The following is a 116,248-nucleotide window of genomic DNA, read 5'->3' as shown; positions in this document are numbered from 1 at the left end:
GATAAATTATCAAATGTTGATAGTTATAATTTTATATAGGAAGAAATTTTTTTTCAAAAAATGCAGTTGTTGATATTCGGTAATCCTGAATTGCAGGTGTGATGGACCAAGTCCAAGTCCAACTTGGACTTATGTGAGTTGTGTCGCTTCGTGGCCTATAAATATGGGGGAACGTGGCCATATTTTTGAAGGTTTGTTGAGAGCAAGCAGAGATAGGCCCACCAAGCTGAGAGGTGCGCTTATTTTTGCGAGGGATTCTGTAAATTAGTTAGTGGATGCCAAAATATCATTTTCTATTAATTTATGTGGGTGATTTTCACAAACACAAATAATAATAATCATAATTTTACATAAAAAAAAAAAAAATACAACATCACATAAAAAATATAATTCCCTACAACATCAATGCAAAATAATAATAAATTATTATATTTAATAAATTTTAATAAATCAACGCTGCACTTGTTAAAAAATCCGTTTTTGCTTTAAGCTATTAATGCTTTAATAAACTTGGCTATTAATTTTTTTAAAAAAATCTCAAAAAACATTTTGTATGAAAAATTAAAATATTAAAGAAAATCAAAGCACTGGTCCTTGAAAGAACCGAGAAAAAAAAACTCATATATTATAGGATTGGGCAATGACAAAATAGCTACTAAAAATGCATATGCAAATTGCGAACAGATAAAACTTTTTTAGGTATTGCTATAAGGTATTATCACAGAAAGGAATTCCCTATTTTGCGTTCAAAACATATGATAGCTGAACATAAAGTTAATTTGCTTAAATACAGCATTACAGAGATGTATACTGTATACAAACAAAAAGCCGCTAGACAGAAAGTAAAACAATAAAATCAAACTTCAACGTTTAGAATACTGTGGAGCCTTGCGAGCTTTCTTGAGACCAACCTTCTTCCTCTCAACTACCCTCGAATCCCTAGTCAGTAGCCCTTCCCTTTTCAAAGGGGATCTATGGCTCTCACTCACCTTTAGCAATGCACGGGAGATGCCAAGAGAGATTGCTTGTGCCTGACCAGATAGACCACCACCATGAGCTTTGACAAATACATCATAGCTGCTCTCGTACCCCAGGGTTACCAATGGGACCTTTATGTATTGAAGCCATAAAGGGTTACCTTGAAGATATTCCTGCAAAGCAGTAGAAAACCCAGTCACAGGGAATATATACACATGTAGAGGGGAGATAATAGCTCCATATTCGCAATCACAGCAATGAAACTAGGCATGATTATTGCCACTAAAGGTAACCTGGAAGAGTTTCACTATTGGTACAACATGCAATCCTCATCTATATGACATTTGAGAACTTTGGCATCTATGGTATTCACCTAAAGGTACAACTCATCTCAATTCAACTCAACTAAATCTTTATCTCAAAAATTTGGGGTCGGCTACATGGATTATCTTTCTCCACTCTAAACGATTTTGGGTTAAATCCTCAGAAATGTGTAATGCTTCTAGGTCATGCTGTACTACTCTCCTCCTAGTCAATTTAGGTCTACCCATTTTTTTTCTTTCTATCCTCTAACCTAATGTACCCTACTTGTCTAACTGGAGCCTTCGTATGTCTACGCTTCACATGACCAAACCACCTCAATCTCCTTTCTCTCAATTTATCCTCAGTTAGCACCACTCCTACCTTTTCTCTAATACTCTCGTTACGGACTTTATCTAGTCTAGTATGGCCACTCACCCGCCTTAACATTCTCATCTCTGTAACTCTTATCTTAGACGCATACGACTCCTTCAGTGTCCAACACTCACTATCATATAACATAGCCGATCGTATGACTGTACGGTAAAATTTTCCTTTCAACTTATTGGAAATCTTGCGATCACATAAAACTTCCGTGGCACGTCTCCACTTCAACCATCCGGCTTTAATCCTATGACTAACATCCTCCTCACATCCCCCATCTACTTGAAGGACTGAGCTGAGATATTTGAAGTGATTACTTTGGGACAGTACCACTCCATCTAAACTAACTCCTTCCTTATTGCCAGTTTGGCCTTCACTGAACTTACAATGCATGTATTCTGTCTTCGTTCTACTTAACTTAAAGCCCTTTGACTCTAGAGTACTTCTCCAAAGCTCTAACTTTCTATTGACTCATTCTCGCGTCTCATCTATCAGAACAATAGCATCCGCAAACATCATGCACCAAGGAATACTCTCTTGTATATGTTTCGTCAATTCATCTAAAACTAATGTAAAAAGGTAAAGGCTTACAGCTGATCCTTAGTGTAATCCAATTGAAATCGAAAAATCTCTTGTATCCCATCCCACTATGCGCACAATAGTAGTTGCTTCTTTATATATATCTTTCAACACTTGTATATACCTAATAGATGCTCTCTTTTGTTCTAACACACTCCATAAGATATCTGTTGGAACACTATCATAAGCCTTCTCCAAATCAATAATAACCATGTGTAGATCTTTCTTCACATTTATATATTTCTCCATCAATCCTCCAATGAGAAAGATTACTTCCATAGTTGAACGATCGGGCATAAAGCCAAATTGATTAAGAGAGATAGAAGTATCATGACGTAGTCGATGCTCCACAACTCTCTACCACAACTTCATAGTATGGCTCACGAGTTTAATTCCCCTATACTTTGAGTAACTCTATATGTCTCATTTATTTTTAAAAATAAATACTAAAATACTCCTCCTCCATTCATCAGGCATTTTCTTTGAGTTTAGAATCTTATTAAATAATTTAGTTAACCATGCCACTCCCATATCTCACAAACACTTCCACACTTCAATTGGTATTCCATCGGGACAACAGGCTTTACCCACTTTCATTCTCACTTTACCCACTTTCATTCTCTTAAATGCTTCCTTTACTTCTAAAGATCTAATCCTTCTAGTATAATTCACATTCTTTTCTATTGATCCATAGTTTATATTCACGCTATTACCATTTTGACTATTATTAAAGAGATCATTAAAATAATTTCTCCATCTTTCTTTAATGTCCTTATCTTTCACCAACATTTTTCCTTCTTTATCCTTAATGCACCTAACTTGATTGAGATCTTGACATTTCCTTTCTCTCCTACTTGCTAATCTATAAATATCTTTCCCCCCTACTTTAGTTCCAAGTTTCTCAGATAACTTTTCAAAGGCCTGTGCTCTTGCTTGACTAACTGCCTTTTTTGCCTCTTTCTTTGCTATCTTGTACTGTTCACATGCCTCATTATTATCACATTTAGGTAATTTTTTATACCATTTCCTTTTTTCTCTTCACTGCCTTTTGTACTTCCTCATTCCACCACCATCTCTCTTTTGAGGGTGATCCATGTCCTTTAAACTATCCAAGTAGTTTTCTAGCTACTTCTCTAATCTTTGATGCCATCTTTATCCACATATCATTGGCCTCCATATCCAGCTTCTATGCTTCGGACTCGAGAAGCTCATTTTTGAACTTCACTTGCTTTACTCCTTTGAACTTTCACCACTTTGTTCGAGCTACACTATTTCTTCTGACCTTACTTGAATTATTCCTAAACTTGACATCCAAGACTACTAATCGATGTTGACTTGTTAAAACCTCTCCTGGAATGACCTTACAATCCTTGCATAGAGCTCTATTTGTCTTTCTGGTTAAGAGGAAGTCGATTTGGCTTCTATGTTGCCCACTTTTGAAAGTCACTAAATGTGACACTCTTTTTATAAAGTAGGTATTTGCTAGTATTAGGTCGTATGCCATATCAAAATCCAGCATGCTTTTTTTCTCCTCATTTTGACTGCCAAAACCAAAACCTCCATGAACATTCTCATAACCTTGCTTATCACTTCCTACATGTCCATTCAAATCTCCACCAATGAAAACCTTCTCTTCATTCAGTATGCTTTGTATTAAATCATCCATATCTTCCCAAAACTTTTGTTTACTCTCACTATCTAATCCTATTTATGGAGCATAAGCACTAACTACATTTATTGTTTCTCCTTCTAGTACTAGCTTTACTAGTATAATTTTATCTCCTACTCTTTTCACAGCTATTACAGTATCTTTTAATGCTCACTCCGTTATTGTTTCTCTTCTTTCTAATAAACCACAGTTTATACCTTGATTTACCTTTTCTCTCTTACCAATTTAGTCTCTTGAATGCAAGCAATATTTACCATTCTCCTTTCCAGGTATCCACAAGCTCTATTAATTTTCCTGCAAGTGACCCAACATTCCAAGTACCAACCCTGATTCTCCTCCTATACTGTTCATTCCTAATTGGTCTCCTTCTATGATATCTTCTATTATTTTCTATGTCTATCTTGTGTTCTGTTCCACTATCTATTCTACTATCTGTCCTATGGACTAACTTCTTTACCCACACTCGTCCATGATGTAGGAACCCTTGCTCACTTAACACCACACCCGGGGGCCGGCATGACGCGTCGCTTTTGGTGAACGCCCTATACCCTTGCATATTTCTCACTACACCCGGGCTCCAATGTAGCGCGGCGTAAGTAGAGGACGCCCAACATTTATATCATTTGAATCCATATCATAAGGTGTGACGAAATTTTTACGCTGGTTGTCACCTACCACAACCCTCCTCCTTTATCCAGGCTTGGGACCGGCTAAGCGCAAACTACTTAGGCGGGGTTAGTATTCACCTAAAGGTACATTGCCTAAAATGATTCTACACATTACTCTCAAGTGAATTAAAAACCATATGTAAGAGCATAAATAAAGAGATTCCTCCTGTATGAGGAAGCCAAAGCCCATAAAAGGGAATCATCATTAAAGTTGAAAACAAACCCAGAGGAAAGGAACTGGCTGAGAGATAAGTTTATTGTTACATGCACCAGTTCAACTGCAGGAACCAAAATCTACTCATTACTTTAGGAAAGACAGCATGTACTTTTTCCATACAGGCGGTGTTTCTGAAAACAGATGAAGAAAATTTGACACAAGTACTAGCGAGTAAACAAGTCATTTGAGCCGAGTTGCAATCACTGGGAAGAAAATCATGTATACTAACAACAATCAACAAACATGGAACTAGAATGTCTAAAAAGTGCATGAAGTTAGGAATCTTTTTTAAATAGATCACAAGTTGCCAATAGGGATGCAATAGAATGTATTAGACAAAAAATCCAAAATAAAATAACATAAAAAATAAGAGGAAGACAAGATAGACGCCAGACCATGGCCAAGGTGGAAAACAATTTTGCAACTGCAAAACTATTAGTAAGACTAACAATTTACTCCCCCTCTTTTCAAGCTAGTTGGAAAGCACACATTATGAGATACCAGAATAAATTCACGCAAATTTTCTGAACTTAAGCCTGCAAGGATACAAATCTCATACCAAAATAATAGAAAGGAACCTATTTCCTATAAGGTTGGCCAGGATAAAGCACAGCAATAATTTCAAACAGCATGAGGAGCATATTACTATATATATTTGAATAAGCAATAGTCCAAAAGTGAGAAGTACTTTAAATATAATATTCAGAGAGCATCTCCGCATTGAATATTTACCACCATATTTACCAATTAAGGATTGAAAAAGCTGAGATGGAGAATTCATATTATGTGCTTAGAACAATTCAAAACAACAAACAGTTTTAAATCTTTGATCATAACAGAATATATGCCATTGTAAAACCATCATAAATCAGATTGTAGGTTACAAAAATCATCCAAGATACAGATATGGACAGAACCACATCTATCTAAAACATCCAAAAACTTTGCGCCCTAACCACAACAGATACGGAAAGACACAAAACATGGCATCGCCCATTTCAATATTGAGGTCTCAATCTACAGTTATGTGGTTAGAATTTGCACTTCCTTGCTACTTCCTTAATCTCAAGCCAAACAATAGATATATGAATTAAGTAATCCAATAAAACAAAGCGCTATACTTGTTTCAAAATTCCTAAATTTTCATCCATAAAAAAACTAAGCCAAAAACATGACCTTATAGCATGCGCAGAAAAAGATAGAGAGGAAAGGAGGAAAGACCTTGGCGTCGCGGTAATTGATGATGACTTTGCCTGTGCCTTCTTGAAGAACGACTCGAGCAATGGCGCATTTACGGCGGCCGGTGCCGATGATGGGTTGGGCGGCGAATCCACCGGGGAGCCTCGACTTAACCAATTTCTTGAGGTCAGTGGTCTCGGATTCCACGGGTGACGCAACAGTGGCGGAGACAAGAAGAGGTTTGGGGGAGGGCGAGAACGAAAGGGATTTTGAACGGGAAAATGAGAGGGTGTTTGGTTTTTGCGAAACTTGAGAAGAGAAAGAAAGTGAAGACAAGTATGAGGTGAGCGAAGAGATCGAGATTGAGATTGACATTTTGATTTTCTTCGAGCTCTTCCTTTTCTGGAAGAGTATAGAGGACACTCACCCCAGACAGACTAGGGCCATGAGTATTTTGAGCAGCCATGCCATGACCGGGCCAAGGGGGATCATGTTAAGCGAATTGATGACAATGCCCATCATCTCCTTTTTTTGGCCATATCTATCTGTATCTCAGATTGGTAGTAGACGACGCCGTTTAAATTAAGTTATTCAGATTCAATATACGCTGCTATCTTTGAATGATACTACTTGGACTTCTTGGTCAAAGAACCAATAAATACAAAATTATCAAACTAATTTTTTTGTTTTCAATATAAATGAACCATTTCCATTTCCACTTCAGAAAAAAGGGATTCAAAATCTCAAATAAGCACTAAAAAGAATCATCAGAAGATTCTTGCATACATCGAAATGGATATGTCATCCCATCTGAATCACTGTTACTTCATGATTCTGAAATGGTTCAAACGTTGTAACAGAAAGCTATAGCTACAATCCATCCATTTCTTCTAACTTGGAAGGCTTAAAATGTCTCAGCAGATTATTTGTCTCGCTGTCATTGTCTCTGCAAAAGCAAGAATTACTTCTAAACTTAATTAGCACTTTTAATCAGATCAATGCTCTGCAACTGATCCTCCCCATTTCTTAACACGGCTCTCAGCTTCTTCTGCCTGCAAATCCAATAAATGAATGACGAATAAAACAGCTAAAAATTAAAGGTAATTTCATTTCGCTATTGAGAAACGTAGAAAGAGCAGATGTACTGACTTCTCTCTTCCAGTTAGTTATTGAAGTGACTATAATCAATATGACGGTCTGCAAACAAATTCCTCCAATCATCCCTGACCAAACACCCTGCATGACAAAAATTGATAAATGCATGAGGAGAGCATATTTGGCTTTTTCTTCTTCTTTGTTATGGAAAATGGACTGCATTCGGATTTTTAATTGCATAGTATATCAAGAAGTAGAGAGGCTATAGATTTTGTTAGTTTACCATAGCGCCAAAATTAAATGTGAATCCCAAGAGTATTCCAGCCGGTAATCCAACAATGTAGTAACAAGCAATGTTGATGTATGCAACAAGAGATTGCCATCCAGCTCCAACAGCAACACCTTGAATAAAAGTAGCAAAGGAAGTTTAACAAATAGAAGAAACTTAAGATGCTAAAAAATATGTTACCTATCAAATATCTGAGGTCCTTAGGCGCTCACCAGATAAGACAGGCTGAAGGCTGTTTAGAAGTACAGTGACTGCAAGCAAGACAGCAAGTTTGGTAGTTTCATTACCAACAGCCTCACTGGTAGTGAAGAGGTAGGGGAAATAGTCTCTTGTTGCAAAAACCACAGCCATGCAAATAACCCCTATTGAGATGGATGTCACTGAAACCACTATAACTGACAATTTCGCAAGCCGAGCATTGCCAGCTCCAAGTTCATTTGATACTCTCACACTGTCAGTAAACAAGCATGTGTGTGTTATTCATGGTATCTCTCCATTTTTCTTGCTGACGAGTGAGTGCATAGGAGAATAACGTGAAATTTAGAAGACGACTACTATATAGGATATTAGAACTTCTTGTTTCAGGATTGAATTCTACATTATAGGCAAACAAAGCATATGAGACTACCATTTCAAAAGAACTGAGACATATACAGAGACAAATCACCTTATGGCAGCGTTGAATCCTAGAGCAATCATTGCATCCCATCCCTGTATGTTCATGCTGCAAATAAATAAAAATGAATTTAATTAAACAAGTTATCTCTATATGTACAGCTAAAAGATGCTCAACTAGCTAGAAATACTCAAGAGGAAAAATAAATAAAAATGAATTTAATTAAACAAGTTATCTCTATATGTACAGCTAAAAGATGCTCAACTAGCTAGAAATACTCAAGAGGAAAAACAAATAAAAACTCTTTGAGCCAGCAACCCATTAAGCATAATGGAGTATAGAAACTTTACCATATAGAAATGGCATCAACTGGTATCAGGGGGTTAGGCAAGCGACCAGTTATCACCACCAGTATCATTAAGTACCAAAACTCCAAGCTGCAAGTCAATTTTGCGCAGTAGCATCAGCGTTATGCCTTGGCCTTATATGATACAAGTCTATAGTGGTGAATTTAAGAGGAAAAGGAAAGGAAAAGGAAAAGTTTACCATAACATAACAGCAGATGCCAAGGAAAGCTTGACAAAACCCCACAAGTCTGCAAATGCAAGCCATGAGAATCCACTCCAAGCACCATCCGATTTGGTAATGAATATGTACAACAATTGTCCAATAACTATGAGCCACCATGAAGTGTTAAGTGTGATTGCTGCTCCAGTTAAGCCCCATCCAAGCTTCAGTATTAGTAACCAACTGAAAATTGCGTGCAACACCAGTACTACAGCGGATACCCAGGCCATTACAAACACTTTCCTCTGTGATTGCAAAAACTTTTGTATAGGAAAATTCGTCGCATATGCGAACAATTGCGGTAGCATCCACAGAGCAAATTTCCCTGCAACAAATGCCCCCCGATCAAGAGTAAGCATTCTCAAAATCTCATTGTACAGATGGTAAAATCAATTCCAAGTGAACAAACAATAAAAACCCATTAACATTTGTGGCGCTAAAATCATTTCCTTGAAGCAAAGCTAACTGGTCTTCCACGCCCTCCCAGTTGGCTTGTTCACAGAGCACAGAATATAGGCTTTGTTGGACCTATGACGCCTCAACCTAAATGACTTATGTATGATGTTTCCAAACAAATGGACCCACATGGGCATTACTTCCTTCAGTTCCTTGGGCCATTAATTCATCTTACTTCACCATTTTTACATTACACTCTGTAGCTTTTTTTTTTTAATCCGAAAAAATAATAATTAATAAGAAAAGGAAAGAGTGAAACCTGCAGCTGTAGATATCTCGGTAGTCTCTCCAATGAGTTCCAAAATGGGGGGAGACCAAACATAAATCGGAACCAATAAGCAGGCAGTGGTCAACAAAATGACCCATGATCTCTGCATGTATATACCTAGCATTCGCAGCTTCCCCGCACCGTAGGCTTGCCCACAGAGAGTCTCCAATGCACTACCCATTCCCAACTGCATTCAACACATAATATTAGTGAACCACCAAAAAAGAAAAAAAGAGCAAGCCGAAGAAGAGCCGACCATGACACCGAAGGCCAGACCAGCAATAACGGAGTTCTCAACGGAAACAGCAGCGAGTTCAACTTCACCCACAAGGCCAGCAAAGGTCTGAGTGAGTGCACCCAGCGAGTACTGGCATATGGAAGTGAAGATCGCTGGTCCTGCTAGCTTCCATAGCCTCTTTGACTCTTCCCCGAATTCTCTAACAACGCTAATAGGCTTCTGCTCTTGATGGCCACCATTGGGATGGCTATCGAGAAGAGGAGCATCTATGGCCATCACTACTTCTCTGCTAGCTGTGGCTCTCTCTTCGTCTGCTGCAATAGAAAGATGTGGTCTCAAACTAGTAGTATTTTAAGACCTAAAGAAAAGGGTTTGTTTTAGAATTAAGGATCTGTTGTTCTTGGCCAACCTGCAGCTGCAGCTACAGCAGGTAGGTATGAACTAATTTAGCACTAGCCGCACGTAAGAATTTTTGAAAGGTCGTTACACTTAATTAAGTTTTAATATTTGCTCGAATGTAAGACCTGGAAGACCAATGAAGGTTTGTTGTTACTTGAGAAGTTTAGTTTGAAATTCTGTTTCTAGGGTCACTTGTTAGTTTCAGTCTTTCAGATCTGAATGTCACAACCCTGTTTTGGACCCACAAGCCAAACTTAATTGTTTGCTGTAAAGAGTATTATAATAGTATCATAGACCCAATCAACTATGAATTATTATTTTAATTAGAATTATGGTTGATCTTGTATAATAACGCATTATTGATTGAACCTATTATGAGCCTAAGAAAAATCATACAAAGAACTCTTACAAGAAAAATCTTTCCGTAACCATCCTCCCAAATCTTAAAGAACTATGTGCTATCCAAAGAACACAGGTTGAATTGCAACTGTGCATCAAAACCAGGAAATTCTTCAGATATACTGCCATTGACCTGGTAGATTACTCGATGCATATAATGCGTACATACCCATTGGATTACGCAGATCATTATCATAATGCTTAAGCGCTTTTCTCCAAAACTGCTAGCAAATGAGTAATGGCTTGGGAGTTGGGACTGCTAAAAAAAATAAGTATATTCCATTGCCGGGATTTGAACCCGGGTCGCCTAGGTGAAAGCCAGGTATCCTAAACCGGACTAGACGACAATGGATTAATGCCAATCAAGGAGGAAAATTTTACCTTGGCTTTAGGATTTCTCTTATTTTCCGATGGTTCTTTCTCTTCCAATTGTTTCTTCTTTGAATCCGAACTTAGAGCTGTTAAATAGAACAGGCGGACCGAAATGACTTTGCCTAAGCCCAAAATGCAAATTTATGTTGAAATGTTGGTTTACATGATTGAAGGTGGATTGGTGTTCTGTAGCTGGATTTGGAGGATTCATTAGAAGAACGAAAGGGGCTGGGCTGTTGCAATTCATATCAATTGCAAAGGAATTAGAATAGTGCTTGTTCCAAAAATTTCACTCATTTTCTTTTTCCATCCAATGATTAATTTCTTGTAAGAATTCTATTGCTTGATCAGTTGTTCACTTGTTTCGGATGCATTATCATTAGCATTAGTATCTAAATTACAATATATTCCGTATAAGAAGATGGCCAGAGAGTATCTAAATTTGCATGCATGCATGCAGCTCATGCTCGGAACGTGGAAGAGAGAAATTCCCAGTGTAGACTACACACATATCACAAATCCTTCTCTCCAGGAACTGGAACCCTTATGCTAGACTTGCTCAAATCACTGGTATGGTTGGGAGTTGGGAGATGTCAACAACAGGATTCAATATTTTTAAATAATTAAATTATAAAAATTAAAAAATAAAAATTATTATTAAATTTTTTAAAATAAACATTATAAATTAATTCACGCATTCATTCATCAAATTTTGATCAGATTCATTCTAATTGCTTTTGTCTTTGCATTTGATGATTCGAAATGTTACACTAATTGTAAATGTCAAACTTTTCATTTGTTATTATTATTATTATTATTATACACTTTGAACTTAACTCCCGTGAGACACGCTTTGATTAAAACAATTTTAATGCCAACTACTATGATATTAATATTATTAATTTTCAAAAGTTCTTTTTAAAACATTACATACATAAATATATTTTATGATTTTTCAAATATGTGCAAATAGGCATTTATTAATATTCATCTAATGCACTCTATTTATATGACAAATTATAATTTTTAATTTATTAAATTTATATAATGTGTACCCATTTAGAATAATTTTTTTTTATAATTTGTCATTGAAGTTATAATTTTTATATAAATAAAATATATTAAATGAATTTTATTAAGTGCATATTTATATATTTAAAAAAATTATATATTTTATATTTATTTATTTACTAAGGTTTTTAATGATAATTAAAAAAATAATTAAATCAATTAATGTAACACCCCTGATTTTTTATATATTATTATTGGGCTACGTGTAGGTATCCTCAATTCGCGGAAATTCGATTTGTCCTGATTCAGTGAATTTCCTACATGCACTACCGAAAAAGTCTCCGAATTGGATCGAGGTTTTGGCTACCCCATCATTGTCAGGCATCCCGAGCGCATTCCCGAAGTCGGAATCGGCAAAGGTAAAACCCGAACCTTGCTTTTTCGTAATTTTCTAGTGCTTAAATAGGATTAAAAATCCATAAAATATTCGTGGTAGCTTAGAAAATTACGATTCTTTTTGCAATAGCTTAGTAATATTTCTAAGGACCATGGGGCAGAGTTTTATAATTTTTAGGGCTTATTTGAGCAGTTTTTGCAAAAATGATCAATTATAAGGACTAAATTGAAATTTTACATATTGTGATGGATGATTGATTTGATGGGCCCAGGAGGGGCTGTGTGACGTGATTGAGTTGTGGATATGTGGATTGTGGATATAGAAGTGTGTTTTAAGCCCTTTTGCAGGTTGGGTAAGTCTTAGGTATAGGGGAGACTCTGCCGGATTTTCGGCACGACTTAGGACGTATTTGGTCTTTTTCCTTGTTTGTATGAAGTCAAATTTATTAAATGATTGTAATAAAATTGTCAGGTGAGCCGGGACAGCCTTCATCCTCCGCCCAGCCGCCACAGTGATTGTCGTCAAGTCTGTGAGTAAAATATTAATTTTAATTGTAATTTCGATATTATTATATGTTCAACATGCCCATGCATCACTTATATGCATATATTTATGTAGTTAAACTCTAGGCACGATTTATGATGCATTGATAAATGTTAAAGTGCCATGATGTTGTTGTGGTAATTTGGAGCAGTGTGCGTGCGTTGGCGTGCGTGTGATGTGGTGTGGACTATGGATAGGACGGGTAGTCACGGCTTGAGTTCTTCATTGACCCGATCCTTCGAGGGGTAGTCACCGCTTGAGTTCTTCTGGGACCCTCGATTTGGTTTATTAAGCGAAAGTCCCGCTTGAGTTCTTCGGCACGAGTTAGATTTAAGAGAGTCAGATAGGATCAGCTCCCATATGCTATGATTGATGCTACAGGGTGCGTGAGTGCTCCAAATTACCTTTTTGATGTTATGATGTGAAAATGTTGTGTATGTTGCATTTCACTCCACAGGGCGCATTAGTTTCAGATAGTTATAGAGATTATGGTTAAAATTGATATTTTACTCTCTGAGTCAAACGCTCACTCCTGTTCAATATTTTTCCAGGCCACAGGAGGAGTTATTTTACAGAGCAACCTGTTTTCTTCCTCGCAGGTTTAATGTCGATTATTTAATTATATTATTATTCTCTAAATTTGTAATTTAGGACTCTGCATGTGCTAGTAGTAGCATTAAGCCTGTCAGGGACTGTATGAATTCAAGATCGCGTATTAATAAATGAAAAGAAAAATTTTACGAGTTTTAAATGGTTATAAATGAGGTAACAGGGTTGAGCTGGGCTCCCCTAATTTTTGTTTCTGATAATTTCTGGGCTAAGTTGGCCCGAAATATAATTATAACAGTTAATTTAAATTATTTTATGTGCATATTGGGCCTAAATTGTGGGCCTGGTTATGGATTTGAGGAATAGTTAGGCTTACTACGGGCCTCGGGGGCTTTAAGCTGACCCAGGTCCTAGTGCCGGTCCGGCCCATAGGTTGGGTCGTGACAAAGTTGGTATCAGAGCTTAGGCTCCAGATTCTTAGGGAATGTTCATCTAAAGTGTTGGGAAGAGTCTACTAGGAGTCACATGCGGAGTATAGGATTATGTTTCGTCTTTTCCTGTAATTCTTTGTTTCTAGATTCTACGTTATACCTCGGGAAATATAAGATTACCTCAGTTAGTGTCTTGATTTTCGTGGAGTACATAGAAACATGAAATAGATTTAGCAAACTTATTGAGATCTACCTTGGAAACACGTACTCCAATAAATACTATATTTTTGTCAGTATGGGTTTAAATGGTGTGCCCATTTCGTGCAAGGCACGAGTACATAAAAGTGAGTCTTGAAAGTACAGTTGCCCTAGATAAGGATGAGGATACCATTGCCGGGCATCATCGCTGGATGACCCGCATGAATAAGTTTATGATAATAGAAGATTCAAGAGAGATAAGAAATTAGGAGACCTAGTCTGTCAGGACGTATCATTGTAACTATACAATGTTCTCGATGTCTGCTCTGTAAGCTGCAGATTATAGTACCGACATGAGATTATTGTGTAGAGCTGCGTACTTCCCTGTAGTGCTTATGATGAGGATGTTGCGTGCGACTGCTTTGGTACAAGAATGTCGAGCAGTTCTATATCCGCAAAGGAGTTGGGAACTCTGGTTAGGGATCTAGAGCTAGAATATCGAAGGTCACGGTTGGGTGGTAACTAGAGTCGGTGACTGGGATTACCTAGCATGAGCTAGAGTTACAGTAAGAGTTGCAAAGTAAAGGTGACACCTATAGAGTGAGACCATCTAGTCTTCGGTATGGAATTTTGGATGGTTTTTGCAGTATGACAAACATTTTGCTTAGAGCTTAGTGAGAATAGTATACCTTGTGTGTATCAGTATGGAATAAAGTACAACCCTACTACCTAGAGAAGGTCGAAACTATGAATATATGATTTACAGAGCTATGATATGATAAGAGAGACATTAGTTTGACATGGTTTTGGGCAAGGTGGTAAATGTAGTACCTTTGTTGCAGCAAGTTAGGGTATAGTCCTATCTTTTCATAAGGGATCGAAAGTTATTACTAATAATGGTGACCCACAAAATAGTGCCCGGATGGACTGTAGAGTGTGGTAGAGAGTAGTTGGCTCTGTATCCTGGAGAGGATACAAGTTCCATTATAGGAATCATATATAATCAGATCACGATGGATGTAAATCCTTTGAATTGGATGACGGGTTTGGGTGCCCGAAATCTTAAGTTTTGGAATTGAGTAAACATGGAAAATAATAATAATAATAATAATAAAAATAATAATAAATAAAATTACTGCAGAATCAGTTCTCGAGGTAGTAAGGGTATTATGTAAGCTAAAGGATAAGAATAGAGATCATACAATAAAAGTATGATCAGAATTTCTTTGAGTTCCTTTCTAATTTCAAATTATTCAAAACAATAGTATAATCTAATTATAATAGTGTTAAGAGTAATAAATTAGTGAAGATAAATCACGAAGGCCAATGGATAAAGAAAGTGCAGAATGAAAGTTTGGACAATTGATTGCGGATGCAATATAATCTAAATGCTAGTGGAAGTACTAGCTAGAGTGGTCAAAGGACCAAATCTGAGTAGCACAGGACATATGATAACGCGATAGAAACTCAAAGATATAGTTAGCAAGTAAGCTATTTTGTTAGGAAGAAGAATGGAACCAGGATAGAATAGTCAAGTTCTATTTTGGGTAAGACAAAGGAAATAAATGAAAGGACAACCTAAAGAGCGTATAATAAAAGGAACAAAGTTAAGATATAGGATAGGCTAAGTGTTATTCTTGGCAAGGAGAATGACAAGGATGGAAAACCCAAAATGGGACCACATTAGTGAGAAAAGTGATGGAGGTATGGAATACAATAATAATGAGTAAATGTTAGAAGGTGTGCGATGGTATTGCGGACTACCTAAATAGGTAGAGAAAGAGAAGTTAGTAAGCAGTAAGTTGAATAAAAGTCAGTCTAAGGGATCAAATAGGTATGATGAGAGGAAAAGAATGATAGATAATGACACATAGGTTTTAGGTTAGACTTTTGAGATAGTGAGAAGGTAGTTAGAGGTTCGTTATGAATGTCAGGCAAACATTTTTAGTGTGATCAACAGAATCACTTTGCAGTGAAGCAATAACGACAGAGCAACAGTAGGGGTAGAATAAAAAGTGACAAGTATGGATGGTAATAAATCACTAGAAAGTTCAAGGATCAAATTAATGACCCTAGATAAGAGTGGAATTAGTGTTAGAAGAATTTATTAGTGAGAGAAATCTTTCAGGAATCAACAAAAGTTAAGGGCACAATAAAAACGATGATAGATATGAATCATAGGTCGAGTATAAGTAAAGTTAGTAAATTATAAAATATTATGTCAAGAAGGAAAATGGTACGGTAAAGGGTTCATGCAGATGATACCTTATAGGTAGAGCATAATTGTGCTAGGAGATGATGAAATTTGGAGAGAAAGACCAAGAAACTTAGGTGAAACGTTATAATATGACAATTGGGTGTAGTTGAATATAAGAGGATATTTTCTTTCTTTTCAAGTTTAGCTTGTGCTTTTGGTTCTAGAAGGTTATATAAGGAACAGAAACTGAGTCAAGGAGACCTAGTTATTGAGAGTTTGGTAGGCACAAATTCATACATAATTTCCTGATATGAGAATGACAGTAAGTGCATACCTAGTATTAAGTATGAAAGGACGAACAGAGTAATGACAGGAGTTAAATTGAGTTAGCTACTAAGGCTTGCAACTGTTTTAAACTATGAGCTGGAGGAAATACTAATTGTGGATGAGTTTCAATAGATGAAATTATTGCTGATTGTAACACCCCCGTTTGCATAGCCTGGTAGATTTCACTGTTCCGGTGACCGGTGTCGGTCCGGACAATTAATAGGATTAGGGCCACACTTAAGACAACTTGAGAAGCCATAAACATAAATAATTAGTAATGTTTAATTAGTTAACTACAAATAAGAAAAACAGAACATAAGAGGTTAAACGAGCCGAGAGTCACAGCGATGAGTGACCTCCTCGGGAACGACTGCGAAGTCGTTTTAAACTCAAATTTTGAACCGTAAAAAGTGACGCTGCGGTCCTTAGGACCCTCATGAACACAGTGGAAAAGAGAAAACCACGAAAAAGAACTGTTAAGCCAGTCAAATAATTAGGTCAGGGAGCCGGAAGAAATATTGGATTATTTGCAAACCGGGATGAACCGCGAGGTCAATTTGGTCAATTGACCCCGAGAGCTGACTCCTGACCTAACTGTCAAATAAAATCGGAGAAAAGAAAATTTTGAAATCGAGAATTAAATTAAAGAAATAATAGAAAAAAAATAAATAAATAGAAAAAAAAAAAGGAAAGAGGTTGGAAAAGTCAAAAGTTATGACATCATGTATGATGTCATAACTAAATTAATAAATTGAATTAATTAATTTGGAATTAGTGGTCTTTCATAAGCAAAAACGTGTAAGGGAAAAACAAAAGAAAATCTCTTCTTCTTTCATCTTCCTTGCCACCCCATCTTCCTCCCAAGTTCCTCCATGAGTGGACTTCCATGTAAGCTTACTTTTAAGCTTAGTTTTCTTCACTTAATTCAAATAACTCCATTAAAAACCTCCCTAGAGCTTATTGTTACAACTTGAGAAGAGGATTACAAGAAGAAGGAAGAGTTAAAGATAGGGTTTTGAAGCTTTAACAAAAGGTTAGTATGTTAAATTGTTACTTTTCCATTCAAATGCATGTTTAGGTAATTAAGTGAGCTAATAACTTGATTTAAATGAAACAAATATGGGGAAAGAATTAAATTGAAATTTTGGGCAGCTTGAGAGGAGTGTGGTTTGCATGAATATGATGCAATTGAGTGAGTTTAGAAGCTTTACTTAGTGAAATGATTAACATTAAAATTATTAGAAGTAGTTAAATGCAAGAGTTAGTGAGATTAAGGTTTCAATGCTAGGTGTTATGGACTAAAATTGGGAGAAATGCATAAATGGCATGTTTAACCTATTGTGACATGAAATAATGATCAATTAGGACCAAATAAATTGGATGGGAATGGTGGAAAAATTAGCTAAATTCGTAGGTCAATGGTCATGTCACTGGCAAGATGACCAAACCCACTGAAGGACCAAAACTCAATTTACAAGTCCAATTGATATGCCACCAATTGGAGATGAAAATAGACATAAAAGAGCACAATTTTCATTAAGGAACCATTGCCAAAAACTGACCAAAACTTGGTGAAACAATTGACCAAAGTGAGTTGATAGCAGGCTGCCCTGCACTAAACTGACCAAATGAACAGTAACTGTTCATTTGGTCATAACTCGAGCTAGGTAGGTCAAATTGACCTGAAATTTTACCAGCAATTAGATATGATATAGATCTAAAACTTTCATGAAGAACACCAACCCAAATTAGGCCATTAACCCTTTCAAAATCATTGAGCAAAATTAAATTACTGTACTGAGATTCTGCAGAATTTTCATTGAGCAGCAATGTTTGGATGGCTATAACTCTCTCTAGAAAACTCGGATTTAGGCGATTCTTGAACCGATGGAAACCTAAGACATAGTACAACATTTCATATGAAGAAAGTGAGACAAAATTATGAACTTAACTTGATCAAACAATTGACCAAAGTTGGACCAAAAATCTGCCAGCACCTAAATTGCAGTATGAACAGTGCACGTGAACAGTAAACTTATTTTGGCCATAACTTGAGCTACAAAACTCCGATTGAGGTGATCCAAAAATGAGAATACACTTAAGACAATAAGGAACATTTTCTATGAAGGAAGTTTTGTCAAATTCCAACAGTAGATCGACCAATGGAATAGTGCACCTAAAAGCACCAAAACCGAAAATTGGCAATTTTGCCAAAATGACCTAAGCTTTAAACAAATGACCAAAACCAACAAGTTTGGTGACCAAAATGTGGTATGTGGGTGAAGTTGGAGTTCCCATACCCATTAAGCCTTAGAAAGTCAATAATTTGACTTGAATAGTGCAGTGAATAGTAACCCGAAACACAAAATTTCGAGAACGTCGAATTTAACACGTTAGAGCTAGCTAAATGTGAAGTTAAGTTTATTTTGGATTTATTTTAAGTTCTAGTACTGAAACATTGTAAAATTGTGTGTTTCAGTTGAAAAGAATATCGGGAAGGAACCCGAGGAACCGAGTCGAGGCTAAAGGACGACTCGTTTGAGGTTTGTGCACAACATATACTTTTATAATCATCTTTTGCATATCGTTTTAAATAATGTGAAATATTGGATTATGACATTCTTATGATGTTGATCTAAATTGTTGAAAGTTATTATGTATATTTGAAAAGAAAATGTTTAGCAAATTGTTAAGATAAGTTTTGAAACCACAATGTCATGACCACATATTTGAACACCTCACTAGCACGACTAGTGGGGGTAATTAGTTTCGAATTTTGATTGTGCCAGTAGAAGAGGATGTGAATGGATATCCATATATTTGAGCTAGCTAGCCTTGTGATGTGATTTCTCTTTAGCCTCTGGCTATTGAGATTCTATTTGTTTCGAATGGCATGATTTAACTGTGGGTTTTATGAAATGTGTTTTGATACTTTGAAATAAACTTGGTTTACATGTAAAATCTTACAATGCATGATTGTATTTAATTTTCATGTTTAATCAAATTTTTGAATGAATGTGCTTTAAGTTTTGCATAAAGATTATTTTAGTATATTGTGCACCACTGAGTCTTAGTACTCAGCGATAGCTTTTATTGCTGTCGCAGATACAGAGATTAGAGGAGCAGCAGACTGAGCTGCTGAGGTGTGTGAAGTCATCAGTTTGAAGCCTTCGGGTATAATTTATACCCTAACTGTAAATACTTCTTTTGATGTATATATTGCACATAAATGTATGGACATGTAAAAATGGGTCTTGAGCAGCTTGTACACAAATTTGTATGAAGTTTGTAATAAAGTTTAGTTTGTGTTTCTTTTGATATAAATTTGTAAGGTTATGTATAAATTATTTTGTTTTTAATGAAATATGAATGATATTGATTGTGATATTTTGAGAATTATTGAACTTGTGAATTTTGATAAATTGATTGAGTTTGATTGTGAAACCGAAGTAGTGGTTGAGAAAATCTTTTAGAAGTGCTTTTTACAGGTATTCGAAGAACGGTTTTATCAAAATACAGAGGAAACTCTGTCAAAATTTTTATCAAATTTGCGGAAAACTAAAATGGCCAAAAATATTAATTAGTTTTAATTTCAACTAAATGTTTTAAATACTCATTAGAAATGCTCACCACTTGTCAAAGATAAGAAAATTGTTTTAAAATCCCTTGTAGGGTACTTAATGAGTTATCGGTAGGTGAAGTTCGGTAGTTCATTAGGTATTCTACGGGATCATGTTATGCCTTACAGAGGGGTAAGGTGTGACATGTTTTAGTGGTATCAGAGCAAGTTTTTGAATTATGTTTTAAATTGTGAATTTGTGTTTTTCTTTGTTAAGTACAACTGCTCAATGTCCATAATTGTTACATACAGTGCATTACATCATGAATATGAACTAACGGAGGGAAATCTCCTTGTGTTACTTGTTCAGGAGATACCCTAACTTCGATCAAATGGAAGAAGGATCGCTCGATTGAGCGATCTGTTGAAGCCGAGGCACAAGGGGAAGCCCCACTTTACCGAATGTCGGGGTCAAGAAGACCAGCCCACAAATGCCGCAAATTCTCGCATTCGCCTGACAGATAATAGCGGCAATGTTTCAACAAATGGCTGGGGGTATGCCTGCTCAAGCTCCACCCCAACCACCTGTGGCACAACCACTGCCTCCAGCCAGACAATATGATAAATTATTGAAGTATGGGGCTGCAGAATTTAAGGGTACAGTAGACCCACTTGAGGCAGAGCAATGGCTTGAAAGAATGGACAGAGTATTTAAGAAGCTGCACTGCCAAGATGAATTAAAGTTTGAGTATTCTGTGTCTCTACTGCAAGGGGATGCGTATGACTGGTGGAAGACCATCCCCCACAGCTTGGCTGAACCACCAGTGCTAACCTGGGATGACTTTATCAGAGAGTTCAGACAGAAATACATCCCAGACGCATATGTTGATCAGAAATTGCAAGAATTTTTGAGTTTGAAGCAAGGGAATAGATCAGTGGCAGAGTATGAGAGGGAGTTCTCCCGCCTGAGTCACTATGCGGAGAGTCTCCTTACTACCAGTAAGGCAAGGTGCAAGAGATTTGAAACGGGTTTGAAGCCCAGCATACGGATGCAAGTTGTAGGATTTCGACACAGCAACTTCTCAGAGCTTATGTCTCAAGCACTTGAATTGGAGAGAGTTGAAGCAGAAGCAAACCCAGTGAAGGAAAAAGTCGAGAAATTAGAAAAAGACAAGGGGGAAAAATCAGTTGAGCAGAGTTCTGGTGCTACCTCCGAAAAGAAAAAGAAGTTTAGTGGACCCAGCAGGGGTCGAGGTGGCAGATTTGGCAGAGGCAGATTTTCTGGTCAGAGACCCCCTAGGTCTGGTCAGCAGTCAAGCAGGGGTTCACATTCTGCCCGCCCCTGTGAGACTTGTGGCAAGATTCATGGGGGGGAATGCTATTGGGCCACTGGAGCCTGTTTTAACTGTGGAGGCAAGGGCCATATAGCTAAAGACTGTACTAGTGCTCCGAGATATGGTCCAGCTCCTACTCGCCGAGGATCTATTCGCAGTCCCGCTCCCAGGTTCACACATCGGTTGGCGAGGAAGAGGCAGAGGTAGAGGCACCGCTCAGCAATGGCACAATTGGTCGGGCCAGACAAGGAAGTGCTTCAACTGAATCTACGCAATGAGACAGCGTGAAGAGGCCGAGACTTCGATGTGGTAGGGTACATTCTCTATCTCTCGATCAAGAAGTATTTGTATTATTTGATCCGGTTCAACCCATTCATATGTTAGTGCTAGCATAGTTTGTTCACTTGTCGCTCCATGTGTGCAAATGGGTTTTGAAGTGCTAGTAACTAGTCCGTTAGGACAAGAGGTCCGGGTCAACAGAATCTATAGAGACTGTCCTTTGGTGATCCAAGGACATGTTTTCCTGTCAGATTTGATTGAAATGCCCTTTAGGGAGTATGATATCATCTTGGGCATGGATTGGTTAGCTAGGCATCACGCCATGATTGACTGTAGATTAAAGACGGTCACTTTTGGTCTCCCTCTGTACGGTGATGTGGTAATACACGGGAGAGGCATTTATCGCCATCAAACATCATTTCGGTGCACTAGCTAGAAGGATGATTAAAAAGGGGTGTGAAGCATACTTGGCACATGTGATAGACACCCAAGTAGGAGTCCAGCACTAAGGGACATCCCTACGATATGTGACTTTCCGGATGTGTTTCGATGAATCGCCGTGATTACCTCCGAAAGAGAGGTGCGATTTGAGATTAATGTTATGCACAGTGTGGACCCAATCTCTATAACGCCATATAGAATGGCACTGCAGAATTGAAAGAGTTGAAAGTGCGATTGCAAGAATTGCTTGATAAGGGCTTTATCCGCCCTAGTGTGTCACCTTGGGAGCACCGGTGTTGTTTGTAAAGAAGAAAGATGGCACTCTCCGCTTGTGTATTGATTATCGGCATTGAATAAGGTGACAATAAAGAATAGATATCCATTGCCCGCATTGATGACTTGTTTGATCTTGAGGGGTGCAACATGTTCTCCAAAATTGACTGAGATCGAGTTATTATCACCAAAGTACAAGAGCAAAGTATTTCTAAAATCGCCTTGAACCCGCTATGGCCATTATGAGTTCTTGGTCATGCCATTCGGTTAACTAATGCTCCTTTGCTTTTATGGATCGATGAACACTATTTTCGCACCATACCTCGACCAGTTTGTTGTGGTATTCATAGATGATATATTGGTCTATTCGAGGAATGCGTAAGAGCATGATAGACATCTCGGATTGTATCTGCAGACTTTGAGGAGAAAGCGACTATATGCCAAATTGTCGAAGTGTGAATTTTGGTGAAAGAAATATCTTTTTGGGGCATGTAGTATCGAAGAGGGCATTAAGGTAGATCCAAGTAAGATTGAAGTCGCCCCATTGGAGGCCACCCGAAATGTCACAGATTCGCAGCTTAGGTTTAGCTGGATACTACCGTCGATTTGTGAAGGGATTCTCCATGTTGGCATCTCCATTGACCAAGCTGCTTAGAAAAGATGTAAAATTTCAATGGACGGATAAATGCCAGCAGAGTTTTGATGAATTGAAAAGATGTTTGACTGAAGCTCCAGTCCTTACCTTACCTACTCCAGGTAAAGAATATACAGTATATAGTGACGCTTCTCACAATGGGTTAGGCTGTGTATTGATGCAAGATCGAAATGTCATTGCCTATGCATCACGCCAGCTAAAACCGCATGAGAGGAATTATCCGACACATGACTTGGAGCTTATAGCTATAGTGTTTGCTCTTAAGATCCGAGACATTATTTGTATGGGGAGAAATGTTACATCTACACAGATCATAAGAGTTTGAAGTATTTGGGCACCCAGAAAGAGTTGAATTTGAGACAGAGGAGATGGTTAGAGTTGATAAAAGACTATGATTGTCTGATAGACTATCAGCCAGGGAAAGCTAATGTTGTGGCTGATGCCTTAAGTCGCAAGACTATGGCAAGTCTACGGGTTACTCCTTTGTCTTTGGTACATGAGTTAAGATCATTGCATGCTAGTTTAGAGATTAGTGATGATGGGCGACAGGTTGCATGGCATGTACAAATGTTGATTGATCGATTAGAATGGTCGCCGTAATGATCGAAGTATCGGTTGATGGAAGAAGTCCGACAGGCAAGAAACCGTAATTCTCACTCGAAATGATGGTCTATTGCTACACCAGGCGTAATGTGTGTTCCTAATGATGTTGAATTGAGGAGGATCATTTTAAAGGAAGCACATGAGTCTCCTTTGCCATGCACCACGTGGTACAAAAATGTATAGAGGGCTAAAGGAGTATTCTTGGTGGATGGGTATGAAGAGAGATGTGGCGAGTTTGTATCCAAATGCCTAACTTGTCGCCAAGTGAAGGCAGAGCATCAAGTACCACTGGTTGTTACATCCACTACCGATGCAGTGGAAATAGGAGAGAATAACGATGGATTTTGTGATGGGACTTCCGAGGACACGTAAGAGTCATGATGCAAGATGGGTCATTGTTGACGATTGACTAAATCGCTCATTTTCGCCGATCCGATGGACTACGCTTTAGAAAGATTGGCCAAGTTATACATCGATGAGATTGTGAGATTGCATGGAGTGCCGTATTCATCGTATCGACAGAGATCCTAGGTTCACTTCTAGATTCAGGGTAGTCTTGAGAGCCCTAGGAACTAGATTGAACTTCAAGATCGCATTCCACCCACGCATGCATGGCCACCCGAGAGGGTAATTCGATCTTGGAGGACATGCTACGGGCTTGTGTGATTGAGTTTGAGGGTAGTTGGGATACACACTTGCCTTTGATTGAGTTTGCTTACAACAAATGCTACCAATCAAGCATTGGGATGCCTCCATATGAAGCTTTGTATGGCGAAAATGTAGAACCCGTTGTGTTGGGATGACGTGGGTGAAAGAAAGATGATTGGACCCAAATTGTTCAACAGATCAAGAGAAAATCCGGTGATCGAGATCGACTTAGAGCCGCATCGATCGTCGTAAGTCCTACATTGATTTGAAGAGAAGGGATATTGAGTATGCAAGGGTGAGAAAGTTTTCCTCAAAGTTTCTCCTTGGAAGAGAATTATGAGATTCGCGAGAAAGGGGAAACTAAGTCCTCGTTTCATTGGGCCATATGAGGTTACGGAAAGAGTGGGTCCTTTGGCATATCGGTTGGCACTACCTCCGAGTTGGAAAAGATACATAATGTCTTCCATGTGTCTATGTTGAGGAGGTATCGATCGGACCCATCTCATGTACTACCAAGTAGAAGAAATAGAAGTGAATCCGGACCTCACATATGAAGAAGAACCCATAAAGATTCTCGCTTATGAGGTGAAGCACTACGGAATAAGCGGATACCGTTGGTAAAGGTGTTGTGGAACCATCATTCGGGCCAAGAAGCTACTTGGGAACGAGAGGAGGACATGAGGAGACAACACCCACAAATTGCTCGTAGATTGATACGTGTAAAATTTCGAGACGAAATTTATTTAAGAGGGGAGAATTGTAACACCCCGTTTGCATAGCTGGTAGATTTCATCGCTCCTGGACCTGTGTCAGGACAATTAATAGGATTAGTGCCACACTTAAGACAAGTTGAGATGACATATACTTAAATAATTAGTAATGTTTAATTAGTTAACTACAAATAAGAAAACCAGAACATAAGAGGTTAAACGAGCCGAGAGTCACAAATGATGAGTGACCTCCTGAACGATCACAAGTCGCTTTAAACTCAAATTTTGAACCGTAAAGTGACGCCGCGGTCCTTAGGACCCTCATGAACACAGTGGAAAAGAGAAAACCACGAAAAAGAAGCTGTAAGCGGTCAAATAATTAGGTCGTGAGCCGGAAGAAATATTGGATTATTTGCAAACCGGGATGAACCGGCGAGGGGCAATTTGGTCAATTGACCCCGAGAGCTGACTCCTGACCTAACTGTCAAATAAAATCGGAGAAAAGAAAATTTTGAAATCGAGAATTAAATTAAAGAAATAATAGAAAAAAAATAAATAAATAGAAAAAAAAAATGGAAAGAGGTTGGAAAAGTCAAAAGTTATGACATCATGTATGATGTCATAACTAAATTAATAAATTGAATTAATTAATTTGGAATTAGTGGTCTTTCATAAGCAAAAACGTGTAAGGGAAAAACAAAAGAAAATCTCTTCTTCTTTCATCTTCCTTGCCACCCCATCTTCCTCCCAAGTTCCTCCATGAGTGGACTTCCATGTAAGCTTACTTTTAAGCTTAGTTTTCTTCACTTAATTCAAATAACTCCATTAAAAACCTCCCTAGAGCTTATTGTTACAACTTGAGAAGAGGATTACAAGAAGAAGGAAGAGTTAAAGATAGGGTTTTGAAGCTTTAACAAAAGGTTAGTATGTTAAATTGTTACTTTTCCATTCAAATGCATGTTTAGGTAATTAAGTGAGCTAATAACTTGATTTAAATGAAACAAATATGGGGAAAGAATTAAATTGAAATTTTGGGCAGCTTGAGAGGAGTGTGGTTTGCATGAATATGATGCAATTGAGTGAGTTTAGAAGCTTTACTTAGTGAAATGATTAACATTAAAATTATTAGAAGTAGTTAAATGCAAGAGTTAGTGAGATTAAGGTTTCAATGCTAGGGTTTATGGACTAAAATTTGGAGAAATGCATAAATGGCATGTTTAACCTATTGTGACATGAAATAATGATCAATTAGGACCAAATAAATTGGATGGGAATGGTGGAAAAATTAGCTAAATTCGTAGGTCAATGGTCATGCTGCTGGCAGCATGACCAAACCCACTTTGAAGGACCAAAACTCAAATTTTACAAGTCCAATTGATATGCCACCAATTGGAGATGAAAATAGACATAAAAGAGCACAATTTTCATTAAGGAACCATTGCCAAAAACTGACCAAAACTTGGTGAAACAATTGACCAAAGTGAGTTGATAGCAGGCTGCACTAAACTGACCAAATGAACAGTAACTGTTCATTTGGTCATAACTCGAGCTAGGTAGGTCAAATTGACCTGAAATTTTACCAGCAATTAGATATGATATAGATCTAAAACTTTCATGAAGAACACCAACCCAAATTAGGCCATTAACCCTTTCAAAATCATTGAGCAAAATTAAATTACTGTACTGAGATTCTGCAGAATTTTCATTGAGCAGCAATGTTTGGATGGCTATAACTCTCTCTAGAAAACTCGGATTTAGGCGATTCTTGAACCGATGGAAACCTAAGACATAGTACAACATTTCATATGAAGAAAGTGAGACAAAATTATGAACTTAACTTGATCAAACAATTGACCAAAGTTGGACCAAAAATCTGCCAGCACCTAAATTGCAGTATGAACATTGCACGTGAACAGTAAACTTATTTTGGCCATAACTTGAGCTACAAAACTCCGATTGAGGTGATCCAAAAATGAGAATACACTTAAGACAATAAGGAACATTTTCTATGAAGGAAGTTTTGTCAAATTCCAACAGTAGATCGACCAATGGAATAGTGCAACTCGGAAAACCACAACCGAAAATTGGCAATTTTGCCAAAATGACCTAAGCTTTAAACAAATGACCAAAACCAACAAGTTTGGTGACCAAAATGTGGTATGTGGGTGAAGTTGGAGTTCCCATACCCATTAAGCCTTAGAAAGTCAATAATTTGACTTGAATAGTGCAGTGAATAGGAACCCGAAACACACAATTTCGAGAACGTCGAATTTAACACGTGAGAGCTAGGTAAATGTGAAGTTAAGTTTATTTTGGATTTATTTTAAGTTCTAGTACTGAAACATTGTAAAATTGTGTGTTTCAGTTGAAAAGAATATCGGAAAGGAACCCGAGGAACCGAGTCGAGGCTAAAGGACGACTCGTTTGAGGTTTGTGCACAACATATACTTTTATAATCATCTTTTGCATATCGTTTTAAATAATGTGAAATATTGGATTATGACATTCTTATGATGTTGATCTAAATTGTTGAAAGTTATTATGTATATTTGAAAAGAAAATGTTTAGCAAATTGTTAAGATAAGTTTTGAAACCACAGTGTCATGACCACATATTTGAACACCTCACTAGCACGACTAGTGGGGGTAATTAGTTTCGAATTTTGATTCCTACTCAGAAGTGTTGAGGTGTGCCAGTAGAAGAGGATGTGAATGGATATCCATATATTTGAGCTAGCTAGCCTTGTGATGTGATTTCTCTTTAGCCTCTGGCTATTGAGATTCTATTTGTTTCGAATGGCATGATTTAACTGTGGGTTTTATGAAATGTGTTTTGATACTTTGAAATAAACTTGGTTTACATGTAAAATCTTACAATGCATGATTGTATTTAATTTTCATGTTTAATCAAATTTTTGAATGAATGTGCTTTAAGTTTTGCATAAAGATTATTTTAGTATATTGTGCACCACTGAGTCTTAGTACTCAGCGATAGCTTTTATTGCTGTCGCAGATACAGAGATTAGAGGATCAGTGATCGAGCCGAGGTGTGTGAAGTCATCAGTTTGAAGCCTTCTGGTATAATTTATACACTAACTGTAAATACTTCTTTTGATGTATATATTGCACATAAATGTATGGACATGTAAAAATGGGTCTTGAGCAGCTTGTACACAAATTTGTATGAAGTTTGTAATAAAGTTTAGTTTGTGTTTCTTTTGATATAAATTTGTAAGGTTATGTATAAATTATTTTGTTTTTAATGAAATATGAATGATATTGATTGAAAGTATTTTGAGAATTATTGAACTTGTGAATTTTGATAAATTGATTGAGTTTGATTGTGAAACCGAAGTAGTGGTTGAGAAAATCTTTTAGAAGTGCTTTTTACAGGTATTCGAAGAACGGTTTTATCAAAATACAGAGGAAACTCTGTTAAAATTTTTATCAAATTTGCGGAAAACTAAAATGGCCAAAAATATTAATTAGTTTTAATTTCAACTAAATGTTTTAAATACTCATTAGAAATGCTCACCACTTGTCAAAGATAAGAAAATTGTTTTAAAATCCCTTGTAGGGTACTTAATGAGTTATCGGTAGGTGAAGTTCGGTAGTTCATTAGGTATTCTACGGGATCATGTTATGCCTTACAGAGGGGTAAGGTGTGACACTGATGGGTAATTTGAGGTTGAAGTTTAGAAAGCTATGGGCAGTATATATGATTATATTAAGGAGAATGAACACGTGAAGTATCTTGTTTGGAATTAAGACATGACACATATTTCCTACAGCCGTGTTAGTTCAGATGGAACTTATAGTTTATGGGGCTCATATTCATCCAGGATAAGCAATTTCCTACTAAGGCTGGTAGGGAATGATAATGTTCTGATAGTTAAGTTGGAAAAAAAAGGGGATACAAGAAAAATTTTCTATGGGTAATTATAAGTGTTACATAAGGTGAAGAATGTGCTGGTAGGAGTAAATCATAGGGTTAGAATCCCCGAAGCAATGGAACTAGTAATCAAGATAAGACTAAGAAATAAAAAGAAAGTTAAAGTTGATGATGGGATAGACATCTTTAAAGGAAAAGGTGTAAGGATGAGATAGGACTAAAATTAAGGAATAAGTACAGCAGGTTGAAAAGATACCAACAATACCAAAAATAGGAAAAGGGAAGTGGATAAGATGCAAAGGACAGGAAGAGAGCTAGATAGAGTCAGTTATGATAAGGAGTGTCTAACCACTGCCCCTGTGTTAACACTACCTATGAGCGGTGAAGGATACACCGTGTACTGTGACGCCTTCAGAGTTGGCCTAGGGTGTGTTTTGATGCAGAATGGAAATGTAGTGGCTTATGCTTCAAGGCAGCTGAAGAGGCATGAGCAGAACTACCCCACCCATGATTTGGAAATGGTGGCTGTAATCTTTGCACTAAAGATCTGGAGACACTATCTGTATGGTGAAGTGTGCGAGATATACACCGACCACAAGAGCTTGAAGTACATCTTCCAACAGAGGGATTTAAACTTGAGACAGAGGAGATGGATGGAGCTTCTGAAAGACTATGATTGCACCATCCAGTACCACCCTGGAAAGGCCAATGTTGTGACAGATGCCTTGAGCAGAAAATCTTCTGGCAGTTTGGTGCACATTTCAGTAGAGAAGAGACCATTAATTCAGGAGGTACATGAGTTGATGGATCAAGGTTTAATCCTAGATCTTTCAGATGAGGGGGTATTGTTGGCTCACTTTTCAGTGAGGCTAGACTTGAGGGACATAGTTAGAGTTTCCCAGCACAGAGACCAACAATTGATGAAGATTATAGAAAGAGTACAGTAAGGTGAAGGTGGTGAGTTTGGATTTGCCAATGATGGCGCCTTAGTGCAAGGTTCTAGGATATGTGTGCCTGATGTGGACAACCTTAGGAATGAAATCATGCGAGAGGCACACTACACACTGTACAGTGTCCACCCAGGTTCCACCAAGATGTACCATGATGTGAAAGATAGTTATTGGTGGAATGGCATGAAGAGAGACATAGCAAACTTTGTGTCCAAGTGCTTGACTTGTCAGAAGGTGAAGTTTGAACACCAGAGACCGTCAGGGAAGCTGCAAGAGCTCCCTATCCCAGAATGGAAGTGGGAAATGATCACTATGGATTTTGTGACTGGGTTGCCTCGTACCACGTGAGGATATGATTCGATATGGGTAATTGTAGACCGCTTGACCAAATCAGCTCACTTCTTGCCTGTGAAGACTACATATTCTGTGGCACAGTATGCCCGACTCTACATTCGAGAAATAGTCAGATTGCATGGAGTTCCGGCTTCCATAATATCTGACAGAGGGCCCCAGTTCACTTCTCGGTTTTGGAGAAAGTTGCAGGAGGCACTTGGCACACAGTTGAACTTCAGTACGGCTTTCCACCCTCAGACAGACGGACAGTCCGAAAGGACAATCCAAACACTGGAAGACATGCTTCGCATGAGTGTCTTGGATTTTGGAGGTCAATGGGATGAGCAGCTAGCTTTGGTGGAGTTTGCCTACAACAACAGTTATCACTCCAGCATAGGGATGGCACCCTATGAGGCATTATATGGAAGAAAGTGTAGGTCTCCTCTGTGTTGGACAGAAATGGGGGAAGCGAAGGTGCATGATGTAGACCTAGTGCAGTACACTTCAGAGGTAGTTCCTTTAATCAGGGAACGACTGAGGACAGCTTTCAGTAGACAGAAGAGTTATGCAGACCCCAGACGGAGGGATGTGGAGTTTGCAGTGGGCGACTATGTATTCCTGAAGGTTTCTCCAATGAAGGGAGTCATGAGATTTGGAAAGAAGGGCAAGTTGGCACCTCGCTATATTGGACCTTTTGAGGTTACAGATAGAGTTGGAGCAGTTGCCTACCGGTTGGAGCTACCACCCAACCTTTCTCACGTTCATCCCGTGTTTCACATCTCCATGCTCAGAAAATACATTCCAGATTCTTCTTATATACTACAGTCGGATGTAATAGAACTAAAGGAGAACTTGACATTTGAGGAGCAACCTGTAGCCATAGTGGACTACCAAGTGAGACAGCTAAGATCAAAACAGATCCCTATGGTTAAGGTTTTGTGGAGGAGCCAGTCAGTGGAAGAGTGCACCTGGGAGTCAGAACGGGACATGCGTAGCAAGTACCCTTATCTGTTCAATGTGTAATCATGTACTTTATTTTGCCTTGTGTAAAATTCGAGGACGAATTTTCTGTAAGGGGGGAAGAATGTAACACCCCTGATTTTTTATATATTATTATTGGGCTACGTGTAGGTATCCTCAATTCGCGGAAATTCGACAGTTGTCCGAATCTGTGAATTTCCGACATGACTCACAGAAAAGTCTCCGAATTTGATTGAGGTTTTGGCTACCCCACCATTATCAGGCATCCCGAGCGCGTTCCCGAAGTCGGAATCGGCAAAGGTAAAACCCGAACCTTGCTTTTTCGTAATTTTCTAGTGCTTAAATAGGATTAAAAATCCATAAAATATTCGTGGTAGCTTAGAAAATTACGATTCTTTTTGCAATAGCTTAGTAATATTTCTAAGGACCATGGGGCAGAGTTTTATAATTTTTAGGGCTTATTTGAGCAGTTTTTGCAAAAATGATCAATTATAAGGACTAAATTGAAATTTTACATATTGTGATGGATGATTGATTTGATGGGCCCAGGAGGGGCTGTGTGACGTGATTGAGTTGTGGATATGTGGATTGTGGATATAGAAGTGTGTTTTAAGCCCTTTTGCAGGTTGGGTAGGTCCTAGGTATAGGGAGACTCACGATTTTCGGCACGACTTAGGACGTATTTGGTCTTTTTCCTTGTTTGTATGAAGTCAAATTTATTAAATGATTGTAATAAAATTGTCAGGTGAGCCGGGACAGCCTTCATCCTCCGCCCAGCCGCCACAGTGATTGTCGTCAAGTCTGTGAGTAAAATATTAATTTTAATTGTAATTTCGATATTATTATATGTTCAACATGCCCATGCATCACTTATATGCATATATTTATGTAGTTAAACTCTAGGCACGATTTATGATGCATTGATAAATGTTAAAGTGCCATGATGTTGTTGTGGTAATTTGGAGCAGTGTGCGTGCGTGTGACGTGGTGTGGACTATGGATAGGACGGGTAGTCACGGCTTGAGTTCTTCGCTGGGACCCGATCCTTCGAGGGGTAGTCACGGCTTGAGTTCTTCGCTGGGACCCTCGATTTGGTTTATTAAGCGAAAGTCCGGCTTGAGTTCTTCGCTGGCACCAGGTTGGATTTAAGAGAGCTGTATAGGGGATCAGCTCCCATATGCTATGATTGATGCTACAGGGTGCGTGAGTGCTCCAAATTACCTTTTTGATGTTATGATGTGAAAATATTGTGTATGTTGCATTTCACTCCACAGGGCGCATTAGTTTCAGATAGTTATAGAGATTATGGTTAAAATTGATATTTTACTCTCTGAGTCGAACGCTCACTCCTGTTCAATATTTTTCCAGGCCACAGGAGGAGTTATTTTACAGAGCAACCTGTTTTTGCTTCCTCGCAGGTTTAATGTCGATTATTTAATTATATTATTATTCTCTAAATTTGTAATTTAGGACTCCGCATGTGCTAGTAGTAGCATTAAGCCTGTCAGGGACTGTATGAATTCAAGATCGCGTATTAATAAATGAAAAGAAAAATTTTACGAGTTTTAAATGGTTATAAATGAGGTAACAGGGTTGAGCTGGGCTCCCCTAATTTTTGTTTCTGATAATTTCTGGGCTAAGTTGGCCCGAAATATAATTATAACAGTTAATTTAAATTATTTTATGTGCATATTGGGCCTAAATTGTGGGCCTGGTTATGGATTTGAGGAATAGTTAGATTTACTACGGGTCTCGGGGGCTTTAAGCTGGCCCAGGTCCTAGTGCCGGTCCGGTCCATAGGTTGAGTCGTGACAATTAAATTATAACAAAATAGTTTTAAATTATATTAAATTATTTTTTATTTCACCTAATTAAAAGGGAGAGAGGAAAGTGATAATATAAACTTTAAAAAATTATATATATAATTATTATATTTAATAGAAATAAGAATAAAATTAAAAAGAATTGAATTAATATATCTAAATAAGCTCAAAATGATAAATAAATAGATAAAATATTTTTTTTTAAAAATGACAAATAAAATGGACAGATGGAGTTATATGCATTACAGCTTATTAATGCTATGATCACTTATTGTGATTCTTCAAACTGATTTAAAGATCAAAAAAATAAAACATTTAAGATGTTTTAACCTCTAAAAGGTTATTGTTATCTCTAATAAGATTAGGCATGAGACGTTGAAATAGAGGCTCCACTCAATGAGCTTTTATATTATCATGCGTGAATTTGATAAAGTAAATTTAAATAACGGCTCTTTAATCATTGCCCTTAAAAAATTAAAACAAAAAGTCATTGCTGGTAAAAAGATTGAAAAAAAAAAAATCATTGTTCTTAAAGAGAACTAATTAAAAAAAAAAAAACCTTATTATTATATAAAAAAAAATGGCAGCAGCGTGAAAATTCACAATCGTTGCTGTAAGCTTCTGCTAATGAAGAGAGAACCTTCTTTGTGGCCTTCTCGTAGAAGAATTGCAGGGGGACCCCAGATGCATTCCAACCAAATTGGGTTTTGATGATCCTTCGTTAAACCCTTTTTGGTTTATGACAAAAATCTGTTAATCTTAAACATTTATACGTTCATTTGTCCTTAATTGACTTTGAAATTGCGTACAATTCAAGCACTCCTTCGCTACCTACACTCTTTTCGTATTTTAACTTCTGTTTCTTGTTACTTCTCTCTTATTTTGCGTCTAGTCTCTAATCTCCATTATTTTTTGGACATAACCATTTTCTGATTCCGTGTTCCTGCATTAGATTCTTCTTTTATACAGAAAAAGATAAATGCCTGTTACCAAAAGTTCTCTTCTTTTCTTTTTCTGACTCTAAATTTTGTGGCTTTTCGTGTTGATTGGATCCAATCTGATCTGGGTTTCTTTTGCTTCTGCCGTTTTCTTGCAGGTTATTCTTAATTTCTTATAGGTCAGTCACTCCTGCATTACTTGGTTCTTTACCTTTTCTTTTTCTCTCTCCAGAATCCGAAATCTAAATGTTATGCGTGGTGAATTTGGTAGGCATGTTGAGCTGGAACAAATTCTCTTTCTTTTTCTGTTAGATTGACTTGAGCTGATGGCAAGTTCTGATAGCTTAACAACTCCTGGTTGAGGATTTTGCTTGCTATGGTGTATCTCTGGTTTCCAATGACTGCTATAGAGAAATGCAATAGAGTTATAGAGTTAGCTAACCTAGAACTGGAATTAATACTTGCACCCACATATGAAACGCCCAATCATTGGATTGCAGGGGCACTTGGATGCTTAGGCCCTTGCGTTGCTATTGTTTATTTGTGGGTTTTTTTTTTTTTTCAACTGCATTCAGTTTTTCTTTTTTGGTTTGACTTGACTTTTTTTTTTCCCTTTTTTGGTAAATGAATTTGTCCTCAATACTATCATCCATCTTGTAAATTGAGTTTCACACTTTCATTTTGAGTATGGAACTGCTTGGTGCTTGCAAATAACATAGTAAAAGGAAATATTAAGCAGCCTCTTTGTCACTTTCGCTAGCATCATTGTATGAATGGTTTATCTTTCAGGCAAGAACTTCATCGACCATGAACAGATGGCTTAGCAAAATTTTTAAAGGCTCCAACCATAATATTTCAGATGACCATTATCAAGGAAATTATGGAGAGGATCCTAATTATTACACTCCGTCCACTTCTGGGGTACTGACCAAGGCCATTTCTTAGCAATGAAATCTTTTATGTTTTCATTTTTGTGAAGTTGGATTAGATTGTATGATTGGAACATGCATTGCATCCTGTCTCTTATGTTTTCAGTTAAATCAAGCACATTTTAGAAGACAGCTGACAAAGCTTAGGGGATGCATCAAACAACATGTCCCTCATATGGATATTGTAACTTTGACTTTTTTTACTACCAAGAGTCTCTGAATAACCTTGGTTGAAAATTTTCTAAGTTAAACCTGATTCCTAATTTACTCTTCTTACTGTAGGTTGTGTGGTCGGAGCAGGAGAATGAAGACATCGATCGTGCTATTGCACTCTCCCTTTTAGAGGAAAATTTTGGAACAAATGTCATTAGTAAGTAACATGGATGTTATATGATACTCTCATGAGCACTTTAGGTATATACATTACTGCTTTGCATTGTGATCGAATCATTGCATGCACACCTGTGTTTCCAAAACTTTTGACTTGGAATTGTAGATTTGTTACTATCAGAAAAATAGAATGTGATTACTGGTGGAAAAAATGTGATTGTTGGCTAATATGTCTGTGGGATGCTGTCATGGATCTTCTAAGTATTGTGTATTGCTGCTTGGCATTTTGCTTAATCCATTGCATTTCTTGTTTGCAATTGTGTTCTTGTCACAAAATCTTTACATGACATTTTGAGATTTTTTGTCAGTCTCAAAGAAATAGTATGTGATGTACTGATGCCAAGTGCTGACACTAATGCTTTGATTTTATTGGTAGTATGTTGACTTATTATGGTACTTTTTCTAGATTGAGAATGCTATACTTGGAGAAAGTTCTTCATGGAAAGGTGCATAATGTAATACGGATCTGGCTTTTTTAAACAATAGCTTACATAATGGATTTAAAGCTCCACTTTAGGGCACTTGCTTCAGTGATTAGCTCTGTTTCCAGTCTAAGACCTATTGCATGTCCTTGAGATACATGATAAGCAGTGGAATTTCACTTCAAAATGCTACTCGTATGGGTTGTCTCAAGAGGTCTTATTGTTCTTGTTTAGTGTCTAATTCATGTTGCATCTCTAGTGTTATGGGTTTTTCCATGAAATACAGGAGCTTCAATTCAATTATCGATGTCAATCTATGTTGCTTTAAAGCAAGCTAAATGATTATACTTTACTAATTGGTTTTCTTTAACAAGATAGGTGAATTATTGTATGCTTAATTTTGCCACTTGTGCGCAGAAATTGAACATAATGTGAAAGCAAATTTTCCAACAGTCAGACATTAGAAAGAGGCATGCTAAAGATTTGTGCACAAAAGAAAAAAAAATCAGTGATACTTATTTTATCATGTATGCGTTTTGTTTGGTATTCATCTCATATCTTCTTTTTCTGCAATAAGTTATACTGGTTATTTGATATGTCAAACAATTGATTTATTACTTTCTACATGTTTCTACATGATTGTGAACCAATAGTTTGCTAGTAAAATGATTGAGCGTTTTCAGCTTCTTTTCTATGAAATTGTTTTATATTTATCTCGTGATCTAATATTCTATGATTTAAACTATTATGTTTTTCAATTACTGGATAGATAATGAGACTCAGCTGGAAGAAGATGAGCAACTTGCTAGAGCTCTACAAGAGAGCTTGAATGTTGAATCTCCTCCTTGGTACGGATATGGAATTGGAAATGGCAATGCATACCAAGGAAATGTATATCAACCCATCCCAGTTCAGTTTCCAATGGGGTATAGGTATGTCAGCTGTTTTGCACATTAAATTTTACTTTAGTTTATTGTCAATTCATTAACCATAGTGGTTTTAATTTCTTGTTAATTATTTGTTGATGCATACATGTAAATCGCTCTTTTGAAACTGTCAAATGTGTATATGATGTTCACCATTCTTTTCCCCACCTCTTTGCCTTTGGAAAGTGAAACAAAAATTATCTACACCTATGTTTTTATCTTTTATTACTTATTCCAAATTATCTGCTTTGCTCTATTTTGAGGCCCTTAGTTTTTACATTAGATCTTGATATTGTTTGAATAAAAATGTTGTTTCTAAATGACCATATTTTGATATCTTAATTCTCAAGGGCTTTTTTGATTGGATAATCTTCTTATGATGCATCAATTACATTGGCTTCGTGGAGCCTATAGCTAAAAAGGAGCTTTTTTTTTTTTCCCTTTTAAAGCTCTACTTATTTACTGATGCTGTGTAAAAGGGAGCTTCAGTAGCTAAGGCTTTCCACACTGTGGACTTATTTATTAAAAAAATTAAAATAAATAATATTTGAATGTGTTTATTTGCATTGATAATTGAACACCATCCTGCTCTGGTTTTGATGCTATCACTCTCTTTTCTAGTAACACAATATCCTCAGTTACTGTGTTAGTATCTTCAAGAAAGATGACCCAAGAATGCCTTCATTGTGGCTAGGATTTGTGCTGGTTGTAGTATGGAGATTGGTCAGGGAAGATTTCTAAATTGCCTCAATGCATTTTGGCATCCGGAATGTTTCCGGTGCCATGCCTGCAACCAACCAATTTCTGATTATGAGGTGCAAACCATACTCCTGATTAGCTGCCAATGTAACTTAGATTATGGCTGTTTACAGTAAACCCATTATTGGTTGTTTTACTAGAATTTTGTTTCAGTGGAGTGCAGTGGTTAACTTTACATATACTCTTTCTCCCACAGTTCTCCATGTATGGGAATTACCGTTATCATAAATCTTGCTACAAGGAGCGGTACCTTCCAAAATGTGACGTGTGCAAGTGCTTCGTAAGCATCTCTTCTGTAACCAGAAAATCCTTTATTGATTCTGACGTTGTACCAGCTGTTTGTGTCTGATCAAGGATCAAAAAGAAAAGGTTTCTATAACCATATGCCATAATTTATAGAATTTACACTTCAATTCAACACAAATACTAAAATTTCAGTAAAATTGGGGTCCAAAAGATTTGTTAATACTTTAGCTTGTAAATGTCAACTGCCTTGCTGTTTAACAGGTCTGAAGTATGTGTTGTTTTTCTTAAGTATTTTACTCATTTTCAGTCATTGTTGGCTTTTCTTTTGATTTTATATCTTTTGACAGATTCCAACAAACCCTGCTGGTCTTATTGAATATAGGGCACATCCTTTTTGGATCCAGAAATACTGCCCGTCTCATGAACATGATGGTACTCTTCGGTGCTGCAGCTGTGAGCGAATGGAGGTTAGTTGAATGAATTAAGGCATAAGCAGTGCCTTGAAGCTTTCCGGTGAAATTCTTGGTGATCTGGTTTTCTTACAAAATTTTGTGATACGTCTTCCCAATTCATACAGCCACAACACACAGGATATGTTGCACTTAATGATGGTCGGAAGCTCTGCCTAGAGTGCCTGGACTCTGCAGTCATGGACACGAATCAATGCCAGCCCCTTTACCTTGATATACAAGAATTTTATGAAAGTTTGAATATGAGAGTGGAGCAGAAAGTCCCACTACTCTTGGTTGAGAGGCAAGCTCTGAATGAAGCCCGGGAGGGGGAAAAGAATGTAAGTGTAAATGTGGCAAAGAAAAACTTATATTGCCTACTGTAAAACAATTTTCCTTTTTTAAGATAGGCTTAATTGATATTGACCTAAAACCTGTGGTTATTTTCATCAAATACAGTTAAAATGTACCCCACCTTTACTTTTCTTAGAGAAATTGAAAAATATAAATGAATTATGATTTTTTTTAAAAAAAATAAAAACTAAATTGAAGATTTTCAAGTTATGGCTATTCTTTGGTCATCAATCTTCTACATATATTATACAAAGTCAAACAATATTTAGTTCTTCTACGTTCTACCTAAACTCATAAAAAGATTTGTTGTGCTATAAGTTTGTTAGATATCCATTGCACTGCAGCATCATCTACAGCTTGACTCCTTGAAAACAAAAATTAATTTTTCATTTTAACAAAATGCTATAAGGTTGTTAGATACCCGCTGGACTACAGGGTTGTCTGTGGCAGGAAGCCTTGAAAAAAAAATCAATTTTTTTTTTCGAAAAAAGGGTGAAAACACAAATTTGCCTCATGCATAGACTAAGAAAGTTATCACGTCCAACATTATTGAACACATGGAAAAGATGGTATATGTCTTTGTTCATATGTTCAAATAAAATCTATCAATGGCTCTTATTTTCCTCTGCGAACTTTTTATGATTAGGTATTGAAACTTCTTTCTTGCACAGGACCATTATCATATGCCAGAAACCAGAGGACTTTGCCTTTCTGAGGAACAAACAGTCAGCAGGGTAAGAGATTTTTTAAATCTTCCTTTTGCATTTTGTGGTGGATTGGTTGAATCTTGTTCTAATATTTGTGTGTTGGCTGGAAATTTGTGTTACAATGACCTTTAATGACCAGGTATTAAGGCGGCCAAAGTTTGGGGTAGAAAACCAAGCCATGGGAATGGTAACAGAGCCTTACAAATTGACACGTCGTTGTGAGGTGACAGCAATTCTTATACTGTTTGGCCTCCCAAGGTATACCTTTAGGTCTCTTTGCTGTTATACTTTTACCAGAGGGTGTAATCAAGAACAAATAGATAATTGAAATAAAAACAGACGTTAATTGTTTTTTTAACTTTTTCTCGTGTACAAATTAGACACTAAAGGCCGATTAATGTTAAATACTTCTTATTTTTGGAATTAAACTGTGTGAAAGTTCAGATTTCTCTTTTAGATAGGCCCTTAGAGAAATTGCATTCTTTCACTTAGCCGTTCTTAAAATTTCTTTGCACTGGTGTGGTGGGAAGTTTTGGGACAGCTTCTTATGTCTTTCATAAACTCTATATATCAAGCACTTCTTTAATATGTTGCATATTTGGTGGCAGTTATGAATGTTTATAATATTGGATATGCAATTACTGGCTAGATTTTTTATATGTGGCGGGAAATCTCATTTCATGCAGGTTGCTTACTGGGTCAATCCTGGCTCATGAGATGATGCACGCATGGATGCGACTTAAAGGTGCAAATTTTTTTTTGGGATTTAGGAAATCAGTTTATTTTTCTTTCTTAAATTCACATAAAAAAAAAATTCAAGTAGATTTGTAGCAATTTGTACAAATGTTAATCAACAGAAAACCCAATAATTTCATTTTTTGCAATGGAGTTCATTTTGGGGTCTGTTTCTCTGGAGATGCTGAGATATTTTTAATTTCTGCAAGGTTTCCAACATCTCAGTCAATATGTTGAAGAGGGCATTTGTCAGGTGCTTGCACACATGTGGTTAGAGTCACAGCTTCAATCTGGCTCAGGCAGCAATGTTGCTTCATCCTCTGCTTCTTGTGCTTCAAAATGGGGTACAATATCTACATTTGAGAGGAAGCTTGGGGAATTTTTTAAGCATCAAATTGAATCAGACACTTCTGCAGTTTATGGAGATGGATTCAGAATAGGCCACCAAGCAGTGCAAAAATATGGCCTTCAACGGACACTTGACCATATTCGAATGACAGGAACATTTCCATATTGAAGTCCTGAATCTTGATTTCTTACCAAGCTTTTCTTTAACACAGTTAAAAGCTTTGGTCTTTTTCCATGTGACCCCAAGGCCAAAGCACACTGCACATAGGAATTGTTTTCTAGAGAGTAGATTTCAGGAGTTCTGATTTGTTTTTGGTCTCATTGCTATTACGCCATTGGATATCTGCTTTAGGTAAATTTATTATTTAATGAGAAAATTTTCATTCTTTGATTTCAGTCTTGATTGTATCTATATTCTGATACAAGAAGCTCACTTCATTAACATTGAGTCTAGGTGCTCAGTGCCATGGGATCATTAATTAGCAAATGGGGTCAACGTCTCTTATTTCTGAGCAATCCTTACTTGCCAATGCAATTCTAGATTGTTCATTGCAATTATTCATTAACTTGCTGAATTGAGTAACTGGGTCAGTGGTTGTCCTTGCCCCTTCAATGTTACTCGGCGCATCATGAATGGAGTGAAGTTGATGAGTTTGAGTTCCTGTAGAAAGAGACGATTTTTTTTTTTTTTTTTTAGGTGTGGATTAAAGGGAAAAGAGGACAAGATCGATGGACTTGAATTTGAAGTGGTCCTTTGATATTTGTTTAAGGGCGACAGACTGATTTACAGAACAGAGCAATTTGTGTAATGTAGATTAATATCTTGCTTAGTTTCGTAGGTCATATGAATAATTGGGGGATATACATTGATACAAGTAATGAATATTAGAATTTTGGTCCTAATATATACAAAGAAAACAATTATTTCGAAATAGCTTCAGCTCTCCAATCAGTTGAACCTATTGATGAACGCCATTGTGGAGTTTCTACATCAACAGAGTCAACTTCCAGTGATTTTGTATTCTCCAAACCTGCCTGAATCTTTAACAGCGTTGACACCACTTCCCCCATGCCCGGTCTCCTTTCTGGTTCGTGCGTCAAGCAGGCTAAGCTTACTCTAGCCAGGCGTAGAGCCAATTTAATCTCATGACTCCCAAGGAAACTAGGATTAATGAACAAAGCTAGTTCAGCTTCTGCATTTTCCTTCTTCAGAATAGAAACTGTTGCTGTTGAAAGTGGTGTTTCCCTTCCATCCTGTACAAAAACAGCATCTTTTCCTGTGATCAGTTCCAGGAGCACGACTCCGAAAGCATATACATCAATCTTGGGAGTTACTTGACCTGCCTGTACATACTCAGGAGCCATGTAACCTCTAGTCCCTTCAACGCGTTTCGTCAGGGCAGCATTTGTTGTTGTTCCCCTTGTTGCTGCTCTTGCATGACCGAAATTTGCAATCTTGGCCCTTAAGTTGCTGTCTAAAAGAATGTTGCTGCTCTTAATGTTGTTGTGCACGCAGGCAGGTTCAGTAAAGCTGTGAAGATAGTAGAGTCCATTAGCAACATCCAGAGCAATCTGAATCCTCTTACTCCAACTTCCATTATTTTCAGACCTTTCATCCGACAACCATTCTCGTAGAGAACCATTTTTCATATATTCAAAAACAAGATAGAAACAACCCAGATTCTCGCAAAAGCCATGAAGCTTAATCAAATTGAAATGGTTGATCCTCTGCAAAATGCTCACTTCCTTTGATACATCTCTTTTCATCTTCTTGACAGCTAAAATCTCTCCACCAAATTCTCCCCAGTAGACAGAACCATTTATTCTATGCTTGGAACTGAAATTCTCAGTGGCTTTCTTCACCTCGTCAAGTCCAAAAACTTTCAAAACTTGCTCAACGCTTGCAATCTCAATACGAAGATCTTTCGGCAATGCATGTTCTGTTTCATGACTGGTCTCAAGAACCTCGTTTTTTCTCCTTTTGCAAAGCAGAAGGAGAATGGCTAGAATGATACTGAGGAATAGCAACGAACAAGCTGCTGCAATCCCAATCCATTCATATAGTTCCCTCTTGGATGTTCTGTCTCCAGGACTAGAAGCCGAAGGACGTGAAACATTTGGTGGGTCTTCGTGAATTATGGTGTTTGAACTTGTAGGTTTAGTTTGCAAAGGTACTAGAATCGTTGTGTCTGGATAAATAATTGAATTCTCTTCCAACTCATTTGCATAAATTATACTTTTTGCACTTGTATTGAATCTTTCAGCTATATTATCAACAGTATCGCCAATGGTAAGAGGATAAGTAAGTAGATAATTCATACCACTCCTAATTTGGGTTGAGGTAGGACAGGCACATCTTAGTGGTACTTGCAGTTCCACACCAAACCCCAAATCAAACTCACCATATTCATTAGCTCTCTTAAGAGCAGCACAAGTAGAAAGACCCTCATAAGTTTGACTTGCTACAACGTAATACGTAGTATTGTCACTCGTGGCTTGAAATGTAGTGTTGGCTTGGTAGTATTGGGCTAAACAAGAGCAATGCACAGGAACTATTACCTCTTTGTTGGAAGGGAACTTTGAAAACTTCGTAACATTGTTGATTCTTCCAAGCTCGTCTTTGTTCGCAGATGTGAGGTTTGAGATAGTAGGCACCGCGTCATAAGAAGGTTGAGATTTGAAGATGAGAAAGGCATCACAAGATTTGTTTTGGCCATTGCAAGTGTAGAGAAATGCAGGAGATGGTCCAGTCTCATCACTGCTGTCGCAGTCCAGTGCAGAATTAGCTGAGTAGTTCTGTTGAGCAAAAGTAGTAGAAGAAATGAGGAAGCTGAGAATGAGTAAGCCAAGAAAGAACTGATCCATGGTGGATAGATGTTTCCAGGGAGGAAAACGAGTAATGGGTAGCAAAAAATTTAGGATTCAAGAATGATAATGAAGATTGTTTAGCAAAATTAACGCGTTTTTTAGGATTAAAAAAAAACAGTTTCATTGACTTGTCCGCCCAAAAAATCAGGTAATCTATGTCAAATAGCTGCATTACTTTAATAATTAATATGGCGATTGCAAAAACACACCGGTCAGTAATCTTGACTTGACCTAGTTTTCGTGTTAATATTGCTGTTATGGTGGCGAGTGGCGACAAGAGAAGATAAATGAGTATTGATTCCCCAGCTGACAGATTATGAGTAATTTAATCCATACTTCTGCTGGCCCGTGATAACAGCCACATTATAAAAAGGCAGAAAATTATTCTCAGAGAAGATCCCTCCACACTGGGTAGGCAATAGACAGGGGTTGGAATTTTGCAAATTTTGCGTTACCAAAGGATTAAGAAGACAACAACAAGGCATTAATTTGTCTTAACCCATTTCGATTTTCGAAGGCGGGTCCATAGTTCTCTGTCTGGTTGGGGGAACCGTAGAACTGGTCATATTGTAGCTGGCTAGTGAGACTGAGACTTTGTCAAATGTTCTAGTGCATGATCAATCTGTTAAAACCCTGCAATTGCAGACCAAGCAAAAATGCAGGTCAACTGTAACCCAAGTCCAGAACAAAACAATCTCAGTATCTATATTTTTTTCATGTTCAGTTGTTCACAAATAATAAGAGTAGCACAGAAGTAAGGAATTTAAGATAGAGCTGACACACAGCCCCTTTGTATGGGCGATTGTTGGAGATATTAGAGGGAAGGTGGATTAATGAAGGAATATTGGGATAGATTAATAGAGGTTGTTATCATGTAGTTGCAGGAGGGAGCAAACAATCACTGATTTTGGTTGAGATCATTTGCTCAAGGCTTTCGTGTTGTTTTTGGAAGCTTGATTTTTTAGGGTGTGAGCCCTGCGGGTTCTTTTTCGAGAGCCCCAGAGGCCAGGCCTAGCAGCGCGCTGTTTGCCTGTCTTCTTTCAGCTTCGCTTTTAGCTTTAGGATTTTGGTTTGTTGGACTTTGGGTGCATGTTTGTTTTGGGCTAGCTTTTTCTGTATTATGATAACTCTGTGTCTCTGTCATCCTTTGGACTTGTATATTAGGTTAGCTGTTAAGACTTAGGCTTTGTATCTGTCTCTTCTATTAATGCATTTTTATCTTTGACTAAAAAAGAAAAATTAGTGTCCAACGAGGAAAAATCGTCACTTCTAAACCTGTGATCTTTTTGGGTTTGCTTCCTTTTTCTCTTACCCTTAGTTTTGAGGAAAAACCTATCTCAAAAACGATATGTCGTTTATGGTGAGCTTTTTTTTTTCCAAAATTAAAAATTAATATTCAAAAATTGAATTGAAATTTAGTCCATAAATTTAAAAATGAATTCAAATGATTCCATTTTTTATATTTTGAATTTTTCAATGAGTTGACAACAAATATTTTTCATTAAATTATTATCTTTAATTAAGTTATTATTTAGTTCTTAATTTTTTTGCTAAATTAAATTTTGTTAAAATTAAAAAATAAGCACTTTTTAAAAAAATTCATTTACAGAAAATATTTTTAGAAAAATTAATTTCCAACCAAAATATAATTCAAAAAATTATTTTTGTGGAATAAAGGAAAAAACTTCAAAATTTTAAAATTTGACATTGACCCACAATCACTTTTATCCTTTTTGATAATTTCTGCAAATTAAAGCTGGCAAAGATTAAAGATGCAATAGGAGAGTAATTAACAAAAATCTACCAGGCAGAAAATGGTCTAAAAATCTTGATATTTCTAGCACAAACTACAGCAGAACTAAATCAAGTCATCATTTTGTGGAATTCATGAAAATCAAGTACGCCATTGCCATCGAGATCAAATACTCTAATCATAGCTACACATTCTTCAAGAGACTTTGCTTCTCCTAAACGATTAAATGCCCCTTGTAACCCTCTTGCTGTAATGCACCCACCACCCTTATCGTCTCCTTCAAACACCTCGAAAGCCCTTCTAAGATCATCATCAATGCTGTTGTCTCCTTCAACCAATCGAGCGAAGTCATTAAATTCCAGCAAGTTGTCGCCATCAGTGTCGAAATCTTTGATGACTCTTTGAACGTTTTCAGGTGACATGGACACTCCTACGGATGTGAAATAAGCACCAAGTTCCTCGCTTGAAATCTTGCCATCTCCATCGCTATCGAAGTGACGAAAAACTATCTGAAGCTCTTCTTCTTTTGGGGGCCTGGATTGTTTTGAGTGAGAAGATCTGGGTTTTGAGCCAATGCAATGGAGACTTATTAGCTTGAAACCTCGGCTGCTGGGGAGCCATTTAGAAGGCTTGGATACGCTAGTATTTGCCATGAAGTTTAGAGTTGTTTGCGAGCAAGAAAGAAAAGGCTAGCTATATACTGCTGGGTAGAGGAAAAGCCGATAGGATTTAATTAATCTTGGGGATAAGCAACCAAGTTGAGAATAAAAGCAAATAGGAGTTCTTGCAGAGAAATTGCCGAGTGGGAGCGGGATACCAGAGACTGGGCTTCCTGGAAGCTAAGGACACTGGCATTGGGTTGCCCCGAAAACCACTCTTCGTTGTTTTGCAGTGATGCGGATGCTGTGATGCATATTCCATAGCACCCACCACACGACGATCCAAAGAATGGGTCCACAGTCCACTTGTACAAAACTAAAATTATTCACTAGAAAAAGTGGGCTTCATTGGGCTTTTTTAACCCAATTGCTATATGTTAATTGTATTCGATTAATATTTTTTTTTATCGATTTAATGGTTAATCCTTATATTTATTAAATATATATATATATTAAGTATTTTATTATATATTTAAAAAATAATATTTATAAATATTTTCACACATTTTAATTATTTTTTAATCATTAATTTTATAAATAAAAATAATATGTAAAATCATTTGAAATTGATTGACTTAATTAATTTATTTCATAAATTTTGATTAAAATTTCAATTTTTTATTTATCTTATTCACTTTTACTTTTATTAGTAAATTTTAAATTATTAATATTAAAATAATTTTAAAATCAGTGGGGGTTTCGCTTTTAAACACAATCCTAAATGTGGGCTTTAAAGCCTTGGAAGCATATCAGCCAGCCCATGACGTCTGCAATGGTTCCAAGGGCTTTAAAGCCCACATTTTTGTCTATTTTGAAAAATATGTATAATTCTCTTATTTGTGTACTTTTTAGGTCAATGGAAACAAGTAAATAGATGACTTTTTTTTTTTCTCTAATTTATAGATCGTTTTGTAATTTAACTTATATCTTCCCCTTGATGTGAATTTTGAATTTTACTGTAGGTGCTTGTTAGTTGTTTGGCTCAACAAGAAATCCACCTGAAGCAATCAACAGAATGCAGGTATTCAAGACTGGGACCACTTTTTAAGGCCCATGCCTGGAGATAGAAAATATTGCACCACTGTCATCTGCATCATGACCTGGATGGCCAGCCCATTCCTAGGATGGACATTGACATACTTTACTCTTGGTGATAAGATGATTTGTCTCAGCGTGCATACTAGCCAGGTAACTCTTCCAAGGAGTCTTAATACTCAGAATGGGTTTTCTTTTATTTAATGAAAAATAGAGATAAACTATGGATCAAGGCAGGACATGTTGATACGAATGTGTTGTTAAGTGCCACTTTCAACGAATTTTGGCACTTCAAGCTGTTCCTACTTCACATGTTGAATAAAAACTTGTTGAATGAAGACATGCCACTTGTGAAATGTAATGCATTTACCAATGGATTATGAGGAGTTCAGCGCCTGAAGGTCCTACTAAATGATAAATTTGATGGACAGAAGCTAGAAAGGCTGATGCACAATGGCCCTCTTGAGGTATTGTAATTTGTTTTTCATTGAAAGGAAACTATAACTTGCAGTTAATGGTTAGATTCGTTCGCTGAATAGAGTATAAGATAATTGAAGATTAACGCAGCACAATGACCCAATAATAAAGTGGAAAAGATAAAGACACAGGAAAGAAGCTAGATGGTTGCAGTTATCTGTTCCTTTGTTTGTGAAGGTACAGCGGAAGCTATTTTTCTGTAATTTATTGTTTGGAATTTTTAAAGATTCCATTGTGGTCATCATTATCATCAAGACTCTGTCATGATAATCGTTTTCAGTATATTGTAAATATATATAGTTTATTTGTTATATTGTGGCCATGGATGATGTATCTAATGGATTACTTTCTAATAGATAGAAGCAGGCTGTTATTTAATGCGTAAATTATAATTGAAAAAATTATTATCGGCTGACTTTTCATAAAATGAGCACTTAGATTATATGTTGTCAGTTTCAGGCCGTTAGTCATTGACCCCACAAAAGAGAGAGATACAATTGACTGTATAAACACTGCTAAACCTTTTAGTATCATAGAGGAATACCCTCTTACAAATAACAGAACATTTTTCCCGAAATTTTTATTAGTGCATGCTGCATATGAACAATATTTTCATATCCCATTCCCACACTAATATTTGGATGGTGCAAGCGTATATAGGTTGATGGAGTTGCTATCTAGAACGTAGCACCTTAAATATGTTAATTTTAAATTTTAAAGTTAAATATAATATATTTTAGTAATAAAAACTTTAAAATAACTAAATATTACTTTAAATAAGCATCTTTCAGTAATATCTGAAGGGTATTTTTTTCAAAATGTAATGATAAATTGACCCCAAGAAGGTGTTTGGTCCCACGATTGTGCTTACACAGAAACAGAAAGATAACTACGAACGGAACAGGTTAAATAATCAATATTGTGATTCCAACTTTACAAGGGAAAATGGTAGGTTGAGAAAATCTGTAAGACTTGTACAAGTTGATTAAACGAGGACCGCTTTGTATATATATTTTGTAAGGTACATTTTGCTTAGGGAAAGGAGGCTTCTAATGTAAAAGCATGCTGATGTTGAAGTTTCATCCTCTATTTTGCATACAATAGGATAATATATGTGATTAATAGGAAAGTTGTAGTCTTATGGGACGTACATTTATGGGACATGAAATCCAGCCTATGACAAACTAGAGTTTAACATCTACGAAATTAACTTTTCTTTCAGGCATCGTCTGCATAGTTGCTCAATCACTGTCAATTGAGATGTAATTCATAGTGACTTCCAGGAAGATGTATCATCTGATAATGGCATACACAGTAGATTCTTAATGAAAGTGGAAAAATTAATGGCCGTCACTGTCATTCTTCTTCCTCTTCACTATAGAAAGAAGAAGATTGAAATTAAAAGGTAAAAAAAAAAAAAAAAAAAAAAATTGTTTAATGCATTTGGATAGTCCTTGGCAGGTTAATATCATCAGCAGTGTTATGCTAAGAAGGTTGCAAATTCCTTACCAAGGGGACTGCAGATCACGAAGTAGTCACTTCGGCTGCTGAGAATGAGAAAAGTGGATAGTAATTGCAGCTGGTTCTGTTTCTAATTATTATTTTTAAGCTTAGGCATATTCATGTGTGTTTACATTTGAAGCAAATATGAAATTATACTGCCCGCATTTTGAAGCAAGATTTTCCCTTAAAATGGACATAAACTGAAAACAACTTCATAAATTATGTATAAAGATGTCATCAAGTGGACTTCAAAGCCAGATTGCATAATGAAGTAATTGATTAAGCATCTATATATTTTTTAACTAAATTGATTAAGCTTAGATAGTCGTTAATGTAGATGTGATTCACATGTAATGTAATTTGATATGGGGGAAGACTGGTCTTATTTTCTTCGCCCCTACCAAAATGTATTAAACAAAAATAACCAGAAAGGCGTGTCTCATCTTACTGGCGTGCAAAATAGAGCAACCTTTTTTTAACTGAAGAACTTACCCCATCCATATATGTATATATATTAAAATTTCAAGCACATCAAAAGTTGGTATAGAAAGGTATGTCACAGCTAATTGCAGGGTTTTCTTAGGATTTTAGGTAATTGCATATGAAATAAGACAGTAAGCTGTGCCTTTTGCCTGGGTAGGAAACATGAAGCATGTCAGGCTACCTCTGATTTGCCACTTCTGAAAGATAGTGAAATTCTGCAGCAATTGATTATGAAAATTTGAGACGTGAGTTGATCAGTTTCCTTTCCTCTCTCTCTCTCTCATTAGTTAAACTGAAGTTGCTCAAATTGCAAGACAAGGGAGGAGGCAAATTTGAGGCAAAGTTAAAAGATACCGTAGGTTTAGAATGAATCATATTCGTACCAATTGAAATTACATAAATAGAAGAGGGGGCCCTGATGTCGTACCTTGAAATCGAAGTGTTTTAACTTTATTATACATTGTGAAAATGAAATTTCCTAAGGATTATGTAACAGATAAATGAGGTAGCACCACATGTCATTGCTCAATTGAGAATCACTAAACATAATTGAAGGGAAAGAAATCACCGTCCTTACATACATTACATGTGACGCCGAATGATGATCTATAACATCATTTCAAGAACTCTTTAAGTGTAATGGGTCCTCTAATTAAGACTTACGTAATGCCCCTAGAATGATTATTCTAAACTCATTAAAAAAACCCAAGTCTACTTGTTTAGAACCAAAAGAGAAAGTTGATTAGGGAAGAAGAAGACAGAAAAGAAGCATGGAATTGGAGGGAAGATCCAACTCTTCTTGTTTGGAACCTAACTCTATTTGTTTAGGGTCCAAGAAAAGTGGCCAACTCCTTTGTAAACCTAACCTAACCTAACCCTTTGTAGTAGAAAAGTCTACTAGGAAAAAGTCTATGAGTTCAAGGTAACACTAATAATGGAATTTGTAAATAACCATCTTTTTCTTCAATTAAATAATACAATAAAATAAATTTCTCTTCTTGTCTTCTTTCCTTCTTTCATTTGTTTTAACTTTGTCAGAATCTACTTTCATTTGAAAAAATTTTTATTTAAATTTGATATATCATAAATTTAAAATATAAATATATAATATATATAAAATAATATATTTAATAAATATATTTAATTATATATCTTATATTTTAAATTTATAATAAATCAAATTTAAATAAAAAATTTTTGAGATAAGATATTAATATCCACTTAAATAATTAAAAAAAAAGAAATTTAAAATGTAATCTCATCAAAGATAATGTGAGTTCTTTTTTATCAATTGAAAATTAATTTTATTGGGCATGTAAAAAAAAAGATTGATTTTATTGAGAGTATTTTGAGATTATTTATTTTAAATATATTAAGATGAGGTAAAAGAGTGCATCTTATGATATTTTTTTTTATCAATATCTTATGATGAATATTAAAGAATGTACAAAAATTAATTGAAGAATATTTTTAATTATAAATATAAAAAAACAAAAGATGGCATCCGCGTTGGCCCTGCTGGCAGCCATCACAGTATTCTTTAGAAAACGCGTTCGTCATGATTTTATTTTCCGACAACTCATTATCTGGAAGTCAATAAAATATATTCTTTTTTTTCCTGTATTAAAAATGTAAAAAAAGGAATTTCTTTCACCAACTTGTGCACCAGTTCAAATAATCCTAATTTAATTACGCTGTCGTATTAAATTTCGTAGACTTTCTGCTATAAAAATTCGAGTAAAAATACCTGCCAAATTCATCTTACAAGAGCTTAGCCTGACTCAAATCTTATTGAAATAAAGATGATGTAATATACGCAAAAAATTCAATATTAAAATCATCTGAAATCAAAAAGGCATTAATAAAATCAAGATTATTATGAAAAGTTGAGGGACAATATAGAAATGAAAAGATAAATTAAGGGATGTGAGTGAAATTAAAAGGACAGAGATAAGTTGATGGGCATATCACAGAGCTTGAAAACCCAAAAACAGAAGCTAAGGGTCCACATGCAAAGACTTTTATGCGTAGCTAATTCCAATTCTGTACTGTACGAAAGTGTTTTTTCCCCTCCAATGCATGCCACGCGTCACTCACACATATACCAACCCTACCTCCTTCCCTGTACATTGCTTTGCTCTACCGACACTTTTTTTTTATTATTCTATTTTTTTTTTATTCTTACAAGGGTGGCATGGTAATGGCATCTTCAAAGTTCTTGCTAGTTGACACATGTACTTCAATGATTTACTAATTAATATTACATGTTGGATTAAATTATTAAAAAAAGTGAATAAAAATTTGGTATTGGGTATTTAATTTTGGTTCTTTGTTATGCGGTAATTAATTTCATGTTTGGTAAGATCATGGAAAGACAATAATTCGATCTTATTAGATTGGGAAAATTCTTTATCAATTGAAAAAGTCAAATAAATAGTCTTTTCCATGGAGGTAATTATCAGAAAGAGCTGGCATGGATCATTTTATAATATGGGAATGATTGATGAGGAAGGCATTGTCTAGTTGGCAACTTTTCATATACAGTCCATTTGAATTCTAGCATCTTGCAGAAGATTTTACTATAATTTTTTTTTTTAATTTCTAAACTAGTGAATGTAGAAATTAGAAAATGATAGTGTAGTTTAACAAGTTCAAGCGAAATATATACAGTGAAAATATATTTTAGAAGTTTTTTCTTTTTTTTAATGTAAAAGAAGTACACAAACATGTACGAAATGCAGTGTAGGACATAGAAAATTATGAAGGGTCTTTGTCTCTAATAGTTAATTCTTAATTTTTTTTTTTTTGAGAATATAATTCTTGATTTATTATTGATGGAAAACCCTATAGCCATAGAGGTACACAAGGACAAAAAGAAGGGCTGCCCCTAGAATTTATTTGCTCTACTTATCAGTTGGCAATATCTCTTTCCAGCCTTTTAATTTCACTAAAAAAAAAAAATTAGATTAATTGAAAGAGAGAAAATTCTTGGTTCCTTGAGTTTTCATTTATATCCGAAATAGAAAGAACATTAATTTTATTTAATTATACACAATCAATACTTTGAATTAATTATTGATGATTCCAGCACAAAAAAAAAATCTATATATTAACACTAAATTTGTAATTATATTAAAGGCTAAATACTAGAAGAAAAAACATAATTGATAAAAGCAAAGGGGAAAATATTCAGAGAATATTTAGATGCTTATTATTATTATTAAACAAAATAATGATTCATGAGACCACCTAAAACAGTTCTTTTTGATACAATTAATTAACCAAATATGGCGGAAGTTCATGAATCCCCTTCCCGTTTCTGGCTTCTTCCTTATTTGATAAGTAGTAAACTTCTTTCTTCTGATCTCTACCATACCAGTGATGATGATTTTAACAGAAAAATGAATTCTTGATAGATGTATATGAACACCTGTATAATCATCTACACTACCAACATACCTAATTAAACTTCGAAACTGTAACATATCTGTATATGATCTTGATCTCTTTCAGATCCCTGCCTCTCTCTGTGTTATTCCTATCAGCAGGTTCCAGCAAGAGCACATATATATATATATGCTTTTTTATATTTATGTACTCGAGCGAAGGTTCCTTCGTCTTCAAGAATCCAACGCAAATGGAGTCTGCAAGAGATCGTATGGAGCCCACAGAGCATCCAAAGGACATGGTCGATTAGCGTCGAGTCTAGCCCATGGCTTCCCTTTACCGCTCCAGTGCAAGAGACTAACCGGACCCGGATGTAAATCCCTGCAGAGACCTCTAAAATTATCACCACCGAGCCCGTGCTGGTTCCAACGGTGATCAACAGGCACAATATTCCCTGCAAAAACCAACAAGAATGGCGGCAACGAACCCAGTTCGTATATTCTCATTCTCTTCTGCAGTTCCATCCACTCCTCAATCTTGGTAGTGTAGTCCCCTGCCCTCCATCGATTGAGATCGATGACCATAACTCCAGTATTAAAGTAACAAGCTTTTCTATCCGCAAATGTGAGCGATAGAGAAGGGTTAGACCAGAAAGTTGGTGTGAAATAAGAAGTGAAATTCGCATTGCAATACTCAGGAGCTGCAAGAATAGACTTTTCACCCAGTGGAGTAGCGGCGAGCTTGGCAATGTCATCGACGAGGACGAGGTCTGAGTCAAGGTAGACGACTCGGCGAACGCATATAGGGAGGATATTGGCCAAGTAGCTTCGAGCATAATTTAGCGGGCAATCTAGAGCAGAACGGATAGACGTGGAGATGAGTCTTGACACGGACGCGTCATCGAATGTGTAAACTCGGAATTTGAGATAAGGGAAGGAGGAGGAGATGGTGTTGCGTAGGAGAGAGGAGTTGGCAGAGGCGGAAGCTACGAAATGGAAAGCAATATTTTGGGGACAAGAAGAGTGTTGAAGAACAGAGAGAACTGCTGCCATGGAGCCTCGTATATATGCTGCATCAAGAGTCATTGCAACGTGGACTGCTTTATCGGAGCAAAAGATGGTGCTATCACCGTCTGATTCTGAATCAATCTCATCTTGATCAAATGAAGGACAATCTGGGGAGTTATAGAACTGTGGAGCTTCTTTGAATTGTTGAGTAATGGCGGTGGCTGTGGCAGCATTATTAGTTAAAGGGTGAGAGAAAATTAGGACGAGAAAGGCAAGGAGTAGTTCAAGTGTGAGGAGTCTAAGCATTGGAGAGATTTGGTTTCCAGCAGCCAAGGGGAAGAGAAAATTAAGGATGGTTTTGAGTTACATGTGGGTATGTAGCTTTGGGTTAAGGGTTTAATTAGTGGCTTTTGAGAGGGTAAACATACAGTTTTGATTTAGTTTATTAGATTTGTTATATAAAGAGAAGGCATAGATGGATGGGTGGCTGGGCTGCAGGGAGCTTGGTCAACAATTCTTCAAAGCCAGAGTTTGTTGAATGAATTTACATTTGCTTGCAATTATATACAGGGGACCTTTCTGGATAATGGGCCCCCCACCTCTCTCTCTCTATATATATATATATTATCTGTCATTTTGAAAAGTGAAATCCCACATTTTCTCTTCAAACCTAAAATGAGAGGTGACTTTTTGGTTTGGTTAAATTTTATGACCATTATTTACAACCTAACAAAAAATAAATTGAGATTTTTTAATTCACAAAATTAACGATTTTTTCAGGTAATTTTTATATATTAAAATTATTTTTTTTAAATAATATTAAAGGCATACCCTTCTTCTACATTAACTTAATACATTCAAAATAAATAATTATAAATTATTGATAAAAAAAATGAACACTCAAGATAAAGGTGCTCGAGAGAAGTTTAAACAAAGTCCTTCAGTATTGATAATCAATTAAATTTGGGATTATTAGTTATATTCTTTTTCACCTACTTAAGATTCTCATCAACTGTTGTCTTTAAGGGCGCGTTTGGAATGAGGAATGCGTGCATACTTCTTTATTCCAATTGCAAGTTGCAAACACAGGATTGCATGGTCCTGTTATCATATTTCGATTTTCATAATCTTTTCTTTTTTAGTAAGAATTCCCATTGATAAAAGGAAAAAAAAAAAAAACAATTCTTTATATATATATATATATATATATATATATATATATATATATATATTTCAATTCAATTAAAATCAATAATTCAAAATCTCTATTAAAAAGAAACTTTGTTGCACGTATATTATTTTTTTTTTTCATTTAAATGAAACGAAATTAGGAAACTAGCTAATCGTCCCACAATATATATTAAAAAAATGAAGAAAGTTAAAAATATTAAGAGTGGCAGTTGATGCTTCATGGTCAAAAGTATATCTCACCTTCATCTTCAGATGAGTTGAACTATCGCCCTCGGGGAAAACCATATTTGAGCCACCAAATAAATAATCACGCTTTAAAACTAAGTCTTCCATTAATGGCAAATGCTTCTATTTGTATTATTCATGATTATATATATTAATTAATAATAGATAATGTCAAATTTGTTGTTGGACCTTTCACTCCCTGCCAAACTGCTTTTGTGTAACACACAAATTACAGATATATTTGAATTATAATAACTCTTAACATTTATTTAAATTATTTTTTAATATTACGTAAAATTATATATTTAAAAAATAAATAAATAAATTTTGTCAAACATGCTCTTGATTGGTTTGGATCTATAACTCAAAGCTGAAAATGTAGAATTAGCCAAAAATCCAAGACTAAGACATTCACCTACATTTTATGAGTCAAAATCCATAAAGAAAAGGGCGTGCATGGGAAATTCTATTTGCTAATGATTATTAATTACATTAATTGTTAATTAGGAACATCTGCAATATTATTAGACTACGATGGCAAACCCCCAACCTAGCTTCAAATTTATGCAAAACGTTGCTTCCCTTTTCCTTTAAGGTAGGTTTGCGAGTTGTCGTACAAATAATTAGCTCAACTTTTAATTTATTATTTATTAATTACTCTTGAAAAATTACTTGCACGCGCCGAATTTAATCTTACATTATTTGTTTCTGACTTATGAAACACTCTCACTTGAATTAGCTCCAATGCGTACCATGAAAACAGCTCGAAAATTGCCTCCCAAAGTAGATGACCAGACAGTCCCACTCCAATCTTATACGCAGAAAACTGAAATCCCTCACAGATATAGCGCCTGCGAGGATCGGAAAAACGTCCAGTTTAGGAGTAGAAAGTAATGAATTCGAATCCAATTTTAAGCGTAACCTTTTTCATTGCAGACCATATCCTTATCCAACAGCTGCCGTCGACGAAAGTACCATAGTTCCACTACCTGTTCGTCACAATCACCTTGCCAAGTTGTTCTCTCTTAATAAGACTCTCCTGCTCTTGCATGCCATGCCCATGACTTTGCAAGGAACTCCCATCAACATTAATTTCACTCGCGCCCAATCAACAACATTAGTGTGAGAATTTGTTTGGATTTGGTTTATTTTGATTTGTTGGTCATTCCACATGTCATCTTTCTAATAAATTTAAGTTAAATGATTCCGATTTTAATTCAAATTACTTATTGAAATTACTATTGAATCATTTCCAAGGAACAATATTGGTTATAGATATACTGTTCAAGATCATGTAATCCATCCATCTGCGTAGCCCTATATATTCCCATAAACAAAAAAATGCTCAAGATTTACTTTGTGAAGTTTTTGTGTTTCAATGCAATAATCATTTATAGGTAATGTCTATGAGATGATGACATCTCACCTTGTTCAAGAATTAATACTCAATCCCTCAAGAAAACACAGCTACATGGTCTATTAGGTCCACCCTCTATCCTTCACTATTGCGAAAAGTAGTGTTGTGAGCAGTATCTTATCATGACAACATGTGATGTAGGTACATATATATAATATTAACATTTTCGAATCTAAAAATTAAATTTATTCTTGAACCAGCTGCAACTACAAACTATTAAAGAAGCTTCAAATGAGATAAAATTAAGCCAGGTTCATTGCTCATTCCATTATTAAATTATGACTTTGCAGGTTTCAGGCCATAGATGGCAAGTCTCACTCAATTGCCCATGCCTGAGCGACCAAGCACCATGGCAGGCAGCCGCTATAGCAGCCAAAAACTCTTTAACTCAAGAGAGCTAACACCCGCATTCAATTAATCCTAGGTGCCCTTCATGGCATTATGCACGGGATTTTAAACTTACCGACATGTGACCCACGACCATATATACGTGTGTGTCGTTAGGTAATAAAAGTCTGCTCAAATGAGCAGCCAGCACATGCTTTATGACTTGCTCTATATGCCAAATTTATTGTATTTCAATTACATTCACGTCGGTGGTCAGTAAAATTTTACAGCTCGTACTGCGTTTGGGTCAAACGTTTCATTTCAACCACTTACCCGTGCGTGCTTTTGTTTGAAGAATGGTGTTCAGTGTGTTTTTGCACTTGCTCGGAAGCTTCTGATTTTATTTGATTTTGAACCTATTTTTTTCCCATGTGGCTCGTCTCATTCTAAACCTTTCATACACTAAAGACTCTAGAATAATATCTTCTTCAATAATAATAATATAATTTCCACTGTTTCTTGGACTGATCATGTCATTTTCATATTCAACGCTTCAAGCAGTATGCAAAAGAACAAACATCTAAGCTACTTCCCTGAAAGTTTAATCAAATAGTAAAAAAAAAAATCTAAGCCACATTAATTTGCCATAGAAAAAATCTTTGATTTGATTTTAAGATCACAAACATAGAAAATAATTATTTTTCTCAAAAAAAAAAAAACTATAGCCGACTTTTTTTTTTTTTTGGTAAATTTAAATCATTCAGTTAGTTCCAAACCCTATAATAATTTTATTCAAACCGTTAATTATAATAAAAAATACATTTATCATATACAATCATATATAATATATTCTGTTTCTTTCTTAAGATTTGGCTTATTTTTTTCAAGTTATTTCTATCTTGTTTTCTATGAATGATCTCTTTTCACAATGATATGGTTTTTACCACTTGGGTTTATACTTCGAGTTTCATCAAAAGACACAAACGATCCTTGATTAAGAGGCATTTGTTTTGGTTGTTAATAGGGTTAATGTTTGTCTCTTCTTGTATGGAGTGTTTGTTTTTTGTTTTTATTTTTGTGCTTTGAATAGGAATGTGGAGCAAATATTTTGTAGACTTCTTTTATTGGAGCTTAGTAGTACGAATTAGTGATTCACTTCTTTTGCATTCGTCATAGACAATAAGATCTTCAATAATATGGATGAATATGAAGATTTAAAAAATTATTTAGCAACTTTAAAGTATGTCTTGTCATGCATGCTTTCTAATCTATTTTCATAAGATTTCATTTAAGATCAATGAACTCTATTGTATTTTATTAATTAGATCAGTTTGATTCATATCTGATTTTTAAGAGAAGAATTTTATCCTCTCTGTATTATTTATATTGATTTAACGTTAATTAATGAAATTCTATTTATTTATTTTCAAATAAAAAAAATATTACTTGATATAATGGGCCAATAACGAAACTTTGATATACAGGTTCCATTTGAAATTGATATATATATATATATATATATATATATATATATATATAATTTTAAAAATTGGAAAAATAATTTTTTAAAAAAATATCATTTTAAAGTTGATAAAGTAAATTGAAAAAAAAAATTATATAATCATTTTAGAGTTTATTAAAAAAATATAAATTTAATTTTAAATTAATTTTAATGTTTTTTAATTAAAATATTTAATGATATATTTTTTAATAGTAATCTTAATAATTATACCAAACACGTCCTTGTGTATTGTGGTTTAACAATGGCCTCCAAGGCCTCATCCTGGACCCGTTAATAAATTATACCATGGAGGGCCAACCATGTGCTGCACATCCTCAGCAAACCGGCAAATATTGCCACTCGAAACTCAAGAACATGTTAGCTCCCACATAATTATATGTATAATGAAATTTGAGAGCCTCAAAATATCCATATTGAATTCAGAAAGCAACTTGTTTTTGTATTGTTTCACATTGGCAGTTTGGTACAGTTACTAGTACTAAATGAAGTTATTACACACAATGACATACACAATCACTTCCACTATTACCTCTGAAATCTAATGTTTGCCGTTTGCTTCCTTATAGACAAAACAAAGTCAAACACTTGGCTTAGCTTTGATTTGTTTGACCTGTTAAAGATATATTATTTATTTGATAAATTTAAGTTCGAGTCTCCACTCTCTCCATGCTCCTTCTAAAAGAAAGTCATCACTTGAAATTTGAAAACTGCTACTGCGAGCAAGTTCTCCTCCATTATAGTTATATGTCTTCTTCAATTGCAGACAATAGCAAAATGAAAAGCAGACCACAAAAGCTTCAAGTACAAGTCTGCATGTTATCTAATGCCTCAATCAAGCAACCCATGTGCCAGAAAAGAGTGTTTCTTTTTTTATTTTAAGTGTCAAGGGGCCACAATGAGCAAGCATCTTTAAATTGATAGTGGATCAGGCCATGGAAAAACACCCATTGATTGATTATTCATCTGAAAAATCAATTTAGGACCACATCTCTTGTGGATTAAAGAGGCACATCAACAGTTCATGCTCAAATATCTTCAGTGACCAGTATTAGTTTTCTCTAGGGACCTACAACCTTCACTTATTGGCATTTATTTGTCTGGAATATAAAAAAAAAAAAAAAAAAAAAAAAATTATGTGAACACAAAATTTTTAATAAGTTGAGAGGAAAATTTTACCGTACAGTCATACAACCGACCATGTTATGGTAGTGAGTGTTGGACACTGAAAGAGTCATATGTGTCTAAGATAAGAGTTGCGGATATGAGAATGTTAAAGTGGATGAGCGGCTATACTAAACTTGATAAAGCCCGTAATGAGAGTATTAGAGAAAAGATAGAAGTGATACCAATTGAGGATAAATTGAGAGAAGAAATATTGAGATAGTTTGATAGAGCACGTTAGGTTAGAGGATAGAAAGAAAAGAAGAGACAGACCTAAATTGACTCGGAGGAGAGTAATACAACATGACCTAAAAGCATTACGTATTTTTTAGAATTAAACCCAAAATCGTCTAGAGTGAAAAAAGAGAATTCATATAGCCGACCTCAAATTTTTATAATAAAGGCTTAATTGAGTTTAGTTAAGTATAAAAAAAAAAATAAAAAACCGCAGATGTCGTTCCCAATCCCACAAGTCCAGCTTCCAATTTGAAACGTGATAATGTAAAGCAGCTAAAGCATATATCCATATAGCAATTTTTTTTGAGGCTGAAGCCTTTTTCACATATTCGGATGTACTGTGGCAAAACCTAACCAAGCCAAAAGTAGTCACCTCTGATGGTGATATTACACAGCTTAGAGCCACCATGCTTTACTTCCTCTTTCATTTGCCTTTTGTTAGGAGAAAGTGATGGATAACCAAGAGAAATCACCAAAAACAAGTACCATGCATCTAAAACCTTCAAGGAGTTGTCCATTCCACAAATAACAGAAACTTCCTTTTGCATAATCTACTATATCAATGCATCTCAAGTATATCACCTATCGACACATCTCCTTTTTCAGAATATTACCATATGAAACTTCCCCCAAAGAAACTGGTAGTTGCAAAAAACTGGTCTGCCCATTGCTGAATCCATGTGTTAATTCATTGTACATGGATATCCAAGATGGGTCTCAAGCAACTACTTAAACATCAAAGAGACATTGCCAGGATCAACCTGCAAATGAGCCAAATATTTCCAGATACACCCAGTCCACTCAGCATGTATATTATGTATTGCAATGATATGTCAGACCCTACAAAAACAAGTACCATGCATCTAAAACCTTCAAGCAGTTGTCCATTCCACAAATAACAGAAACTTCCTTTTGCATAATCTACTATATCAATGCATCTCAAGTATATCACCTGTCGACACATCTCCTTTTCAGAATATTACCATATGAAATTTCCCCCAAAGAAACTGGTAGTTGCAAAAAACTCGTCTGTCCATTGCTGAATCCATATGTGAATTCATTGTACATGGATATCCAAGATGGGTCTCAAGCAACCACTTAAACATCAAAGAGACATTGCCAGGATCAACCTGCAAATGAGCCAAATATTTCCAAATACACCCAGTCCACTCAGCATGTACATTATGTATTGCAATGATATGTCAGACCCTACAAAAACAAGTACCATGTATCTAAAACCTTCAAGCAGTTGTCCATTCCACAAATAACAGAAACTTCCTTTTGCATAATCTACTATATCAATGCATCTCAAGTATATCACCTATCGACACATCTCCTTTTTCAGAATATTACCATGTGAAACTTCCCCCAAAGAACTGGTAGTTGCAAAAAACTCGTCTGCCCATTGCTGAATCCATATGTGAATTCATTGTACATGGATATCCAAGATGGGTCTCAAGCAACTACTTAAACATCAAAGAGACATTGCCAGGATCAACCAGCAAATGAGCCAAATATTTCCAGATACACCCAGTCCACTCAGCATGTCCATTATGCACTGCAATAATATGTCAGACCCAACAAATCTTTGACATCAATAGGCGCCTCAAAGACTACAGTACCAAAATGTTACCGTGGTTGAACCACCACCTTAGCTCACACTGTAAACAGAACTCAAAAATCCAACTAAATTTAATGACATAGAAGACAGACAACACATGTTAAATCTGCCCTAACCCGAGCACAAAGATCACCAAAAATACACTCTAACATCCTCTAAAGCAAGAAGTTTACCATCTAAGTTGAAACCAGTTTAACTGGTCTACAGCACGGTCCAATAACCCTCTTAACTTAGTTGATTCAACAAGGCTCAAAACCCTACAAAATCCATGACATTTCAGAAAATTAATAATAAAATAAAATGAATATTTCCCATGTTAGCATACTCGAATAGCACAAGTACACTAGTTCCTTTGAAGGCACTAAGGACACCAAAAAGTTTCATAGCATATGACAGCACGTCTAAGAAATCACAGTAACAAATTTCATAGACTGAATAGACCAAAGCTACCATAGAGACCATCCAAAGCATTAAGGCAAACATAACCATAGAAACTATGAGTAAAACAACTCATCTCAAGTATAGCCAGTAACCTTACCTCCCCAAGAATCTGAGTAGAGTCACTAATCACCAGCAAGTTTGATAACAACAGTACCCACTTATCCAAGACTGCTATACTCGCTAAATGCCACAGGCCACTTGGAATCATGAGGCCGAAATAACTTGATTACCAGGACTACCACAATTCATACCTAATCCTCCTTCAAAAGTTTGCCAATTATTAAACCAGCATCAGTAATCGCATAACAGTGAACTGTCCACCAAACTAATAGTAAGGCACTCATTTATTGCTAAATAAATACAGGTACCTGTCCAACAAGAATTTCATTCTATAATTGACACATTGTGATACAAAATATAGAGCAACTATTACCGATGATCAGCAAGTGTTAATTGAGCTGTTAATTAATCACATCTACTAAATAAGCATTAAAAACCAATTACAAGAGTTCTTTAAAGAAAAGATCACAAATGAAATATAAAATCAATGTCATGTACAAATAAAAAAAATACCAAGGAGCCACCGCCAGATGATCATCAAATTCATAAATGAAAACTATACATCTCAGCAATTCAGCGAAAATACATTAACGACTTTAAAGAATAGCCAATTGTCAACCAAGAGAGACTAACAGGCCAATAAAAAACAGATAAAACACAATTAATTGAAGGGCATGAGGAAAAGAAAAAGAAAACAATAAAATAGAGTTAGAAGATTTGAAGTTCATGCATATCTTTTGCTACATAGTATTACTATTACCTGATTGGCCAACAACTTGGGCAATTCTTCTTGGCCTTATGATCACACTATGAACAGACAAGTTGGACTCAAATGAGAAAAGTGCAAGAGTTTCTAATTATGCTAGGAAACTCATGATGAGGACTGAAACCAGGAGAGCAGTGAGTCTTTGGTTCTCTGGAAAAAAATGTAGATAAATGAAAACTACTGTACTCTTAACAGCATTGCAGCTATTATGTGATAGCTAACTAGCTATAATGATCCATTACACAATATGACAAAGAACTTGCAATATGACTAGAAAAAACAAGCAAATCACATTCCACAAAGCTGATGAAAACATGGAGAAGCTACAAAAGTTCTGACAGTGTACGTTATGGACAATTTCCTTGTTACCAAGAAAAAAAAAATGCACTAACAAATTTACAAAGACATGAGAATGATAAGCCCAAAACATCCATTAGTAGGCTGTGAAAACTGACTTGGACTATTGCCAAATGAGAGCAAGAAGAACACAAAAACCAATAAACAAAAGTAGCCTCTTCAGATAATAATCTTGCTGTCCTTGCCCCTGGTGCTGAGGATATCCATATGCATGGCCGCCATGAAAAGAATTAGAGAACCCATATGGAAAGCCAGCAGCCGCACCATACATGACAGCATCAGGAAATCCATACAACTGAAGGTTAAAAAGTGAAGGGATGAGACCACCAAAAGCTGCAGACAATGTAAAATTCCCAAACCTAGCTGTTGCCATTGGTGCAAATCCTCCTAACCCTCCCATGAATCCAAATCCACGTTGGGCAAAATGATTTGGTTCTGGTGGAGGGGCTGTTTCAGGCCTCTGCCCGGCTGGGCGGTTAGGAATGTTAACACCAGGTATTGACTTTGATCTAGGATCAGTTGACGTTTTACCCCTACCATATAGGGGAACCAATTTCTCCTCCTGGACCAAAGCCTTACAAACGGGGCATTCCTTAGATTGTGAGTGAAAGTGGAGCCATTTGTAAAGACAAGGCCAGCAGAAAAGATGGCCACACAAAGTTACTATGGGGTCTTGAGCTAAGTCAAAGCAAATATTGCATTCAAAGTTACCAGCGTCACCATTAGTGTTGTTGCTAGAAAATGGGGGGTTTTGGGGTGGCCTGCTTGTTGATTCCCCAAACCCACTTGCCATCTCTGGACGATTACCCCAATCAAATGCCTGTAAATGACATACAAAATTAAATCAACACCAGCAACAACAATAATAATCTGGCATCAAAATTGAAGACTGAACAATTGGAAACTGCAATACCATTACCAAATCGTCCTGAGTACAACAGTCTATTTAAACTTGCAGATCTTAAATATGAGTTCTAAACCAAGAACTGTCCATGCAAGAGTATCCTTGAAACAGTCACAGAAATGGAACATCTTATAATAGCAAGGAACTCTATGGCTCCATTTCCAACGGTAAAATATGCCAAACACAAAAGGGCAAGAGGAGTTATCCAGGGCGGATTTCCGCAATTTGAATTCTATAGTCTTGTCATTTCTAATAACCAAACGGTTCATTAGAGTTGAAAAGTAGTATTTACCGGGAGAAAAAAAAAATCAACATTTCAAGCCACCAAATTAGAATCAAAACTCCAAAAATCCAACAAATTCAAAACACAAAATCCTCAGATCTCTCCCCCTCTCTCTCCAAAATCGCAATTGCGTGGGACATGTAACGACTTGATTGAAGGCAATTACTTCTAGAAGATCGAGGCAATAATTAACAAATGAAAGATTCTTATCCAAAAGCAAAACTGAATCCAGAAATTCAAACAGAAAATTTTATTATAATAAGAACGATAACAATAAGAGATTGAGATAGGAATTACTGACCTTTTTAGATAATTATATAGAAAAAAATATCGATCGATCCACGAACCGATCGATCCAAAAAGTCAAATGAAGAATGCGAGAAGCTCTGAAAATTTCTCAGAAATTGGTTTGACGACGAAGAAGAGTTATTATTTTCTTTTTTTCTTTTTTTTTCCCTTTTGTGTTTCTGCCTTTAGAAATTTCCCCTCCGAGTTACTTTCCTATGTTTTTCGCGTGCCATTTGTTTTTGGTATCTATCAGGTTTTTCACGTATCTAACAACCTCTTGACCCTCCTTGATTTCTGACCGACGGATATAGGTGTTGTTTTGCTAGTCCATTTTCCTACAGTGCACTTGGCCACTGGTGCATTGTGACTTGTTTTGATAAATTATTAGAATACGAAAGAAATATAATTTATCACTTAAAAAATTAATTATAATATTTTTTATGTTTATTATATTATAAAAAAATATTTAAATATTTTATTATTATTTACACCAATTTTTCGATATTAGAGTAATGTTATGGTGAAAATGCAAAGGGGTTGAAAAAAAAAAAGTTACTCTCATTTCTTTTCTTTATTTGATATCAAAATAAGAGAATTGAGTGAAATTAAATTTATTTTACCTTATCTCTCCAAAACAATTATTTTCTTACTAGGATGAGTACAATATATATATATATATATATATATATATATATATATATATATATATATATATATAAAAGGAAGGATTACATTTTAGTGCTATTGATATATATAACAATTAATGCATTATAATAAACATAATAACTTCTGTGGAGAGTTGAAATTAAGGGATTAAAAATAAATTTTTTATGTTATTCAAAAAATAAATTGAAATTTTGTTTAATTATTAAAATTTTTACAATTAGAACATATTATATTTAATTTTAAAATAATTTTTAATATTATCTAATTGATATGTTGAAGAAAGTATTTTTCTTTCAATATTAGCTCAAATATCAAAATCAAATAGTGCGAAACAACCAGTAAGAAATATTATAAATAAAATTATTATTGATTCACATAATTAAAATATTAGATAGAATTAAAACTCATCATAACATCTAAAGAAACCAAAAATAGTATATGTTTTTATTGCAATTCGCTGAAACATATATATCTTTGATGTTGACCAATCTCAATAATCAAAAGGGAAAGAAAAAGGATATAACTTGATATAACTTTTAAAATAATTAAAGTGATATAAATACAAGCCTCTCTTATTTTTCCCATTGAAAGCATTTTAAAAGGACAAACGAAGTTTTTTTTTTTTCTTCTATAAACGCAACATTTACTCAAGTAAAATCCAAATTTGTTAATTAAATTAAATAATACAAAAAAAGTGTAACACCCCGAAATTTTAATTTTTATGAGTATTTTGGTATTTTAATTTTATTTAAATTTTAGGAATTTTTTTGAGATTTTTCGGATTTTAAAAATCGGGTTCGATTTTCCTAAAATATAAACTTTGATGATTTTTAAAAATTAATTTAAAGACCACGTGGCAAAACTAAAAATATATTTGGAGTCTACGTATTTTTCTGAGTTTTCTGAAATTTTTTCGGAATTTTTGGACCTCGCTTTCGGTCCCGAGGCAGAGTAAAAATTTAAAATTTTGTATTCTGAATCGAACCGGCCGAATCGAACCAGACCGGATCGGACCGGTCGAATCGGACCGGCCTTTTCCTTTTTCTTCTTCCCTTCCCCGCGCGCGTCGTCCCTCTCCCTTTTCTCTCTCGTTTCTCTCTCCTCTCCACCCCCAGCCGCCGCCCAGCCCAGCCAGCAGACCGGCGCCGCCGCCAAACCGGCCACGCCTCAACGGCGAAACGCTGCAACGCCTGAGCGCGCGCCTTCAACTTCCGGCCAAATCCGATCCGCCACCAATTGACCGGGTCTTCTGTCCAAAATCATATACTCGTGAGCTTTCCATAGACACCAAGAACGCCGAAATCCATCGAGCGGATTGTCCGATTTTTGCTCGGGAAGATTTTAGCCCATTTCGACTTTTGGGCTAGATTTCTCAAAAATCGTGAATCCCACGAGAAAACCGAGGCCACCAGCACGCTCCATTCGTCGAGAGCTTCGCAACGACATAAATTTCGAATTTTTCCGACACCGTTTTTCGGTGGGTCCCACGGAACTTCGCAGTGTTTTTCCGAGCATTTAATGAGCTTAGAAAATTCTGAAAAATTTATGTACTAACCCCCGTGTTATGGGCTTCGTGTAGGTATCCTCGATTCGCGGAAATTCGACAGTTGACCAAGATGCGTAAATTTCGGGCGAACGGACGTTCTGGGAAAAGTCTCCGAATTGGACCAAGGTTTTGGCTAGCCCCCCATTGTCAGACGTCCCAAGCGCGTTCCCGAAGTCGGCATCGGCAAAGGTAAACCCGAACCTTACTTTTTCGTAATTTTCTAGTGCTTAAATAGGATTAAAAATCCATAAAATATTCGTGGTAGCTTAGAAAATTACGATTCTTTTTGCAATAGCTTAGTAATATTGCTAAGGACCGCGGGGCAAAGTTTTATAATTTTTAGAGCTTGTTTGGGCAGTTTTTGCAAAAATGATCAATAATAAGGACTAAATTGAAATTTTGCGTATTGTGATGGATGACTTATTTGATGGGCCCAGGAGGGGCTGTGTGATATGATTGAACTGTGGATATATGGATTGTGAGTATAGAAGTGTGTTTTGAACCCTTTTGCAGGTTGGGTAGGTCCTAGGTATAGGGGAGACTCTGCGGATTTTCGCACGACTTAGGGCGTAATTGGTCTTTTTCTTTGTTTGTATTGAGTCGATTGTATTAAATAATTGTAATATAATTGTCGTGAGCGGAATGACCTTCTTCCTCCGCCCAGCCACCACAGTGATTATCGTCAAGTCTGTGAGTAAAATATTAATTTTAATTGTAATTTCGATATTATTATATGTCAGTATGCCCATGCATCACTTATATGCATATAATTATGTAGTTAAACTCTAGGCACGATTTATGTTGCATTGATAACTGTTAAAGTGCCATGAATGTTGTTGCGGTAATTTGGAGCAGTGTGCGTGCGTTGGCGTGCGTGTTATGTGGTGTGGACTATGGATAGGGCGGGTAGTCACGGCTTGAGTTCTTCAGGGACCCGATCCTTCGAGGGTAGTCACGGCTTGAGTTCTTCAGGGACCCTCGATTTGGTTATTAAGTGGAAGTCCAGTGAGTTCTTCACGGCACGGGTTGGATTTAAGAGAGTGTATAGGGATCGGCTCCCATATATTATGATTGATGTTACGAGTGCGTGAGTGCTCCAAATTACCTTTTGATGTTATGATGTGAAAATGTTGTGTATGTTGCATTTCACTCCACAAAGTTGCATTAGTACTAGACAGTTATAGAGATTATAGTTAAGATTGATATTTTACTCTCCGAGTCGACGCTCACTCTGTTCAAAAATTTTTACAGCCACAGGAGGATATTTTGTTCAGGTTAACTCGCTTTTTACCTCGCAGGTTGTTTATCAATATTGTGTAATTTTAATTACTCCTAGAATTTCCGCATGTGTTAGCAGTATTTATTTAAATTTGGTCTGTAATATTTTTACCATGTTGGACCTGTAAACTTAAATATGTTATGCATGTTGATGGATTGGATGAGGGAGCTGAGCTCCCATTTATTTTATGTTGATGAGTATGTGGAGGGTGAGCTGAGCTCCCCAATTGAGTATTTATTGTGTTTACAGGTCGGGTGAGTCAAAAACTCCCCGTTGGAAAGTCCATTTTATGGCCGGACTCTGTCCGTTTATTTTCTTGAAATTGGGCCCAAATGGGCCTTAGAGTTGGGTTAATGAATAGTTAAGGCTTACTACGGGCCTCGGGGGCTTTAGGCCGGCTCAGGTCCTAGTGCCGGTCCGGCCCATAGGTTGGGTCGTGACAAATGTGGTATCAGAGCTTAGGCTCCAGATTCTTAGGGAATGTTGTCTAAAGTGTTGGGAAGAGTCTACTAGGAGTCACATGCGGAAATATAGGGTCCACATTCGTCTTGCATCGTCATCTTTGCTTCTAGTTTCTGCTCCATATGTTATATATAAATATGAGTCTATAGAGCTGTATAATGTGCAGTTTTGAATTTTGTGGGCTAATGCTGCTGAATTTCAGGAAAATGCGTAGAAGCAGGAGGGCTGCCATCGCACTGTAGCAGATGTGCCCGACGAGGTGTCGGCCACAGGATGGCGCCGCCCAGGAGGCGGGGTAGGAGGCCTCGAGCTGCTCAAGTAGAGGAGCGACCAACCCGATCTGAGAGCAGTCCTTTATGGCACAGGTCCCATGGACCCCATGGCGCCTACTCTAGCTGGTGCGAGAGAACCATCGACATGATGGCTCGAGATATGGTCCATCCTCCACAGGCAGCGATCCACCGCACCAAGAGAGGAATCTTACAAACAGATCATAAACTTCAAGAAGTTGGAGCCCGGTACTTATGATGTGTCAGACGACGCATATCGGTTTTTGGATTTCTGCAGACGGCGAGGAGCAATTACGATTGGTGATAGAAGATTGATAGAGTGTATGCAGCACGTCATAGGGCCCATGCCTAGGCAATGGATGAATGACTACGTGTTACCCCGGATGGAGGGTTTGACATGGGCTCAGTTTGTGGAACTTTTTATCAATCGGTTTGTGCCAGAAAGCTTCAGAGATCAGAAGCAGTGGGCCTTTGAGGCCTTAAGACAGAATGGCAGGTCTGTAGATGAATATGCTACAGAATTTCTGGAATTGAGCAGATATGCCCCTGCAGCAGTAGCTACAGAAAAGATGAAGGTGAAAAGATTCCTAAAGGGGCTTGACAGGAGGTATGCGAACCTGGCCATGATGTCTGATCAGTCTTTTGATGTGGTGGTGGATCGAGCCAGACAGATTGAGGTTAGCTATGCTGTGGATGACAGCGGAAGAGCAAAGAAAAACAGAGCAGAGGGTTCTTCAGGTGTTCCCCACATGGGTACTATGGATAGTGGTGGCCAAACTACTTACAGAGGAAGAAGCAGAAATAAGAGGAGTGGTTTTAGACACAAATCCCGAGGGTTCAGACCAGGGTACGGATCCAGCAGTGGTAACAGTTCAGGGCAAGGCGATTACGCTCGTTCATGATCCTCTTTGGCACCGTGCACAAAGTGGAAGAGGACATTCAGACCTTGTTTGATGGGGTCGAGTATGCTTGTGTGTGGCCAACCGAGCCACTTTGCTAGAGATCGCCGTTTGATGAGCCACGGATGGGGTCACGGGGTTCATTGCAAATGTTCCTCGACAATTGTATCCGGTGCTTCCAACATGGCAGGTGATCGATTCGTGGGCCGAGGACAAGGGGATGTGGATTTGGAGGCGGTCGAGGTAGAAGTCGATCAAGGTTACGCCACTCAGGGTAGGGGTCAAGCTCGGGTTTTCACCCTGACCCACCAGGATGCTCAAGCTTCAAATGCAGTTGTGGCAGGTATTCTTCTGGTCTGCTCTTATGAGGCTCGTGTTTTGATAGATCCGGGTGCTACGCACTCATTTGTCTCCCCTGTGTTTGCCATGAGGTTGGGTAGAAACCCTACAACTTTAGAGTGCCCTTTGTCAGTAGCTACCCCACTTAGTGACAACATAGAAGTAGACATGGTATTTCCGGGTAGCCCAGTGGTAGTGGATGGAAAGATCCTCCCAGCAGACTTGGTTCCTCTACCAGTAATGGATTTCGATGTAATCCTGGGGATGGGTGGTTGGCAACTCATTATGCCACCTTAGACTGCAGGAACAAAAAGGTATACTTCCACATACCTGGTGTGGAAGAGTTTAGCTTTGATGGTGACAGGAGCGTGGCTCCATATAATTTGGTGTCAGCAATTAGTGCCAGAAAAATGTTGAGGCGTGGATGCCAAGGGTATTTGGCATTGGTGAGAGATACATCTGCAGAAGGTGTCAGCATGGAAAATGTTCCTGTTGTCAGAGAATTTATGGATGTCTTCCCAGAGGAGCTTCCAGGGTTGCCACCAGGAAGGGAAATAGAGTTTTGTATTGATGTTGTGCCGGGTACAAACCCCATATCCATGCCACCTTACAGGATGGCACCAATGAGTGAAAGAGCTGAAGGAGCAACTACAGGAGCTTTTGGACAAGGGTTTCATACGTCCGAGCACTTCACCCTGGGGTGCTCCTGTTCTATTTGTGAGAAAGAAGGATGGGTCATTGAGGTTGTGCATTGACTACAGACAGCTGAACAAGTATCCACTTCCTCGGATCGATGATTTGTTTGATCAGCTCCAAGGAGCTAGATTCTTTTCCAAGATAGACCTGCGATCAGGCTACCATCAGTTGAGAATCAGGAATGAGGATGTGTCCAAAACGGCTTTCAGGACAAGATATGGTCATTATGAGTTCTTGGTGATGTCTTTTGGACTCACTAATGCACCAGACCTTCATGGACTTGATGAGCAGGTGTTCAAGCCATTTTTGGACCGTTTTGTCATCGTATTCATAGATGACATTCTGGTATACTCTCGGACCGAGGAAGAACACGTGTGGCACTTGAGGATGGTGTTGCAGACTTTGAGGGAGCACCAGCTATACGCCAAATTTTTGAAATGTGAATTTTGGCTAGAAAGCATCTCATTCTTGGGACACGTGGTTTCTAGAGACGGTATTCAAGTGGATCCCAAGAAAATTGAAGCTGTAACTGATTGGCTTAGGCCTACAACAGTCACTGAGGTGCGAAGTTTTCTGGGTTTAGCTGGTTACTATAGGCGTTTTGTACAAGATTTCTCCAGAATAGCGGCTCCCCTAACTAAGTTGACCAGGAAGAATGTTCCATTCATTTGGACAGATGACTGTGAGGAGAGTTTCCAAAAGCTTAAGGAGTGTCTAACCACTGCCCCTGTGTTGACACTACCTGTGAGTGGTGAAGGATACACCATGTATTGTGACGCCTCCAGAGTTGGCCTAGGGTGTGTTTTGATGCAGAATGGAAAGGTAGTGGCTTATGCTTCAAGGCAGCTAAAGAGGCATGAGCAGAACTACCCCACCCATGATTTGGAAATGGCGGCTGTAGTCTTTGCACTAAAAATCTGGAGACACTACCTGTATGGGGAAATGTGCGAGATATACACCGACCATAAGAGTTTGAAATACATCTTCCAACAGAGGGATTTGAACTTGAGACAAAGGAGATGGATGGAGCTTCTGAAAGACTATGATTGCACCATCCAGTACCACCCTGGGAAGGCCAACGTTATGTGAGATGCCTTGAGCGAGAAAATCTTACAGCGGATTTGGCGCACATTTCAGTAGAGAGGAGACCATTGATTCAGGAGGTACATGAGTTGATGGATCAAGGTTTAATCCTAGATCTTTCAGATGAGGGGGTATTGTTGGCTCACTTTTCAGTGAGGCCAGACTTGAGGGATAGAGTTAGAGTTTCCCAGCACAGAGACCAACAATTGATGAAGATCATAGAAAGAGTACAGCAAGGTGAAGGTGGTGAGTTTGGGTTTGCCAATGATGGGGCCCTAGTGCAAGGTTCTAGGATATGTGTGCCCGATGTGGACAATCTCAGAAATGAAATCATGCGAGAGGCACACTACACACTGTACAGTGTCCACCCAGGTTCCACCAAGATGTACCATGATGTGAAAGATAGCTACTGGTGGAATGGTATGAAGAGAGACATAGCAGACTTTGTGTCCAAGTGCTTGACTTGTCAGAAGGTGAAGTTTGAACACCAGAGACCGTCAGGGAAGCTGCAAGAGCTCCCTATCCCAGAATGGAAGTGGGAAATGATCACTATGGATTTTGTGACTGGGTTGCCTCGTACCACGCGAGGATATGATTCGATATGGGTAATTGTAGACCGCTTGACCAAATCAGCTCACTTCTTACCTGTGAAGACTACATATTCTGTGGCACAGTATGCCCGGCTCTACATTCGAGAAATAGTCAGATTGCATGGAGTTCCGGCTTCCATAATATCTGACAGAGGGCCCCAGTTCACTTCTCGGTTCTGGAGAAAGTTGCAGGAGGCACTTGGCACACAGTTGAACTTCAGTACAGCCTTCCACCCTCAGACAGACGGACAGTCCGAAAGGACAATCCAAACACTGGAAGACATGCTTCGCATGAGTGTCTTGGATTTTGGAGGTCAATGGGATGAGCAGCTAGCTTTGGTGGAGTTTGCCTACAACAACGATTACCACTCCCAAAGATAGGGATGGCACCCTATGAGGCACTATATGGAAGAAAGTGTAGGTCTCCTCTGTTGGACAGAAATGGGGAAGCGAAGGTGCATGATGTAGACACAGTGCAAGACACTTGAGAGATGGTTCCCTTAATCGAGCAGTGAAAATAGCTTTCGATGGCGTAAGAGTTATGCACCCAGACGAAGGGATGTGGAGTTTGCGGTGGCGACTATGTATTTACAAGGTTTCTCCAATGAAGGAGTCGTGAGATTTGGAAAAAGGGCAAGTTGGCACCTCGGTATATTGGACCTTTTGAGGTTCTTGATAGAGTTGGGGCGATTGCCTACGGTTGGAGCTACCACCTAACCTTTCTCACGTTCATCCCGTGTTTCACATCTCCATGCTCAGAAATACATTCGATCCTTCTCATGTAATCTGCGGGATGTGATAGAGCTAAAAGAGAACTTGACATTTGAGGAGCGACTGTAGCCATAGTGGACTACCAAGTGAGACAGTGAGATCAGCATCCCTATGGTTAAGGTTTTGTGGAGAGTCGATCGGTGGAAGAGTGCACACTGGAGTCGAGCGGGACATGCGTAGCAAGTACCCTTACTTGTTCAATGTATAATCATGTGCTTTATTCGCCTTGTGTAAAAATTCGAGGCGAATTTTACGTAAGGGGGAAGAATGTAACACCCCGAAATTTTAATTTTTATGAGTATTTTGGTATTTTAATTTTATTTAAATTTTAGGAATTTTTTTGAGATTTTTCGGATTTTAAAAATCGGGTTCGATTTTCCTAAAATATAAACTTTGATGATTTTTAAAAATTAATTTAAAGACCACGTGGCAAAACTAAAAATATATTTGGAGTCTACGGATTTTTCTCGAGTTTTTAGAATTTTTCAGAATTTTTGGACCTCGCTTTCGGTCCCGAGGCAGTGTAAAAATTTAAAATTTTGTATTCTGAATCGAACCGGCCGAATCGAACCAGACCGGATCGGACCGGTCGAATCGGACCGGTCTTTTCCTTTTTCTTCTTCCCTTCCCCGCGCGCGTCGTCCCTCTCCCTTTTCTCTCTCGTTTCTCTCTCCTCTCCACCCCGCGAGCCACCGCGCCAGCCGGCCAGACCGCGCCACCGCCCGACCAAGCCGGCCGTACGCGCGCCCGAGCAATGGAAACGCAGCTGAACGCCCTGCGGCGCGCGCCGCTTCGACTTCCCCGGCCAAATCCGGCCGATCCGGCCACCAATTGGACTGGGTCTTGTATCAAAATCATCTACTCGTGAGAGCTTTCCATAGACACCAAGAACGCCGAAATCCATCGAGCGGATTGTCCGATTTTTGCTCGGGAAGATTTTAGCCCATTTCGACTTTTGGGCTAGATTTCTCGCAACCGTGAATCCCACGAAAACCGAGGCCACCAAAGACGCTCCATTCGTCGAGAGCTTAAGCGACATAAATTTCGAATTTTTCCGACACCGTTTTTTGGTGGGTCCCACGGAACTTCGCAGTGTTTTTCCGAGCATTTAATGAGCTTAGAAAATTCTGAAAAATTTATGTACTAACCCCCGTGTTATGGGCTTCGTGTAGGTATCCTCGATTCGCGGAAATTCGGCGATTGGCCAGATGCAGAATTTCGGGCGAATGGACCGTTCTGGAAAAGTCTCTGAATTGGACCGAGGTTTTGGCTAGCCCCCCATTGTCAGACGTCCCAAGCGCGTTCCCGAAGTCGGCATCGGCAAAGGTAAACCCGAACCTTGCTTTTTCGTAATTTTCTAGTGCTTAAATAGGATTAAAAATCCATAAAATATTCGTGGTAGCTTAGAAAATTACGATTCTTTTTGCAATAGCTTAGTAATATTGCTAAGGACCGCGGGACAAAGTTTTATAATTTTTAGAGCTTGTTTGGGCAGTTTTTGCAAAAATGATCAATAATAAGGACTAAATTGAAATTTTGCGTATTGTGATGGATGACTGATTTGATGGGCCTGGGAGAGGGTGTGATATGATTGAACTGTGGATATATGGATTGTGAGTATAGAAGTGTGTTTTGAACCCTTTTGCGGGTTGGGTAGGTCCTAGGTATAGGGAGACTCTGCGGATTTTCTAAACGACTTAGGACGTAATTGGTCTTTTTCTTTGTTTGTATTGAGTCGATTGTATTAAATAATTGTAATATAATTGTCGTGTGAGCTGGATGACCTTCTTCCTCCGCCCAGCCGCCACAGTGATTATCGTCAAGTCTGTGAGTAAAATATTAATTTTAATTGTAATTTCGATATTATTATATGTCAGCATGCCCATGCATCACTTATATGCATATAATTATGTAGTTAAACTCTAGGCACGATTTATGTTGCATTGATAACTGTTAAAGTGCCATGAATGTTGTTGCGGTAATTTGGAGCAGTGTGCGTGCGTTGGCGTGCGTGTGATGTGGTGTGGACTATGGATAGGACGGGTAGTCACGGCTTGAGTTCTTCGCTGGGACCCGATCCTTCGAGGGGTAGTCACGGCTTGAGTTCTTCGCTGGGACCCTCGATTTGGTTATTAAGTGGAAGTACGAGCTGATTTCTTCGCTGGAACCAGGTTGGATTTAAGAGAGCTGTATAGGGGATCAGCTCCCATATATTATGATTGATGTTACAGGGTGCGTGAGTGCTCCAAATTACCTTTTTGATGTTATGATGTGAAAATGTTGTGTATGTTGCATTTCACTCCACAGGTTGCATTAGTACTAGACAGTTATAGAGATTATAGTTAAGATTGATATTTTACTCTCTGAATCGAACGCTCACTCCTGTTCAAAAATTTTTACAGGCCACAGGAGGATATTTTGTTCTGGGTTAACCTGCTTTTCTACCTCGCAGGTTGTTTATCAATATTGTGTAATTTTAATTACTCCTAGAATTTCTGCATGTGTTAGCAGTATTTATTTAAATTTGGTCTGTAATATTTTTACCATGTTGGACCTGTAAACTTAAATATGTTATGCATGTTGATGGATTGGATGAGGGAGCTGAGCTCCCATTTATTTTATGTTGATGAGTATGTGGAGGGTGAGCTGAGCTCCCCAATTGAGTATTTATTGTGTTTACAGGTCGGGTGAGTCAAAAACTCCCCGTTGGAAAGTCCATTTTATAGCCGGACTCTGTCCGTTTATTTTCTTGAAATTGGGCCCAAATGGGCCTTAGAGTTGGGTTAATGAATAGTTAAGGCTTACTACGGGCCTCGGGGGCTTTAGGCCGGCCCAGGTCCTAGTGCCGGTCCGGCCCATAGGTTTGGTCGTGACAAAAAGATTGTCTTTTGCATGGTTTGTCAAGAATTTCAGAAGGAAAAAAAAATAAAAAGAGTTATAAATGAGGAAGGTCAAATAATTAATTGTTAATTCTTAACTTTCAACGATTATTTGGGCTTTTACATCAGTCGTTGATGCGCGTGTGCGTGTGTGTTTATAGATATGTGCTAAGATTTAATTCAGTCAATAATTATTTGAGTGTGATTATTAATAAAATAACTCCTATACTCCAGTATGTATGTTTACTTTATGACATAAAAAATGAAAAAGCCTTGAACCGATTGAGTTGATCGGTGTGGTCTAGTTAAGGTTTCATGTGGGGCATGCCTAGAACTAAACTTTCGAGCTCTCATATCGATTGTAGATACATGTGTGCATGAATTTATAGATATATGCTAAGTTTTTACTCAATTTACTTTACGATGTTAAAAAAGAAAAAATCTTAACTTTTAATAACGAATAATCCTAATTCAAATAAACTCATCTGGTAACAATTTCACCATTTAATTTAAGTTATTAATACAATAATGGTTGCTGACCTTTATATTATAAGTCATCCATTAATATAATTAGTATATATAAAATTTTATTATACATTAATCGTAAATAAAGTCATCCATTACATATAAATAATAAGCCTTATATGAAAATGAGAAAAATTAAATGCATATTAGGATTTGATAAAAAAAAATGAGAATGAAATAATCAGATTGTCGGTTCGATTATTTTATTTATATTTGAATTGAAATTGTGTAAACTAATTCATATAAAATAATAAGAAAATAATATACACGCCAAGGTCAAGCCACATTTGCAAGTTCCATGAAATTTGTGAACTTTTTTCCAATCCTTATATATGCAATCTGCTGTGCTGACCTCTAATTCTAATTGCTCCTTGCCTTTCATTCTCATCGCCTGAAAGTTTTTTTGTTTTCTTTCCCCATTTCTATGTTATCTTTCTAAGCCCTGACGCTCTTCAATCCTTTCTTTGATTTTGCAATAAACAAGAATTGGCTAGCTACTATAATCAGATTCGCAATTCTGCTAGATTGTTTAAACCCAAGTTATAAACATGACACTCTCCGCGTTACAGGGCTTCAAGCATTGCTTAGCGGAGCACCCATCAATAGTAAACTTCCGGTGGAGCATTACCCAGACATGGGGCTCCACCTGGTTCTTTATCTTTTCTGCCATAGCCATCTACATCGCCGCCTCTGTCACCCTCCACATCCTCCTCTCCCTTCTCCTCAGCCGTAGCCGCCGTGTCTCACTTGGCCCCATCCCAGCCATCCACAGCCTCACCATGGCGCTTATCTCGGCCTTCATTTTCATCGGTATACTTTTCTCAACCGCCGCCGAGATCCGCGACACGCGATGGTTCTGGCCTCGCACCAGGACCACAACTGCGTTCCAGTGGCTCCTTTGTTTTCCACTTGGGACGCGCTCCACCGGCCGCGTCTTCTTTTGGTCCTACGCTTTCTACCTCTCTCGGTTCCTTCACCTATTCCGTACATTCTTCACAATCCTCCAGCACCGTAAACTCTCCTTCTTTACGCTCTTTAACCAATCCATTCTCTTGTTCATGTCCTTTCTTTGGCTCGAATTCTCTCAGTCTTTCCAAGTGTTGGCTATACTCCTGACAACTTTATTATACTCTCTGGTTTATGGGTACCGGTTTTGGACTGCAATAGGGTTGCCAAGGGCACATTTCCGTTTTGTAGTGAACTTGCAGGTTGTTCTTTTGGGTTGCAATCTACTCTGCCATTTTGGAGTGCTTTTCTTGCATTTCTTGAAAGGTGGGTGCAATGGGATGGTAGCTTGGGGCTTAAACTCTGTATTGAATGGCGTGATTCTGCTGTTGTTTTTGAGGTTTTACGTGAAGTTACATTTGATAAAGAGGAAGGCCAGCATGGTGAGTGAATTCGAGGGTTCTTATTCGCTGCATGTGCACTCTGCTTCGGAGATAAGGAGTGAAAAAGCGAGTTGATGAGTTCACCTGAACTAGGTTCTCCTTCCAAGTTCCCCCCACCCCTCCGGATTCATGTGTACAGAAACTGTATTTTCTTGAATCTTGACTTGTAATTATGTAAAGAAATTAATTGTATTATAATCATATTATACAGAACTGGGTATTTCCAATACAGGAGAAGCAGTTGGGTAAACCAACATCAGCAATTTTGCTGGGTCAACGCGATGAAAAGGCAAGCCGCCCATCTCCGCTGGCTGCCGCCTCATTTCTTTATCTTTTATTTTTCTTTATTATTAATTTTTCTCTTTCTCTTTCTTGGGTGCTGGTCTTCTGTTTTCACCATTATTAATTTCCTCTATAACTTTCAATGCCTTGTACAGGTCGTATAAGTTAAGATTATATATAGACAGAGATTGCAGTTGATAAAAAATTAAATAAAAACTTTTTCGCGTAGCATTTATAATGAAAACGGAGCATTTTCAATCCCTTAAGTTATATATGCATGGCAGAAAACCAGAAATTATCGCCGCGGCTTGTTCTTTCATTTTTAACGTTTTTCTTCTGGTGTCCTCTCGAAAGTAATTATATAGTGCAACAGAGCGACTAATCAATAAGAAGTAAACATGTGTATATAAATAAGTGCTACAAAATTATAATAAAAAAAATTTTTACCTACATATAAATACTTAATTAAAAATTACATACATAAATTTTAATATAAATTTATCATGATAATTGACTGTACAGGTAAGAATTACTTGTGAGAATTGCTCATTATAAATTACTTGACCCAGAATCAGAACTTCATAATATAATTTTCTCGTTGTGGCAGGGAAAACAATGAAAGAAGCTTCTATTCTATATCAAAAGTCCCAACCTTTTCAGGTTCACTCAATTGCAACATAAATCGGCTCCGGCTAGTAAAAGATTATGGGCCCAACTAAATCAAGCCCATCGTAGGTTTAAATTCGGGGAATTCATGATCCGCCTATTTGGCCCACCGAACTTCCAAACCAGATCTCGTCAGGGTTGAATCAGCTGATTATCGACAAACTTTAAAAGACTTGAGACTTTTTGACTTCTTGAAAACGAAAAGGTACATGGTAAGCGTATGGGATTGATCGCTTCAAATCATTCCAGCCAGACTCTGCATCCAGGTCGCAGTCCAAATGGAAACCAACACAATCTTAACAATTCCCGAGTTGGCTATTTGCTTCAATGGAATCAAAAGTGACACTCCTTTGCGTCCTCTTTTTTGACTTTTTTTTTATTGTTATTGATTTTTTAAGGCTTTTAGCAAATGAGGTCCAATTAATCGAAAGTTATCGAGGTGGCGGCCTTGGTTTTCCTCTCCTTGCGATTTCCTCTCCTTAATGTAGATTCCAAATTCCCTATTTGATTGACCTGCTAGTACAGTCTTTGCATAGATGGAGAAGACTTCATCTTTTTGTATTGAAAGTGACTTCTTCATTTTTCTCGCATCTTATCCGGAGACGAGGTAACACTACTGCTCTCTATTTTTATCTCTATTTCAATTCTCTATTCTATGAGATTCCTTTTTTTTTTTTTTTTTTTTTTGCATACTTCAGATTTTGCTACTTTGGTCATTGGAGAGCAGAAGTTTTCTAAACTCCGTTTGCTCATGTGAATGTGTTGCTTTTTTTTTGTTACTTTGCTGTTTGCTTAATTTCACCGACGGCAAGTAAATTTCAACTATGGTTAAATTTTAATTAGTATCATTACTTTTTTTTAAAAAACAAATTTATTTCAGCAAAATCACTGTTGCTAGATTTTAATAAATTTTCAGCAATTCTAATAAAAAAGTTATACTAGAAGTTTTTTTTTTTTAATCAGGATATCAAAATTTTAAAGTTTAGTGACCTTATGAAATTCAGTAGCAAGTTTAGTGTGCATGGGTAAAATTAACCCATTTTTTTAGCGTATTATGACAATAACGGTTGCAGTTATTGTCTTGGGAGAGAATTGCTTTAGCTTCATTGGTATTTTCAGCGTAATGGCTGAAAAGTTAAATTTTTTAAATCAAATCCAATGGTTGATAATGGATGTAAAATCAGATAACTGAGTACATTGGATTAGTTTTACTGCTTTATGCTTGGACTGAAATTTTTTCTGCTCATAATGCAGAGTGCTTTTTTGGAATTCATATATAGGTTATGTTTATGCTGTTGAAAAATTATAGCATGAAACCAATGTATGTTGAACAGTTTTATTATAATTGCTTATTGAAGTGGGTCCTATTGATCATGGCGGGATAAAACCGTTATGTGTATATCGTTTTACCAAACAAAAATTCAAGTTACAGTGGTTAGGTGGTTGTTCCTTCTTTTTGTAACTAAAATGAGCACTCTGCCTAGTTTTCGGGCTACCAGATTTCTGGTTCATTTCCTGCTGATAGAGCAAGAATATCTAATTCTTATTACTTTGGCCGGCTTATTCCTAACTGCATATTTACAATACAAACATGGTGATCAAAAGAACTGATACTACCACTTGGATTTGTAACCTACATGCTAATGCTCACGATTATATTGACTTAATTGATATCTTGTCTGTACTTTAATCTTTAGCATTAACGCAAGGCTATCAGTAGTATCTTTTCTTGTTATCAATGCCTTTGCTCAGCCCAAAGTAATTAACTTCCCAGCAACAGGGCTGTTAGCTTGAGTCCTACTCTTGAATTAGATACACAACTAGTTGGTTGTTTGATAATGAGTAATAACTTATTGTTTAATTTGCTTATGACATTCCCTAATATTTTTTTGTGTGCATTCCAATCTTTCTATAAAACGATAAGGAAATCTCAAGTAACTCTGATGCACATTCTATTGCAGCTCGCCTTAGGCAGAAGGAAGGTCTTTATATCAGATCCTGGAAAGAGATGGAAGTTCTAAAGCCCATTAAAACTACTGATAAACAAAAACACTGCCCCTTAACGCCTTTTAGGTTTACAAGGGGTCTCATATGTCTGCTGCTGTTTCTTTCCACGTCTTTTATGCTTTTAGTGTATTTTGGGCCTCTGGACTTAATAAGCCGGCTTGCCAGCTTACACTATGGCAGAAAAGTAGTCTCATTCGTGTTTTCTATTTGGCTAGCTTTGTGGCCTTTTCTATTTGAAAAGATAAATGGGGCTAAAGTTGTATTTTATGGGGATGCTGTCCCAGCAAAAGAACGTGTATTGATTATTGCCAATCATAGAACTGAGGTTGATTGGATGTACTTGTGGAATCTTGCATTGCGGAAAGGGTGCCTGGGCTCCATTAAGTATATCCTCAAGAGCAGCTTGATGAAGCTACCTGTCTTTGGTTGGGGCTTTCATATTTTGGAGTTCATTTCCGTTGATAGGAACTGGGAAGTTGATGAACCTGTCATGCGTCAAATGCTTTCAAATTTTAAGGATCCTCAAGATGGCTTGTGGCTTGCACTTTTTCCTGAAGGGACTGATTTTACGTACATCCTTTGTTCCCATTTTCCTTCTTAATGTTCCATGTGCTTGCTTTCTTCCATTCTTAAATTTTTCTAAGCCCACCAAAAACCTGAAATAGTTTTGGTAGCAAATAAAGAAATTTATAATAGAGTAATCCATGGGTTCTGAGCATTCTAGGATATATTTTTCACATTTGATATGGTGCTTTCATATAAGATTTATTATCAGACCATTTAAGATGTTTAAATTTTGCTTGCATTTTACACAGAGAACTGAAATGCCTAGGGAGTCAAAAGTTTGCAGCTGAAGTTGGACTTCCTGTGCTGACAAATCTGCTGCTTCCAAAAACAAGGGGTTTTTGTCTTTGCTTGGAAGTCCTTCGGAGTTCCTTGGATGCAGGTTTTCTTCAACTAATTTTACTGTTATATATTTGATTGGAGGGAACAGTATTTGTAGCATTTGAATGGAGAATATCCAGAAAGCTAAAAACAGCAGGTTTTAAATCAAAACAACTTTTGCAGCAATAACTGTTATACTTGCATGATTTTTTAAATTTATATAGTTTGGAATTTGGATGAAAGAAAGAATTCTTCTACTGCAATAATTCTATATTGCACGCATCCTGATATTATTGTATGCTTGTCATTTCTCTTACAACTGCAGCTTATGACCTAAGTATTGCATACAAGCATCAATGCCCTACCTTTCTGGACAATGTATTTGGTGTGGATCCTGCCGCAGTTCACATTCATATTCGACGTATCCCAGTCAAGGATATCCCAGACTCTGATAGTGAGGCTGCTTCTTGGTTAATGAACACCTTCCAGCTCAAGGATCAGTTGCTCTCGGATTTCGAAACTCATGGTCATTTCCCTAATGAAGGAACGGAGGGAGAACTTTCTACATTGGAAATGCATGGCAAATTTTACAATGGTAATTTCCTTGACTGCCATATTTACTTATCTCACCCTTTTTTCATCCGTTTGGTTCAAAATTTATGTAAGTTTAGCATGTTCATTTCTTGCCTTAGCTACTTACTATAAAATTCAGCCACTGCCAATTTTAGGCTCTCTTATGCCAATTTTTAGCTACAAGAAAATCTAGTAATGAATAGCCTGTCACAGAATATGATCAAATATACAAATGAGATCTTATGTGAACCTTATTGCAAATTGATAGGAACTTCTATGTTGATAATTGTTTTTCCAATGTTATTGGGTAAAAGGTGAAAAATATATTTGACATTAATCCTTGTTCCCCTGGAATTTTAAAGCATTCAAGTTTATACTCAAAATGATTTATGTAAAGCAGAAAATCTTGATTACTTGTACCATGAAGGATAGTGTTTTGATCCTGTTAAAAGGTGCAATGTGAATTTGTATTAGTGAGTACCACTGGTTTATTTTTACGGTTCATTTGCATGTTCTAATGTTACTTCCTAAACATCCGCCTTTATGTAAACAAAGTCGTCTGATCATCTTCCTCTAAATAATTACAGCCCAGGGCCCCAGTTTTTGAACTCTAATCCCAAATCTATGGTTTAGTTGGGCTGGATCAGTGTATATCGTATGCAAACTGCTTGTTTAAAATCCACTCTAACCTATGATTGGGCCTGGTGTGGCAACCAAGTTCAGTACAGAGAATAGGAGAAACGCAGACCAGTAATGATTGTGAACAATAATGATAGGTGGATTAGCTGTAGTCCTTTATGATGAGCAATGGAGTACCAAAGAATAGCTAAAATCTTAAGGGGCTTAGAAGTTAGAAGGTCCCACCCATGAATAGGATGGTAAATTAGATCATGATGGGATGATGCGGTGCATTACCTGCTCTTGTATTGTTGAATGCTGCCCTTTTCTCCGACTCTTTTTATCACTTGCTTCATCTTGTCAATCCCTCGCCTTAGCAATTAGAAATAGGCATGAAAACATTCCAGACATAGGTGGTCGTAGCTACGTGAGGATGCCGTGGAAGATAAAAACAGTTGCAGTTGATAGGGTTTTGTCACATATGGATAAAAGATTCCTTTTTAAAAAAAGATTGATCTTGTCAAACGAAGGGAAGAAACAAATAGAGAAAGGGAAGTAGGAGGATGTCATCAAAATCACCTGAGTGTCAAAACAATGCTTCAATTGTCATCATCGAGTTTGGAAGTGCAAAACATGTGGCTGCAACTATGCAATAGACCCCTTATCTTTATTTGTTTATTTGTTTATTTATTTTTTGCTGAAGCGTGTATTAGGCTTCCTTGGTGATGCTAACTTGGATTTTTAACCTGTTCGGTAATGCGCTACGATGCTATGAATGTAGCTTCCACTTTCCTTTTCCATTATATATAACTGTAAATAAGCTGCGTTTTTCTAATCACACCAATAGATGGAAAGAATATGAATGCCCTAGATGTACGTGTTTTATATTAAGTGTTTGGTAAAATTATATTTAGCTGTTGCTGTTAATATGTGAAATGACTAATAAGGACATATATCATATAGTTTATTTTATTATTTAAATAAATATAAAATTATAAATTTATTACATTATATTATTTATTTTATTATTAAATTAAATATATAATTATTAAATTAATATATTATATTATTTAAATAAATATTTAATTATTAATATTTTATAATATATCATTTATTTTATTATTGAAATATAGATAAAATAATAAAATAATTATTATTGTTAATAGAAAAATTTATAATTAATTTTAAGTTTTTTGATATAAATAAATATTTTTGTTTTTTATTATATTAAAAAAAATTTTTTTAAGTTGAAATACATTTATTAAAAATAAAAAAAAAATAAAAAAAAAAAAAATAAAAATATAATAAATTTTTTTTTTAAAAAAAAAAAAAATATATAAAAAAAAAAAAAAAAAAAAAAAAATTCAATTTTTTATCAATGAAAAAAAAAAATAAAATAATAGATATAATAGTGCGATGATTGATGTATCACATGGATTTCATCATCTTTTTTATTTTTTTTTTTTTTTAAAACATTCTTAAATTTTTGTTACTTTGGTTGTTTTTTATTTAAACAATGACCAAACAGAGCTCTCAATATAAAATATATAGCGCGTTTAATAAATTTTTCAATTCTAATCACGCCAATAGATGGAAAGAAATGTAGATGTTGCAGATGTACATTGTCACATTCCATTGAGGTGTAGAGTGTGTGTTAAGTATGGTGGCTTTACACATTCAAAAATACAAATACTCAATTAATAATGTTTAATTTTATCACAAGTGTTTTCCGATGAAAGTCACATTTAAAAAAAAAGAACTATTTTCGGCGGACGGTGAACAAAGAAGGAAAAAGTGTGTTTGGTGGGGGCAGTTGGCGCGAAGAAAAAAAGACATGGAACAGAAAAATTTAAAAAAAAAAAAAAAAAAAAATAAAAAAAAAAAAAAATTCATTTTGCTTCATTTTTTTGTTCAAACGTCAAAAAAATAAAAAAATGATGACATGACTGGTCAGATGGTCACAATAACAAATAACAATAACATCATATCCATCCATAGACGTTTTTTCGTTTTTTAAAGTTATTTTATTTATAATTATGTGTCATTTTATAAAATTAAAAATATTAATTATTTTTTAATTTTATTTTTAAATATAAAATAAAAAATATTTTAATTAAATTTAAAAAATATTTTATTATAATTTAATTTCTTCTTTAAAGAGTAATAAGAGATACATGACAAAATTTATTGGCCAACATATCTTGTTAGTGGGTGATGTTGGCAATAAAATCTTGATTCTAGCTGTGCTTATCGCTTATTTGTTGGCTGTTTTCTTTTTTTCAACAAATACGGTGATTTTACATGATATGTAGTCCACTGTCAAGTCTCATCTCCCATTCACAATCATAATTTTCCATTTTTAATAAAAATTAAAAAAAATAATTTACACATTTTAAATTTTGATTTTTTTTTTAGTGTAGTTCACTTTAATTGAAATTTAAATTTTAAACTTTATAATTCTAAGATCATTAATTAAAATTATTATGAATATGGACTGCAATCAATCGCAATAATTGCTCATTTATTTATCTCTACCATGTAAATCACCATGTTAGGAAGGACAAGGCCACAGCAACTACCCCCACCATGATTATTTTGGTTGCTTTGAAATCAACTAAAACATGTCGGTTCTGGATATATAATTACTTGTGAATATTAAATGGGAAAAACAAAAAGGAGTAAATTAATTGAGAGAAAATGAGATGGAGATGGGGAAGTGAATCAAGTGATCTAGGGGAAGCACGTTCAATGTTAACTGCCCTGAAGACGTGCGAGAGTGGGACTGACTGTGGGAGGTTGTGCTGATGTTTGCCACGTGAGATATCACCATTGTTATTTCTTAACGCTTCAATACTCACAACTCGCTTTGCCTCTCTTGTGTAGGACGACATGGGCAATGTTAATCCTTGGTCTCTCACGTGACCTGATACCATTTCCGCTGAGGCTAATGCATAAACAAAAATAAACCCAACATATGTGATCTAAATCGTTAATTTAATTTCATATACAAATCACTTGAATTTTCTTTTATTTTTTTTACACTCTCGCCAGCTGGAAGAGACCGTTATGTCTGTCCTAGTTCGTTTAAATTGATTTTAGTCTAAAAAATAATAATAATAATAAAAAAGTTTTGTTTTGGCTCTGTATGTGACACCTGACAATCAATTTTTCTTCTAAGCTTCATTGGATCCTCCACTTGAATTATTAGTTGGGGGTAATATTCTTTTTTGGATGAGCTGGAACAGAAATGACGAAAATTTTTAGACCGTTTCAGATTGTAACATAAACAGAACACAAATATGATTTTCAATTCAAATTTTATTCCAATTTGAAATTGAATTACAATTAGTCTAATTTAATTGGGACTAAAATTATATACTCTTCTCTTTTTTTTCCTTAAAAAATTTTTTAAAAAAATCAACCATTAAATTATTCAAATCAATTGGAATAAAAATTAAAATTAAAATTAAAATTGAATAAAAAAAACTAGAATTAAACTCAAAATTAAGAGATTTTGTAATTTGATTTTTAAACCCTTAATTTCAAAGAGTAAAATTAATAATTTAGACATGAAATTAGACTGGAGTCATACCATGCATGCTAGTAAGCATATGTATAAATTTTTCGTAGGGAATTTTTTAAGTAGTTCCAAAAAGAACCTGACTTTTGCTCTCAATAAAAAGAACTTTGTTTTACCATGATCACGAAAAGAAAGGCCAAATTAGTAAAAACAAGAAAAGACATAATTAACCAAGTAATTAATGAAAGACTCCAAATTAATTAGTACTAGTGCATATCATATCTACTATCCTTCCAAAGAGAATCAAAATTCTTATAATGATCATGGAAAGAAAGTAGCTAATTAAATTAGTAGGAAGCTAAGGTGGGTGCCCAAATATAAATTCAATGCTCTCTATAATAACTTCCACGACTTCAACCACAACCACTCTAACCTCCTCTTGTTTGTATACCCGCACAAATCTCAAACGGGAATCTTCTCTTCTCTTCTTTTTCTTTCTTTGATCCTCGCTAAACCCAAATGGCGATAAGTTCATGGTGTTTTCTTCTCCTTCTTGTCTTTTCTTTAGGTAACTATTGCATTGCTTGCATACACTTTTCCATCTTAACTGCCATTTTAGTTTCTGGGTTCAAATCTTGCATCTTCTAGTGATTTGTAATTATTAGTAAAACACAAATCTAACTGACAGATTATCACAAGTTAATCCAAAAAGGCAAGAACTTAATTATTTTTCTATCACAAATATGCAGGCAACCTAGCAAATGCCACGGTTTTCACTCTCCAAAATCTCTGCAGCTACACTATATGGCCCGGAACTCTCTCTGGAAACGGTGCTGCCACTCTTGGTGACGGTGGTTTTGTTTTGCCACCTGGTTCATCGATCCAGTTCCAGGCTCCACCCAATTGGTCCGGTAGGTTCTGGGCTCGAACTGGGTGCGCATTTGATGATTCAGGAGCTGGAAAGTGTGCTACCGGTGACTGTGGTGGCACATTAAAGTGTACAGGAGGTGGAGCTCCGCCGGTCACCCTCGCTGAGTTCACTATTGCCACGAACCCTACTGACAAGGATTTCTACGACGTTAGCCTGGTAGATGGATACAACCTTGGCTTAGGTGTGAAGGCATTGGGTGGTTCCGGTGATTGCCAATACGCGGGTTGTCTGGTGGATCTTAATGTGAACTGCCCCGCAGAGCTACAGATGATGGATTCGGGCTCGATTGTTGCCTGCAAGAGTGCTTGTGCAGCGTTCAATTCACCAGAGTTTTGTTGCACCGGTGACCATTCGACACCGCAGACTTGCCCGCCAACGAAGTACTCGGCATTGTTCAAGAATGCATGCCCAACAGCGTACAGTTATGCTTATGATGATGCATCAAGTACTTGCACTTGCTCCGGGTCGGATTACCTGATCACATTTTGTTCCAACGGGTCTGGATGAATATCATTTTGATGGATGCTCCATGGTTTTGTTCGTTGGTGGGTGGGTAATTAAGAAATGTGAATGATAGTTTAATTTGATTTACAGGGTAGTTTACCATACATGGAATTTTTAAGGGTATTAGCAATATTTGTGATATTATTGATTTATATGGTAGTTTATCTTTAAACTTTAATTCAGTAGTATTAAACTTATCTTTAAGACAATTCTAGTCATTAAGTCTTATGGTTTGGCAAGTGAAAAGTGATTTGAGATAAACACTACTTCATATCCTTTGAACAAATACTTGTAAGTTATTAATAGACTTAGTGTAATAATTATTAAAATTATCTTTAAAATTACAAGTGGAAAAAACTTACTCAAACATTATTTATTAAAAATTTAAGATAAAATATGTAAATTCTATTTATTTTATGTCTGTAATGTATTGAATCTGAACAAAAATTTCGTTTATTTGTTTACTCCATTTTCCTCAGAATGGTAAGATACGATGCTGCTGCAGTTGCTGGAAACCACACTAACGCTAAATGAGTTAGGGGGTTTTTTTTTTTCATTGCAAAAGTGATGATAGATGACAAACAAAAAAAACTAATATATATTTTTGCAAGCTCAAAAAAAAAAAAAATATAATTGAATGGGCATATGATATGATACCCACCAATGTAGTTTCTTTTTTTTTTTTTTTTTTTTTTTTTTTATTTATATTTTTTTTTTTTTTTTTTTTTTTTTTTTATTTTATTATTTTTTTTTTAAATAATTTTTTTTATTTTTTTTTTTTTTTTTTTTTTTTTTTTTTTTTTTTTTAATTATTTTTTTTAAATTTTTTTATTTTTTATTTAAAAAATAAATATAAAATATTTATTTATAAAAAAAAAAAAAAATTAAATAAAAATTTTTTTTAAATATAAATAATATTTTTATTATTTTATTTATATTTTTTTATTTATATTTATATTATTAAATTATATTATTTTAATAATTAAATAAAATAAATAATAATATAATAATAAATATAATATATATATATTTTAATTATATAATAATATATATAATATATTATATATATATAATATAATAATATATAAATAATAATTTATATAATTATAAAATAATAAATAATATAATATATAATATATATATATATTATATATCATATATCAACAAAATATAATATAATATAAAATTTAAATATAATTTTATTATCATCTTAAAATAAAATATCATATCACATATCATCACATTCAATCAAATCTATCACAAAACAATCAATTATTTCAAAAACCAAATTCAAATTTAATCCCTCATCATCTAATGCAGGCAACATCAATTGGCTCACATGTTGATCTGAGATACAAATTGGTTTGATCTTCTTTTTGTTACATGGAAGTAAAGAATCCAATTTCAGAATTTGGTTTCGAAATTTTCAAAAATAACAGAAACGCCTAATTATATAAAAAAAAATCTTAGATTCTCGGATTACGGGCAAGGAAAACCAAATTTATTGCCCTGCAAGTCCAATGCCTCGTCAGCAATTTCCACGCATCACGCGCATTATAATTAATACACAACTAAAATTTCAAGTAATTGAAAATAATAATAGTTTACTTTTTTTAAAATTGCTATAAAGCTCAGGATTTTTTTTAATGTTACATTAGGCCCAAAAAGAAATGATAAAGGCAGAAGAGGTAAACAAGAAAACATGAGGCTTTTCATTCTTCAAAGGCCTTCGGCCGAACCTCTTTTACTCATTAACAAGGCTTTCCCTTTTTTTTTTTGGCATACATTTCCGAATCTCTACATGCTGCTTTCATCTTTGAAAGCCTCCCATCCAAATTTCTTAAATGGCATTTGGGATGAGTGAAGGACAACCACCTACATCTAGGGCACGTGCACCGCATGCCACCTTTTTCCTAAAATGGAGCCCTCGTAAAAATTACAAGCCAAAAAAAACAACCAATAAGATAAGAATTTTTTTTTAAAAAAAAAAAGGGGGGAAGACTACTGCTGCCTACATTCTACAGACGTCCCTTTGAATGAAGTATTAATTGAAAAGAACCTAATCCCCAGACGCTTCAACCATGATACCTTCATCTCTCCAGAACCCGTGCACTGGCCCTCGCCCTCCTCTTCACTGCTAAAGAGGGTTTGGTCTGAACAGTCAAGCGATGCTCCACAAGCTAAATTATACGACTGACATGCCGAATGGCATACCCGAAGCCTGTCATCACCATCGTTGTCACACTTTTGGATGGAGATCTGGTCATTTATGGCCAAAATTTTTAGTCAAACAAGATAGACAAATCATCACCATGCATAGTTCAGGATATTTACTCTGAAGCAGAAATAAGACAGGCAACATACCCAGCACGCTAATCGTTTAGCAACTGTATCACAGTAGCTGCTGCCAAAGATATTAAATAGCTTCCGGGCACCACCAGGGAACAATCGATGGTAGTTGGGCATGACAACAACTTCTTCTAGCTGCTGCAGTATACTTGGTTCGCTAGGTGCACAATGTTGACCAGACATATCACTCTCCAGCATATTTCTGCAAACAGAGAGGCCAGAGAGGAGTGTCGAGCTATTCTGACATGTGTAGCCTGCATAATCTGAGCATCGGAATTCGCAAACTCCATTATCACAAACCCCACCATGAAGGCTGCATTGTTCATCACAAGCAGCTGCATTTAACACAAAGATGCACAATTAGAGAATGGTAGACCAAACATAGTTAAGGAATTTTAGCTCATAGCGTCTACAGTCAGCCTCTACTTGAGTTGGTACCTATTGATTAGAAATGCAAAACACAGGAACAAAAACAAGAAAAACCACAACAATAACAATAAGCATCCACCAGATGGTCCGGATCAAAATTTAAACTCAATGAAAATCCCAATTAAACGCAAAAATAGAAAGAAAATTTAGCTGCAGACATTGTTATTTTGATCTGTTCATCCTTTAAAAATACCAGATACGTATTTAGAACATTCCAAAATGCAATTCAGGTACTTTGAAAACGAATAGAAGAATGGAAAAGATTCTTCTTCAAAATGCAAGTATCAATTAAAGCTACATGTTCTACATTCAGAATAACAGTCTTCTACTTTCCACCATAAACATGATTCAGCACAAATGAATAGGAATACTACCATTAATTGTATATTTATTCACCTAGTTCAGCAAACATGATTTTTCACCCAAAAAAAGGGGTTGGGTCTGATTACCGGTAGAACAGTCAACGCCAGTGTAACCATTTTGGCATTTACAGATCCCATTTGAAAGGCACATGCCATGCCCATTGCAATTACCAGAGCAGGAGCCTACAAAAGAAATTCAAAGAAAGGAATCTTCAGCAATTCCCCAGAAGAATCCAAACAAATGTAGCTGACAGGTTTGGGATTCCACAAATGATGTTTTGTCCCATCAATTGACTACAATGTGGCACATTGAAAGATGGAGGAGCTCACGTTTGCTACAATCATGACCATGAAATCCCAGGAAACAGTGACAATTTCCATCAACACAGTCTCCATTAAAATAACATGAACTGGGACATTGCCCAGGTACAGAAACTGAGCCTTTACTACAGAGTTCATGGAAAGCAGGGCAAATCAGCTCACCTGCATGCAAATACACAAAACAAAGAAAATATGAACACTACAGGATTTCATAATGTAACACAATAAATAAATAGATAAACAGAATAATTACCATTGAACCCAGGGAACTGAACTGGCCCACCAGCTTCAGGACACACTTTCCACATACCATCCACAGCAACCTAAAAGAACACTATCAGAATGGCAATGGGTAGATAATTGCATAAGGGCAAAATAAACAAAAAAAAAAAGGGGGAAAAGAAAGAAAAAGTGGCAGACAAGTTACATTTGATTGTTTTCATAGTGCATTGTAAGATGAGGATGTATTTATTACAGAAAATATTTGAATTTAACTTGAATTGTGGTGTCCTATGTTCATAAAATAATGCTTGAACATACACGCAAGTTGCTGAACCAGACAACATCACAAATGCATCTAATAAACTATAGTTTGGCTTGTTAGGGAACATCAAATGCATCAAAGCTCCACAGCATACCTCAAGAGACATGTTTACACATCTGTGCTGATAACAACCATTTCCTTGGGTCACAGAACCACGCACAAAGCCAGAGCGCACTAAAGATGATGCCATGCACCTATATATACATTTAAACAGAAACTACATCACCATATTGTGCCAAATATATATATTGTCCTCTCCTAAGAAAGTTTCAATCACAATTTTCACCTGGAGCTACTCCCTCGAACTTCACCCAACATTCTGTCGGGTGCCCGTGCGCTGTTAGTGTCTGTACATGATCCATCAGAGTAAGCCACAAAGTAGGTACAATAATCAGCCAATGAGGACTGCCCACCTGCAATGACCAGTACAAGAAGTTAACAGAACTTCAAACCATGGGCCAATTCAACTGATTCATACAATTACATCTTTAAAATGACATGATCAATGGGGTTTGTGTACAAGGACAAGGACCCTAAAACATCCTGCTCGAGAACATACCTTTATTTGGTTGTGGAAAGTAACGAGCCCACAGAGGGAGGTCCCCACTATAACTTACAATAGGGCAGTAACCCTCAGCCTCCCTGTTATATGTACAACCTGATAACTGGGTTGTGTTGCAATGGTATGCCCCCTTCCAGAGATTGCAAGGGGAAGTCACAAAGTCAGTTCCTTGGTTGCGACCCCAATCAAGACGGTCCGCCATGCTATAGTTAGCCTGGTACCACCCGCTATCCTCCAATAAAGCCAGCGTCATTTTTGAAACTACAGATCTTGTATCCACAGATCCTGTCATAATCTCATTCATCAGAAGTCTTTTTTCCCAGTGTGATCCTGCAGACAAGTTATCAAACAAAATTATTGAATTGCTAAAGGTTTCCATCACTATATAGTTATAAACTCAACTTTGGCATTTATTTTGATTGCTCTAACATGCTATTGCAGCTTAAATTGACCAAAGCATTTTGCATATGTTATTTTCTCAGTATTTCTGTCTCCATACTTTAACTTGATATAATGTACTACACCAGTTTCCTTCCAAGGAAAGGCTCAACAGTCAATACATCTATTTATGGCCAACTTAAAGTGCAACTGCTAGTGAGTGACTGAGAGGAAAAAGAAAAAGAGAGATCACAGAGAAAAGGGGGGACAAAACCTGACGTGCCACGCCCTCCCCCATCTTCAAGTTCTAAACCAGTAAAATTCTCAGAAAATGCCTGCCAATAAGAGGACCCATTAAAAGTTTGTTGATTTTGTGGCTTGTAAGGGTCAGAGATTAACATGAAATATAAATGAAGAATATTTTGAAATGAAAAATCCCCTCAACAACCAAATAAAAAGAATCAGAAACAGAAAGCAAGCATTTCAAAAGGAAAAGTGTTTTCTACAATAATCATTACCCCATAATGATGTCGTGAGTGCATGACAACACGTGGAAGCACCACTCGTGTTACCATCCGCCCAAGCTTTTCATCCATGACTTGTTCAGTAACCTGAAAGATAAAATATGATATGCAATGATTAGCTCCATTAATTTACCATGAAAAACCTTGGGTTTTTTTTTGTTTTGGTTTGTTGGGGTGGGGGTGGGGGGGGGGGGGGGGGGTGGTGTTGGTGTGTGATGTTTAACTCTCAGAAGAAATAAACAAGAACAATAATCTTCAAGGTTCTAGCATTTAACTTTCAACAAAACACTCCTCATAATAGTTTGAGTTTGTACACTTTTCAAATAACAAAAATACTCGCGCGAAAAATTGTGAATAGTTGAACAGCATATCAACATATCATCATAAAATCTGAGACAAACCTCATCATGTAATTTTTAAAATGTTCTCTTAGCTGCACACATCCTTTCTTTTTTTTTTTCCTTTTCATCTTTAGATAAGCACTTGTCAGCACCATTAAATATAAGGAAAAAATTTTCAAACTTGCAAAGAAGAAAAAGGAAAGGATTGTTTGAGGATAAAGTCATATTTGAAGACTTTGTTACAGTTCATCTTAAAATACAGAGAAAACCCCATTCTTGTTCCGATGGACAATTCAAATATTTTCAGCTATATTCAATATAACTAGTCTTCTTGGATGTTGATAAATTTCATTGAGAATGTGAATCAGAGTATCTACCTGAACACGCCTTCTTTTCCTGTCATCCCTAAAATGGGCAAATGCGTGGGGATCAAAACCAAGAACATGCATAACCTGGAAAGTATTAAGCGTGCTAATCAGTACAAAAATAAAAATTAAAAAAAAAAAAGAATTCCATACTATTTCAATCTCATTAATTTAAAAATTTAATGACCTCATGAATTAAAGTAGCTGAAAGTAACGTCTCTGCCTCAGCCGTCAAATGGCGAGGAGCAACATTCACATGTCCTACAAAAAAAAAAATACCATTCAGAACTCTACCACATTATGGTTAAGTTATTGCTATGATCAAAAGATGCTCGATGAAATAATTACCAGCAATTGCGCGACCCCATTGATCACGTTCACATGCAACTGCCCATGCAAGAGTGTTGCCTGTTGTAGGTCTCGTAGTCACCAACAAAACCAAGTCTGCTTCAGAAACACCCTCTGGAAGATTTAAATAAATATAATCGCAAACTCAGAAATTTCAATACCACCGAAACCAAGAATGGAGATAAGCAATTCACTAAGCCAAATATACTTAACTGCACTAATTATACCTTCAACATATTCATGTGGAAGTTGCACACCTCCATCTTGTCCACATGCAGAATATCCACTTAACCGCAAGTTCCCCTTCACAGGCTCAACAGCCAATGCTCTCCTAAACCAATCAGCTGACTGCCCCAAAGCCTACACGAAATTGCTTTCAAAAATGAATTCTTTGCTTGGTTGAAATTTCTCTGTTTAAAGCATTTTCATTACAATTTTAAGCTAGATTAAGAACTAAAAGTCATCTCAAAATATGCATTATATTTCCATGGTTATGAAAAGCAAAGTGGCACTGAAACTGATAAGGAGAAGTACTAACCTTGTGAAGGCGACGCCTTTTGTCCTCCCCTGATATATCATCCAAAGTGCAGTTATACCAGCAGTCACCATAAATTGGAGGATTACCAAGAGGATTGCAAGAAGGAGTGCCAAGAAAAGAAGTCACAGGAGGTTCCCCAAGCTGATAAACGATACACAACAAGAAACGTATCAGTTACACAGGCATGACTAATATAAAGCAACAAAGCTTTGCAAATTACCTATGACACCAACCTTCACAATATCACCAACTTTTTGACAATCTCTATCAGGTGAATGTCCAACAGCATCATAATTTAAAAAAATCCTAATAGGTTGCTTTGCATCCTTTTGCTGCGATTGCAATTCTGAAATTCCAAGCAATGCCCTTCCTTTGTGATGAAAGGATTTTGACATAACAGACTGATCATAAACCTGTGGGGTAACAGAGTACACCTTGCGACCAGGTCGCCTCCTCTGTTCAATTATCTGGTCGTGAATGCATGAATGTGAGACAATATTTCCACCTCCACTTTCTGGTCCTTGCCATTGAATTGGGTGTTCTTGAGTGTCCGCATTAGCAGCTTGAACGCATAAAAATATAACTGCAATCTGTTTCAGGAAACAAATAAACACAAGTTATTGAAAACTCTCGAACGTTTGTATCATTACAAACAAAACAACTATCAAATTGAGTACAGTTAATGATAAAAAAAACAATTTGCAAACAGAACTTTTGCTAAGAAAATCAACAGATCTAGCAACACCAAATTCACTCAGATAATACCAGAAAAAATATGAAAACTTTGGACTCCATGAGCTCAACAGAGCGTAACTACAAGCTTATAAAGCAACTATATGTTATAGTCCACCCAGAAGTCATTTCTCGCTAGACTGAAGCTTAGATATATAAGGCGCCCATCTTATTTTAAATCACGGTACAAATGCTCTTTTTTTTCCCCAAAAAAAATTGCCAGAATGAAAAGTTTCCTTAAAGTGACATCCAAAAACAATAAGGAAAATTAAGAAAGGGAAAGAATGGAAAGATGGTGACCAAACAGAAAATCTTTGGCCCAAAAAAAAAAGGTTGAAAAATAAGGCAAATAACACTAAAAATTATCAAAACCGAACTTTCCTAATGGACCTCAACAGTCAACCCGCGTAAATAAACCCGAAGGCCGTTTGCTTCCCCAGAAAACATAATAAAATAAACTAAAAATAAAATCTCATAAATCTGATAATCACTAGAGGGTTACAGTGCAGCAGCAGCAAAATCATAGATTTTCCTATATATTGCCGAAAATTTTCAGGAGCCAAACGAAGAGATTCATCACTCAACTAAAACCCTTAAATTTCTAATTTCGTGAGACAGACCAAACCAGGAAAAACAATGAACCACAGTAAAATAAACCCACCCAAAAAAATAATAATAATAAACTCACCCCGAAAACAATTACTACAAATCTGAGCTTAATGTCAAATCTAGTGAGCGAATATGGACTACAGCGTATTATTAACTCCATGAAATGTCCAAAGCTGCAGCACTAAACAGTGTCGATTCCATCAAATCGCTGGCGATTTTCCGATCGGCCGTAACACCTTGAAAAACCGCTGGCTGTTCCGCATTTCCAATACTATCTAAAGATAAATAAATATATAAAAAAAAAATCTCTGAGACAAACTTCAAATTTTTTTTTTTTTACTGTGCAATTTCGGAATGAAAGAAAAGAAGTGAAAAACAAGTGTCCTTGGGTTTCAATAGGAACTGAGATTCTCTTCAACAGATTCAAAGTGACTTGGTGTTCAAACGTAACATGCAGAATAGACTTGAAATCGAAGGCTTTGTTTGGCTGAGTAAATTTTCCTAAGAAAATTAGAGGAGAATGACAGTAAAGACAGAAAGAACCAGAGAGAGAGAGAGAGAGAGAGAGAGAGAGAGAGAGATGATATTGATAGGAAATCGAATGGATTGGGTGGGGCGGGTAGAGCCGATAACTCGTTTTTTTTTTTTTTTTTCAAATTCGTTTTCCTTTCATTAGTAATTTTTTAGAGAGAATTTATAGTTTCGTTCCTATTTTACTCTATATTATATTTTAATTTTTTAATTTTAAAAATTACTTATTTAATTTTAAATTTTAAATTATATTATATTTTAATTTTTAAATTTAAAAAATTTTATTATTTCTTTAATTTTAATATATCAAATAATTTAATTTTTAATATTTATAATAATTTTTTATATTAACAAAATTATTAAATTATTATATATATTAAAATTATAAAAATTAAAATGTAATATGATAAATTTAAAAATTAAATAATTAATTTTTTTAAATTTAAAAATTAAAATATAATATAATATAAAATTTAAATATTAAATAATTAATTTTTTTAAATTTAAAAACTAATATGTGATACAGAAAAAACTTAGAGATCAAATTGTAAATCCTCCTTCGTAGGCATTGAAAAGTTGCAAGAAATAAAATGTCCATCGTTTGCAATATTCATTTTCGCCTTTGTGTTGTAGCTAAATTACGAAAATGCCACTTTCTCAAAATCTATGTATCCTTTTTTTTGAAAACATTTGTCCAGGTGTTTATTTCATTTTTAAAAATATATATTAAAAAAAAGATGTGATAGATAATTAGATATAAATTTATTTTTATATAAAAATAAATATAAATTTGATCGAATAAGCTTGATAATCATAAATTAAATATTTATATTAAGATATACATTTAATTAATTAAAATATATATATATAAAGTTGATGTATTGATATGTAAATATTTAATATAATAATTTGAAAATGAATTTAAATTTTCTCTAGCTTATTCTTAATTATATATATGTATTAATTATTTTTTTATAAATTTTAATAAAAATATTTAATATAATAATAAGTAATTTTATTTTTATGTAAAATTAAGTTTATAGCAAATTTACCAACAAAAAATAGACTAATAAAACAGAATGAGTGAAAAAGGTTCTATTTTTTCAGAAAAAAACAAAAGTTTTATTCTTTTAAATAAGGAAAAAGGATAATAATTGCACAAGTAATATACAATAATTATATTTTTATTTTAATTTGTTTTCATTTCATATAAAATAAAATTTTATTATTTATATTAACATGTTTATATACTAATAAAATCTAGGTTCTGTGTAGTTGATTACTTTATTAGCATAAAATGTAAGGTAATTCATAATTTCTTTTTTGAAATATAATAAAAATAATAGTTTAATTTTATTTTTAATGAAATTAAATTATTTTTTGACACATATTTTATATTTAAAAAATGTTTATTAGCTAAAAGTTATAACAATTTAATTAATATAATTTAATTTTTATAATTTTAATATTTATAATAATTTAATACTTAAAATTTGAATTATTTGATTGGATGTATAGTTGATTAATAATGAAATTTAATAAAAAAAAATGTTTTGTGAACACAAATTTATTATATTAATTTATTTTTCATTAAAATCATAAAGATTACCCTTTATTATTTATTATATGTTGTGAACGCAAATTTATTATAGTAATCACACGGTTGAGCTTTGGCTCGTATGGCTGTGGTTGTGCGGTAGTGCCCACAGAATCACCACCCCAAATCTACATATATGTTAAGAAATCTCTGAAAATTTAATGAAATAGACCATGACGGTACGTCTTTTTCCTTTAAATACCAAAAAACAACGGCAGAGCCTGACCGCAACGTTCATTAATGGTAATAATAATATAATTATATGCTATTAATTTTTTTTTTCAATTATTGAATTTAAATATCACAAATAAGGATAATCAATTTAAATAAAATATATTTTAAACTATAAAAATTTAATTTTTTATAAATTTATTAGTAATTTAATTTTTATTAAAATATAATTACTAAATTAAGTTGGAAATAGAAATTTGATAATTTTGATTAAATTATTTAATATTAAAATATTTAATATAATTAATTCAAATTGAAACTAAACTTAAAAATTGTTGAGGCTTAGAAAGATAATTTAGATAAGCGTTTTTTATAAGTGGAAATGGTTGAAATTGCAAATGCTTGATAGGTGGGATTGAAATCATTTCATTCGACATAAAAAATAAATAAATAAATTCATTCCACATTTGGAAGTAAGAAATAAGATTATAATTGCTAAATTAAAATTAAATAGTTAATCCAGAAGCAAAGTGGTGACGTGGACAATATATAGTGGATGAGTGTGAGTCAGTCAGAACATGAGATTGATTTAAAAATGGAGCTCTGCCACTGCCAGACAAATATACGGATAATTGACTTCGTACTCCAATTGTGGTCAATCAACCATTGTTTTTAGCCATTAGGCCTATTAAAATTAAAATTAACAATGAATTTGAAATCGAGCGAAATAAAGAAAGAAGTGGTAAATTCTATTATTAAATTAAAATTTTTTTTAATGTATTTAATTTTTATATAGAAACTATAAAATTAGAGCAAACCTATTTTGTACTCAAATGAAAATTAAATTTAAATTTTTTATTTTTATTTAATTACAAGTAAAAATAATATATTTTTTTATTTTTTTACTTTATACAATTAAAAATTTTTATTTTAATTAATTATATGAAAATATAAAAATTATATATAATTAATTATTATTATTTTTTAAATTTTATTTCTATTTTTTAAAATATAAAAATAATAGTTTTATTTTTTTAATTATTGTTACAATTATTTTAATTTTTATTCTTATTTTTATTCTATTAATTATTTTATTTATTATAGTTATAATTGTTATAATTAATATAATTTTTAATTAACTATTTGAAATGTAAAAATATTTTAATTACATTTTAATTATAATTTTTATTCTTAATTAATTATTTGAAATGTAGAAATATTTTAATTACTATACTTATTATAATTATTTTCATGTAAGTTAGCGTGACATAATTAATTGTTAGATTTTTTTTTAATTAATTAACATATCATAATTTTGATTATCAATCTAATTTAATTTTTACTACTAACTAAAAAATAAGTAATTAAAATAATATAAAATTCTTAAAAATAAATAAATTGGTTATAATAGTGAAAAGGTAGAAAAAAAATAATTTTAATATCAATATTAATTTATTTTTTTTTAACATTGTGAACAATAAAAAAATGAGAGAAAAACTATTATACATAATAAGATAAATATCTTAAATTCTACTTAGATAAAATGAAAAATATTATTGATAAATAAGAATACATATTTATTTCATTAAAAAAATAAATTTTATTTACTTAAATATATTCAACAAGGGGGAGTGCAACCAAACCGCTAAACCAATAAAACCGATAACCCAAATGGATCCAAACCGAGCGAATTTTTTATTTGAATTGCAAATTAACATAGTTAAAGTTTGATCCCAATTGAACTCAAATTATATATATATATATATATATATATATATATATATATATATATATATATATTAAATAAAAATATGTGATTAATTCTATTTTTTTATTTATATTTATTTTATAAAATAAAATATTTTCAATTAATATATAATAATATATATGTTAAGGGTTCAATAAGAGTTAAATTATAAAAATTAAAAAATATTAAAAGTAATAAAAAATGTTAAAACTAAACCCAACTCACTTAATATAAAAATCAAATGTATAAAATTCTATAATTTAATTTATTTGTTTCGATTTAAATGCTATGAAAATCGACATGTTAGATTTGTTTGATGAAATATAATGAATCCATCTAAACAAACTCATGTGCAGTCTTACATACAACTATAACACAATGAGCTTTAATTTAAATCATTACTTTAATTTCCTTAGTTAGCAGAAAATAATTTATTAAGTAGTTGATTTTTATATAATTTATCCAGAGCCCACTAACGATGATTGTGTCAGGTTCATCGGCATTGTACTTTATTAATACCTTTTTTCTAAGCTATTGGATAAATTCATAAATATAATATTAAAATGCTCTTTAACTAATTGACCCATCATTATATTAAAAACCATAAATATATAATTAAAAAAAAAAAGAAGAATAAAAGCTAATAGGATCAGATAAAAACTGATGATGCATCAGAGTTGATACAAAATGGACTTGATTCAAAGAATTAAGAAATGATGAAGGTTGGGTATATTTTGGTCACCTAAAACACAAGCCTCAATATTTTTTCCCCCCTTGCTGCTTTGACATTTGCATTTATATTAAACATAATACCTATAATAATTTAAACTTAATCCACTGTTGTCATCTGCCTCAATATTTTATACGGGATAATTAACTACAACACAGCATTAATTGCTGCCCTGCCCTGCCCTGCCCCGCCCCAGATGTTTCCTGTCTCGGATCCCAGCACCCCCATATTCACAAGATTGCTATTTAGATGAAAATGAAAGGCCACTGAGGAGACGTGTGTTTCCAATAGGGTCAATGTCTTCATGAAACGTTAAGCTCCACGAGGCATTGTCTGATAATTGTTACATAGATGGATCAAGGGAAAAATGATTGCTCAGGCTTCAAGGATTTTATTTCAGGCATGGTAAACAATTTTATAACTTTTTCAAATTTTTATGAACTTTTAAATATTGTATGAACGTTTTCCATTTTTTTTTTAATTTTTTAATTTCTTTTTTTATATAGACAATAAACTTATTTTTTTAATAATTATTATTATGAAAAAAACATATGTTTCAATTAAAAATAATAATAATTTATTTATTTATTTGGCATAGAGTCATTAGTCAACAGTTGTTAATTGGCAAAGCAGCACCACTGACACTGTTAAACGGTCCCTTTCTTGGAAAAAGTTAAGTGGATTAGGTAAATATAATTACGTTTACAATTATAATAGTATTAGTGGATTTAAAAGGTTCATTAGCTCACGCCAACAAAGGTTTCACCGACTTGGACCTTCCCACGATAATTAAAGCTAATCATCATTGACAATGGCCTCATTACTCTCCTTTTATTATATATATATATATATATAAGGAGCAATTTGGTGTTATTAAAATGTTTATTAATTATATTCATAGTTAAAAAAATAAATAATATATTTATCTATTACATCTTTCATAATTAAAGAAAAATTAAAAATAGGCAATCATAATTATTAATATTTCTTTACTTTTAAATATATAGAAAAGTGAGAAAATTTTAAATTTATGATGTGTTTAGTAAATGATTAAAAAATTAAAAATTAAATATTACTCTTATAAATTTTAATTTTTAAAAAAGTAATTATTAATATACTTTTTAAAATTAATATTTAATCTCTTAATAAAAAATAATAAAATAAAAAATTAATTTATTATTTTTTAAATATTTAAATAATAATTATAAATTATAAGAGTAACGATTATCTATTGTTAATCTTATTTTAAACATCGCTTTAACTTTTTATCTATTAATATGAGATTTATTATTTTGTTGATAAAAAAAATACAAATTATTGTTTTTATTTTATATAGTATGTCATTAATCATTAATTTTATATTAAAAATAAAAAATAAATTGATTAATCTTTGACATGATAATCTAACCCAAAATGGAAAAAAAATATCACGATTGCTCTATTACCCACTCAATTCATAAATATATAAATTTCATGAATCCTACTATAAATAATGTATTTTATTTCTACAATAAATTTAGGTTCAAATAAAAATTTTGCTAATATAATCTGTAGATTTTAATTTCGCGATATTTAGACATTCTACTGATTTTACTAAAAAGAAAAAACTTTTCCATATTGAAAAGATTCTCATTAAAAATTTAGATAACTGATAAATTAAAAATCATGAACAAAATATCTCGCGCTTGTGAACTTTAGGAAGAATTGATGTGCATATCCCTATTTTACAGAACAGTTGTTTCTATATATGACTCTTAACACGTGTCATTTGGATTATAAATTGAGTAATTTTTTTATTATTGTTAAAAAGTATTATTTTAAATATTTTTTAAAATTTTACTTATTAATTTTAAATTTTATGTAATTTTTTTGAAATAAAATTACTATTTCATACAAAATAATATTTTTTTTTATTCAAAAGCATATCATGAAATTCGATCAATACTTTTGTTTTTACCTTAGAGTAACTTATTATTACAATTTAAAATATAAATTAAAAACTTTTAATTAAAAAATAATAAATTTTCACTTGCAGTCAAATTGCATATCATAAAATCCTGCGAAGGAGCAGGTGGAAACCAGCTCTAAGTCACGTGATTACAGCTATCACACTCTGTTGAAATTCTTTGGATCACCAACACATCCAATGGCTATAAACAGGGAGCTGCTTTAATAAGCTTTTAAAAAATTAAAAATTTTATTTTTTTTATTTTATTTTTAAATTAAATTGAGATTAAATTAAAAATTTTACATTAATTTGAATTAAAAATTTAAAATAAATTATACTAAACTTCCTTAATAAATTTATTGTTTGAAATTAAATCAATATTTTATCCCTGGAACATGATAAAATTATAATTTAATAGGGAAAAATAATTTAGTCTCTAAAGTATATTTATGTTAAGAAAATTAATTTTCTAGTTTTTAAATTTTAATTAAAATTTGGTTATTTTTCATTGTTTTGTTTTGTAACAACAGTTTATTTTTTTATTTTTTTTAAATAAAAGTAATGAATTTTCTATAACTAAAATTATAATATACATTTTTTTATAGCTAGAAATGAATAATTATTTAACAAAATACTTATTTATAATAATAAAAAATTAATTTCATTATTATAAAATAAATGAGTAACCCATATTAAAAAATTTTAAATTAAAATAAGTTTCAAATACCTGTTATATTATTTTATTTTTTAATCATAAAAGATATGCATAATTTTTTAAACAAATAATTAGAATATTATTTTAAATTATTTATAGATGAATCCATTTTTCATATTTTTTTATTTATCATAAAAAATAAAAAATGAAAAATAGAAAACAATATTCCATGAGTAAATAAGTTTTACTCAATAAATTTTAGTTAATTGTTTCTACTTAAAGTTGATTAATGATAAATGTATTTTAAAAAATTTAATTTTTTAAAAATAAAAAATTTATATATAATTTAATTATATTTTAAAATTATACTATAAATTACAAAAACAATGCTAGCTGATAAACCAACAAGTGAGCAAATAATAATATTAATAAAAAAAAATTACTTGCACACAATGTTTTCGAAATAAATAATAAATGGTCATGAGTTATGACTTTTTATGATTGATCATGCCAATGGACCAAACATAATGAATATATATAATTCAATATGCCCACATGATGTTGATTATAATTGTTGTCCACATGGCCACTCAAATTATCACTTCACTTTTTATATATTTTTTATTAATTGAAGGTTGAATTTATTAAATAATAATTAATAGACTATATAATAAAAATATTATTTTTTTATTATAAATTTAATAAATCTCATAACGAGTAAATAAAAAAATTCGAGTTCAAAACCTTATCGTCTCTTATATTTTTTAAAAAAGAAAAAGATTAATCATTTTTTTATAATAATTGAAAACAATATTAATGGACAATTTATGTGAAATAAAAAAGAAAAATGTTAAATGAGTTATAATAAGAATATTTTGATTGATTTTCATGTATCATTAAAAAAATATAAAAAACGAGTATGTATGAAATTCGAATATTTCTATTTATATGTTATGAGATTTATTATATTTAAAAATTATTAAAAAGAAAAAAGAGCAGAGTAATTCACCGTTTATTAATTACTTGGCTCATTAAACTTTCATTGAATAATAATAATAATAATAATAATATTAGAAAAAAAGTTAAAAGTATTTTGTCTATACACCACTTAAGATTTGCTAGATTAGGAGGAGGCCAGAAGGGAGTGCTTAAGAAATTAATTCATTAATTAGGTTAAATTCTCTTTGAAAGTCTCAATTTTTACATGAAACAAGAGGAATCAGGTGGTAGGTCTCTGTTTGAAGAAATAGGGCAACTTTTGAGAGTGTTAGCTGAGAAAAATGATTGGAAAATAGCAATGGGCATGGGCTGTTATTCAGTTTTATTTATAATAACGAGGGACCTGACCTGAACATAAGGCTCAGTACAGGGAAGAAAAGGAGGCGGCTTGATGAAGAATGAGAGGCCACTAGAAGTCGAAATATCCCAGATGTGTGGGTCAGAGTTAGCTGTGCATATATGTAGCTTTTGGGATGAAGTGGAATGGGAGCCAAATTATAATTGATTATCTTTTACTCAATGGGAATGGACGTGAACTAACGTTGGGACATCTTTTTCTCGATTGTGTTATTCTAAATTTTCCTTCAAAAACAAGCACCGGGAAAGTTGTTCCAAAATCAAAGCTCTAATCTTTGCTAGAGCTGCTGCATGTGAAACTCTGATTAAAAGGGTGTTGCAAAATCATATAAAGGGTTGGGCCAAATAGCCGAATGGTAGGTCTCTGTTTCAGTTTGGTAGCAAAGCAGTCACCCTTGGCCTGGTAGCTTGAATAGTGTGTCTAATTCACGAGGACGTCCCATGGATTAAATATCAGCCAATTCTATTCCTGAAATCGGTAGTTGATTCAATTCGTTTCAAACTGATTTAGTCCAATTTTGAACTCTATTTCTCAAAGTCAATTATGAATCGGTAACAAATTTAGATTGTATTGTAGAGTATGGAGTGTTCTTCCAAAGAGCTGAAACACCCCCATTTGATCATTCATTGTTGCTTACCCGGCCCTTCAGAGAAGTGGGCCCACTGATCTGTTGTTGGTAAGGTCGAAAATAAGGCTGATGACAAGGGCATTATAATTTGAGGGTTCATTTTGTATGGTTGCGCATTATGTCAAACGACTTACAGGCAAGTCCTTACTGGATTTTAGCATATGCTATTGCTACGTATGACACTTACCCCCTTGCTTCTGTCTATATTTTAGGGGAAATAGTACCAGCTACATTATTTTAATGTCTGGGGAAATCAACCAGCTGGATGGAAATTCTAAGTGGCTGTGCTTTGCTTTGGAAACTCAATTTTCCTCCAATGTAATTTGTTTCCAGCATTTTGTCCAGGCTAAGCCAGAATTCGGGCAGTGTTTTCCGCATGTGAAGATTTAAGACAAATAATTTTTGTCCTAGTTTTCTATCTTTGCGGGCTCACCATTTTCTGGCATCCAAGCTTTAATAGTCAAAATCATCTATTTATTTATTTATTTACAATATAAATTACTTATTCTAATTAGAAAAAATAATGGAGCGAGTCAAGTTTTTCATCTTCGTTCTGTATGATATTAATATCAGAACAGAATTTGAGAGAATTGATTGAATGCGAATTTAATCAAGTTTGAGAATAATTTTCATCCCTAATTTTAATCATTTAGATTTAATATATTTTCAATAATATATTTAACAAATCGTTGTGTCTATAGTCTAAATCCTAAAATATATATATTGAATTCTTAAATTTTGATCTGAATGATTGGATGATCTGTTTAATTAAATTAGAGAGTGAATATAATATATGTACAAAAATTAGTTCGTGACATCACGTGACCACAATAAAAAAAAAAATACTAACTAGACAATGTTTATGTAGAAAAATAAAAGTTATAATAGAGTAACTCTTCATGCACTTTTGCACATCTATTTTCTAACATGCTGGCGTCCTTCTTGTCCATTTTTTCTCCCTGCACTTTTTTTTTTTTTTTTTTAAATTGAGGAAATTGTATTAAACTGAATCAAGACTTGGTTGAGAATAAACTGTTGTTGCCAAATGCCAGGTAAAGGATGACGAAAGCTTTGTTTGGAATTGAGTTTCAGAGTCTAAATCTGCTTTTCTGAATAAAAACATCATTTTAAATGTTTTTGCGAAAAACAGTTTGACAAAAATTATTTTATTATTTTAGTGTTCTTATAATCAAAATTGATTAAATTTAATTCTTAATTATTTTTTAATACTATCTAATTAATATATTTAAAAAAATAATTTTTTTAACAACAGTTTCAATAGTAATACCAAATAGGCCGTGATGATCTATGCATAAAAGCAATGGAACAACAACAAAACTTGTTTTGGAATACAGATAAGTTTAGACAACAGACCCAAATTTTGTTCTCAAACAGATAGACTGCTAAGAAAGTAAAAAATGAGAATTTTTTTTTTAATTTATTTGATTTTGATTAGCACTTGAATTTCAGAGATTGATTCATTGAGAACTGTTAATTTAATTATCCGATGTATGAAAATAAAAAACCTGGACTTTTACAATTTAAAGAAAATATTAGACAAAATTAAGGTACTTGTATTCGGACATTTATGCTTTACAGGGGAGAAAATTAAGACCACTTCACAATTTACGGGGTCTATAGCAGAGGAATGTAATCCCATAGTGGACACTGGAACCATAATACAACTGATTTTGGGGGGCTTAGGCCGAGAGCCAGTCCAAAACTACTGAGAACCAAGCCACAATACTGTCCAAAATATATACATGGGTCACTGTTAGACCCTATTCCTCCTTTTCTGTATATAGACTATGGAGTCCAAACTTTTATGCTCTCTCAACTAGATAGACCTACACCAAACCGAATGAATAGGTTTATCACCAATTGTTCAAAATTTTTTGCTCCTTTTGTGCTATTTATTGCTTGAAAATTACTCGCTCATTTTAATGCTGCTTGGATCAAAGAAATGCTCCCTCATCGCTGTTCAATGGCTTGTAATGTTCCGAGTGAGGAAACCCATAGCCTAAATTTGGATAAAAAGCTTTTCGAAGCTCGGTATATTTTTGCATATCAAAGCTGTGGATTTCCATGAGTTTCTTCTGCTTGGCTTTGAACCGGCGCTGGAAGTAGCCTTCAAAAGATGGTTCAACGGATGTCCTAAGAAAGAATGCATAGGCAAGGGCAAAATGAAGTGAAGTGACAAAGAAGCATATGGGCTCCATCACATCCCAGGTGAGTTCCCAGAAAGTAAGTCTCATGAACGCAAGTGTTTGGACCACTAAGAAGCCTAGTCCACAATAAAGCTCACCCCGAACTTGGGCTCGGGCCTTTTGGTCGATTGCCGCCTTTTGCTGCTCCATGTGCTCCAGTTGTTTTCTTCTTGGGTCATTAGGAGTAGCTATGGACTCTGAGATTATATTCTCCATTGACTTGGCCACCTGCCAACCAAACAATCAGATGATTAAGCATACCAAATTCAAGTAATCACAGTATCACAATTAATTAGCGGCCTGTTCACCGGGAAGCATGGGAAACAAGTGGACCTGAGGCAATTTCGGGCATGCCACTTGCAACCCATTGCTAGAAGATAGACAGGGCCACCAACAGTTAGTGGTATTAAATTTAAATTTTAATTGAAATTAAAATAATAAAAAAATGGGTTTGGGTCTACATATAAACCCAATCGGTTTGATTCAAGCAGGATTTCCGGTTACAAAGCCGAAGGAAATTGCAACGGAACTTTATTTCTTGTTAATTGTTATCATTATTATTTCTTTTAATTTAATACCTGCTCCGGCCGGAGGAACACAATATTCCCTAAAACGATGACGTTTCCGGACTGGTCCAACGTCTTAGCAAACTCAATTCCTTGATGTTCACTCCCGCACCCCTCCACACACACCTGAACAAACTCGGAGTACGAAATCGAGGTCTTTGGAATCTCCTTGAGCTTCGCTTTTAGCTTCTCCACCTGCGAGAGTCTCAGAAGCTTCCTCGCATCCTCAACCGAAATTCCAAACCGATTAGGATCTTTGGAAACCTTTTCCTGCGGGGCCGGAGGAGCGAGTCCATCCAGGCGGAGCCTTTCTCCGGTAATGTTGATGCCTTTGAGCTTCTCCCTCAGCTTCTCGCCGACCGGCAGGGAGAGGAACTCAGGCAACTGATTTATAGCTTTCCGGTGAAGGAATCGCCTGAAAAATCCTTTGTCGGAGGATTCCGTAGAGGTTAGGGACTCTCTGTGGAAGTTGGTTTTCGTTGCATTTGGTGGTAGTGTGGCTTGAAGCGTGGTAGGGGAAAAGATAGGTAAATGTTCTAGTGTCACTGCCGGTGAGGCTAGCCTGTAAGTATCGGAAAGACGCTTCGAGAGCAATTTACGAAGCGCCATTGATGAGGGAGAAGCTGAGGCCAGGCGTATAGAAAGCGGAAAGTTTTGAATGAATGGCCTTTGATCCGTGGAGGTGGAGGGCTAGAATATATATAAGGTCCAAAAATAGAGGAGAATCAGAACCACAATCACAATAATATATATATATATATATATATATATATATATATATATATATATATATATATATATATATATATATATATATTCAACCTAACAAAATCTTTTCTTTTTAATTTAATAAAAATCTAATAAATTTAGATATTAGTTATAGACTATGCAGTAAGATATAAATCAATCTCATATAAAATAAATAGAAGATTTTAAATTTGAGGTTTTTTTTATTATTTAAATATATTAATTAAATTTTAATATGTTCAAATTAATATATTTAAAATATATTTTTTTTAAAATAAATTTAATAATAATATCAAACATAGTAAAAAAAAAATTACTCAGATTTAAAAATGTTTCTTACCTTATTAGAGTCATAAATATAGTGATTTTATATAGAAAATTTTATATAAATTGATAAATTAATAAATTTAAATAAAAATAGATCTTATATTTGAACCTTAAAAAGTAAAAGCTATTAAATAATTTTTTTTAAAGTAACTATATAAATTTATGTGTTAAATATTCATTGACCCATATACTCAGCATACATGGCATCAATATTACCATGTAATTTCTCCACGAACAACAGAGTTACGGCGATTTGATCGCTTGGAAATTGGGCAGTGTGAATTGTCAAGCACGTGAGTCAACTTGGCGTAATTGGAGGGAGAGAGTGACGCGGATGACCACGAAGAAGACGAAAATACCCCTTTCATAACCCGCTCCCTCAGTCGCTTGAAGGAGGAAATGATTTTGTAAGTAGGGCTGGCAATTTGTGTTCGCGAATCATAAATAAAACGTGTTAATATACATGTATAATATGAAAATAACTAATTAAAATATGAACTATTTAACTAACGGTGTAAAATATTCAACTCTAATATAGATATATTTATGATACAGGTTACACGATACGATCTATATAATCTATTTAAATAAATGAATTATTAATGCATCATACGACCCAATACGATACATTTAATATATTTTAATAAATGGATAATTATAAATCTTACATGACACGATACGTTTAGCCCATTAGACACATTTATCCTGATTACCATGTTAAAATATATTAAAAAATATTAAAATTATATCACCTAAATATTAAAAAATAATTTAGATATCCAAACATCCAATTATTCAAAGATTAACTACAAATCATCCAAATATTCAAATATCAACCAAACTAAGTTAATATGACAGACCCATATAATATATATAAAAATTTTATTTTGAAGCCAAAGTTGATAATAATAATAATAATGAATTTCTAGAGTATTTATAGTAATTCAATAAAAAAAAATAAAATCAAATTTATCTATTATTAAACAAAGAAATTAAATTTTTATCTTGAAATCAGAATTTAAAATGATTAATAGAGAAAATTTAAGAATTTTTTACGCACATCAAATTGTAAATCGTAAATTTTTATATATTTATATATATGTATATATACATATATAACAATGAATGAAAGATGATGAAAATACCTGTTGATAGTATTTGGTAGAAAAAAAAGATAATAAATAGGTTTTTGAGAGTACAGTTTAGCAGAAATAGATGATTATGATATATATATTTTAAGAGTTTTATTAGGTATAAATTGAAATAAAAGTCGTTATTCAATTGAGTTGTTTATATTATAAATATATATTTAATTTTAAATATATATATATATATAATTAAATAAATAAGTATGTTATCCAATAAAATATTTTTTTTATAAATATATTAAAATATTATTAACTAATTAAAATAAATAAAAAAATATTAAATTTCTACATTGCTAAAATATCATCGCCCAAACAAGAGAATAACGCTGTAACACTAACATATTCAATGAATGATAATGGCAAATCATGCGTAACAATTGCAGGCACAATCAATTCACAAAATTTATTAGCATTAAATTTTGTAGACATAACTGACAAATCATGACCCATAGTTAATTGCCCAATATCACGAGTGTCTTTCCTAACCCAAGATTGAGAATTGCGTTTGAGGTTACCTATCCCATACTTGGTGTCACAAATAAATATAACTCCACATTTCTTACACTTACATCTTTGCTTTCCATCAACCGACTTATGTGACAATTGATCAAAAACTCCACACTTGAGAAGTTAACTTTCTTTTACGCTTGCCTTTGACTTTCATTTTTCATCAATTTTTTCTAACTATATTGCATCATCTTCCTCTTCGTTTGTTCCATCTAAAGTTAGATTCATATCCAATTTTTAACTAAGATATTACGAGTTAATTAAGCTAAGTGAGATTGGAGCCAAATGGACAATTTTAATTTTGCAAATAGAACGTTTTAAACTGTCATTGTTGCATGCATGTCACTTTTTTTCTCCACTCTCTATACCCATTTCCATGAAGTTGCTTTCCTCCATACCAGGCAGGGAGGAAGGAAAGGAAGCTCGACAATAGAGAGATCTTTAGTCTCATAAATCACCTAAAAACGAGACGAAATTTCTCTCTTAAAAAGATAAGATGAAAGAAAAGATCTGCCTTCTTTTCAATAACAATTCAAGTTAAGAAGTAAGAATTGAGCAAACATTTAGGTGATGTCAGCAAATAAAATTCCTACAGTTGCCATATTATAGTAGTTAAGACTTTTTTCTAATAATATTTAAAAATAAAATATGGCAGCCTGCTTAAGAATACGAATGCAACCTCATCCACACCCAATTAATTTAGGAAAAATTTTAAAATACAATCATTTTATGTATAGTGATTATATTATGATTGTTGATTATAATAATTTATAATAAATTCTATCATATTCAACGATTAAAATATATTGAATAAATTATACCCATTTTAAATTAATTAGGATGTTAGTGTGAAAATAATTAAATAAGTTGAAAAATTTTTCTTCTCCTAGTCTTAATTTAGTAAAAAATAACGTGCTTTTGGGGAAATTAAGAGGAAAGAGGAATGCTGTTCAACTCTACATTCAAATCTTCAGTATTGGAAAGGTCCACGCAGCAAGTCGATCTATAGTGAAAGCTCATAATCTGATTATGACAATTGAAATTTCTTCTGAATAACATTAATGTAAGATTCTTAATTTGAATCTTCTTTGATTAGATAGGAGCATGGACTACAAGAAAATAATAAAACTATATAATATATATTTTATTATAAATAATATAAAAAATTTCAACAACGTTTTCAATAACAATAAAAAGCATTTATGAGTTCTGCAGTAAGGGCGGAAGCTTTGGCTGCTCAATATTCTTGAGCTTTAGGTTTTACGTGGTGGCTATTAAAATTTGTATTATAATACTAATAGAATTCTTTTCTTTTATTACAATAAATCTTAAATAGGAATACTAAACACATTTAAACTTTTAGAAATAAGAGAAATAAAAAGATATATCAAAAAAATTAAGAGAAGATAGTTGAAAATTATGAAAGAAATTTGTATAAAAAAGTGAAAGAAACCTCATTTATTCCTGTTAAAAAATAAAATTTATTTTTTTATTTATAATATATTTATTTAATAAATAAAAATTTATGACTCAACGATATAAATTTATCTTAATAATTATTTTTCGCGGCTGAAAATCATTCACAATTAAGTAAACTATTATTAAAAAAAAAATCCTCTCTAAAATATTTGTCCACTATAATTTTAACAATAATTTAAAAAAAATTATAGAAGTGCAAGAACTTGGTGATAGCGAGGTTATAGCAATTGACGGTGGCGGTGGAGAAAAGTGTTGATGACCAAAGCACCGCCAAAAACGACTAAAACCGACCCTCTTAATTGCAATTTCAAGAAAAGGGCGAAGGGGGTCTGTTTTCAATTTGCATGCTAGATTTGTCTTGGCTCTGCAAATTTCTGCCAAATTGCCTTGCAATACATCATCGGCTGTTTCGCTCTATGTGACGTGGTTCCAAAGCACCTTGCCTTTTACACTTGTATTTGACACCTTTCCCTCCCACATTTTCTATCTGAGAATCCTGAATTTTGAGTCTTAATTTCTTCAGTTTTGTCTTCTACGATACGAGTTCATGTATAGTATTGATTTTCAAGTAAAAAATATTTTTTTTATTTGAAATTTAAAGAAATATATATTTTTTTATATATTTATAATAATTGAATATCTAACAAAATTTTGAAGAAATATATATAAAATTAATGGTGATTGTGGGAACTCTATTGACCCAATTGCTCAAATTTTATGTTTGTAAACTGGATAAATTTTATTATTTTTTATTTAAGTATTATACTATAATTAATATTTGAATTTCTATATTTTAAAAATTGATAAAAACATTTATAAATTTTTATTTTATCATATATTTTCGCCAGTTCATTCATTCTTGCCAATTTAAGTCAAAGGATTAAAGGTGACAAATAGAAAATTAAAGTGTTAATAATTTTAAAATTTAAAGATGATGTATTAATAATAGTAAAATTCAGAAATAAAATAATAATTTGTTGAGAAAGACATTAAGGTAATTTTACTATTCACCATTAAAAATGATCATTTATTTTTTAAATATAGATACTTTAATTATGATATTGAATAATAATGGAAAAAAATTTATCCATAAATTTTTATTTGTCCATTTTTTTTATTAAACTTCAATTAGAGTTCAAATTTATAATTCTATAAATTTTAGATAATTATAAAATTATTAATGTTACTTTTTTTCTGTAAAAATAACTTATAAATGAAAAATATTTTTATTTAAATATTTTTTATTATTTAATTATAATATTAAATTAATTGCATGTTTTGCATTATACATTTTTAAATATTTTTACATTTTAATCATATTATGAAATTTAAAAAATACTTCCTCTTTTAAAAATAAAAAGTAATTTTCTTTAAAAATGATTTTTTTTCTTTTATAAAGAAAATATTTTCATTCATCTATTTCAAGAAATATTTAAAATGCTAAAAAATATAAAAAAAAAATATTTCTCACCAAACAAACGTAGTCTAAATGAGATATTTTTTATTTTATCATAGTAATGTGTCTATATATATATATATATATATATATATATATATATATCCTTAATAAAATAAACATGATTTTATGTTAAGCATGTGGGATGGATGGATGCATGTTTAATGGATGAATCCAATCCACACCAACAATGACGCATGGCAATTGGCAAATAACGTGTGTACCGTAGTTGCTTGTCCCTCACGAACCATGAATGCAACTGCAACATTACAAGTAACCACTAAAAAGAAAAGGATTATCAGATTAAGTTGAATATATATATAAATATATGCTTAATAAAATAAACGTGATTTTTATGTTAAGCATGTGGGATGGATGGATGGATGGATGTATGTTTAATGGATGAATCCAATCCACACCCAACAATGATGCATGGCAATTGGCAAATAACGTGTGTACTGTAGTTGCTTGTCCCTCACGAACCATGAATGCAACTGCAACTTCACAAGTAGCCGCTAAAAAGAAAAGGATTATCAGATTAAGTTGAATAAATACCATAAATATTGCAATATTATATTACTCAGTAATTGAGTCCAGCCCGTAAAATTGTCCTGCCCTTAATCATCGTTAAAGCCATAAGCTTTTTGCTTTCGATTCCAAATGAGAGCCACCATTTCTTGATTATTTTTGACCAATATTGCATCAATCAATAGATTAGGATATAGTTAGAGAGGATACGAAACTGCAACAGTGGTCGAGTTTAATCAAAGCAAATGATTGATGGATGGATGGATGGACATGATTAATTAATTTTTGATTGGTAATTAACCATTGTGCTACTATACATGTTCTTTACTTTTAGTATTAATAAAAAAAATATATGCAAATCATCCACCACCACCACTTCTTGCCATTTTAAAATTGACAATGAAAGATGATTATAACAGCTCTAAAAAAAGCAAAGAAATTAAAGATAGGGTTGCGTCAAAAGATATGGCCACTGCTCATTTCGCTTAACTTAAGCCAATTCTATATGGACATAAGAGGGCTAAAGTCGAGTTGGCCGTCGGTACGGATCAAAATCGGTGATTCTAGTTGAAGATTAACAGATTTAAGACTTGACTGCAGGATCCTCTAATTAAGATTTAGTTTTAATTCAATCCGGTTTTAAACTCTTTTAGAAAAAAATTCAGCCAAAAAAGATCCATGTTTGCTTGCTGAATCATCCTGCTTTTCTCCTCAATTAGCATTCATTAATTCTTAACTGGCTTCCATTAGTCATGTGTTTGTTATACAAGCATATTGTAAATACTTCAAATTTTCTTCTTTTCAGTGAGAATTCCTGATAGAATTCTTCTGTACCTAACCACTTATTATTGCTCTCAGGATATACATAGCTCTTTTTTTTTTTTTTTCCTAACTCTCTCTTTCTATTGTGATAATTCTTTACGGAACTCATGCATGCTTCAGCATCACATGCAAATTTCTGGATAAAATTAATCTACAAGATATTTTCTTTACTGTAGATTTCAATTATAATATATCCATGGCAGATGTTATATATTACCACCATGACTAATAGGAAGCATAATTTAGGTAAAACCCAAAGGTGAAACCATTATAATCCATAATCACTTTATTTTAGACCTTAATTAGTGGATGGACCATATAATTTAAATATTTAATCCCCACAAGCCTATTGGCAGAAGTCATACCTTCATATGCTTTTTATTAAAGCTTACTTCTATAAATTAATTGAGGTTTCCTATTCAAGCTCAGGTGAGGGGTGGTGTGGTGTGTGGGGTGGTGGGGGGGGGTGGTGTTGGGTGGAGAGGTAGGAGTGGGGGTTGGGTTGTTGGTGTGTGTGGGGGGAGAAATATTTCATTATGGTCTGCAAAAAGATAATGGTAATGAGGTGATCATGATGGGGGTTTTTGGATTCTAAAATCAAGTGGGGGTGTGCAGAGATTCCTTAGCCCTAAGAAAAAGGCAGGAGTAAGAGAATCTTTATACAAGAGATGGATGACGAAGGAAGCAAACAAAAGAAGAATCCATCAAAAGAATCAATGATCAGCAAAAATTAACCCCTTGTTAATTCAGTGAATAAGAATTAAAGAATCCCAACAAATTGGGGGCTGCTGGGAATCACATTAGGCAGCAGGGCAGGTCTATTGGATTCCATTATCTGTGTTGTGTGTGGGTATGGAATTTTATAGACACTTAGTGGGAAGTCTACTACCCCCATTTTCTCAAGTGAAAATAGTATATGAACCCTCCACCCATTTCAACTCTATCTACAACTGCACGACATGGTGGAACTTTGCATTTGAATATATAGATCATCATATGCATTTCATCCATAAATCCAAATCTCAAGCCCTACAATAAAAACAGACAGAATCCCACGTTAGAATTGTTGATGGAAATTGCAATAGCTAGCTAACTTTCTTTCCCAAAGTTAGGGGTCTCCCTCTTAGTGAGAATCCTCCATGGTACTGCACTAATTTTTTCTCTCTTAACTCGACGACACTAGCTAGACACGTCAATAATTGATGATGGCCATGATCGTATCTTGTAAAATGTATATCTTTTTCTTGTGAGTCAGAAAGTTTGACTTTAGAATTTTCCATCTGGGTTTTCTTTGTGGAGTTGATTTAATTAATTA

At 34.7% G+C, this 116,248-nt stretch overlaps 11 protein-coding genes, 2 long non-coding RNA genes, 1 other non-coding gene and 1 pseudogene across 20 annotated transcripts; 6 read left to right on the top strand and 9 right to left on the bottom strand.

Moving 5' to 3' along the window:
* Positions 1–674: 674 nt before the first annotated feature.
* LOC110631606 (30S ribosomal protein S9, chloroplastic) lies at positions 675–6,469 on the bottom strand. Its single transcript, XM_021779491.2, has 2 exons — positions 6,017–6,469; positions 675–1,151 (listed from the first exon to the last, which is right to left on the bottom strand). Exons 1-2 carry the CDS (start codon positions 6,347–6,349, stop codon positions 864–866), a joined length of 621 nt encoding a protein of 206 aa, XP_021635183.1. The 5' UTR covers positions 6,350–6,469; the 3' UTR covers positions 675–863.
* A 171-nt stretch (positions 6,470–6,640) lies between these two features.
* Positions 6,641–9,875, bottom strand: LOC110631599 (protein DETOXIFICATION 33-like). Its single transcript, XM_021779481.2, has 9 exons — positions 9,522–9,875; positions 9,257–9,452; positions 8,521–8,866; positions 8,325–8,411; positions 8,026–8,082; positions 7,571–7,809; positions 7,353–7,471; positions 7,124–7,210; positions 6,641–7,026 (listed from the first exon to the last, which is right to left on the bottom strand). Exons 1-9 carry the CDS (start codon positions 9,777–9,779, stop codon positions 6,970–6,972), a joined length of 1,446 nt encoding a protein of 481 aa, XP_021635173.1. The 5' UTR covers positions 9,780–9,875; the 3' UTR covers positions 6,641–6,969.
* A 703-nt stretch (positions 9,876–10,578) lies between these two features.
* On the bottom strand, positions 10,579–10,653 carry TRNAE-UUC (transfer RNA glutamic acid (anticodon UUC)). Its single transcript has one exon. It is a non-coding gene; the product is annotated as a tRNA-Glu (tRNA).
* Positions 10,654–17,063: 6,410 nt separating this feature from the next.
* Positions 17,064–19,650, top strand: LOC131171058 (uncharacterized). Of its 2 annotated transcripts, XR_009141807.1 has the most exons (3): positions 17,064–17,359; positions 18,806–18,869; positions 19,432–19,650. It is a non-coding gene; the product is annotated as an uncharacterized LOC131171058 (long non-coding RNA). The 2 variants fall into 2 exon arrangements; XR_009141806.1 differs by lacking the exon at positions 17,064–17,359 and having other exon boundaries at positions 18,525–18,869.
* An 11,546-nt stretch (positions 19,651–31,196) lies between these two features.
* On the top strand, positions 31,197–32,553 carry LOC131171286 (uncharacterized). Its single transcript, XR_009141889.1, has 2 exons — positions 31,197–31,283; positions 31,729–32,553. It is a non-coding gene; the product is annotated as an uncharacterized LOC131171286 (long non-coding RNA).
* An 833-nt stretch (positions 32,554–33,386) lies between these two features.
* On the top strand, positions 33,387–40,405 carry LOC110631579 (protein DA1-like). Of its 5 annotated transcripts, XM_021779448.2 has the most exons (13): positions 33,388–33,923; positions 34,534–34,665; positions 34,780–34,857; positions 34,956–35,043; positions 36,255–36,417; positions 37,106–37,226; positions 37,367–37,450; positions 37,764–37,883; positions 37,994–38,206; positions 38,891–38,953; positions 39,066–39,184; positions 39,613–39,671; positions 39,871–40,405. In XM_021779448.2, exons 2-13 carry the CDS (start codon positions 34,552–34,554, stop codon positions 40,176–40,178), a joined length of 1,530 nt encoding a protein of 509 aa, XP_021635140.2. In that variant the 5' UTR covers positions 33,388–33,923; positions 34,534–34,551; the 3' UTR covers positions 40,179–40,405. The 5 variants fall into 5 exon arrangements, with proteins under 5 accessions (XP_021635142.2, XP_057986824.1, XP_021635140.2 ...); XM_021779450.2 differs by lacking the exon at positions 37,106–37,226 and having other exon boundaries at positions 33,387–33,923; positions 37,799–37,883; XM_021779449.2 differs by lacking the exon at positions 34,780–34,857 and having other exon boundaries at positions 33,389–33,923.
* A 447-nt stretch (positions 40,406–40,852) lies between these two features.
* LOC110631603 (lysM domain receptor-like kinase 4) lies at positions 40,853–42,935 on the bottom strand. The gene has a single exon (XM_021779486.2). It carries the CDS (start codon positions 42,872–42,874, stop codon positions 40,931–40,933), a length of 1,944 nt encoding a protein of 647 aa, XP_021635178.2. The 5' UTR covers positions 42,875–42,935; the 3' UTR covers positions 40,853–40,930.
* A 1,757-nt stretch (positions 42,936–44,692) lies between these two features.
* On the bottom strand, positions 44,693–45,486 carry LOC110631600 (probable calcium-binding protein CML41). The gene has a single exon (XM_021779482.2). The coding sequence runs from the start codon at positions 45,281–45,283 to the stop codon at positions 44,741–44,743; it is 543 nt and encodes a 180-aa protein (XP_021635174.2). The 5' UTR covers positions 45,284–45,486; the 3' UTR covers positions 44,693–44,740.
* Positions 45,487–51,975: 6,489 nt separating this feature from the next.
* On the bottom strand, positions 51,976–53,726 carry LOC110631591 (probable galacturonosyltransferase-like 1). The gene has a single exon (XM_021779464.2). It carries the CDS (start codon positions 53,485–53,487, stop codon positions 52,408–52,410), a length of 1,080 nt encoding a protein of 359 aa, XP_021635156.2. The 5' UTR covers positions 53,488–53,726; the 3' UTR covers positions 51,976–52,407.
* An 8,690-nt stretch (positions 53,727–62,416) lies between these two features.
* LOC110631593 (uncharacterized) lies at positions 62,417–64,192 on the bottom strand. Of its 2 annotated transcripts, none has more exons than XM_021779466.2 (2): positions 63,995–64,192; positions 62,417–63,326 (listed from the first exon to the last, which is right to left on the bottom strand). In XM_021779466.2, the coding sequence occupies exon 2, from the start codon at positions 63,297–63,299 to the stop codon at positions 62,610–62,612; it is 690 nt and encodes a 229-aa protein (XP_021635158.2). In that variant the 5' UTR covers positions 63,300–63,326; positions 63,995–64,192; the 3' UTR covers positions 62,417–62,609. The 2 variants fall into 2 exon arrangements, with proteins under 2 accessions (XP_021635158.2, XP_021635159.2); XM_021779467.2 differs by lacking the exon at positions 63,995–64,192 and adding an exon at positions 63,426–63,976.
* Positions 64,193–76,255: 12,063 nt separating this feature from the next.
* LOC110631592 (elongation of fatty acids protein 3-like) lies at positions 76,256–77,892 on the top strand. Its single transcript, XM_021779465.2, has one exon. The coding sequence runs from the start codon at positions 76,555–76,557 to the stop codon at positions 77,467–77,469; it is 915 nt and encodes a 304-aa protein (XP_021635157.2). The 5' UTR covers positions 76,256–76,554; the 3' UTR covers positions 77,470–77,892.
* A 494-nt stretch (positions 77,893–78,386) lies between these two features.
* On the top strand, positions 78,387–82,144 carry LOC110631580 (probable 1-acyl-sn-glycerol-3-phosphate acyltransferase 4; annotated as a pseudogene).
* Positions 82,145–86,290: 4,146 nt separating this feature from the next.
* On the top strand, positions 86,291–87,583 carry LOC110631581 (pathogenesis-related thaumatin-like protein 3.5). Its single transcript, XM_021779452.2, has 2 exons — positions 86,291–86,513; positions 86,695–87,583. The coding sequence occupies exons 1-2, from the start codon at positions 86,465–86,467 to the stop codon at positions 87,381–87,383; spliced, it is 738 nt and encodes a 245-aa protein (XP_021635144.2). The 5' UTR covers positions 86,291–86,464; the 3' UTR covers positions 87,384–87,583.
* Positions 87,584–89,069: 1,486 nt separating this feature from the next.
* On the bottom strand, positions 89,070–96,374 carry LOC110631601 (uncharacterized). The gene is made up of 17 exons (XM_021779483.2): positions 95,862–96,374; positions 94,675–95,031; positions 94,442–94,582; positions 94,131–94,263; positions 93,904–94,017; positions 93,743–93,816; positions 93,568–93,642; positions 92,844–92,936; positions 92,600–92,660; positions 91,945–92,277; positions 91,672–91,798; positions 91,480–91,579; positions 91,095–91,164; positions 90,851–91,003; positions 90,608–90,703; positions 89,745–90,064; positions 89,070–89,639 (listed from the first exon to the last, which is right to left on the bottom strand). The coding sequence occupies exons 1-17, from the start codon at positions 95,940–95,942 to the stop codon at positions 89,382–89,384; spliced, it is 2,586 nt and encodes an 861-aa protein (XP_021635175.2). The 5' UTR covers positions 95,943–96,374; the 3' UTR covers positions 89,070–89,381.
* Positions 96,375–106,699: 10,325 nt separating this feature from the next.
* On the bottom strand, positions 106,700–108,620 carry LOC110631582 (calcium uniporter protein 4, mitochondrial). The gene is made up of 2 exons (XM_021779453.2): positions 107,932–108,620; positions 106,700–107,581 (listed from the first exon to the last, which is right to left on the bottom strand). The coding sequence occupies exons 1-2, from the start codon at positions 108,526–108,528 to the stop codon at positions 107,102–107,104; spliced, it is 1,077 nt and encodes a 358-aa protein (XP_021635145.2). The 5' UTR covers positions 108,529–108,620; the 3' UTR covers positions 106,700–107,101.
* Between the last annotated feature and the right edge of the window lie 7,628 nt (positions 108,621–116,248).

Source organism: Hevea brasiliensis, chromosome 12 (assembly GCF_030052815.1).
Source record: "Hevea brasiliensis isolate MT/VB/25A 57/8 chromosome 12, ASM3005281v1, whole genome shotgun sequence".
Lineage (NCBI taxonomy): Eukaryota > Viridiplantae > Streptophyta > Magnoliopsida > Malpighiales > Euphorbiaceae > Hevea > Hevea brasiliensis.
The sequence above is the reverse complement of the archived record's forward strand: the minus strand, read 5'-3'. Positions and strand labels throughout refer to the sequence as shown.

Excerpts from the sequence above, each read along its gene's own strand:
- LOC110631606 (XM_021779491.2), bottom strand. The coding sequence starts at position 6,349 with ATGTCAATCTCAATCTCGATCTCTTCGCTCACCTCATACTTGTCTTCA. Across the intron at positions 1,152-6,016 it reads TCAATTACCGCGACGCCAAG|GAATATCTTCAAGGTAACCC; the intron begins GTCTTTCCTCCT and ends ACTGCTTTGCAG.
- LOC110631599 (XM_021779481.2), bottom strand. The coding sequence starts at position 9,779 with ATGGCCATAGATGCTCCTCTTCTCGATAGCCATCCCAATGGTGGCCAT. Across the intron at positions 9,453-9,521 it reads GTCTGGCCTTCGGTGTCATG|TTGGGAATGGGTAGTGCATT; the intron begins GTCGGCTCTTCT and ends TGTTGAATGCAG. Across the intron at positions 8,867-9,256 it reads CGAGATATCTACAGCTGCAG|GGAAATTTGCTCTGTGGATG; the intron begins GTTTCACTCTTT and ends CATTTGTTGCAG.
- LOC110631579 (XM_021779448.2), top strand. The coding sequence starts at position 34,552 with ATGAACAGATGGCTTAGCAAAATTTTTAAAGGCTCCAACCATAATATT. Across the intron at positions 34,666-34,779 it reads ACACTCCGTCCACTTCTGGG|TTAAATCAAGCACATTTTAG; the intron begins GTACTGACCAAG and ends TTATGTTTTCAG. Across the intron at positions 37,884-37,993 it reads GCAGCTGTGAGCGAATGGAG|CCACAACACACAGGATATGT; the intron begins GTTAGTTGAATG and ends CAATTCATACAG.
- LOC110631603 (XM_021779486.2), bottom strand. The coding sequence starts at position 42,874 with ATGGATCAGTTCTTTCTTGGCTTACTCATTCTCAGCTTCCTCATTTCT.
- LOC110631600 (XM_021779482.2), bottom strand. The coding sequence starts at position 45,283 with ATGGCAAATACTAGCGTATCCAAGCCTTCTAAATGGCTCCCCAGCAGC.
- LOC110631591 (XM_021779464.2), bottom strand. The coding sequence starts at position 53,487 with ATGCTTAGACTCCTCACACTTGAACTACTCCTTGCCTTTCTCGTCCTA.
- LOC110631593 (XM_021779466.2), bottom strand. The coding sequence starts at position 63,299 with ATGGCAAGTGGGTTTGGGGAATCAACAAGCAGGCCACCCCAAAACCCC.
- LOC110631592 (XM_021779465.2), top strand. The coding sequence starts at position 76,555 with ATGACACTCTCCGCGTTACAGGGCTTCAAGCATTGCTTAGCGGAGCAC.
- LOC110631581 (XM_021779452.2), top strand. The coding sequence starts at position 86,465 with ATGGCGATAAGTTCATGGTGTTTTCTTCTCCTTCTTGTCTTTTCTTTA. Across the intron at positions 86,514-86,694 it reads CCTTCTTGTCTTTTCTTTAG|GCAACCTAGCAAATGCCACG; the intron begins GTAACTATTGCA and ends ACAAATATGCAG.
- LOC110631601 (XM_021779483.2), bottom strand. The coding sequence starts at position 95,942 with ATGGAGTTAATAATACGCTGTAGTCCATATTCGCTCACTAGATTTGAC. Across the intron at positions 95,032-95,861 it reads TTGTAGTAATTGTTTTCGGG|ATTGCAGTTATATTTTTATG; the intron begins GTGAGTTTATTA and ends TTCCTGAAACAG. Across the intron at positions 92,937-93,567 it reads GGAAAAGAAGGCGTGTTCAG|GTTACTGAACAAGTCATGGA; the intron begins GTAGATACTCTG and ends TTTATCTTTCAG.
- LOC110631582 (XM_021779453.2), bottom strand. The coding sequence starts at position 108,528 with ATGGCGCTTCGTAAATTGCTCTCGAAGCGTCTTTCCGATACTTACAGG. Across the intron at positions 107,582-107,931 it reads TGTTCCTCCGGCCGGAGCAG|GTGGCCAAGTCAATGGAGAA; the intron begins GTATTAAATTAA and ends TTTGGTTGGCAG.